At 48.4% G+C, this 144,179-nt stretch overlaps 3 protein-coding genes across 4 annotated transcripts; all 3 read left to right on the top strand.

Moving 5' to 3' along the window:
* Positions 1 to 33,805: 33,805 nt before the first annotated feature.
* LOC149431650 (RNA-binding protein Nova-2-like) lies at positions 33,806 to 93,038 on the top strand. The gene is made up of 5 exons (XM_089665432.1): positions 33,806 to 34,442; positions 39,623 to 39,625; positions 51,280 to 51,423; positions 71,822 to 71,985; positions 91,928 to 93,038. Exons 1-5 carry the CDS (start codon positions 34,289 to 34,291, stop codon positions 92,768 to 92,770), a joined length of 1,308 nt encoding a protein of 435 aa, XP_089521558.1. The 5' UTR covers positions 33,806 to 34,288; the 3' UTR covers positions 92,771 to 93,038.
* Positions 93,039 to 93,184: 146 nt separating this feature from the next.
* Positions 93,185 to 95,366, top strand: LOC149431649 (uncharacterized). The gene has a single exon (XM_089665431.1). The coding sequence runs from the start codon at positions 94,150 to 94,152 to the stop codon at positions 95,254 to 95,256; it is 1,107 nt and encodes a 368-aa protein (XP_089521557.1). The 5' UTR covers positions 93,185 to 94,149; the 3' UTR covers positions 95,257 to 95,366.
* A 14,054-nt stretch (positions 95,367 to 109,420) lies between these two features.
* Positions 109,421 to 132,778, top strand: LOC149431648 (myb-related transcription factor, partner of profilin-like). Of its 2 annotated transcripts, none has more exons than XM_089665434.1 (3): positions 109,421 to 109,523; positions 116,590 to 117,021; positions 130,409 to 132,776. In XM_089665434.1, exons 1-3 carry the CDS (start codon positions 109,448 to 109,450, stop codon positions 131,035 to 131,037), a joined length of 1,137 nt encoding a protein of 378 aa, XP_089521560.1. In that variant the 5' UTR covers positions 109,421 to 109,447; the 3' UTR covers positions 131,038 to 132,776. The 2 variants fall into 2 exon arrangements, with proteins under 2 accessions (XP_089521560.1, XP_089521559.1); XM_089665433.1 differs by having other exon boundaries at positions 109,430 to 109,523; positions 116,594 to 117,021; positions 130,409 to 132,778.
* The last annotated feature ends 11,401 nt before the right edge of the window (positions 132,779 to 144,179 follow it).

Raw genomic sequence — 144,179 nt, 5'->3', positions numbered from 1 at the left:
ACTACTATCCCCAGATACAGGAGGACCCCTCTAGAGGAATAAAGATAATACTACTATCCCCATATACAGGAGGACCCCTCTAGAGGAATACAGATAATAATACTACTATCCCCATATACAGGAGGACCCCTCTAGAGGAATATACTAATAATACTACTATCCCCATATACAGGAGGACCCCTCTAGAGGAATATACTAATAATACTACTATCCCCATATACAGGAGGACCCCTCTAGAGGAATACAGATAATAATACTACTATCCCTATATACAGGAGGACCCCTCTAGAGAAATACACTAATAATACTACTATTCCCATATACAGGAGGACCCCTCTAGAGAAATACACTAATAATACTACTATCCCCATATACAGGAGGACCCCTCTAGAGGAATACACTAATAATACTACTATCCCCATATACAGGGGGACCCCTCTAGAGGAATACACTAATAATACTACTATCTCCATATACAGGAGGACCCCTCTAGAGGAATATACTAATAATACTACTATCCCCATATACAGGAGGACCCCTCTAGAGGAATATACTAATAATACTACTATCCCCATATACAGGAGGACCCCTCTAGAGGAATACAGATAATAATACTACTATCCCCATATACAGGAGGACCCCTCTAGAGGAATACACTAATAATACTACTATCCCCATATACAGGAGGACCCCTCTAGAGGAATACAGATAATAATACTACTATCCCCTTATAGAGGAGGACCCCTCTAGAGGAATACACTAATAATACTACTATCCCCATATACAGGAGGACCCCTCTAGAGGAATATACTAATAATACTACTATCCCCATATACAGGAGGACCCCTCTAGAGGAATACACTAATAATACTACTATCCCCATATACAGGAGGACCCCTCTAGAGGAATACAGATAATAATACTACTATCCCCATATACAGGAGGACCCCTCTAGAGGAATATACTAATAATACTACTATCCCCATATACAGGAGGACCCCTCTAGAGGAATACACTAATAATACTACTATCCCCATATACAGGAGGACCCCTCTAGAGGAATATACTAATAATACTACTATCCCCATATACAGGAGGACCCCTCTAGAGGAATACAGATAATAATACTACTATCCCCATATACAGGAGGACCCCTCTAGAGGAATACAGATAATAATACTACTATCCCCATATACAGGAGGACCCCTCTAGAGGAATACAGATAATAATACTACTATCCCCATATACAGGAGGACCCCTCTAGAGGAATACAGGTAATAATACTACTATCCCCATATACAGGAGGACCCCTCTAGAGGAATACAGATAATAATACTACTATCCCCATATACAGGAGGACCCCTCTAGAGGAATACACTAATAATACTACTATCCCCATATACAGGAGGACCCCTCTAGAGGAATATACTAATAATACTACTATCCCCATATACAGGAGGACCCCTCTAGAGGAATATACTAATAATACTACTATCTCCATATACAGGAGGACCCCTCTAGAGGAATACACTAATAATACTACTATCCCCATATACAGGAGGACCCCTCTAGAGGAATACACTAATAATACTACTATCCCCATATACAGGAGGACCCCTCTAGAGGAATACACTAATAATACTACTATCACCATATACAGGAGGACCCCTCTAGAGGAATATACTAATAATACTACTATCCCCATATACAGGAGGACCCCTCTAGAGGAATACACTAATAATACTACTATCCCCATATACAGGGGGACCCCTCTAGAGGAATACAGATAATAATACTACTATCCCCATATACAGGAGGACCCCTCTAGAGGAATATACTAATAATACTACTATCCCCATATACAGGAGGACCCCTCTAGAGGAATATACTAATAATACTACTATCCCCATATACAGGAGGACCCCTCTAGAGGAATATACTAATAATACTACTATCCCCATATACAGGAGGACCCCTCTAGAGGAATACACTAATAATACTACTATCCCCATATACAGGAGGACCCCTCTAGAGGAATACAGATAATAATACTACTATTCCCATATACAGGAGGACCCCTCTAGAGGAATATACTAATAATACTACTATCCCCATATACAGGAGGACCCCTCTAGAGGAATACACTAATAATACTACTATCCCCATATACAGGAGGACCCCTCTAGAGGAATACAGATAATAATACTACTATCCCCATATACAGGAGGACCCCTCTAGAGGAATATACTAATAATACTACTATCCCCATATACAGGAGGACCCCTCTAGAGGAATACACTAATAATACTACTATCCCCATATACAGGAGGACCCCTCTAGATGAATACAGATAATAATACTACTATCTCCATATACAGGGGGACCCCTCTAGAGGAATACACTAATAATACTACTATCCCCATATACAGGAGGACCCCTCTAGAGGAATACACTAATAATACTACTATCCCCATATACAGGAGGACCCCTCTAGATGAATACAGATAATAATACTACTATCTCCATATACAGGGGGACCCCTCTAGAGGAATACACTAATAATACTACTATCCCCATATACAGGAGGACCCCTCTAGAGGAATACACTAATAATACTACTATCCCCATATACAGGAGGACCGCTCTAGAGGAATATACTAATAATACTACTATCCCCATATACAGGAGGACCCCTCTAGAGGAATACAGATAATACTACTATCCCCATATACAGGAGGACCCCTCTAGAGGAATACAGATAATAATACTACTATCCCCATATACAGGAGGACCCCTCTAGAGGAATACACTAATAATACTACTATCCCCATATACAGGAGGACCCCTCTAGAGGAATACAGATAATAATACTACTATCTCCATATACAGGAGGACCCCTCTAGAGGAATACACTAATAATACTACTATCCCCATATACAGGAGGACCCCTCTAGAGGAATACACTAATAATACTACTATCCCCATATACAGGAGGACCCCTCTAGAGGAATATACTAATAATACTACTATCTCCATATACAGGAGGACCCCTCTAGAGCAATATACTAATAATACTACTATCCCCATATACAGGAGGACCCCTCTAGAGGAATATACTAATAATACTACTATCTCCATATACAGGGGGACCCCTCTAGAGGAATACACTAATAATACTACTATCCCCATATACAGGGGGACCCCTCTAGAGGAATACACTAATAATACTACTATCCCCATATACAGGAGGACCCCTCTAGAGGAATATACCAATAATACTACTATCTCCATATACAGGAGGACCCCTCTAGAGGAATATACCAATAATACTACTATCTCCATATACAGGAGGACCCCTCTAGAGGAATATACTAATAATACTACTATCCCCATATACAGGGGGACCCCTCTAGAGGAATACAGATAATAATACTACTATCCCCATATACAGGAGGACCCCTCTAGAGGAATACAGATAATAATACTACTATCCCCATATACAGGAGGACCCCTCTAGAGGAATACAGATAATAATACTACTATCCCCATATACAGGGGGACCCCTCTAGAGGAATACAGATAATAATACTACTATCCCCATATACAGGAGGACCCCTCTAGAGGAATATACTAATAATACTAATATCCCCATATACAGGAGGACCCCTCTAGAGGAATACAGATAATAATACTACTATCCCCATATACAGGAGGACACCTCTAGAGGAATACAGATAATACTACTATCCCCATATACAGGAGGACCCCTCTAGAGGAATATACTAATAATACTACTATCTCCATATACAGGAGGACCCCTCTAGAGGAATACAGATAATAATACTACTATCCCCATATACAGGAGGACCCCTCTAGAGGAATACAGATAATAATACTACTATCCCCATATACAGGAGGACCCCTCTAGAGGAATACAGATGATAATACTACTATCCCCATATACAGGAGGACCCCTCTAGAGGAATATACTAATAATACTACTATCCCCATATACAGGAGGACCCCTCTAGAGGAATACACTAATAATACTACTATCCCCATATACAGGAGGACCCCTCTAGAGGAATACACTAATAATACTACTATCCCCATATACAGGAGGACCCCTCTAGAGGAATACAGATAATAATACTACTATCCCCATATACAGGAGGACCCCTCTAGAGGAATACACTAATAATACTACTATCCCCATATACAGGAGGACCCCTCTAGAGGAATACACTAATAATACTACTATCCCCATATACAGGAGGACCCCTCTAGAGGAATACACTAATAATACTACTATCCCCATATACAGGAGGACCCCTCTAGAGGAATACAGATAATAATACTACTATCCCCATATACAGGAGGACCCCTCTAGAGGAATACACTAATAATACTACTATCCCCATATAGAGGAGGACCCCTCTAGAGGAATATACTAATAATACTACTATCCCCATATACAGGGGGACCCCTCTAGAGGAATACACTAATAATACTACTATCCCCATATACAGGGGGACCCCTCTAGAGGAATATACTAATAATACTACTATCCCCATATACAGGAGGACCCCTCTAGAGGAATACACTAATAATACTACTATCCCCATATACAGGGGGACCCCTCTAGAGGAATATACTAATAATACTACTATCCCCATATACAGGGGGACCCCTCTAGAGGAATACAGATAATAATACTACTATCCCCATATACAGGAGGACCCCTCTAGAGGAATACACTAATAATACTACTATCCTCATATACAGGAGGACCCCTCTAGAGGAATACACTAATAATACTACTATCCCCATATACAGGAGGACCCCTCTAGAGGAATACAGATAATACTACTATCCCCATATACAGGAGGACCCCTCTAGAGGAATACAGATAATAATACTACTATCTCCATATACAGGAGGACCCCTCTAGAGGAATACACTAATAATACTACTATCCCCATATACAGGAGGACCCCTCTAGAGGAATACAGATAATAATACTACTATCCCCATATACAGGAGGACCCCTCTAGAGGAATATACTAATAATACTACTATCTCCATATACAGGAGGACCCCTCTAGAGGAATATACTAATAATACTACTATCCCCATATACAGGAGGACCCCTCTAGAGGAATACAGATAATAATACTACTATCCCCATATACAGGAGGACCCCTCTAGAGGAATATACTAATAATACTACTATCCCCATATACAGGGGGACCCCTCTAGAGGAATACACTAATAATACTACTATCCCCATATACAGGAGGACCCCTCTAGAGGAATACAGATAATAATACTACTATCCCCATATACAGGAGGACCCCTCTAGAGGAATACACTAATAATACTACTATCCCCATATACAGGAGGACCCCTCTAGAGGAATACACTAATAATACTACTATCTCCATATACAGGAGGACCCCTCTAGAGGAAAACACTAATAATACTACTATCCCCATATACAGGAGGACCCCTCTAGAGGAATACACTAATAATACTACTATCCCCATATACAGGAGGACCCCTCTAGAGGAATATACTAATAATACTACTATCCCCATATACAGGAGGACCCCTCTAGAGGAATACACTAATAATACTACTATCCCCATATACAGGAGGACCCCTCTAGAGGAATACACTAATAATACTACTATCCCCATATACAGGAGGACCCCTCTAGAGGAATACAGATAATAATACTACTATCCCCATATACAGGAGGACCCCTCTAGAGGAATACAGATAATACTACTATCCCCATATACAGGAGGACCCCTCTAGAGGAATACACTAATAATACTACTATCCCCATATACAGGGGGACCCCTCTAGAGGAATACACTAATAATACTACTATCCCTATATACAGGAGGACCCCTCTAGAGGAATATACTAATAATACTACTATCCCCATATACAGGAGGACCCCTCTAGAGGAATACAGATAATAATACTACTATCTCCATATACAGGGGGACCCCTCTAGAGGAATACACTAATAATACTACTATCCCCATATACAGGAGGACCCCTCTAGAGGAATACAGATAATAATACTACTATCTCCATATACAGGGGGACCCCTCTAGAGGAATACACTAATAATACTACTATCCCCATATACAGGAGGACCCCTCTAGAGGAATATACTAATAATACTACTATCCCCATATACAGGAGGACCCCTCTAGAGGAATATACTAATAATACTACTATCTCCATATACAGGAGGGCCCTTCTAGAGGAATACAGATAATAATACTACTATCCCCATATACAGGAGGACCCCTCTAGAGGAATACAGATAATAATACTACTATCCCCATATACAGGAGGACCCCTCTAGAGGAATATACTAATAATACTACTATCCCCATATACAGGAGGACCCCTCTAGAGGAATATACTAATAATACTACTATCCCCATATACAGGAGGACCCCTCTAGAGGAATACACTAATAATACTACTATCTCCATATACAGGAGGACCCCTCTAGAGGAATATACTAATAATACTACTATCCCCATATACAGGGGGACCCCTCTAGAGGAATATACTAATAATACTACTATCCCCATATACAGGAGGACCCTTCTAGAGGAATACACTAATAATACTACTATCCCCATATACAGGAGGACCCCTCTAGAGGAATACACTAATAATACTACTATCCCCATATACAGGAGGACCCCTCTAGAGGAATACAGATAATACTACTATCCCCATATACAGGAGGACCCCTCTAGAGGAATATACTAATAATACTACTATCCCCATATACAGGAGGACCCCTCTAGAGGAATACAGATAATAATACTACTATCCCCATATACAGGAGGACCCCTCTAGAGGAATATACTAATAATACTACTATCCCCATATACAGGAGGACCCCTCTAGAGGAATACACTAATAATACTACTATCTCCATATACAGGAGGACCCCTCTAGAGGAATATACTAATAATACTACTATCCCCATATACAGGGGGACCCCTCTAGAGGAATACACTAATAATACTACTATCCCCATATACAGGAGGACCCCTCTAGAGGAATACAGATAATAATACTACTATCCCCATATACAGGAGGACCCCTCTAGAGGAATACACTAATAATACTACTATCCCCATATACAGGAGGACCCCTCTAGAGGAATACACTAATAATACTACTATCTCCATATACAGGAGGACCCCTCTAGAGGAATACAGATAATAATACTACTATCCCCATATACAGGAGGACCCCTCTAGAGGAAAACACTAATAATACTACTATCCCCATATACAGGAGGACCCCTCTAGAGGAATACACTAATAATACTACTATCCCCATATACAGGAGGACCCCTCTAGAGGAATATACTAATAATACTACTATCCCCATATACAGGAGGACCCCTCTAGAGGAATACACTAATAATACTACTATCCCCATATACAGGAGGACCCCTCTAGAGGAATACACTAATAATACTACTATCCCTATATACAGGAGGACCCCTCTAGAGGAATATACCAATAATACTACTATCCCCATATACAGGAGGACCCCTCTAGAGGAATATACTAATAATACTACTATCCCCATATACAGGAGGACCCCTCTAGAGGAATACAGATAATAATACTACTATCCCCATATACAGGGAGACCCCTCTAGAGGAATATACTAATAATACTACTATCCCCATATACAGGAGGACCCCTCTAGAGGAATATACTAATAATACTACTATCTCCATATACAGGGGGACCCCTCTAGAGGAATACACTAATAATACTACTATCCCCATATACAGGAGGACCCCTCTAGAGGAATACAGATAATAATACTACTATCTCCATATACAGGGGGACCCCTCTAGAGGAATACACTAATAATACTACTATCCCCATATACAGGAGGACCCCTCTAGAGGAATATACTAATAATACTACTATCCCCATATACAGGAGGACCCCTCTAGAGGAATACACTAATAATACTACTATCCCCATATACAGGAGGACCCCTCTAGAGGAATATACTAATAATACTACTATCCCCATATACAGGAGGACCCCTCTAGAGGAATATACTAATAATACTACTATCTCCATATACAGGAGGACCCTTCTAGAGGAATACAGATAATAATACTACTATCCCCATATACAGGAGGACCCCTCTAGAGGAATACAGATAATAATACTACTATCCCCATATACAGGAGGACCCCTCTAGAGGAATACAGATAATAATACTACTATCCCCATATACAGGAGGACCCCTCTAGAGGAATAGACTAATAATACTACTATCCCCATATACAGGAGGACCCCTCTAGAGGAATATACTAATAATACTACTATCCCCACATACAGGGGGACCCCTCTAGAGGAATACAGATAATAATACTACTATCCCCATATACAGGAGGACCCCTCTAGAGGAATACACTAATAATACTACTATCCCCATATACAGGAGGACCCCTCTAGAGGAATATAGATAATAATACTACTATCCCCATATACAGGAGGACCCCTCTAGAGGAATACACTAATAATACTACTATCCCCATATACAGGAGGACCCCTCTAGAGGAATATACTAATAATACTACTATCCCCATATACAGGAGGACCCCTCTAGAGGAATACAGATAATAATACTACTATCCCCATATACAGGAGGACCCCTCTAGAGGAATACAGATAATAATACTACTATCCCCATATACAGGAGGACCCCTCTAGAGGAATACAGATGATAATACTACTATCCCCATATACAGGAGGACCCCTCTAGAGGAATACACTAATAATACTACTATCCCCATATACAGGAGGACCCCTCTAGAGGAATACACTAATAATACTACTATCCCCATATACAGGAGGACCCCTCTAGAGGAATACACTAATAATACTACTATCCCCATATACAGGAGGACCCCTCTAGAGGAATATACTAATAATACTACTATCCCCATATACAGGGGGACCCCTCTAGAGGAATACACTAATAATACTACTATCCCCATATACAGGAGGACCCCTCTAGAGGAATATACTAATAATACTACTATCCCCATATACAGGAGGACCCCTCTAGAGGAATACAGATGATAATACTACTATCCCCATATACAGGAGGACCCCTCTAGAGGAATACACTAATAATACTACTATCCCCATATACAGGAGGACCCCTCTAGAGGAATACACTAATAATACTACTATCCCCATATACAGGAGGACCCCTCTAGAGGAATATACTAATAATACTACTATCCCCATATACAGGAGGACCCCTCTAGAGGAATATACTAATAATACTACTATCCCCATATACAGGAGGACCCCTCTAGAGGAATATACTAATAATACTACTATCCCCATATACAGGAGGACCCCTCTAGAGGAATATACTAATAATACTACTATCCCCATATACAGGAGGACTCCTCTAGAGGAATACAGATAATAATACTACTATCCCCATATACAGGAGGACCCCTCTAGAGGAATACAGATAATAATACTACTATCCCCATATACAGGGGGAGCCCTCTAGAGGAATATACTAATAATACTACTATCCCCATATACAGGAGGACCCCTCTAGAGGAATACAGATAATAATACTACTATCCCCATATACAGGAGGACCCCTCTAGAGGAATACACTAATAATACTACTATCCCCATATAGAGGAGGACCCCTCTAGAGGAATACAGATAATAATACTACTATCCCCATATACAGGAGGACCCCTCTAGAGGAATACACTAATAATACTACTATCCCCATATACAGGAGGACCCCTCTAGAGGAATATACTAATAATACTACTATCCCCATATACAGGGGGACCCCTCTAGAGGAATACAGATAATAATACTACTATCCCCATATAAAGGAGGACCCCTCTAGAGGAATACACTAATAATACTACTATCCCCATATACAGGAGGACCCCTCTAGAGGAATACAGATAATAATACTACTATCCCCATATACAGGGGGACCCCTCTAGAGGAATACACTAATAATACTACTATCCCCATATACAGGAGGACCCCTCTAGAGGAATATACTAATAGTACTACTATCCCCATATACAGGAGGACCCCTCTAGAGGAATACACTAATAATACTACTATCCCCATATACAGGAGGACCCCTCTAGAGGAATACAGATAATAATACTACTATCCCCATATACAGGAGGACCCCTCTAGAGGAATACAGATAATAATACTACTCTCCCCATATACAGGAGGACCCCTCTAGAGGAATACAGATAATAATACTACTATCCCCATATACAGGGGGACCCCTCTAGAGGAATACACTAATAATACTACTATCCCCATATACAGGAGGACCCCTCTAGAGGAATACACTAATAATACTACTATCCCCATATACAGGAGGACCCCTCTAGAGGAATACAGATAATAATACTACTATCCCCATATACAGGGGGACCCCTCTAGAGGAATACAGATAATAATACTACTATCCCCATATACAGGGGGACCCCTCTAGAGGAATACACTAATAATACTACTATCCCCATATACAGGAGGACCCCTCTAGAGGAATACACTAATAATACTACTATCCCCATATACAGGAGGACCCCTCTAGAGGAATACAGATAATAATACTACTATCCCCATATACAGGAGGACCCCTCTAGAGGAATACAGATAATAATACTACTATCCCCATATACAGGAGGACCCCTCTAGAGGAATATACTAATAATACTACTATCCCCATATACAGGAGGACCCCTCTAGAGGAATATACTAATAATACTACTATCTCCATATACAGGAGGACCCCTCTAGAGGAATATACTAATAATACTACTATCCCCATATACAGGAGGACCCCTCTAGAGGAATACAGATAATAATACTACTATCCCCATATACAGGAGGACCCCTCTAGAGGAATACACTAATAATACTACTATCCCCATATACAGGAGGACCCCTCTAGAGGAATATACTAATAATACTACTATCCCCATATACAGGAGGACCCCTCTAGAGGAATATACTAATAATACTACTATCCCCATATACAGGAGGACCCCTCTAGAGGAATATACTAATAATACTACTATCCCCATATACAGGAGGACCCCTCTAGAGGAATATACTAATAATACTACTATCCCCATATACAGGAGGACCCCTCTAGAGGAATACAGATAATAATACTACTATCCCCATATACAGGAGGACCCCTGTAGAGGAATATACTAATAATACTACTATCCCCATATACAGGAGGACCCCTCTAGAGGAATACAGATAATAATACTACTATCCCCATATACAGGAGGACCCCTCTAGAGGAATACAGATAATAATACTACTATCCCCATATACAGGAGGACCCCTCTAGAGGAATACAGATAATAATACTACTATCCCCATATACAGGAGGACCCCTCTAGAGGAATACAGATAATAATACTACTATCCCCATATACAGGAGGACCCCTCTAGAGGAATATACTAATAATACTACTATCCCCATATACAGGGGGACCCCTCTAGAGGAATACAGATAATAATACTACTATCCCCATATACAGGAGGACCCCTCTAGAGGAATATACTAATAATACTACTATCCCCATATACAGGAGGACCCCTCTAGAGGAATACAGGTAATAATACTACTATCCCCAATACAGGAGGACCCCTCTAGAGGAATACACTAATAATACTACTATCCCCATATACAGGAGGACCCCTCTAGAGGAATATACTAATAATACTACTATCCCCATATACAGGAGGACCCCTCTAGAGGAATACACTAATAATACTACTATCCCCATATACAGGAGGACCCCTCTAGAGGAATACAGATAATAATACTACTATTCCCATATACAGGGGGACCCCTCTAGAGGAATACAGATAATAATACTACTATCCCCATATACAGGAGGACCCCTCTAGAGGAATACACTAATAATACTACTATCCCCATATACAGGAGGACCCCTCTAGAGGAATATACTAATAATACTACTATCCCCATATACAGGAGGACCCCTCTAGAAGAATACAGATAATAATACTACTATCCCCATATACAGGAGGACCCCTCTAGAGGAATACACTAATAATACTACTATCCCCATATACAGGAGGACCCCTCTAGAGGAATACAGATAATAATACTACTATCCCCATATACAGGAGGACCCCTCTAGAGGAATACACTAATAATACTACTATCCCCATATACAGGAGGACCCCTCTAGAGGAATACAGATAATAATACTACTATCCCCATATACAGGGGGACCCCTCTAGAGGAATATACTAATAATACTACTATCCCCATATACAGGGGGACCCCTCTAGAGGAATATACTAATAATACTACTATCCCCATATACAGGAGGACCCCTCTAGAGGAATATACTAATAATACTACTATCCCCATATACAGGGGGACCCCTCTAGAGGAATACAGATAATAATACTACTATCCCCATATACAGGAGGACCCCTCTAGAGGAATACAGATAATAATACTACTATCCCCATATACAGGAGGACCCCTCTAGAGGAATACAGATAATAATACTACTATCCCCATATACAGGAGGACCCCTCTAGAGGAATACAGATAATAATACTACTATCCCCATATACAGGGGGACCCCTCTAGAGGAATACACTAATAATACTACTATCCCCATATACAGGAGGACCCCTCTAGAGGAATACACTAATAATACTACTATCCCCATATACAGGAGGACCCCTCTAGAGGAATACAGATAATAATACTACTATCCCCATATACAGGAGGACCCCTCTAGAGGAATACAGATAATAATACTACTATATCCATATACAGGAGGACCCCTCTAGAGGAATACACTAATAATACTACTATCCCCATATACAGGAGGACCCCTCTAGAGGAATACAGATAATAATACTACTATCCCCATATACAGGAGGACCCCTCTAGAGGAATATACTAATAATACTACTATCCCCATATACAGGAGGACCCCTCTAGAGGAATACACTAATAATACTACTATCCCCATATACAGGAGGACCCCTCTAGAGGAATACAGATAATAATACTACTATCCCCATATACAGGAGGACCCCTCTAGAGGAATACAGATAATAATACTACTATCCCCATATGCAGGAGGACCCCTCTAGAGGAATACAGATAATAATACTACTATCCCCATATACAGGGGGACCCCTCTAGAGGAATACAGATAATAATACTACTATCCCCATATACAGGAGGACCCCTCTAGAGGAATATACTATTAATACTACTATCCCCATATACAGGAGGACCCCTCTAGAGGAATACAGATAATAATACTACTATCTCCATATACAGGAGGACCCCTCTAGAGGAATACAGATAATAATACTACTATCCCCATATACAGGAGGACCCCTCTAGAGGAATACAGATAATACTACTATCCCCATATACAGGGGGACCCCTCTAGAGGAATACAGATAATAATACTACTATCCCCATATACAGGAGGACCCCTCTAGAGGAATACAGATAATACTACTATCCCCATATACAGGGGGACCCCTCTAGAGGAATATACTAATAATACTACTATCCCCATATACAGGAGGACCCCTCTAGAGGAATATACTAATAATACTACTATCCCCATATACAGGAGGACCCCTCTAGAGGAATACAGATAATAATACTACTATCTCCATATACAGGAGGACCCCTCTAGAGGAATACAGATAATAATACTACTATCCCCATATACAGGAGGACCCCTCTAGAGGAATACAGATAATAATACTACTATCCCCATATACAGGAGGACCCCTCTAGAGGAATACACTAATAATACTACTATCCTCATATACAGGAGGACCCCTCTAGAGGAATACAGATAATAATACTACTATCCTCATATACAGGAGGACCCCTCTAGAGGAATATACTAATAATACTACTATCCCCATATACAGGAGGACCCCTCTAGAGGAATACAGATAATACTACTATCCCCATATACAGGGGGACCCCTCTAGAGGAATACAGATAATAATACTACTATCCCCATATACAGGAGGACCCCTCTAGAGGAATATACTAATAATACTACTATCCCCATATACAGGAGGACCCCTCTAGAGGAATATACTAATAATACTACTATCCCCATATACAGGGGGACACCTCTAGAGGAATATACTAATAATACTACTATCCCCATATACAGGAGGACCCCTCTAGAGGAATATACTAATAATACTACTATCTCCATATACAGGAGGACCCCTCTAGAGGAATACACTAATAATACTACTATCCCCATATACAGGAGGACCCCTCTAGAGGAATATACTAATAATACTACTATCCCCATATACAGGAGGACCCCTCTAGAGGAATATACTAATAATACTACTATCCCCATATACAGGAGGACCCCTCTAGAGGAATATACTAATAATACTACTATCCCCATATACAGGAGGACCCCTCTAGAGGAATACAGATAATAATACTACTATCCCCATATACAGGAGGACCCCTCTAGAGGAATACACTAATAATACTACTATCCCCATATACAGGAGGACCCCTCTAGAGGAATACACTAATAATACTACTATCCCCATATACAGGGGGACCCCTCTAGAGGAATACACTAATAATACTACTATCCCCATATACAGGAGGACCCCTCTAGAGGAATACACTAATAATACTACTATCCCCATATACAGGAGGACCCCTCTAGAGGAATATACTAATAATACTACTATCCCCATATACAGGAGGACCCCTCTAGAGGAATATACTAATAATACTACTATCCCCATATACATGAGGACCCCTCTAGAGGAATATACCAATAATACTACTATCTCCATATACAGGAGGACCGCTCTAGAGGAATACAGATAATAATACTACTATCCCCATATACAGGAGGACCCCTCTAGAGGAATACAGATAATAATACTACTATCCCTATATACAGGAGGACCCCTCTAGAGGAATACAGATAATAATACTACTATCCCCATATACAGGAGGACCCCTCTAGAGGAATACAGATAATAATACTACTATCCTCATATACAGGAGGACCCCTCTAGAGGAATACACTAATAATACTACTATCCTCATATACAGGAGGACCCCTCTAGAGGAATACAGATAATAATACTACTATCCTCATATACAGGAGGACCCCTCTAGAGGAATATACTAATAATACTACTATCCCCATATACAGGAGGACCCCTCTAGAGGAATACAGATAATACTACTATCCCCATATACAGGGGGACCCCTCTAGAGGAATACAGATAATAATACTACTATCCCCATATACAGGAGGACCCCTCTAGAGGAATATACTAATAATACTACTATCCCCATATACAGGAGGACCCCTCTAGAGGAATATACTAATAATACTACTATCCCCATATACAGGGGGACACCTCTAGAGGAATATACTAATAATACTACTATCCCCATATACAGGAGGACCCCTCTAGAGGAATATACTAATAATACTACTATCCCCATATACAGGAGGACCCCTCTAGAGGAATACAGATAATAATACTACTATCCCCATATACAGGAGGACCCCTCTAGAGGAATACACTAATAATACTACTATCCCCATATACAGGAGGACCCCTCTAGAGGAATACACTAATAATACTACTATCCCCATATACAGGGGGACCCCTCTAGAGGAATACACTAATAATACTACTATCCCCATATACAGGAGGACCCCTCTAGAGGAATACACTAATAATACTACTATCCCCATATACAGGAGGACCCCTCTAGAGGAATATACTAATAATACTACTATCCCCATATACAGGAGGACCCCTCTAGAGGAATATACTAATAATACTACTATCCCCATATACATGAGGACCCCTCTAGAGGAATATACCAATAATACTACTATCTCCATATACAGGAGGACCGCTCTAGAGGAATACAGATAATAATACTACTATCCCCATATACAGGAGGACCCCTCTAGAGGAATACAGATAATAATACTACTATCCCCATATACAGGAGGACCCCTCTAGAGGAATACACTAATAATACTACTATCCCCATATACAGGGGGACCCCTCTAGAGGAATACAGATAATAATACTACTATCCCCATATACAGGGGGACCCCTCTAGAGGAATACAGATAATAATACTACTATCCCCATATACAGGAGGACCCCTCTAGAGGAATACACTAATAATACTACTATCCCCATATACAGGAGGACCCCTCTAGAGGAATACAGATAATAATACTACTACCCCCATATACAGGAGGACCCCTCTAGAGGAATACACTAATAATACTACTATCCCCATATACAGGGGGACCCCTCTAGAGGAATATACTAATAATACTACTATCCCCATATACAGGAGGACCCCTCTAGAGGAATATACTAATAATACTACTATCCTCATATACAGGAGGACCCCTCTAGAGGAATACAGATAATAATACTACTATCTCCATATACAGGAGGACCCCTCTAGAGGAATACAGATAATAATACTACTATCCCCATATACAGGAGGACCCCTCTAGAGGAATACACTAATAATACTACTATCCTCATATACAGGAGGACCCCTCTAGAGGAATACAGATAATACTACTATCCCCATATACAGGAGGACCCCTCTAGAGGAATACAGATAATAATACTACTATCTCCATATACAGGAGGACCCCTCTAGAGGAATACAGATAATAATACTACTATCCCCATATACAGGAGGACCCCTCTAGAGGAATATACTAATAATACTACTATCCCCATATACAGGAGGACCCCTCTAGAGGAATACACTAATAATACTACTATCCCCATATACAGGAGGACCCCTCTAGAGGAATATACTAATAATACTACTATCCCCATATACAGGAGGACCCCTCTAGAGGAATACACTAATAATACTACTATCCCCATATACAGGAGGACCCCTCTAGAGGAATATACTAATAATACTACTATCCCCATATACAGGAGGACCCCTCTAGAGGAATACAGATAATAATACTACTATCCCCATATACAGGAGGACCCCTCTAGAGGAATACAGTTGCAAGAAAAAGTATGTGAACCCCTTGGAATTACGTGGAGTTTTGCATGAATTGGGCATAAAATGTGCTCTGAACGTCATCTAAGTCACAACAATAGAAGAACACAGTCTGCTGAACATAATACTACACAGACATTAGATGTTGCCATGGTTTAATTGCACATAACATGTAAACATTCACAGCGCAGGGAGGAAAAAGTATGTGAACCTTTGGACTTAATAACTGGTTGACCCTCCTTTGGCAGGAATAACCTCAACCAAACGTTTCCTGTAGTTGCAGATCAGACCTGCACAACGATCTGGAGTCATTTTGGACCACTCCTCTTCACAAAACTGTTTCAGTGTAGCAATATTCTTGGGATGTCTGGTGTGAATCGCTCTCTTAAGGTCATGCCACAGCATTTCAATGGGGTTGAGGTCAGGACTCTGACTGGACCACTCCAGAAGGCGTATTCTGTGCTGTTGCAGCCATTGGTTTGTTGAATGACTTGTATGCTTTGGGTCATTGTCCTGTTGCATCACCCATCCTCTGCGGAGCTTCAGTTGGCGGACAGATGGTCGTACGTTTTCCTGCAAAATGTCTTGATAAACTCTGGAATTAATTTTCCCATCAATGACAACAATCCGTCCAGCCCTGAGGCAGCAAAGCAGCCCCAAACCATGATGCTCCCTCCGCCATGTTTCACAGTGGGGATGAGGTTTTGATGTTGGTGTGCTGTGCCTTTTTTTCTCCACACATAGTGTTGTGTGTTCTTCCCAAACAACTCAATCTTGGTGTCATCTGTCCTCAGTATATTCTGCCAGTAGTGCTGTGGAACATCCAGGTGCTCTTTTGGAAACTTCAAACGTGCTGCAATCTTCTTTTTGGCCAGCAATGGCTTCCTCCGTGGTGTCCTCCCATGTACTCCATTCTTGTTTAATGTTTTCCTTATTGTAGATGTGTCAACAAAAATGTTAGCATGTGCCAGAGATTTCTGTAGGTCTTTAGCTGACACTCTGGGATTCTTCTTTACCTCATGCAGCATTCTGCGCTGGGCTCCTGCAGCCATTTTTACAGGATGACCACGCCTAGGGAGAGTAGCAACAGTGCTAAACTTTCTCCATTTGTAGACAGTCTGTCTTACCGTGGACACAGGAACATCAAGGCTCAAGGAGATACTTTTGTAACCCTTTCCAGCTTCATGCAAGTCAACAATTCTTGATGGTAGGTCTTCTGAGAGCTCTTTTCTGCGAGGCATGGTTCACATCAGACAGTGCTTCTTGAAACCAGTAAACCCAAAACAGGTGTCAGCAACACATCCAATATCATCACACTGATTGGAGTCAAGGTTGGCTCACTCCTGGCTCCAATTAGCTCTGGGAGAAGTCATTAAGCTAGGGCCTCACATACTTTTTCCTCCCTGCACTGTGAATGTTTACATGTTATGTGCAATTAAACCATGGCAACATCTAATGTTTGTGTAGTATTATGTTCAGCAGACTGTGTTCTTCTATTGTTGTGACTTAGATGGCGTTCAGAGCACATTTTATGCCCAATTCAGGCAAAACTCCACGGAATCCCAAGGGGGTCACATACTTTCTCTTGCAACTGTACAGATAATAATACTACTATCCCCATATACAGGGGGACCCCTCTAGAGGAATATACTAATAATACTACTATCCCCATATACAGGAGGACCCCTCTAGAGGAATACACTAATAATACTACTATCCCCATATACAGGAGGACCCCTCTAGAGGAATACAGATAATAATACTACTATCCCCATATACAGGAGGACCCCTCTAGAGGAATATACTAATAATACTACTATCCCCATATACAGGAGGACCCCTCTAGAGGAATACACTAATAATACTACTATCCCCATATACAGGGGGACCCCTCTAGAGGAATACAGATAATAATACTACTATCCCCATATACAGGGGGACCCCTCTAGAGGAATATACTAATAATACTACTATCCCCATATACAGGAGGACCCCTCTAGAGGAATACAGATAATAATACTACTATTCCCATATACAGGAGGACCCCTCTAGAGGAATATACTAATAATACTACTATCCCCATATACAGGAGGACCCTCTATATCCTGATTATATATATATATACAGGGGGGAAAAAAAGTATTTAGTCCCAACCAATGGTGCAAGTTCTCCCACTTACAAAGATGAGAGAGGCCTGTAATTGGCATCATAGGGAGACCTCAACTATGAGAGACAAAATGAGAAAACAAATCCAGACAATCTCATTGGCTGATCTGGAAAGAATTTATTTGCAAATTATGGTGGGAAATAAGTATTTGGTCGCCTACAAACAAGCAAGATTTCTGGCTCTCACAGACCTGGACCTTCTTCTATAAGAGGCTCCTCTGTCCTGCACTCATTACCTGTATCAGTGGCACCTGTTTGATCTTGTTATCAGTATAAAAGACACCTGTCCACAACCTCAAACAGTCACACTCCAAACTCCACTACGGTGAAGACCAAAGAGCTGTCGAAGGACACCAGAAACAAAATTGTAGACCTGCACCAGACTGGGAAGACTGAATCTGCAATAGGCAAGCAGCTTGGTGTGAACAAATCAACTGTGGGAGCGATAATTAGAAAATGGAAGACATACAAGACCACTGATAATCTCCCTCCATCTGGGGCTCCACGCAAGATCTCACCCCGTGGGGTCAAAATGATCACAAGAACGGTGAGCAAAAATCCCAGGACCACACGGGGGGGGACATAGTGAATGACCTGCAGAGAGCTGGGACCAACGTAACAAAGGCTACCATCAGTAACACACTACGCCGCCAGGGACTCAGATCCTGCAGTGCCAGACGTGGCCCCCTGCTTAAGCCAGTACATGTCCGGGGCCCGTCTGAAGTTTTCTAGAGAGCATTTGGATGATCCAGAAGAGGATTGGGAGAATGTCATATGGTCAGATGAAACCAAAATAGAACTGTTTGGTAGAAACACAACTCGTCGTGTTTGGAGGAGAGAGAATGCTGAGTTGCATCCAAAGAACACCATACCTACTGTGAAGCATGGGGGTGGCAACATCATGCTTTGGGGCTGTTTCTCCACAAAGGGACCAGGACGACTGATCCATGTACAGGACAGAATGAATGGGGCCATGTATCGTGAGATTTTGAGTGCAAACCTCCTTCCATCAGCAAGGGCATTGAAGATGAAACGTGGCTGGGTCTTCCAACATGACAATGATCCCAAACATACCGCCCGGGCAACGAAGGAGTGGCTTCGTAAGAAGCATTTCAAGGTCCTGGAGTGGCCTAGCCAGTCTCCAGATCTCAACCCCATAGAAAACCTTTGGAGGGAAAGTCCGTGTTGCCCAGCGACAGCCCCAAAACATCACTGCTCTAGAGGAGATCTGCATGGAGGAGGAGATCTGCATGGAGGATGGGCCAACATACCAGCAACAGTGTGTGCCAACCTTGTGAGGACTTCCAGGAAACGTCTGACCTCTGTCATTGCCAACAAAGGATACATAACAAAGTATTGACATGAACTTTTCATACCAAATACTTATTTTCCACCATAATTTGCAAATAAATTCTTTCCAGATCAGCCAATGAGATTGTCTGGATTTGTTTTCTCATTTTGTCTCTCATAGTTGAGGTCTCCCTATGATGCCAATTACAGGCCTCTCTCATCTCTGTAAGTGGGAGAACTTGTACCATTGGTGGGGACTAAATACTTTTATACCCCACTGTATGTTGATATGATGCGCACAGACTGTATATATATATATATCTATGTTGATATGATGCGCACAGACTGTATATATATATATCTATGTTGATATGATGCGCACAGACTGTATATATATATATATATCTATGTTGATATGATGCGCACAGACTGTATATATATATATCTATGTTGATGTGATGCGCACAGACTGTATATATATATATATCTATGTTGATATGATGCGCACAGACTGTATATATATATATATCTATGTTGATATGATGCGCACAGACTGTATATATATACAGTCATGGCCGAAATTGTTGGCACCCTTGATATTTTTCCTGAAAATCAAGTATTTCACACAAAAAAGGTATTGCATTAACACATGTTTTGCTATACACATGTTTATTCCCTTTGTATGTATTGGAACAAATATAAAACAGAGGCAGAAAAGCAAATATGACATAATGTCACACAAAACCCCAAAAATGGGCTGGACAAAAGTATTGGCACCCTTAACTTAATATTTGGTTGCACACCCTTTGGAAAACATAACTGAAATCAGTCGCTTCCTATAACCATCAATAAGCTTCTGACACCTCTCACCCGGAATTTTGGACCACTCTTCCTTTGCAAACAGCTCCAGGTCTCTCTTATTGGAAGGACACCTTTTCCCAACAGCAATTTTAAGATCTCTCCACAGGTGTTCAATGGGATTTAGATCTGGGCTCATTGCTGGCCACTTCAGAACTCTCCAGCGCTTCTTTGCCATCCATTTCTGAGTGCTTTTTGACGTATGTTTGGGGTCATTGTCCTGCTGGAAGACCCAGGATCTTGGACGCAAACCCAGCTTTCTGACACTGGGCCCTACAGTGCGACCCAAAATCCTTTGGTAATCCTCAGATTTCATGATGCCTTGCACACAGTCAAGGCACCCAGTGCCAGAGGCAGCAAAACAACCCCAAAACATCATTGAACCTCCACCATATTTTACCGTAGGTACTGTGTTTTGTTCTTTGTAGGCCTCATTCCGTTTTCGGTAAACAGTAGAATGATGTGCTTTACCGAAAAGCTCTATCTTGGTCTCATCTGTCCACAAGACGTTTTCCCAGAAGGCTTTTGGCTTACTCAAGTACATTTTGGCAAACTGTAGTCTTGCTTTTTTATGTCTCTGTGTCAGCAGTGGGGTCCTCCTGGGTCTCCTGCCATAGCGTTTCATTTCATTTAAATGTCGACGGATAGTTCGCGCTGACACTGATGCTCCCTGAGCCTGCAGGACAGCTTGAATGTCTTTGGAACATGTTTGGGGCTGCTTATCCACCATCCGGACTATTCTGCGTTGCAATCTTTCATCAATTTTCCTCATCCGTCCACGACCAGGGAGATTAGCTACAGTGCCATGGGTTGCAAACTTCTTGATAATGTTGCGCACTGTGGACAAAGGCAAATCTAGTTCTCTGGAGATGGACTTGTAACCTTGAGATTGTTGATATTTTGCCACAATTTTGGTTCTCAGGTCCTCAGACAGTTCTCGTCTCCTCTTTCTGTTGTCCATGCTTAGTGTGGCACAGACAGACACACAATGCAAAGGTTAAGTGAACGTCTCTCCTTTTTATCTGCTTTCAGGTGTGATTTCTATATTGCCCACACCTGTTACTTGCCCCAGGTGAGTTTACAGGAGCATCACATGCTTGTAACATTCTTATTTATCCGCAGTTGTGAAAGGGTGCCAATACTTTTGTCCAGCCCATTTTTGGAGGTTTGTGTGACATTATGTCGAATTTGCTTTCTTTCCTCCCTTTTTTTGTTTTGTCCCAATACACACAAAGGGAATAAACATGTGTATAGCAAAACATGTGTTAATGCAATACGTTTCGTGAGAAATACATGATTTCCTGGAGAAATATCAAGGGTGCCAACAATTTCGGCCATGACTGTATATCTATGTTGATGTGATGCGCACAGACTGTATATATATATATATCTATGTTGATATGATGCGCACAGACTGTATATATATATATATCTATGTTGATGTGATGCGCACAGACTGTATATATATATATATCTATGTTGATATGATGCGCACAGACTGTATATATATATATCTATGTTGATGTGATGCGCACAGACTGTATATATATATATATCTATGTTGATATGATGCGCACAGACTGTATATATATATATCTATGTTGATATGATGCGCACAGACTGTATATATATATATATCTATGTTGATGTGATGCGCACAGACTGTATATATATATATATCTATGTTGATATGATGCGCACAGACTGTATATATATATATCTATGTTGATGTGATGCGCACAGACTGTATATATATATATATCTATGTTGATGTGATGCGCACAGACTGTATATATATATATATCTATGATGATATGATGCGCACAGACTGTATATATATATATATCTATGTTGATGTGATGCGCACAGACTGTATATATATATATATCTATGTTGATGTGATGCGCACAGACTGTATATATATATATTTATGATGATATGATGCGCACAGACTGTATATATATATATCTATGTTGATGTGATGCGCACAGACTGTATATATATATATTTATGATGATATGATGCGCACAGACTGTATATATATATATATATTGATATGATGCGCACAGACTGTATATATATATATATATTGATATGATGCGCACAGACTGTATATATATATATCTATGTTGATATGATGCGCACAGACTGTATATATATATATCTATGTTGATGTGATGCGCACAGACTGTATATATATATATATATTGATATGATGCGCACAGACTGTATATATATATATATATCTATGTTGATGTGATGCGCACAGACTGTATATATATATATATATTGATATGATGCGCACAGACTGTATATATATATATATCTATGTTGATATGATGCACACAGACTGTATATATATATCTATGTTGATGTGATGCGCACAGACTGTATATATATATATATATCTATGTTGATATGATGCGCACAGACTGTATATATATATATCTATGTTGATGTGATGCGCACAGACTGTATATATATATATATATCTATGTTGATATGATGCGCACAGACTGTATATATATATATATCTATGTTGATGTGATGCGCACAGACTGTATATATATATATATCTATGTTGATATGATGCGCACAGACTGTATATATATATATCTATGTTGATGTGATGCGCACAGACTGTATATATATATATATCTATGTTGATATGATGCGCACAGACTGTATATATATATATATATCTATGTTGATGTGATGCGCACAGACTGTATATATATATATATATCTATGTTGATGTGATGCGCACAGACTGTATATATATATATCTATGTTGATATGATGCGCACAGACCGTATATATATATATCTATGTTGATATGATGCGCACAGACTGTATATATATATATATCTATGTTGATATGATGCGCACAGACTGTATATATATATCTATGTTGATATGATGCGCACAGACCGTATATATATATATCTATGTTGATATGATGCGCACAGACTGTATATATATATATATCTATGTTGATGTGATGCGCACAGACTGTATATATATATATATATCTATGTTGATATGATGCGCACAGACCGTATATATATATATCTATGATGATATGATGCGCACAGACTGTATATATATATATATCTATGTTGATATGATGCGCACAGACCGTATATATATATATCTATGTTGATATGATGCGCACAGACTGTATATATATATATATCTATGTTGATGTGATGCGCACAGACTGTATATATATATATATATCTATGTTGATATGATGCGCACAGACCGTATATATATATATCTATGTTGATATGATGCGCACAGACTGTATATATATATATCTATGATGATGTGATGCGCACAGACTGTATATATATATATATATCTATGTTGATATGATGCGCACAGACTGTATATATATATCTATGTTGATGTGATGCGCACAGACTGTATATATATATATATCTATGTTGATGTGATGCGCAGTGTCTTGGAAATTCGCTTTAACGAATTTCTCCTTACCGTGAGTACTCGCAGTTGGATGCGCAGAAATCCCCCATAAAGCTGTGCGAATCTCGCTTACCACGACTGCAGCCAAACTACACGATTCCTGCCCATCCAAATACTTTGGTTCTGTTGAATTTGTGGGTGATGGAGCTCCGTTACCCTGGAATGATCACACGACACTCTAAGGCTGGTTGCAACTCACATAAGGGCCGGCTTTAGGCTCAGCTCTCTGTTTTATTAAAAATACACACACGCCCCCCACATGAATAAAGTCAAACCCCTCCCACCGAACAATACAATGGGGAGTACCTATACACAGGATGTACATTCCAATTGGAGCATAGCCTTTGCTATTATCTATCACTGGTCCTCCCCCATGAACCTTCTGAGGTCAGCAGACTTCCTCCCCTTCCCCCCTATGAGCCATCTGAGGTCATATTTCCTGTCCTACTATCTTCTATTGGTATGTACATTCTCTGCACAAGCACTCTCTAAAAATATCAGTCTGTACCTGGATGGGCCCGATACGATCTTTATTAAAACACATCCATCCCAGATACAGTTTCAAGTTGGTAATGGGTTGTAAGATATGCATAAGCCTACACGTGGAGTTCACACCGCTTGCGCATTGCGTTATGAAGCCCACGTGGTACCATGCTGCTGATATGTGGATACAGGCCCACGGTCTACTGACAGCGGCATTCGCATGGAATGCCGTGGTGGTATACACGCCGGTCTATAAGCGCAGATCTGCCATCTCATCCATTACCAAGCCGAGTACTGTAATACATACATTGTACATGCGCATGGCCCAATTGCAGCCTTCAGAGCTTTAATTAAGCCACACGAGAGACATATGAATAACACGAATACATGACACATTTAAAGTTCGACCAACAATACAAAATTTCCATGACATTCCCTCCTGTTTTATCATATTCTCCTCGTGTCCCTTCTTGATCTTCTTCAGCTTGATGGGTGTAGTCTCAAACTTCAAAGAGTTCCTGTAGTTGTCCCTGAGAATAAAGCTCCACGGGGTACCTGAAACAACAAGACCCGACGCAGACTCGACGCAAACAGGCTTGATTGAAGCGATGATCCTCAAGAGCGTTGGAACCTTCACTACAGGAAGGCTCTTGCAAAAACCACAAACAGACTTGTGGTATGAATAAAGCTTGTGATCCCACGGTGGTCTGGGGAGATCCAGCAACAGATTCTCAAATTGCCCCTGCAGACGGGGCCACACAAGGCTGGTCTCGACCCAGACAGTTTTCCAAATCGCAGACACAAACCATGATGAGGCTTGAAGCTTGCTTGAAGGTCTTGGAGAATGTGGTCTTCAGAGAGATAAATTAGAGGGAAGCCAGGACGTAATCTGTAGAGAAGGTGGATGGTTGGTGAGGTCTTCCTCCGATCAGTGGTTGGAGTGGGATCCCAGGAGCGGGCATGGAGATGTGGTCGTCTGCCCGAGCTTGGTTTACACGGTCGATGAGGCAACAGGAACATCTCACCGCGGCATATAAAAGGCAGATGAAAAAGAGAAGCATCAGGATATACACTCCCACTTCCTTCAACCAAGATCCGATGGAGAACAGGAAATCTCCCAATCCTCCCAAACCCTTGAACGGATTCCAACCCTCACTAGCTATAGCTCTAGCTTTTCCCTGTAGTTCACTAACTTTGTCCATATGGGCCTGGACCTTGTCATCGGTGTCTTCTATCCAAGTACAACAATCCTCTCCGATGAACTCACAGAACCCCCCTTTGGCGGCTAAAAGATAATCAAGGGCCATCTTCTCCTGAAGCACTAAAATTCCCATCTGCCGTTGTTCTTGGGCAATTTCTCTGACAGCCTCTACGGTCTCGTTAAACATACTATCCACGATGACAGAAAAATTGTTCAGGCGCTTCATAAGTTCTATTCCCCATCCTGTCCATGAGGGGAACCAAGCCCATGCCTGGTTGCCCTCAGAGAACAGCTCCCTGCGAACTCTCCCTGCCATCCTTACCTTCTTGTGGACCATCAACTCTTCATGGTCCATCACTACATAGGATGCGGGGACTAGCTTTATGAGGGCACACGAACCTTTCGCGTTCTGGGGAAATGTTCTATAGGCTGCCGAACCACACAGAAAATAGTATGGACCTGTCAGAGCAGAACAGGAGGAGTTCCTCGTTCGGCCTCTGGCACTGAGCAACAGTTGCACAGACTGGGGGATTGCTCCCTCAGTCTGCACATCACATCCGTCCTTCCAACACACGTGGTCTGGTCGGTCAGTGTGGTTACTCAGAAGGGAAGTCTGGTTAGTCAGATTGACAGTTATACCTCCCTCACAGGTGGTAGTCCCAACAAACTTGTTACCTGTGCCAAAGCTGATGTTAAAGCACACCTGAGGGCTGCCTAGCTGTCCAGTTACCCATAATGGACTGGTGAGGGCCCTACAGGAGCTAGAGCTAATATTGGTGCTGAAACTGATGTTACCTGCTAAAAATGTGTCATTAAGTTCTACCGACAAATGTCTACGTGGGGGCTGACCAGGGGTCCCTTGCTTTTTCATGCCGACGCGGATGTCATATAGGGCATGAACAGCGGCCATTGCGGACATGTGATGACTGGGTGGGGGCTTTGAGCATACCCAACAGTTGGTTTTGTTGGCGGTTCTGGCTAAACGCAGGTGCATTTTAAATAAAAGGTTGGGGTATCTGCCGTCTTTTCCTCCGTTCACACACATGTATGACATACAAACAAAAAGAAAAAGGAAAATGACACCCCTCATTCTCTGGTGTAGCTGAAAAGCTTCTTGCAGTGGCTTGCGTGCACCCAGTTGTCTCGTCCCTCGAGTTTGAGTGAGGTAGGTGTCGTCAGCTGGACTTGGTATGGTCCGGTGAACCGTGGCTCGAGTCCGGTTCTTTGATGTTTCTTTAGGACGACCCAATCACCTGGCTCAATAGAAAGAACACCTGTTATTGTATTTGGATCGGGGAGCGATTCGCGAACCCGATGGTGTATCTTCTGCAGCTCCCGTTGCAGAGATTGCACATAACCTGTAAGCTGTGAATGCAAAGACGACAACTGTTGAGGAAAGTACAACCCTGTTTTGGGAGGTCCCCCAAACAACACCTCGTAGGGTGACAGCCCATGTGGTTGCCGAGGGGCATTCCGGATGGAATAGGGGGCAATGGGGAGACACTTAGGCCAAGGTTTTTGGGTATTGGAAGACGTTCAACCTTACCGCTACTCTCGGGGTGATATGGGGTGTGTCGCCGCTGACTCCAGTTCCACCAAAGAAATGCAGTCGTGTCCTTTGGAAGAGAGATTAGTAGTGGACAAAGAAGACATGTTAGCAGAAGAGGTGTTAGTATTGTTAGTCGTGTTGCAAAATTCAGCACTGTCATTGCTGTCCTCCCCCCCCTTCTCATCTTCCGACACAGGAAGAAGAGAAGCTGGGTTAAGAATAGTGCATCGTTTGATAGTGAGGTTAGTAGGGGTTAGGAGGGCTTTCCCCTGAGAGGGGTACCTTGCCTTGGATGTCCTGTTTTCGCAGGACCGTTCTTGCTGCACCGGTGTCAGTGAGGCAAGGGAGGGGATATTTTAATTCCTCTAGAAAAAGATGGATCTGGGCCGACACCGATTTGTCAACTTCCTATGAGAATTCATAGGAGTTACTTACCATGGTGGTCATAGGGGCGGAGGACTCATCAGGAATGAACTGCCACCGACCTTTAGGTAATTGGGGACAGCTCCTCCTCATGTGCCCCGTTTGGTGGCACTGGAAGCACCTGGGTGGGGGCCTATCCTTCCTGTGACCCAGATCCCTTGGTTTTTCGTGTGGGGTCTGGGACATAAGAACTTTGGCCTTGTCTTGTTTTCTTCTATCCATTTCCCTCTCTATTGCCGCAAGAGTGGAAAGGATAGCAGGGATAGACATCTCATTATATTCGGGTCGGGCCAGAACCAGCCTTTCCCGAATTTTAATATTGATGCCTTCCAAAAATTTGGCCCGCAACAGAATGTGCGTCGCGGTCACCTTTACCCCTTCAGTTGGAGCATCAGGTCCAACTTCCAGATCCGCATCCAGTGCCGCCTGCTTGAGACGGCGCCAGAAGCAGGCGCTTTCCTCATTAGGACCCTGGGTGAGCTTCATCATGTCCGTAGTAGAGGTAGCACCATACATTTCTGGAAGCTTTGCCTTTAGCTGTGTACAGAACTCTTTGCCCCCTGAAGTCATCTCCTCATGCGTGGTTATAGAGCACCCTGCAATCACTGTACTGGCCACTTCCATGCCCACCTTTGCCCGTAGGATCTGTGCACAATCTGACCCGCTCATACCATAGCTGAACTGGTTTTGTCCAAACATTCGAGCAAATCCTCTCGGATTGACTCGATAGTCCGGGAGCTCAGCCAGAATAGTGCGGATCTCTGCCGGGGTGAAGGGGACATGCCAAACTACCCGTTCCCCTAAAGTCCGTTCCCCCCGTGCATTGGGAGGACCTTCAAATTGCTGCACCCTGACTGGATAGGCCTCGGTCCGGGAAGAGTGCAAGGGCTGACCCAGCATCATCGGTGGGCTTAGATTAACCACCTCGCTTACTGCACCTTCAGGTTTGAGGTCCCTCAGATCAGGGTATAGCTGGGGGGCAGGGGTCTGATCAGTGGTTCGTAGCGCTTTGATGCAATCCGCCCTGTTTTTTAACCGGGTGTCTATTCCCCTTGATTCACAGATAGTCTGCAAATCGGTTGTTGAGTAGGCTTCATAGTTGGAAACAGAAGGAGCTGGGGTGAAGCAGGGAGAAGGGAGAAGTAGAGGCAGAGGCTGAGGCATAGAGACAGAAGACACAGAAGGTATGTCAAGAGTGACGTCACTAACAGAAGAGACAGGTGCAGTTATACTTATCTCAGCCACTGTTGGTTGTTGGGGGACCCCAGTAGACCCTGATCCTGCCTGCCTTAGTAGAGTCAGCCCTGAAAGAGCTTCCTCCACCTCTGACACTGGATCCTCCTGTTTTATTCCCTCTGGAGGCCAGGTATACATCACCTGGTTCTTCCGGACAGACACCAGTTTATGTATGCCTTGCTTCCCTAATTGGATTGACCTGTGAAGCCATAGCTGTGCGATCTCTAGTTCTGACGCCTGCATCCGTGGTTCAAATTCAGAGATGAATTTTTCCCACCTCCATGCGTCAAATGTACCTTCCCGGGGAATTTCCCATCTGGTACCCTTCGACCATTTATTCCACCTTTTGAGGGGTTCTGTAGACTTCCCCCCCAAACTCACCTTCATCAGTTGTGCAGCTGTCCTTACCCTGAAGAGGGCTGGTTCCCCCTCTCTCTTCATGGACTGACTACTGCCCATCGTGACTAGTCACTGGTATATATCCCGCGTCCGGGTACCTGTTTACCCCCTGGAGCACTCGGTGGGATCCTACCGAGAGGCCTGATTCCACCACTTTCCCAGCACAGCGTAATTTATGTGATACTTATCGATCACCCGAAGCGCATCAAGTGGCGGTCAGACTGAGAGCACACCTCCCACTCCCACAGCGCAATTTGTGTGATCCTGACCACCCGAAGTGTTTGTGGTGACCAGGACTTCCCTGGACCGCCCACTCGCACAGCGTAATTTATGTGGTTCTCATCACCCACTGTGTTTGGCAGGCCACACCACACAATGATGAAAGTGGCTTTTCTCTCCCTGCACACAGAAGCTAACACAAGTCAAAACAAAAAGAGGGGTTCTTGGATGTTACTTAGGGGTCACTGGTTGGGCAGAAACCTACTAACTGACCTTTAGGAAATTTGTGTAAAGAAAAAACTTTCCTAATACACACAGAAAAAAACCCTTTTCAACCTGAAAAACTGTTAAAAAGGACAAAGTGGATCCTTATGAAAAACACGGGACGTTTCACAGTAAAACAATTACACAGAGGTAAACCGAAAAACTGCGCCAAAAGTAACCTTGTTGCTGACGCAAAAATCACTCCTATCAGCACCGCTAAACGATCCACGTTATACACGCAATCTTCACTGCAACCACCTAAAACCGTTTACACAAAAAGTCTGCTGGACGTGAAACACGCGACACAGCAGCTTAAAACAAACCCGCTTTACAATAAGGAACTACTTTTAACAGGAAAAACACAAGAAAAACATAATCACTATACAAGAAATCTATGTGCAAAAACCCAGACTTCACCGCGCTCATTAAATGTGGAACACGTGAAGGGAAAACTCGCTTAATACACTTTAAATTGGCTGGCAATACGCAAATTTAAAGCTAAAAGCAAACAAATGAAACTGTAAAAAATTTGGATTAAAAACACAATATGGGTCAAATGCATATAGGAAACTTCATGCACATTGCATAGAGATTACTGCACATTTGGTAGTCAACAAAATGGCCACCAAACAAAAGGAGTCCATGTGGTTTGTCAAGAAGATGACCCCCCACAGAGGAGCACATGGCAGATACTAGAATGACCCCCCACAGGGAAGCACATGGTAACGCTAGAATGGCCCCCCACAGGGAAGCACACGGCAGCCTCTAGCCTCAAAATTGCCTCTTACATAAAACAGACGTTTGGACAGAACATACACTGGACAATTACACAACAATATGAAGTACACATACAACACAATTTGGGCACAATCACAGAACGGACATAAAACACCAACATATCACACTAACATGCACATGTAACAGAAAGGACCCCCTGCTGCATGCTTGCTGGGAGCAGTAATACCACAAAACATTGTACAGATCACATACACACAGAGATCTTACAACAGTTAACAATTAACCTAAACCTTTCAGCACTGTAATAATTACCTCACGTGGAGGGGGGTAAAGCAATCACCACAGTACCTACAGCCCACAAATACTTACCTAACACTATGCAACAACTTTTACCCACTAAAACATATACCCGTTTAATTTTTGGTTGGAAGATTTTTAAACTTGACCAAATCCAGCCAACCAAAACCCACCCCCCCTGCTGCTCTCAGCAGAGACAAACCCTCGTCTTTTCACCCACAAATCAAGAGTTTAGGACAAAAAACGAGGTCCTTGTTAAGCGGTATTTCTTGTTAGCTAACAGAGAGCGAAATCAGCCACACGAACATGCAAAAAGCGATCCTCTTAATGGCAGAGAGACCTGAAATGTGCCGGCATACTTTTTGCTAGTTCATGATGGCCATTCCCCCCTCGTTCTAGGTTAGCTACGCAAGAATACGCGTTAGTATCCACCAGGCTCGCCAAACTGTCTTGGAAATTCGCTTTAACGAATTTCTCCTTACCGTGAGTACTCGCAGTTGGATGCGCAGAAATCCCCCATAAAGCTGTGCGAATCTCGCTTACCACGACTGCAGCCAAACTACACGATTCCTGCCCATCCAAATACTTTGGTTCTGTTGAATTTGTGGGTGATGGAGCTCCGTTACCCTGGAATGATCACACGACACTCTAAGGCTGGTTGCAACTCACATAAGGGCCGGCTTTAGGCTCAGCTCTCTGTTTTATTAAAAATACACACACGCCCCCCACATGAATAAAGTCAAACCCCTCCCACCGAACAATACAATGGGGAGTACCTATACACAGGATGTACATTCCAATTGGAGCATAGCCTTTGCTATTATCTATCACTGGTCCTCCCCCATGAACCTTCTGAGGTCAGCAGACTTCCTCCCCTTCCCCCCTATGAGCCATCTGAGGTCATATTTCCTGTCCTACTATCTTCTATTGGTATGTACATTCTCTGTACAAGCACTCTCTAAAAATATCAGTCTGTACCTGGATGGGCCCGATACGATCTTTATTAAAACACATCCATCCCAGATACAGTTTCAAGTTGGTAATGGGTTGTAAGATATGCATAAGCCTACACGTGGAGTTCACACCGCTTGCGCATTGCGTTATGAAGCCCACGTGGTACCATGCTGCTGATATGTGGATACAGGCCCACGGTCTACTGACAGCGGCATTCGCATGGAATGCCGTGGTGGTATACACGCCGGTCTATAAGCGCAGATCTGCCATCTCATCCATTACCAAGCCGAGTACTGTAATACATACATTGTACATGCGCATGGCCCAATTGCAGCCTTCAGAGCTTTAATTAAGCCACACGAGAGACATATGAATAACACGAATACATGACACATTTAAAGTTCGACCAACAATACAAAATTTCCATGACAGCAGAGACTGTATATATATATATATCTATGTTGATATGATGCGCACAGACTGTATATATATATATATCTATGTTGATATGATGCGCAGAGACTGTATATATATATATCTATGTTGATATGATGCGCACAGACTGTATATATATATATATATCTATGATGATATGATGCGCACAGACTGTATATATATATATCTATGTTGATGTGATGCGCACAGACTGTATATATATATATCTATGATGATATGATGCGCACAGACTGTATATATATATATCTATGATGATATGATGCGCACAGACTGTATATATATATATATATCTATGATGATATGATGCGCACAGACTGTATATATATATATATCTATGTTGATATGATGCGCACAGACTGTATATATATATATATATCTATGTTGATATGATGCGCACAGACTGTATATATATATATCTATGTTGATATGATGCGCACAGACTGTATATATATATATTTATGTTGATGTGATGCGCACAGACCGTATATATACACAATACACAGCCATGCGGAGTGGAGGTGGCCCCCAGCCCTCCCCCTTGTCCTGGCCCCTCCGGGGTGACAGGTGCACTTGCTCCTTGCTCCTATCACATTGGAGGGGTGTGTATAGAGGGGCGGCCGGGGATTCGGTGCTCCGCACAATCTGACGTCACCCTTCATCTCCTTTGTACAGAGATGCTAATCATCATCTGGCTTCATCCAATCCTCAGAGATTTCATCTCCTTAGTTTTATTCTAAGGGGGGATCAGTGAGAGCCCCCAAATCCCTTCCCCAATAATCTCCACATCCAGCCTCTCCCCACCCCCGCCTCATCCTCTCTCCTCTCCCCTCATATCCCATTTCCTTCCTCCTTTTGTATTTCACCATTCCTGACTTTTTGTTCTGAGCGTTGGGGGAGGGCGATATTGATGAGAAGGCAGCAATAAGGAGATCTGTGAGGACAGCCAGTCTATGTGGTATTAATGGGATTGTGAGCCCCCCACCCCCACCTCCTCCGTCTTCTCCTCTCTGCTTTCTCTCATTCTGACAGTCATTGCATTGAGGGACATCATGGCTGGAGGCTCTGTCCAGCAAAATGCCTCCTATCCACCTTCCCAGCATCAGCAGCTGCCACCACAGATGGAGACCGAGGGATCCGACTCTCGCAAGAGACCCCTGGAGACCCCCACGGAAGCTTCCAGTACAAAGAGGTCCAACACAGCCGGTGAGTGTTTGATGTGCCTGGGGCGTAGGATGGAGGAGCCTTGGGTGGAAGAAGGAGATGGTCCTGGACATGATGGCTTGTCGGGAAATATTTGAGGAGCTCTCATTCCCGCAGAGGATTTCTCTGGTCATTTGGTGGTTGGGTTTAGGAAAAGGTCATTGATGGTGCGGTGAGAAGGTGAGAGAGGTGACATGGAGGGCTGTAGACCTGGGATGGATGAGACACAATCATCTCTACTGGAGAGAACAATGCAGATGAATACCCCCCATAGATTTCCATTGTCTGGATAGAACCTAAGAGGGCCCTGGCTGTCCTGATAATCCCATGCCTGGCTTTTAGAGAAAGTGGCCCTCACCATAACAATAGCTTCCAATGCCCCTCACGGCCTGCAGATCCATCAGAATACAGCAGTTGGAGAATATCTCCCATATTCATAAATCAGGAGTGGTGAGGATTATGGAGCCCATACAAGGCCATAAGAAGACAGAGATGAGATGGATGGAGAGGTCTATTCTAAACATGGAGGACGGAGAGGTCTGATCTAGATGAGGTAGATAGAGAGGTCTGTTCTAGATGTGGCGGACGAAGAGGTCTGTTCTGGATGAGGTGGTTGGAGAGGTCTATTCTAGATGTGCAGGACAGAGAGCTCTGTTCTAGATGAGGTGGACGGAGAGGTCTGTTCTAGATGAAGTGAACGGAGAGGTCTGTTCTAGATGAGGTGGATGGAGAGGTCTGTTCTAGATGAGGTGGTTGGAGAGGTCTGTTCTAGATGAGGTGAATGGAGAGGTCTAGTCAAGATGAGGTGGACAGAGAGGTCTTTTCTAGATTAAGTGAACTGAGAGGTCTGTTCTAGATGAGGTGAACGGAGAGGTCTGTTTGAGATGAGGTGAACGGAGAAGTCTGTTCTAGATGAGGTGGATGGAGAGGTCTGTTCTAGGTGAGACAAATGGAGAGGTCTGTTCTAGATGAGATGAATGGAGAGGTCTGTTCTAGATGTGACAGATGGAAATGTCTATTCTAGATGTGGTCCAAATACAATATAGTACCGGAGGGACCCAAGGCCTTACAATTTCCCGCAGTCCTATAAATGTTCTTTGAAGAATTTTGCCCTTACAATCACATAGTGGAGCCATTTCAAAGCAGTCTCACTTCATCCGCTGAACGCATTATCTCATCACATAAACAAACCACTTGGATATCTGACCCCCAATTAGTGCGATAATCTGAGTGTGACTTCAGAGCCATTTATCTCACGGCAGAACAGAGCTGTGTTTAGGGGGCCATTGAAAATGAATGGCGCCTGAATACGCATGGTGTGTTCTGCCTGAGATCCCAAAATTCCAGAAGTGAGACAGCTGAGTCCTGCTACTGACACAGACCTCTGGAATGATTCGATCTGCAGGACTCTACATTGAATGAACACCCCACCTTGTGCGTCACTATTGTATCCCATATCCCTGTATACCGTCACCACTAACATGCTCAGCTAAGAGATTGTTACATTGTGTGTCCTGGAGATCCACATCCTCACCGCTCTGACAGCAAAGAACCCGCTGCCTGCCTCCGCTTCACCGAGGAGACGTGTATATCGCTGTCATATCTGTCCCTCATAACTGTCTCTTTTCCAGGGAGATTAATGCTTGTAGTCATTCCCCAGAACTGAGCTCCTCCATCTCCCATCACTGAGCTCCTCCATCTCCCATAAATGAGCTGCTCCATCACTGAGCTCCTCCATCTCCCATCACTGAGCTCCTCCATCTCCCATAAATGAGCTGCTCCATCCCCCATCACTGAGCTCCTCCATCTCCCATAAATGAGCTGCTCCATCACTGAGCTCCTCCATCCCCCATCACTGAGCTCCTCCATCCCCCATCACTGAGCTCCTTCATCCCCCATCACTGAGCTCCTCCTTATCAGCTTTGTAGCCCTGCTCAGGACTCCAGTTCCAGCACATCCTTCCTGAGGACTGGTGACCAGAACTGGATGGAATACTCCAGATGTGGCCGGACCAGAGTTCTGGAAAGTGGTGGAATTATAGATTTCTCTCTGGAGAATTTGGAGTCTGCTGAGTCTGTCATCTACTAGGACCCCCAGATCCTTCTCCATCCTGGATTCCCCCATTGGTTCTCCCCCTAGCATGTGACTCGCATCCATATTTGTAGCCCCCGAGTGCATTAGTTTATATTTTCAACATTGATCCCCATTTTCATGTATCCCCCCCCCCCTTATTTTATGGAGGTCTTCCTGAAAGGTTTCTATATCCTGCTGTGAAGTTATTGTCCTGCTTAGCTTTGTATGGTCAGCAAACACTGAGATGAGCGATTTCTACCGACCTCTATATCATTTATGAATGAATTCAACAGAACTGGTCCCAGGAGGGAGCCCTGGGGGACCCAACTTACCCCTCCAGCCCAGTCTGAGTATACGCTATATATCACTTCTATCCAGGTACATACACCATGGTCCTTGCCTACAGACCTCAATTTGTCAATGAAGCGTTTATCGGGGACTGTATAGAATGTTTTGACGAAATCCAGATATACCAAATCCACCGGCCTCCCTTTATCTGGAGGGCAGCTCCCTTCCTTGTAGAATGTTAGCAGATTCGTCTGGCAAGATCGATCTTTCATAAATCTGTGCTGATTACCACTAATGATACTGTTCTTGTCAGCAATGTCTGGCGTATAGTCCCTTATCATCCCCTCCAATAGTTTACATACTATTGATGTTAGACTGACTGGCCTGTTATTTCCAGATATATATCTCGGCCCTTTTTTAAATATTGTTGCCATGTTGGCCCTTCACCAATCTGCTGGTACAGCTCCTGTCAGTATGCTGGCCATAACCTGACCGAGTTCTTTAAGGACTCTCAGGTGTAAGTCATCCCGGTCCTTCAGATTGATTTACATTCAAATGCTTCAGTCCTTTTTGGAGACTGTTTTCTGTTAGTCACAAGGGAACATTCTGTGCTCTGTAACTAACGATACATTCGTGATTACTGTACCCCTCCCTTTCCTTTGTGAGAATCAATCTAGATTGAGTAGATGGACAAAGCTCTAGACTGATTGGATCTACAGTTGTGTTCAATAATATCTGTGTGATGAAAAAAGTGACTAAAGCTGCAAATCCTTCTAATAGCTTTTATTTCCATCCACACAAATGCATTGGGAACACGACACATTCTATTCCAAATCACAACATGAAGAAAAATACATCAAATTTGTGTTGTTCCTCTAAAAAAATGGAAGAAAAGTGAATATTAGACGGTTCAAAAAAATGGCCGTGTTTGTATTCTTCTTTACAAACTCCAACATTCACTATATAAACTGAGAAATGTTTGAAGATTTTGCTTTCCTTTGAATGACTTCATGAATATTTGGTTGTAGTCGCACTGTTTCTGAGAACTGCTGTACATCTGTGTTGCATGGAGTCCCCCAACTTCTGGCCCCTGTGATCAGGTATTCCAGCCCAGGATGATTGGACCACATTCCACACTTCTTCTCTATTTCTTGGTTTGGCCTCAGAAACGGCATTTTTGATGTCACCCCACAAGTTTTCTATTGGATGAAGATCCAGGGATTGGGCTGGCCACTCCATAACGTCCATCTTGTTGGTCTGGAACCAAGATGTTGCACGTTTACTGGTGTGTTTGGGGTCGTTGTCTTGTTGGAACCCCCATTTCAAGGGCATTTCCTCTTCAGCATAAGGCGGCATGACCTCTTCAAGTATTCTGATGGATTCAAACTGATCCATGATCCCTGGTATGCGATAAATAGGCCCAACACCGTAGTATGAGAAACATCCCCATATCATGATGCTTGCACCACCATGCTTCACGGTCTTCACAGTGTACTGTGGATGAATTCAGTGTTTGGGGGTCGTCTGACAAACTGTCTCCGCCCACTAGACCCAAAAAGAGCAATCTTACTTCCATCAGTCCACAAAATGTTGCCCCATTTCTCTTTAGGCCGGTCAATGTGCTCTTTGGCAGATTGTAACCTCTTCAGCACACGTCTTTTTCCCAACAGTGGGACTTTGCGGGGACTTCTTGCAGATAGCTTGGCTTCACATAGACGTCTTCTAATTGTAACAGTCCTCACAGGGAACATCACACCTTCTTTCATCTTCCTGGAGCTGATTGTTGGCTGAGTCCTCACAGGGAACGTCACACCTTCTTTCATCTTCCTGGAGCTGATTGTTGGCTGAGTCCTCACAGGGAACGTCACACCTTCTTTCATCTTCCTGGAGCTGATTGTTGGCTGAGTCCGCCCCATTTTGGCTATTCTTCTCTCCATTCCAATGGTAGTTTTTCACTTTCTTCCACGTCTTTCAGGTTTTGGTGGCCATTTTAAAGCATTTGCCATCATTTTAGCTGAGCAGCCGATCATTTTCTGCACTTCTTTATATGTTTTCCCCTCCAATCAACTTTTTAATCAAGGTACGCTGTTCTTCTGAACAATGTCTGGAACGACCCATTTTCCTCAGAATTTCAGAGAGAAATGCACTGTAACCAGCATGTCCAACATTTGCTGCCTTCCTTCCTTAAATAAGGGCAATAATTGCCACCTGTTTATCAAAGAATGAATGACCTCACTAATAGAACTCCACACGGCTATTATTTTCAACACAACTGTACATATCTCTAGATTAATTAGATCCAAAGACCTCTAGATTGATTGGGTATTTGGACCTCTAGATTTATTACTTCTACAGACCTCTAGATCTATTGGGTCTATATACCCTCTAGATTGGTTAGATCTACCTACCTCTAGATTGCTTGTATAGGCTGAATGTGCATTCTATGCATGAAGGTCAAAAACCTTCTATGTGCAGCAGCTCCCCGAGCCCCCCCCCCCCAATACTTTCCTGAACCTCATCACGTTTCCAGCGATGTGATTGACAGCCTCGGCCATCCCGGGTCTCTGCCTCATTGGCTGAGACAGCAAGCATGAGCCATTGGCTCCCACTACTGTCAATCACAGCCAGTCAGCCAATGAGGAGAGAGAGGGGGCAGGGCCAAGCCACGGCTCCTTGTATGAATGGACACATGGAGCAATGGGTGCCCCCATAGCAAGCTGCTTCCTGTGAGGGCACCAACAAGAGGGAGGGGCCAGGAGAGCCTGCGGGGGACCCGAGAAGAGGAGGATCCGGGCTGCTCTTTTCAAAACCATTACACACAGCAGGTAAGTATAGACATGTTTGTTATCCCCCCCCCCCCTAAAAAATGAACCTTTAGAATTTCTGTAAACAAATAGATCTCTAGATTGATAAGATCTGGGGATCTCTTGTTTGCATTGATCTATACGTGTCTTCATTGATTAGCTGTGCAAAGCTGAAGATTGGTTAGATCTACAGATCTCTAGATTGATCAGATCCATAGACATCTATGTTGATTAGAGCTAGGGATCTCTAATTGTATAGATCTGGATTGGTTAGATTTACAAAGCTCCAGATTGATTAGATCCACAGATCTCTAGATTGGTTAGCTCTTCAGACCTCTAGATTGATTAGATCCACAGATCTCTAGATTGGTTAGCTCTTCAGACCTCTAGATTGGTTAGCTCTTCAGACTTCTAGATTGGTTAGCTCTTCAGACCTCTAGATTGATTAGATCTTCAAACCTCTAGATTGGTTAGCTCTTCAGACCTCTAGATTGGTTAGCTCTTCAGACCTCTAGATTGATTAGATCTTCAAACCTCTAGATTGGTTAGCTCTTCAGATCTCTAGATTGATTAGCTCTTCAGACCTCTAGATTGATTAGATCTTCAAACCTCTAGATTGGTTAGCTCTTCAGACCTCTAGATTGGTTAGCTCTTCAGATCTCTAGATTGATTAGATCTTCAGACCTCTAGATTGATTAGATCTTCAGACCTCTAGATTGATTAGATCTTCAGACCTCTAGATTGATTAGATCTTCAAACCTCTAGATTGATTAGATCTTCAGACTTCTAGATTGATTAGATCTTCAGACCTCTAGATTGATTAGATCTTCAGACCTCTAGATTGATTAGATCTTCAGACTTCTAGATTGATTAGATCTTCAGACCTCTAGATTGGATAGCTCTTCAGACCACTAGATTGATTAGATCTTCAGACCTCTAGATTGATTAGATCTTCAGACCTCTATATTGATTAGATCTTCAGACCACTAGATTGATTAGATCTTCAGACCTCTAGATTGATTAGATCTTCAGACCACTAGATTGATTAGATCTTCAGACCTCTAGATTGATTAGATCTTCAGACTTCTAGATTGATTAGATCTTCAGACCTCTAGATTGGATAGCTCTTCAGACCTCTAGATTGATTAGATCTACAGACCTCTAGATTGGTTAGCTCTTCAGACCTCTAGATTGGTTAGATCTTCAGACCTTTAGATTGATTAGATCCACAGATCTTTAGATTGGTTAGATCTACAGACTTCTAGATTGGTTAGATCTACAGACCTCTAGATTGGTTAGATCTACACACCTCTAGATTGATTAGATCTACAGACCTCTAGATTGGTTAGCTCTTCAGACCTCCAGATTGGTTAGATCTGTAGACTTGCAGATTGATTAGATCTACAGACCTCTAGATTGGTTAGATCTACAGACCTCTAGATTGGTTAGATCTACAGACCTCTAGATTGGTTAGCTCTTCAGACCTCTAGATTGGTTAGATCTACAGACCTCTAGATTGGTTAGCTCTTCAGACCTCTAGATTGGTTAGATCTACAGACCTCTAGATTGGTTAGATCTACAGACCTCTAGATTGGTTAGCTCTTCAGACCTCTAGATTGGTTAGATCTACAGACCTCTAGATTGGTTAGATTTACACACCTCTAACTTGATTAGATTTACAGACCTCTAGATTGGTTAGATCTTCAGACCTCTAGATTGGTTAGATCTACACACCTCTAGATTGATTGGATCTACATACCTATAGATTGATTAGATCTACAGACCTATAGATTGGTTAGCTCTTCAGACCTCTAGATTGGTTAGCTCTTCAGACCTCTAGATTGGTTAGATCTACAGACCTCTAGATTGGTTAGATCTACAGACCTCTAGATTGATTAGATCCACAGATCTTTAGATTGGTTAGATCTACAGACCTCTAGATTGGTTAGATCTACACACCTCTAGATTGATTAGATCTACAGACCTCTAGATTGGTTAGCTCTTCAGACCTCCAGATTGGTTAGATCTGTAGACTTGCAGATTGATTAGATCTACAGACCTCTAGATTGGTTAGATCTACAGACCTCTAGATTGGTTAGATCTACAGACCTCTAGATTGGTTAGCTCTTCAGACCTCTAGATTGGTTAGATCTACAGACCTCTAGATTGGTTAGATCTACAGACCTCTAGATTGGTTAGCTCTTCAGACCTCTAGATTGGTTAGCTCTTCAGACCTCTAGATTGGTTAGATCTACAGACCTCTAGATTGGTTAGATCTACAGACCTCTAGATTGGTTAGCTCTTCAGACCTCTAGATTGGTTAGATCTACAGACCTCTAGATTGGTTAGATTTACACACCTCTAACTTGATTAGATTTACAGACCTCTAGATTGGTTAGATCTTCAGACCTCTAGATTGGTTAGATCTACACACCTCTAGATTGATTAGATCTACAGACCTCTAGATTGGTTAGATCTTCAGACCTCTAGATTGGTTAGATCTGCACACCTCTAGATTGATTAAATCTACAGACCTCTAGATTGGTTAGATCTGCACACCTCTAGATTGATTAAATCTACAGACCTCTAGATTGGTTAGCTCTTCAGACCTCTAGATTAGTTAGCTCTTCAGACCTCTAGATTGGTTAGATCTACAGACCTCTAGATTGATTGGATCTACAGACCTCTAGATTGATTAGATCTCCACACTTCTAGATTGATTAGATCTACAGACCTCTAGATTGGTTAGATCTACAGACCTCTAGATTGGTTAGCTCTTCAGACCTCTAGATTGGTTAGCTCTTCAGACCTCTAGATTGGTTAGATCTACAGACCTCTAGATTGATTGGATCTACAGACCTCTAGATTGATTGGATCTACAGACCTCTAGATTGATTAGATCTCCACACCTCTAGATTGATTAGATCTACAGACCTCTAGATTGGTTAGATCTACACACCTCTAGATTGATTAGATCTACAGACCTCTAGATTGGTTAGCTCTTCAGACCTCTAGATTGGTTAGCTCTTCACACCTCTAGATTGGTTAGATCTACAGACCTCTATATTGATTGGATCTACACACCTCTAGATTGATTAGATCTCGTGATTTGTGTGGAATCAGACTTGTGCAAATGTCAGTCAAGTGACAAAGCATTTTAGAGACCACTTTACCAGCCAGCCATTCTTTCCATTTCTGCCCACAATTTAAATGCACATCTTAGGCCTGAAGACTAGTTAAACCCCCAAACTGGAAGTATTTTCTGAAAGCCGAGACCCTGGAGAATAAAATTGTAGAAGTTGTAATTTCCTGTCACACGGTATTAGAGGACAAGTTGATCAAATGTCAATTTTCAGTACAAAATACACTCAAGGTCATTTCATGGCAGACAACACAATCTATTACCCACGTTATGGTAACATATATAAGGTGAGGTTGTCCCCGGACTGCCCCGCCGCATGTGCTGATGTCTCCATGTATATGTACGTGTGATGGAGACGTTTTTTATATGTTGTTTTAGTTTTATTTCTTTAACTTTTTTAAATGTAGTGTTATATCTCTCCTGTGGGAGAACAATAGCATACTGTAAAGACAGGTTCTCTTTACTGAGACATCAGGGTCCCCTGTCCTGTGCAGATTGCTTTCCAATAGCTTCGTCCCATAGAGTCCAGAGATGACAGCTGAACCCAGACGTGCTGCAATGCATGTTGATTCCGTGTTCATTCACCACAAATCAGCGACCAATTGTTCAGTGATCTCCTTCCATTCCACCTACCATTCCAGGTCTGCAGGTGGGACAGTGGAGCCCGGGGTCCATGGAGGGACAGTGGGCTGTGGAAGTGATGGGTGGAACTTAACCAATTCCCATCACCTGCTGAACAAAATCTGAAGAATAAAATCTCAGCGGCTCAGTGATAAAATCCCGATCTACCGCCACTGCTGGTCAGAAGCTGCTCTCCATACACAGAGTTCAATGTGGCTTCTAATAGAGAGCTGACTTCTCCAGTCCATTCATGGTTGATCCTGAGGGGGGATTTCTTGGTCCTGAGGAGGGGATTTCTTGGTCCTGAAGGGGGGATTTCTTGGTCCTGAGGAGGGGATTTCTTGGTCCTGAGGGGGGATTTCTTGATCCTGAGGGGGGGATTTCTTGGTCCTGAGGGGGGGATTTCTTGGTCCTGAGGGGGGGATTTCTTGGTCCTGAGGGGGGGATTTCTTGATCCTGAGGGGGGGATTTCTTGATCCTGAGGGGGGGATTTCTTGGTCCTGAGGGGGGGAATTCTTGATCCTGAGGGGGGGGGGGATTTCTTGGGTCTTTTAAAATGACTTTTTCCCAACAAATAAAATGAAATTGGACTCGTTTATCCAGTTTTGATCCAGTTCTCCTTTCTATATTTCTGTTTTCTTTAGACAGCAGCCACAGCCTGAGTAGAAAAGCCTGTACCTACTAGCAGGCTGCAGAGGACCCATCCGTGCTCTCTGCGTGGAAGCAGCGGTCTCTCTGCAGAGGTCCAGAACTTTAATCAGTAGGGAGTAGAAGGTTTGCTAATTACAGAGCTAAAACTTCGACTAAGAATTGGGCATGTCAGACCTCTGCAGAGAGACCACTGCTTTCACACAGGAAACAAGGGCCCAATTCTGCAAAATGCTGGCAAAGGACAGACTTCTCTACTCAGGCAGTGGCTGCTTTGTATATAAAATTAACTATAAGACTTTGCAAATGTTTGTTTTATGCTTCTTCAATCTATTCAGCTGACTTAAACATACCTGGTAGCTCCGGATAAGTCCCTCCCACCTCTATACTACTACAAGTCCCAGCATGTCCCATTGGGGTCCATCCCGCCTCTATACTACTACAAGTCCCAGCATGTCCCATTGGGGTCCCTCCCACCTCTATACTACTACAAGTCCCAGCATGTCCCATTGGGGTCTCTCCCGCCTCTATACTACTACAAGTCCCAGCATGTCCCATTGGGGTCCCTCCCGCCTCTATACCACTACAAGTCCCAGCATGTCCCATTGGGGTCTCTCCCGCCTCTATACTACTACAAGTCCCAGCATGTCCCATTGGGGTCCCTCCCGCCTCTATACTACTACAAGTCCCAGCATGTCCCATTGGGGTCCCTCCCGCCTCTATACTACTACAAGTCCCAGCATGTCCCATTGGGGTCTCTCCCGCCTCTATACTACTACAAGTCCCAGCATGTCCCATTGGGGTCCCTCCCGCCTCTATACTACTACAAGTCCCAGCATGTCCCATTGGGGTCCCTCCCGCCTCTATACCACTACAAGTCCCAGCATGTCCCATTGGGGTCTCTCCCGCCTCTATACTACTACAAGTCCCAGCATGCCCCATTGGGGTCTCTCCCGCCTCTATACTACTACAAGTCCCAGCATGTCCCATTGGGGTCCCTCCCGCCTCTATACTACTACAAGTCCCAGCATGTCCCATTGGGGTCCCTCCCGCCTCTATACTACTACAAGTCCCAGCATGTCCCATTGGGGTCCCTCCCGCCTCTATACTACTACAAGTCCCAGCATGTCTCATTGGGGTCTCTCCCGCCTCTATACTACTACAAGTCCCAGCATGTCCCATTGGGGTCCCTCCCGCCTCTATACTACTACAAGTCCTAGCATGTCCCATTGGGGTCCCTCCCGCCTCTATACTACTACAAGTCCCAGCATGTCTCATTGGGGTCTCTCCCGCCTCTATACTACTACAAGTCCCAGCATGTCCCATTGGGGTCCCTCCCGCCTCTATACTACTACAAGTCCTAGCATGTCCCATTGGGGTCCCTCCCGCCTCTATACTACTACAAGTCACAGCATGTCCCATTGGGGTCCCTCCCGCCTCTATACTACTACAAGTCCCAGCATGTCCCATTGGGGTCTCTCCCGCCTCTATACTACTACAAGTCCCAGCATGTCCCATTGGGGTCCCTCCCGCCTCTATACTACTACAAGTCCCAGCATGTCCCATTGGGGTCCCTCCCGCCTCTATACTACTACAAGTCCCAGCATGTCCCATTGGGGTCCCTCCCGCCTCTATACTACTACAAGTCCCAGCATGTCTCATTGGGGTCTCTCCCGCCTCTATACTACTACAAGTCCCAGCATGTCCCATTGGGGTCCCTCCCGCCTCTATACTACTACAAGTCCTAGCATGTCCCATTGGGGTCCCTCCCGCCTCTATACTACTACAAGTCACAGCATGTCCCATTGGGGTCCCTCCCGCCTCTATACTACTACAAGTCCCAGCATGTCCCATTGGGGTCCCTCCCGCCTCTATACTACTACAAGTCCCAGCATGTCCCATTGGGGTCTCTCCTGCCTCTATACTACTACAAGTCCCAGCATGTCCCATTGGGGTCCCTCCCGCCTCTATACTACTACAAGTCCCAGCATGTCCCATTGGGGTCTCTCCCGCCTCTATACTACTACAAGTCCCAGCATGTCCCATTGGGGTCCCTCCCGCCTCTATACTACTACAAGTCCCAGCATGTCCCATTGGGGTCTCTCCTGCCTCTATACTACTACAAGTCCCAGCATGTCCCATTGGGGTCCCTCCCGCCTCTATACTACTACAAGTCCCAGCATGTCCCATTGGGGTCTCTCCCGCCTCTATACTACTACAAGTCCCAGCATGTCCCATTGGGGTCCCTCCCGCCTCTATACTACTACAAGTCCCAGCATGTCCCATTGGGGTCCCTCCCGCCTCTATACTACTACAAGTCCCAGCATGTCCCATTGGGGTCCCTCCCGCCTCTATACTACTACAAGTCCCAGCATGTCTCATTGGGGTCTCTCCCGCCTCTATACTACTACAAGTCCCAGCATGTCCCATTGGGGTCCCTCCCACCTCTATACTACTACAAGTCCCAGCATGTCCCATTGGGGTCCCTAACACCTCTATACTACTACAAGTCCCAGCATGTCCCATTGGGGTCCCTAACACCTCTATACTACTACAAGTCCCAGCATGTCCCATTGGGGTCTCTCCCTCCTCTATATTACTACAAGTCCCAGCATGTCCCATTGGGGTCTCTCCCTCCTCTATATTACTACAAGTCCCAGCATGTCCCATTGGGGTTTCTCCCGCCTCTATACCACTACAAGTCCCAGCATGTCCCATTGGGGTCCCTCCCGCCTCTATACTACTACAAGTCCCAGCATGTCCCATTGGGGTCTCTCCTGCCTCTATACTACTACAAGTCCCAGCATGTCCCATTGGGGTCTCTCCCACCTCTCCACTACTACAAGTCCCAGCATGCCCCATTGGGGTCTCTCCCGCCTCTATACCACTACAAGTCCCAGCATGTCCCATTGGGGTCCCTCCTGCCTCTATACTACTACAAGTCCCAGCATGTCCAATTGGGGTCTCTCCCACCTCTCTACCACTACAAGTCCCAGCATGTCCCATTGGGGTCCCTCTTTCCTCTCCACTACTACAAGTCCCAGCATGCCCCATTGGGGTCCCTCCCGCCTCTATACTACTACAAGTCCCAGCATGTCCCATTGGGGTCCCTCCCACCTCTATACTACTACAAGTCCCAGCATGTCCCATTGGGGTCCCTCCCGCCTCTATACTACTACAAGTCCCAGCATGTCTCATTGGGGTCCCTCCCTCCTCTATATTACTACAAGTCCCAGCATATCCCATTGGGGTCTCTCCCACCTCTATACTACTACAAGTCCCAGCATGTCCCATTGGGGTCCCTCCCACCTCTATACTACTACAAGTCCCAGCATGTCCCATTGGGGTCCCTCCCACCTCTATACTACTACAAGTCCCAGCATGTCCCATTGGGGTCCCTCCCACCTCTATACTACTACAAGTCCCAGCATGTCCCATTGGGGTCTCTCCCTCCTCTATATTACTACAAGTCCCAGCATATCCCATTGGGGTCTCTCCCGCCTCTATACTACTACAAGTCCCAGCATGTCCCATTGGGGTCCCTCCCACCTCTATTCTACTACAAGTCCCAGCATGTCCCATTGGGGTCCCTCCCTCCTCTATACTACTACAAGTCCCAGCATGTCCCATTGGGGTCCCTCCCACCTCTATTCTACTACAAGTCCCAGCATGTCCCATTGGGGTCCCTCCCACCTCTCTACTACAAGTCCCAGCATGTCCCATTGGGTTCTCTCCCTCCTCTATACTACTACAAGTCCCAGCATGTCCCATTGGGGTCTCTCCTGCCTCTATACAACTACAAGTCCCAGCATGTCCCATTGGGTTCTCTCCCTCCTCTATACTACTACAAGTCCCAGCATGTCCCATTGGGGTCCCTCCTGCCTCTATACTACTACAAGTCCCAGCATGTCCAATTGGGGTCTCTCCCACCTCTCTACCACTACAAGTCCCAGCATGTCCCATTGGGGTCCCTCTTTCCTCTCCACTACTACAAGTCCCAGCATGTCCCATTGGGGTCTCTCCCACCTCTATACCACTACAAGTCCCAGCATGTCCCATTGGGGTCCCTCCTGCCTCTATACTACTACAAGTCCCAGCATGTCCAATTGGGGTCTCTCCCACCTCTCTACCACTACAAGTCCCAGCATGTCCCATTGGGGTCCCTCTTTCCTCTCCACTACTACAAGTCCCAGCATTTCCCATTGGGGTCTCTCTTACCTTTCTACCACTACAAGTCCCAGCACGTCCCATTGGGGTCTCTCTCACCTTTCTACCACTACAAGTCCCAGCATGTCCCATTGGGGTCTCGTCCACCTCTATACTACTACAAGTCCCAGCATGTCCCATTGGCGTCTGTCCCGCCTCTATACTACTACAAGTCCTAGCATGTCCCATTGGGGTCTCTCCCTCCTCTATATTACTACAAGTCCCAGCATGTCCCATTGGGGTCTCTCCCACCTCTATACCACTGCAAGTCCTAGCATGTCCCATTGGGGTCCCTCCCACCTCTATACCACTACAAGTCCCAGCATGTCCCATTGGGGTCCCTCCCACCTCTATACTACTACAAGTCCCAGCATGTCCCATTGGGGTCTCTCCCACCTCTATACTACTACAAGTCCCAGCATGTCTCATTGGGGTCTCTCCCACCTCTCTACTACTACAAGTCCCAGCATGTCCCATTGGGGTCTCTCCCACCTCTATACTACTACAAGTCCCAGCATGTCCCATTGGGGTCTCTCCCACCTCTATACTACTACAAGTCCCAGCATGTCCCATTGGGGTCTCTCCCACCTCTATACTACTACAAGTCCCAGCATGCCCCATTGGGGTCTCTCCCACCTCTATACTACTACAAGTCCCAGCATGTCCCATTGGGGTCTCTCCCGCCTCTATACTACTAAAAGTCCCAGCATGCCCCATTGGGGTCTCTCCCACCTCTCTACTAAAAGTCCCAGCATGCCCCATTGGGGTCTCTCCCACCTCTATACCACTACAAGTCCCAGCATGTCCCATTGGGGTCTCTCCCACCTCTCTACTACAAGTCCCAGCATGTCCCATTGGGGTCTCTCCCACCTCTCTACTACAAGTCCCAGCATGTCCCATTGGGGTCTCTCCCTCCTCTATACAACTACAAGTCCCAGCATGTCCCATTGGGGTCTCTCCCGCCTCTCTACCACTACAAGTCCCAGCATGCCCCATTGGGGTCTCTCCCGCCTCTATACAACTACAAGTCCCAGCATGCCCCATTGGGGTCTCTCCCGCCTCTCTACCACTACAAATCCCAGCATGTCCCATTGGGGTCTCTCCCGCCTCTTTACTACTACAAGTCCCAGCATGTCCCATTGGGGTCTCGTCCACCTCTATACCACTACAAGTCCCAGCATGTCCCATTGGGGTCTCTCCCACCTCTATACCACTACAAGTCCCAGCATGTCCCATTGGGGTCTCTCCCTCCACCATACTACTACAAGTCCCAGCATGCCCCATTGGGGTCTCTCCCACCTCTCTACTACAAGTCCCAGCATGTCCCATTGGGGTCTCTCCCACCTCTCTACTACAAGTCCCAGCATGTCCCATTGGGGTCTCTCCCTCCTCTATATTACTACAAGTCCCAGCATGTCCCATTGGGGTCTCTCCCACCTCTATACTACTACAAGTCCCAGCATGTCCCATTGGAGTCTCTCCCACCTCTCTACTACAAGTCCCAGCATGTCCCATTGGGGTCTCTCCCACCTCTATACTACTACAAGTCCCAGCATGTCCCATTGGGGTCTCTCCCTCCTCTATACCACTACAAGTCCCAGCATGTCCCATTAGGTTCTCTCCCACCTCTATACTACTACAAGTCCCAGCATGTCCCATTGGGGTCTCTCCCACCTCTATACTACTACAACTCCCAGCATGTCCCATTAGGTTCTCTCCTGCTTCTATACTACTACAAGTCCCAGCATGTCCCATTGGGGTCTCTCCCACCTCTATACCACTACAAGTCCCAGCATGTCCCATTGGAGTCTCTCCCACCTCTATACCACTACAAGTCCCAGCATGTCCCATTGGGGTCTCTCCCACCTCTATACTACTACAAGTCCCAGCATGTCCCATTGGGGTCCCTCCCACCTCTATACCACTACAAGTCCCAGCATGTCCCATTGGGGTCTCTCCTGACTCTATACTACTACAAGTCCCAGCATGTCCCATTGGGGTCTCTCCCACCTCTCTACCACTACAAGTCCCAGCATGTCCCATTGGGGTCTCTCCCACCTCTATACCACTACAAGTCCCAGCATGTCCCATTGGGGTCTCTCCCGCCTCTATACCACTACAAGTCCCAGCATGTCCCATTGGGTTCTCTCCCACCTCTATACTACTACAAGTCCCAGCATGTCCCATTAGGTTCTCTCCCACCTCTATACTACTACAAGTCCCAGCATGTCCCATTAGGGTCTCTCCCGCCTCTCTACCACTACAAGTCCCAGCATGTCCCATTAGGTTCTCTCCTGCTTCTATACTACTACAAGTCCCAGCATGTCCTATTGGGGTCTCTCCCACCTCTATACTACTACAAGTCCCAGCATGTCCCATTGGGGTCTCTCCCTCCTCTATACTACTACAAGTCCCAGCATGTCCCATTGGGGTCTCTCCTAACTCTATACTACTACAAGTCCCAGCATGTCCCATTGGGGTCCCTCCCACCTCTATACCACTACAAGTCCCAGCATGTCCCATTGGGGTCCCTCCCACCTCTATACCACTACAAGTCCCAGCATGTCCCATTGGGGTCTCTCCCACCTCTATACCACTACAAGTCCCAGCATGTCCCATTGGGGTCCCTCCCGCCTCTATACTACTACAAGTCCCAGCATGTCCCATTGGGGTCTCGTCCACCTTTATACCACTACAAGTCCCAGCATGTCCCATTGGGGTCTCGTCCACCTCTATACTACTACAAGTCCCAGCATGTCCCATTGGGGTCTCGTCCACCTCTATACTACTACAAGTCCCAGCATGTCCCATTGGGGTCTCGTCCACCTCTATACTACTACAAGTCCCAGCATGTCCCATTGGGGTCTCGTCCACCTCTATACTACTACAAGTCCCAGCATGTCCCATTGGGGTCTCGTCCACCTCTATACCACTACAAGTCCCAGCATGTCCCATTTAGGTGTACTGTATACTTTGTATATCCTCGCCCCGTATCCTCTGTATTCTCTGTATATTGTTGGTGATGGCGGGATGACGTCTCGTGTTTTCTGTCCCGCAGATGACGCTGAACTCTTCCTGAAGATCCTGATCCCCAGCTATGCCGCCGGCTCCATCATCGGAAAGGGAGGCCAGACTATTGTGCAGCTGCAGCGCGAGACGGGCGCCACCATCAAGCTATCCAAGTCCAAGGACTTCTATCCAGGTGAGACGTGGAATAAAATGGCGCCATCAGTCAGGAAACGGATATTGTCCATCAGAAGTACACCCGGCCAACAACCAATCAAAATCCAACGCGCAGTCACATGACCTAGTGGGCGGTCCCAGAACTAAAGAGCAGAGAAAATATAAATATCACAAGAAATATAGAAATTCACAGAAATTCATCGATAAAACACTTCACTTCTAAGAAATCTACATTTCCACCAGAAAGTGAATCAAACTAATCGATGAACCACAAAGTGCTCAGTGTGGAGAGAACGTCCACGAATGAGCTCTTCATACATACCAATCCATCTGTGCAGACGGGGAACCCTCCTTGTGGGAATCCACTGCCACTGTGTGCCACAACCTCCACCGATCGCTCGTTATCCACGTATTGCCACAACCTCCACCGATCGCTCGTTATCCACGTATTGCGACAACCTCCACCGATTGCTTGTCTACCACGTATTGCGACAACCTCCACCGATTGCTTGTCTACCACGTATTGCCACAACCTCCACCGATCACTCGTCTACCACGTATTGCCACAACCTCCAACGATCGCTCGTCTTCCACGTATTCCTACAACCTCCACCGATCACTCGTTATCCACGTATTGCCACAACCTCCACCGATCACTCGTTATCCACGTATTGCCACAACCTCCACCGATCACTCGTTATCCACGTATTGCCACAACCTCCACCGATCACTCGTTATCCACGTATTGCCACAACCTCCACCGATTGCTTGTCTACCACGTATTGCCACAACCTCCACCGGTCGCTCGTTATCCACGTATTCCCACAACCTCCACCGATCGCTTGTTATCCACGTATTGCCACAACCTCCACCGATCACTCGTTATCCACGTATTGCCACAACCTCCACCGATCGCTCGTCTACCACGTATTCCCACAACCTCCACCGATCGCTCGTTATCCACGTATTGCCACAACCTCTACCGATCGCTCGTCTTCCACGTATTGCCACAACCTCCACCGGTCGCTCGTTATCCACGTATTGCCACAACCTCCACCAATTGCTTGTCTACCACGTATTCCCACAACCTCCACCGATTGCTTGTCTACCACGTATTCCCACACCCTCCGCCGATCGCTCGTTATCCACGTATTGCCACAACCTCCACCGATCACTCGTTATCCACGTATTGCCACAACCTCCACCGATCACTCGTTATCCACGTATTGCCACAACCTCCACCGATCGCTCGTCTACCACGTATTGCCACAACCTCCAACGATCGCACATCTTCCACGTATTCCTACAACCTCCACCGATCGCTCGTTATCCACGTATTGCCACAACCTCCAACGATCGCTCGTCTTCCACGTATTCCTACAACCTCCACCGATCACTCGTCTTCCACGTATTGCCACAACCTCCACCGATCGCTCGTCTACCACGTATTGCCACAATCTCCACCGATCACTCGTCTACCACGTATTGCCACAACCTCCACCGATCGCTCGTCTTCCACGTATTGCCACAATCTCCACTGATCACTCGTCTTCCACGTATTGCCACAACCTCCACCGATCGCTCGTCTACCACGTATTGCCACAATCTCCACCGAGGTTGTGGCAATAAGTGGATAGCGAGCGATCGGTGGAGGTTGTGGCACACAGTGGCAGTGGATTCCCACAAGGAGGGTTCCCCGTCTGTACAGATGGATTGGTATGTATGAAGAGCTCATTCGTGGACGTTCTCTCCGGACTGAGCACTTTGTGGTTCATCGATTAATTTGATTCGCTTTCTGGTGGAAACGTAGAATTGTTAGAAGTGAAGTTTTTCATTGATGAATTTGCCACCAATTTGGCGCTCACTGCTTCCCGCTCTGACGCTCACGTTTTCTTGCTGCTTTGTTGTGTTATGTTTATTGCCACAACCTCCACCGATCACTCGTTATCCACGTATTGCCACAACCTCCACCGATCACTCGTTATCCACGTATTGCCACAACCTCCACCGATCGCTCGTCTACCACGTATTGCCACAACCTCCAACGATCGCACATCTTCCACGTATTCCTACAACCTCCACCGATCGCTCGTTATCCACGTATTGCCACAACCTCCAACGATCGCTCGTCTTCCACGTATTCCTACAACCTCCACCGATCGCTCGTCTACCACGTATTCCTACAACCTCCACCAATCGCTCGTCTACCACGTATTGCCACAACCTCCACCGATCGCTCGTCTTCCACGTATTGCCACAACCTCCACCGATCGCTTGTCTTCCACGTATTGCCACAACCTCCACCGATCGCTCGTCTACCATGTATTGCCACAATCTCCACCGATCACTCGTGTACCACGTATTGCCACAACCTCCACCGATCGCTCGTCTCCCACGTATTGCTACAACCTCCACCGATCGCTCGTCTTCCACATATTGCCACAACCTCTACAGATCGCTCGTCTTCCATGTATTCCTACAACCTCCACAGATCACTCGTCTTCCACGTATTGCCACAACCTCCACAGATCGCTCGTCTACCACGTATTGCCACAATCTCCACCGATCACTCGTCTACCACGTATTGCCACAACCTCCACCGATCGCTCGTCTTCCACATATTGCCACAACCTCCACAGATCGCTCGTCTACCACGTATTGCCACAATCTCCACCGATCACTCGTCTACCACGTATTGCCACAACCTCCACCGATCGCTCGTCTTCCACGTATTGCCACAACCTCCACCGATCGCTCGTCTTCCACGTATTGCCACAACGTCCACCGATCGCTCGTCTTCCACGTATTGCCACAACCTCCACTGATCACTTGTCTACCACGTATTGCCACAATCTCCACCGATCACTCGTCTACCATGTATTGCCACAACCTCCACCAATCGCTCGTCTTCCACATATTGCCACAACCTCCACTGATCACTCGTCTTCCACGTATTGCCACAACCTCCACCGATCGCTCATCTTCCACGTATTGCCACAATCTCCACCGATCACTCGTCTACCACGTATTGCCACAACCTCCACCGATCGCTCGTCTTCCACGTATTGCCACAATCTCCACTGATCACTCGTCTTCCACGTATTGCCACAACCTCCACCGATCGCTCGTCTACCACGTATTGCCACAATCTCCACCGAGGTTGTGGCAATAAGTGGATAGCGAGCGATCGGTGGAGGTTGTGGCACACAGTGGCAGTGGATTCCCACAAGGAGGGTTCCCCGTCTGTACAGATGGATTGGTATGTATGAAGAGCTCATTCGTGGACGTTCTCTCCGGACTGAGCACTTTGTGGTTCATCGATTAATTTGATTCGCTTTCTGGTGGAAACGTAGAATTGTTAGAAGTGAAGTTTTTCATTGATGAATTTGCCACCAATTTGGCGCTCACTGCTTCCCGCTCTGACGCTCACGTTTTCTTGCTGCTTTGTTGTGTTATGTTTATTCTGGTTCTCAGGCTGTACAACCCGCTGTCCACTATGGTGCCACCAATCAGAAGAAGAGCAGTTTGTGTGTCTGAAATTGGTACGCCACGCACATCTGTCCCCCGACATCTCACCGTATCCATGGTTCGCCACTCACAACTGTCCCCCTATATGTCACTGCATCCATGGTACGCCACGCAAAACTGTCCCCCTATATGTCACTGCATCCATGGTATGCCACGCACAACTGTCCCCCTATATGTCACTGCATCCATGGTATGCCACGCACAACTGTCCCCCTATATGTCACTGCATCCATGGTACGCCACGCACAACTGTCCCCCTATATGTCACTGCATCCATGGTATGCCACGCACAACTGTCCCCCGACATGTCACTGTATCCATGGTTCGCCACGCACAACTGTCCCCCGACATGTCACCATATCCGTGGTATGCCATGCACAGCCGCCCCTCGAGGTGTCATTGTATCCATGGCACACCTTGCACAGCCGGCCCCCGAGGTGTCATTGTATCCATGGCACACCTTGCACAGCCGGCCCCCGTGGTGTCAGTGTATCCGTGGCACACCTTGCACAGCAGGCACCCGAGGTGTCAGTGTATCCATGGCACACCTTGCACAGCCGGCCCCCGAGGTGTCAGTGTATATATGGCACACCTTGAACAGCCGGCCCCCGAGGTGTCAGTGTATATATGGCACACCTTGAACAGCTGGCCCCCGAGGTGTCAGTGTATATATGGCACACCTTGAACAGCCGGCCCCCGAGGTGTCAGTGTATATATGGCACACCTTGCACAGCCCGCCCCCGAGGTGTCAGTGTATATATGGCACACCTTGCACAGCCCGCCCCCGAGGTGTCAGTGTATATATGGCACACCTTGCACAGCCCGCCCCCGAGGTGTCAGTGTATATATGGCACACCTTGCACAGCCCGCCCCCGAGGTGTCAGTGTATATATGGCACACCTTGCACAGCCCGCCCCCGAGGTGTCAGTGTATATATGGCACACCTTGCACAGCCAGCCCCCGAGGTGTCAGTGTATATATGGCACACCTTGCACAGCCGGCCCCTGAGGTGTCAGTGTATATATGGCACACCTTGCACAGCCGGCCCCCGAGGTGTCAGTGTATATATGGCACACCTTGCACAGCCGGCCCCCGAGGTGTCAGTGTATATATGGCACACCTTGCACAGCCCGCCCCCGAGGTGTCAGTGTATATATGGCACACCTTGCACAGCCCGCCCCCGAGGTGTCAGTGTATCCATGGCACACCTTGCACAGCCGGCCCCCGAGGTGTCAGTGTATCCATGGCACACCTTGCACAGCCCACCCCCGAGGTGTTAGTGTATCCATGGCACTCCTTGCACAGCCGGCCCCCGAGGTGTCAGTGTATATATGGTACACCTTGAACAGCCGGCCCCCGAGGTGTCAGTGTATATATGGCACACCTTGCACAGCCGGCCCCCGAGGTGTCAGTGTATATATGGCACACCTTGCACAGCCCGCCCCCGAGGTGTCAGTGTATATATGGCACACCTTGCACAGCCCGCCCCCGAGGTGTCAGTGTATATATGGCACACCTTGCACAGCCGGCCCCCGAGGTGTCAGTGTATTATATGAAGCCGGGCTTTCAGTAAAATGAAGTGTATATTGCTAATTTCAAGGAGTTTTTTAATCTTTAAGTTGAACTTCATGAGAAACTTTCTGGCCATAAAGGATATCATTCTCCTGAGAATACGAGTTTCTTGGCCGTCATGCTGATCTTTGGGCTTCATGGCATTCCAAGTCCCTGAACCCGCATGCAGATTGGGAGTCCTGACTTTCCTGATCACCATGATGGTGTCCGTGTTTGAGAAGCACGCAGCATTTTTAGCAGCAGGTGTGCAGTGGTAGGCCTCAGATGAGGCAGCCTCGCCCTGTGCGTGGCGTACCACGGATACGGTGATAGGCTCCGGTGTGGGGCCGCCATCCATCCTGCTTTCTGGAAGTCGTTTCCTGGCACCCTTCTCCCGGTGAACGTGCCGTGAATATAAAACGTGCCACAATCCCACGCCAGGGACCTGGCACACTGACAGCTCACGTTGCAGCAAAGGCCGGCCCAGTCCCTCCAGGCCAAAGATGGCACATAATTGGTATCTGTGGAAACCGTTCCGAGCCAATCAGGCTGGCAGTCCAGAGAAGGGTCCAGGTTGCTATGGAGACAGCCGACTACCAGATGTTGTAGCCTCTTACACAGGACATAATCTATCGCCATGGAAACAGCTTACTGTCGGTCATGTATATGTCAGGTTGCCATGACGATACGGTGTTATTCTGCTAGGCCGGGATTCAGGAACAATAGAGACTTTCTGTTAGCGGCTTCTCTCCTCTGCCAGCCCGGGGTGCCGTGTGAGGGCCCCTGCTACCTCCAGAAAGGGCCAACCCCTCCCCCACCCTACCTGTCACCTGTTCCTCTGGGATCTCTGCCACGCCCACACTATGTTCCGGGGTAATTCCCCTCCCCTCCCCCACCCTACCTGTCACCTGTTCCTCTGGGAGGGCTGCCACGCCCACACTATGTTCCGGGGTAATTCCCAGCCCCTCCCCCACCTTACCTGTCACCTGTTCCTCTGGGAGGGCTGCCACGCCCACACAATGTTCCGGGGTAATTCCCAGCCCCTCCCCCACCTTACCTGTCACCTGTTCCTCTGGGATCACCACCACGCCCACACAATGTTCCGGGGTAATTCCCAGCCCCTCCCCCACCTTACCTGTCCCTCTGGGATCTCAGCCACGCCCACACTATGTTCCGGGGTAATTCCCCTCCCCCACCTTACCTGTCACCTGTTCCTCTGGGATCTCTGCCACGCCCACACTATGATCCGGGGTAATTCCCCTCCCCCACCTTACCTGTCACCTGTTCCTCTGGGATCTCTGCCACGCCCACACTATGATTCGGGGTAATTCCCCTCCCCCACCTTACCTGTCACCTGTTCCTCTGGGATCTCTGCCACGCCCACACTATGATTCGGGGTAATTCCCCTCCCCCACCTTACCTGTCACCTGTTCCTCTGGGATCTCTGCCACACCCACACTATGTTCCAGGGTAATTCCCCTCCCCTACCTTACCTGTCACCTGTTCCTCTGGGATCTCTGCCACGCCCACAGTATGTTCCGGGGTAATTCCCAGCCCCTCCCCCACCTTACCTGTCACCTGTTCCTCTGGGATCTCTGCCACGCCCACACTATGTCCCGGGGTAATTCCCCTCCCCTACCTTACCTGTCACCTGTTCCTCTCAGATCTCTGCCACGCCCACAGTATGTTCCGGGGTAATTCCCAGCCCCTCCCCCACCTTACCTGTCACCTGTTCCTCTCAGATCTCTGCCACGCCCACAGTATGTTCCGGGGTAATTCCCAGCCCCTCCCCCCCTTACCTGTCACCTGTTCCTCTCAGATCTCTGCCACGCCCACACTATGTTTCGGGGTAATTCCCAGCCCCTCCCCCACCTTACCTGTCACCTGTTCCTCTCAGATCTCCGCCACGCCCACACTATGTCTGCCGTGGACTTTGGGCGTCCCTTGCATTCTCCATGTTTGTATATCTTAGAAATGATGACAAGGGGTGGATGGGGGTTTGCAGACAGCTGGGGGTCATCAAGGGTAGTCACCACTATACTCATCCTTTAGGCCCTCCCCCTTTTGCAGCGTGTTGTGGTGCGTTACGCCATACACATTAATGCTCAGTATTTGCGTTCATCATTATAAATGGGCTGCTGGAGCACAAAAAATGGTCTTGTACCTTTCCAATGCACCCGGGTATCTCATCTGTACACATACATTGGGGGGTGCTTGCCAGGAGGGTTGGGGTGCCATTAAAACGCATGGCATAGGACCACTGATCATATGTACCGGTCCTGTAATAATATCAGTTCTGGGGGCCGTATTACGTAGGCAGGCTCTGCTTCCTGCTGATCCTCTCAGCTTGCTGCCTGCAATGACTTCCATGTCTTTATGACCCTCCAGAATACATACCCATAGAAAATCGACCAGGAGGGGTTCCTAACCCGGGGTATTCATTCCTCGGCAGTATGGGAACCAAATGTTGGGGGTAGAGTACTGGAAACAGGTCTCTGCATTTCTGAGCAACTAAGAAATCGACCTGATGTGTCTGATAACATACGAGTAACATAGTCAGTACCTGGAGAGCGCACGTCGTCTATTCCTACAGCCATAAAGACCGGTGACAACGGTCTGGTGAAGGTGGAAATGGTGACAGTCCTTTGAGGACCTGCAAATATACCAATACCAATCATTCCCAGCACTAGGGGGCGGTAAACTCAGCATTGTGGGCATTGCACCTGTGAAGAGTCTGCCCTCTACATGGACGGCCAAAGGAACAGAATGTGTGCAAAACGCATAATCCATAAACTTCATCTGCAGATGGAAGCAGTGCGGAGTCCCATTATCCTGATCTACAGTATTGAAAAATGGGCACAAAAAGGCAGCCATTAATAGTGACTTTAACCTAAACCCAGCCGCTATCACCAACTCCAACCCTAACCTGATGACTACCACCAACTCCAACCCAACCACTACCTCCAACCTTAACCTGATGATTACCACCAACTCCAACCCTAACCTGATGACTACCGCCAACTCCAACCCAACCACTACCTCCAACCTTAACCTGATGATTACCACCAACTCCAACCCTAACCTGATGACTACCGCCAACTCCAACCCAACCACTACCTCCAACCCTAACCTGATGACTACCACCAATTCCAACCCAATCACTACCTCCAACCCTAACCTGATGATTACCACCAACTCCAACCCTAACCTGATGACTACCGCCAACTCCAACCCAACCACTACCTCCAACCCTAACCTGATGATTACCACCAACTCCAACCCTAACCTGATGACTACCGCCAACTCCAACCCAACCACTACCTCCAACCCTAACCTGATGATTACCACCAACTCCAACCCTAACCTGATGACTACCGCCAACTCCAACCCAACCACTACCTCCAACCCTAACCTGATGACTACCACCAACTCCAACCCAACCACTACCTCCAACCTTAACCTGATGATTACCACCAACTCCAACCCTAACCTGATGACTACCGCCAACTCCAACCCAACCACTACCTCCAACCCTAACCTGATGACTACCGCCAACTCCAACCCAACCACTACCTCCAACCTTAACCTGATGATTACCACCAACTCCAACCCTAACCTGATGACTACCGCCAACTCCAACCCAACCACTACCTCCAACCCTAACCTGATGACTACCGCCAACTCCAACCCTAACCTGATGACTACCGCCAACTCCAACCCAACTATTATCACCAACTCCAACCCTAACCTGATGACTACCACCAACTCCAACCCAACCACTATCACCAACTCCAACCCTAACCTGATGACTACCGCCAACTCCAACCCAACCACTACCTCCAACCCTAACCTGATGACTACCGCCAACTCCAACCCAACTATTATCACCAACTCCAACCCTAACCTGATGACTACCACCAACTCCAACCCAACCACTATCACCAACTCCAACCCTAACCTGATGACTAGCACCAACTCCAACCCTAACCTGATGACTACCGCCAACTCCAACCCAACCACTACCTCCAACCCTAACCTGATGACTACCACCAACTCCAACCCAACCACTATCACCAACTCCAACCCTAACCAGATAACTACCACCAACTCCAACCCAACCACTATCACCAACTTCAACCCTAACCTGATGACTACCACCAACTCCAACCCAACCATTATCACCAACTCCAACCCTAACCTGATGACTACCACCAACTCCAACCCTAACCTGATGACAACCGCCAACTCCAACCCAACCACTACCACCAACTCCAACCCTAACCTGATGACTACCACCAACTCTAACCCTAACCTGATTACTACCGCCAACTCTAACCCTAACCTGATTACTACCGCCAACTCCAACCCTAACCTGATGACTACCACCAACTCCAACCCAACCACTATCACCAACTCCAACCCTAACCTGATGACTACCACAAACTCCAACCCTAACCTGATGACCACCACCAATCCTAACCTGATGACCACCACCAACTCCAACCCAACCACTACCTCCAACTCCAACCTTATCCTGATGACTACCGCCAACTCAAACCCGACACTACCACCAACTCCAATCCAACCACTACCACCAACTCCAACCCAACCACTACCACCAACTCCAACCCTAACCTGATGACTACCGCCAACTCCAACCCAACCACTACCACCAACTCCAACCCAACCACTACCACTAACTCCAACACAACAACTACCACCAACTCCAACCCTAACCTGATGACTACCGCCAACTCCAACCCAACCCTCCCACTAAGACCAACTCCAACCCGACAACTACCACCAACTCCAACCCTAACCTGATGACTACCACCAACTCCAACCCAACCACTATCACCAACTCCAACCCTAACCTGATGACTACCACCAACTCCAACCCAACCCTACCACTAAGACCAACTCCAACCCGACAACTACCACCAACTCCAACCCTAACCTGATGACTACCACCAACTCCAACCCAACCACTATCACCAACTCCAACCCTAACCTGATGACTACCGCCAACTCCAACCCAACCCTACCACTAAGACCAACTCCAACCCGACAACTACCACCAACTCCAACCCTAACCTGATGACTACCACCAACTCCAACCCAACCACTATCACCAACTCCAACCCTAACCTGATGACTACCGCCAACTCCAACCCTACCACTAAGACCAACTCCAACCCGACAACTACCACCAATTCCAACCCTAACCTGATGACTACCACCAACTCCAACCCAACCACTATCACCAACTCCAACCCTAACCTGATGACTACCACCAACTCCAACCCGACCACTACCATCAACTCCAACCCTAACCTGATGACTACCGCCAACTCCAACCCAGCCACTATCACCAACTCCAACCCTAACCTGATGACTACCGCCAACTCCAACCCGACAACTACCACCAACTCCAACCCTAACCTGATGACTACCGCCAACTCCAACCCTACCACTACCACCAACTCCAACCCAACCCTACCACTAAGACCAACTCCAACCCGACAACTACCACCAACTCCAACCCTAACCTGATGACTACCACCAACTCCAACCCAACCACTATCACCATCTCCAACCCTAACATGATGACTACCACCAACTCCAACCCTACCACTACCACCAACTCCAACCCTAACCTGATGACTACCGCCAACTCCAACCCAACCACTACCACCAACTCCAATCCAACCACTACCACCAACCCCAACGCCAACACTACCACCAACTCCAAACCTAACCTGATGACTACCGCCAACTCCAACTCCAACCCGACAACTACCACCAACTCCAATCCTAACCCTACCCCTACCACCAACTCCAACCCTGTCCTGATGACTACCGCCAACTCCAACTCCAACCCGACAACTACCACCAACTCCAATCCTAACCCGACCCCTACCACCAACTCCAACCCTATCCTGATGACTACCGCCAACTCCAACTCCAACCCAACCACTACCACCAACTCCAACCCTAACCCGACCACTACCACCAACTCCAACCCTAACCCTACCACTAACACCAACTCCAACCCTAACCTGATGACTACCGCCAACTCCAACTCCAACCCAACCACTACCACCAACTCCAACCATAACCCTACCACCAACTCCAACCCTAACCTGATGACTACCGCCAACTCCAACCCTACCACTACCACCAACTTCAACCCTAACCTGATGACTACCGCCAACTCCAACCCAACCACTATCACCAACTCCAACCCTAACCTGATGACTACCACCAACTCCAACCCAACCACTATCACCAACTCCAACCCTAACCTGATGACTAGCACCAACTCCAACCCTAACCTGATGACTACCGCCAACTCCAACCCAACCACTACCTCCAACCCTAACCTGATGACTACCACCAACTCCAACCCAACCACTATCACCAACTCCAACCCTAACCAGATAACTACCACCAACTCCAACCCAACCACTATCACCAACTTCAACCCTAACCTGATGACTACCACCAACTCCAACCCAACTATTATCACCAACTCCAACCCTAACCTGATGACTACCACCAACTCCAACCCAACCACTATCACCAACTCCAACCCTAGCCTGATGACTACCGCCAACTCCAACCCTAACCTGATGACTACCACCAACTCCAACCCAACCATTATCACCAACTCCAACCCTAACCTGATGACTACCACCAACTCCAACCCTAACCTGATGACAACCGCCAACTCCAACCCAACCACTACCACCAACTCCAACCCTAACCTGATGACGACCACCAACTCTAACCCTAACCTGATTACTACCGCCAACTCTAACCCTAACCTGATTACTACCGCCAACTCCAACCCTAACCTGATGACTACCGCCAACTCCAATCCTAACCTGATGACTACCACCAACTCCAACCCAACCACTATCACCAAATCCAACCCTAACCTGATGACTACCACAAACTCCAACCCTAACCTGATGACCACCACCAATCCTAACCTGATGACCACCACCAACTCCAACCCAACCACTACCTCCAACTCCAACCCTAACCTGATGACTACCGCCAACTCAAACCCGACACTACCACCAACTCCAATCCAACCACTACCACCAACTCCAACCCAACCACTACCACCAACTCCAACCCTAACCTGATGACTACCGCCAACTCCAACCCAACCACTACCACCAACTCCAACCCAACCACTACCACTAACTCCAACACAACAACTACCACCAACTCCAACCCTAACCTGATGACTACCGCCAACTCCAACCCAACCCTCCCACTAAGACCAACTCCAACCCGACAACTACCACCAACTCCAACCCTAACCTGATGACTACCACCAACTCCAACCCAACCACTATCACCAACTCCAACCCTAACCTGATGACTACCGCCAACTCCAACCCAACCCTACCACTAAGACCAACTCCAACCCGACAACTACCACCAACTCCAACCCTAACCTGATGACTACCACCAACTCCAACCCAACCACTATCACCAACTCCAACCCTAACCTGATGACTACCGCCAACTCCAACCCTACCACTAAGACCAACTCCAACCCGACAACTACCACCAACTCCAACCCTAACCTGATGACTACCACCAACTCCAACCCAACCACTATCACCAACTCCAACCCTAACCTGATGACTACCACCAACTCCAACCCGACCACTACCATCAACTCCAACCCTAACCTGATGACTACCGCCAACTCCAACCCAGCCACTATCACCAACTCCAACCCTAACCTGATGACTACCGCCAACTCCAACCCGACAACTACCACCAACTCCAACCCTAACCTGATGACTACCGCCAACTCCAACCCTACCACTACCACCAACTCCAACCCAACCCTACCACTAAGACCAACTCCAACCCGACAACTACCACCAACTCCAACCCTAACCTGATGACTACCACCAACTCCAACCCAACCACTATCACCATCTCCAACCCTAACATGATGACTACCACCAACTCCAACCCTACCACTACCACCAACTCCAACCCTAACCTGATGACTACCGCCAACTCCAACCCAACCACTACCACCAACTCCAATCCAACCACTACCACCAACCCCAACGCCAACACTACCACCAACTCCAAACCTAACCTGATGACTACCGCCAACTCCAACTCCAACCCGACAACTACCACCAACTCCAATCCTAACCCTACCCCTACCACCAACTCCAACCCTGTCCTGATGACTACCGCCAACTCCAACTCCAACCCGACAACTACCACCAACTCCAATCCTAACCCTACCCCTACCACCAACTCCAACCCTATCCTGATGACTACCGCCAACTCCAACTCCAACCCAACCACTACCACCAACTCCAACCCTAACCCGACCACTACCACCAACTCCAACCCTAACCCTACCACTAACACCAACTCCAACCCTAACCTGATGACTACCGCCAACTCCAACTCCAACCCAACCACTACCACCAACTCCAACCATAACCCTACCACCAACTCCAACCCTAACCTGATGACTACCGCCAACTCCAACCCTACCACTACCACCAACTTCAACCCTAACCTGATGACTACCGCCAACTCCAACCCAACCATTATCACCAACTCCAACCCTAACCTGATGACTACCACCAACTCCAACCCTAACCTGATGACTACTGCCAACTCCAACCCTAACCTGATGACTACCACCAACTCCAACCCAACCACTATCACCAACTCCAACCCTAACCTGATGACCACCACCAATCCTAACCTGATGACCACCACCAACTCCAACCCAACCACTATCTCCAACTCCAACCCTAACCTGATGACTACCGCCAACTCAAACCCGGCACTACCACCAACTCCAATCCAACCACTACCACCAACTCCAACCCAAGCACTACCACCAACTCCAACCCTAACCTGATGACTACCGCCAACTCCAACCCAACCACTACCACCAACTCCAACCCAACCACTACCACCAACTCCAACACAACAACTACCACCAACTCCAACCCTAACCTGATGACTACCGCCAACTCCAACCCAACCCTACCACTAAGACCAACTCCAACCCGACAACTACCACCAACTCCAACCCTAACCTGATGACTACCACCAACTCCAACCCAACCACTATCACCAACTCCAACCCTAACCTGATGACTACCACCAACTCCAACCCAACCCTACCACTAAGACCAACTCCAACCCGACAACTACCACCAACTCCAACCCTAACCTGATGACTACCACCAACTCCAACCCAACCACTATCACCAACTCCAACCCTAACCTGATGACTACCGCCAACTCCAACCCAACCCTACCACTAAGACCAACTCCAACCCGACAACTACCACCAACTCCAACCCTAACCTGATGACTACCACCAACTCCAACCCAACCACTATCACCAACTCCAACCCTAACCTGATGACTACCACCAACTCCAACCCGACCACTACCACCAACTCCAACCCTAACCTGATGATTACCGCCAACTCCAACCCAGCCACTATCACCAACTCCAACCCAACCCTACCACTACCACCAACTCCAACCCAACCCTAGCACTACCACCAACTCCAACCCAACCACTACCTCCAACTCCAACCCTAACCTAATAACTACTGCCAACTCCAACCCGACACTACCACCAACTCCAACCCAACCACTACCACCAACTCCAACCCTAACCTGATGACTACCGCCAACTCAAACCCGACACTACCACCAACTCCAACCCTAACCTGATGACTACCACCAACTCCAACCCAACCACTACCACCAACTCCAACCCAACCACTACCACCAACTCCAACCCAACCACTACCACCAACTCCAACCCAACCCTACCACCAACTCCAACCCAACCACTACCACCAACTCCAACACAACAACTACCACCAACTCCAACCCTAACCTGATGACTACCGCCAACTCCAACCCGACAACTACCACCAACTCCAACCCTAACCTGATGACTACCGCCAACTCCAACCCTACCACTACCACCAACTCCAACCCAACCCTACCACTAAGACCAACTCCAACCCGACAACTACCACCAACTCCAACCCTAACCTGATGACTACCACCAACTCCAACCCAACCACTATCACCAACTCCAACCCTAACCTGATGACTACCACCAACTCCAACCCTACCACTACCACCAACTCCAACCCTAACCTGATGACTACCGCCAACTCCAACCCAACCACTACCACCAACTCCAATCCAACCACTACCACCAACCCCAACGCTACCACTACCACCAACTCCAAACCTAACCTGATGACTACCGCCAACTCCAACCCGACAACTACCACCAACTCCAATCCTAACCCTACCCCTACCACCAACTCCAACCCTATCCTGATGACTACCGCCAACTCCAACTCCAACCCAACCACTACCACCAACTCCAACCCTAACCCGACCACTACCACCAACTCCAACCCTAACCCTACCACTAACACCAACTCCAACCCTAACCTGATGACTACCGCCAACTCCAACTCCAACCCAACCACTACCACCAACTCCAACCATAACCCTACCACCAACTCCAACCCTAACCTGATGACTACCGCCAACTCCAACCCTACCACTACCACCAACTTCAACCCTAACCTGATGACTACCGCCAACTCCAACCCAACCATTATCACCAACTCCAACCCTAACCTGATGACTACCACCAACTCCAACCCTAACCTGATGACTACCGCCAACTCCAACCCAACCATTATCACCAACTTCAACCCTAACCTGATGACTACCGCCAACTCCAACCCAACCATTATCACCAACTCCAACCCTAACCTGATGACTACCACCAACTCCAACCTGATGACTACCGCCAACTCCAACTCCAACCCGATAACAACCACCAACTCCAACCCTAACCCTACCACTACTACCAACTCCAACCCTAACCTGATGACTACCGCCAACTCCAACCCTAACCCTACCACTACCACCAACTCCAACCCTAACCCTACCACTACCACCAACTCCAACCTTAACCTGGTGACTACCACCAACTCCAACCCGACAACTACCACCAACTCCAACCCTAACCTGATGACTACCGCCAACTCCAACCCTAACCCAACCACTACCACCAACTCCAACCCTAACCCAACTACTACTACCAACTCCAACCCTACCACTACCACAAACTCCAACCCTAACCTGATGACTACCGCCAACTGCAACCCAACAACTACCACCAACTCCAACTGTAACCCTACCACTACCACCAACTCCAGTCTTAACCCAACCACTACTACCAACTCCAACCCTAACCCTACCACCAACTCCAACCCATAACCCTACCACTATCACCAACTCCAACCCTAACCTGATGACTACCGCCAACTCCAACCGAACCATTACCACAAACTCCAACCCTAACCTGATGACTACCGCCAACTCCAACCCGACAACTACCACCAACTCCAACCGAAACCCTACCACTACCACCAACTCCAACCCAACCACTGCCACCAACTCCAACCCTAACCCTACCACTACCACCAACTCCAACCTGATGACTACCGCCAACTCCAACCCAACCACTACCACCAACTCCAACCCTACCACTACCACCAACTCCAACCCTAACCTGATGATTACCTCCAACTCCAACCCGACAACTACCACCAACTCCAACCCTAACCTGATGACTACCGCCAACTCCAAGCCGACAACTACCACCAACTCCAACCCTAACCCTACCCTACCACCAACTCCAACCCTAACCTGATGCCTACTGCCAACTCCAACCCAACCAATAACACCAACTCCAACCCCAACCTGATGACTACCGCCAACTCCAACTAAACCCAACCCAACCAATAACATGAACTCCAACCCTAACCCAACCACTACCACCAACTCCAACCCTAACCTGAGGACTACCGCCAACTCCAACCCGACAACTACCACCAACTCCAACCCTAACCCTACCACTACCACCAACTCCAAACCTAACCCAATGACTACCGCCAACTCCAACTCAACCCAACCCAACAAATAACACCAACTCCAACCCTAACCCTACCACTACCATCAAGTCCAACCCTAACCTGATGACTACCGCCAACTCTAAACCAACCAATAACACCAACTCCAACCCAACCAATAACACCAACTTCAATTCCAACCCAACAACTGTCAAGGTCCTACCTTTTCCCAGAGGTTATGTTACTCCATGTGCTAGCATCCATCTTGGATTTCTGCTGAGCATGATGGGAATCTTTTATGCCTTCAGGTCTCTGAGGTCCATCCCCCAGAGGGGTGTGGCTGAGTACATATAAGCCTGGGATCTGCACATGCTCTTTGCACTTGTGTCTTTGTCTTGCTACAGCTCTGTGTATACGCTCGTGACTCTTCTGGTATTCTGACTCGGCTTGTGACTAAGACCATTCTCTGTGTTTCCCTTTGATCTGACCTTCCGTTGCTGAACCCGGCCCGTGACCTGTGATTCTCTGTCTACTGTTCTGTACTGTTTTGTCCCGTTGTTATTGACCCGGCTTGTCTGACTACGCTATTGTCATTCTCACCAGCTACACGCCATTGGCGGCGGCCATTACCGCAGCTGGGGTGTCTCGGGGATCGCGACCTGGTCCCTGGTTGCGTCAAGTCCATCCCCACCATCAGGGGCCCTGGTGAAGGGCAGCCTGGGACTTAGACTCCGCGCCCTGAGGGACTTCAGTCTGTTGGTGGTGGTTGTCGTCAGCCAGTGCGTTACCCTGCCACTAGGCCTACCTGTCCGTTCCACAGCCCTGCCCTGACAACAACTACCACTAACTCCAACCCTAACGCGATGACTACCGCCAACTTCAACCCAACCCAACCCAACTACTAATACCAACTCTAACCCTAATCCAACCACTAACACCAACTCCAACCTTAACTCAGCCACTAACACCAACTCCAACCCAAACCCAACCACTAACACCAACCTTAACCCAACCACTAACACCAACTCCAACCCTAACTCAGCCACTAACACCAACTCCAACCCTAACTCAGCCACTAACACCAACTCCAATCATAACCCAACCACTAACACCAACTCCAATCATAACCCAACCACTAACACCAACTCCAATCATATCCCAACCACTAACACCAACTCCAACCCTAACCCAACCACTAACACCAACCTTAACCCAACCACTAACACCAACTCCAACCCTAACTCAGCCACTAACACCAACTCCAACCATAACCCAACCACTAACACCAACTCCAATCATAACCCAACCACTAACACCAACTCCAATCATAACCCAACCACTAACACCAACTCCAACCTTAACTCAGCCACTAACACCAACTCCAATCATAACCCAACCACTAACACCAACCTTAACCCAACCACTAACACCAACTCCAACCCTAACCCAACCACTAACACCAACCTTAACCCAACCACTAACACCAACCATAACCCAACCACTAACACCAACTCCAATCATAACCCAACCACTAACACCAACTCCAACCTTAACTCAGCCACTAACACCAACTCCAACCCTAACTCAGCCACTAACACCAACCTTAACCCAACCACTAACACCAACTCCAACCCTAACTCAGCCACTAACACCAACTCCAACCATAACCCAACCACTAACACCAACTCCAGCCATAACCCAACCACTAACACCAACTCCAATCATAACCCAACCACTAACACCAACTCCAATCATAACCCAACCACTAACACCAACTCCAATCATAACCCAACCACTAACACCAACTCCAACCCTAATCCAACCACTAAACACCAACTCCAACCCTAACCCTACCACTACCATCAAGTCCAACCCTAACCTGATGACTACCGCCAACTCTAACCCAACCACTACCACCAACTCCAACCCTAACCTGATGACTACCGCCAACTCTAACCCAACCAATAACATCAACTCCAACCCAACCAATAACACCAACTTCAATTCCAACCCAACAACTACCACTAACTCCAATCCTAACGCGATGACTACTGCCAACTTCAACCCAACCCAACCCAACTACTAACACCAACTCCAACCCTAACTCAGCCACTAGTACCAACTCCAACCCTAACTCAGCCACTAGTACCAACTCCAATTATAACTCAGCCACTAACACCAACTCCAACCATAATCCAACCACTAACACCAACTCCAACCCTAATCCAACCACTAACACCAACTCCAACCCTAATCCAACCACTAACACCAACTCCAACCCTAATCCAACCACTAATATCAACTCCAACCCTAATCCAACCACTAACACCAACTCCAACCCTAATCCAACCACTAACACCAACTCCAACCCTAATCCAACCACTAACACCAACTCCAACCCTAATCCAACCACTAACACCAACTCCAACCCCTAACTCCAACCATAACCCTATCTCACACCCAACCCAACCACTAACACCAACTCCAACCATAATCCAACCACTAACACCAACTCCAACCCCAACCCAACCCAACCACTAACACCAACTCCAACCATAATCCAACCACTAACACCAACTCCAACCCCAACCCAACCACTAACATCAACTCCAACTCTAACCCTACTTGCTTTCAGACTGAAGGGAACTGGCTTTCCAGGCTGAGCCATCTCCGGCTCCCCAACCCCACAATCACCAGAACCTCCTAGGTCATCTGTATAACTCCTAAATCAGATGGTTCAAGGCCCGGAGTGTTCAGCCATCCCTCCCATATTCTTTCAAATTTAGTTAGACAACCTCAGTGCTTGAAAGTTCAAAGTTCATTCCTCAGGTTAGTACCCATATTACGTGTCCACTCCCCTGATGTAGGAGGATTATCCATTTTCCAATATTTTCTACGTTAATTAGTATAATTGATCTGTAATCGGCACAAAGCCGAACCCCGGGCCAGCACATCCCAGGCCTAGCACATGCCGGGCCTAGCACATCCCGGGCCTAGCACATGCCGGGTCCAGCACATCCCGAGCCTAGCACATCCCGGGCCTAGCACATGCCGGGTCCAGCACATCCCGAGCCTAGCACATCCCGGGCCTAGCACATGCCGGGTCCAGCACATCCCGAGCCTAGCACATCCCGGGCCTAGCACATGCCGGGCCTAGCACATGCCGGGCCTAGCACATCCCAGGCCTAGCACATGCTGGGCCTTACACTGTGAGCTAATGCCAAGAAAACCCAAATCCCCTCCAGAAGGCCAAGTCTTCGCTCTCAGCACAAGGAGTCGATGAGCCCACAAAATCCTAGAGAGTATTCCTATGTGAGTAACAGGACAGAACATATGATGGTATTTGTGTTTGTCCGACAGGGACGACGGAGCGGGTGTGCCTGGTACAAGGAACGGCGGAAGCTTTGCTGGAAGCACACAACTTCATTGCCGAAAAAGTCCGTGAACTTCCACAAGGTGCACCGAAGAACGAGCTGGGACTCCTCCCCGCCCAAAGCAGCGTCAGTGCCGAACGAGCAAAGCAGGTGTGTGCCAATCAATGATCTGCTATGACCATCCACGTGTACACGCCATATAACCTACAGACCATCCATATGTACACGCCATATAACCTACAGACCATCCACATGTACACACCATATAACCTACAGACCATCCACGTGTACACACCATATAACCTACAGACCATCCACATGTACACACCATATAACCTACAGACCATCCACATGTACACGCCATATAACCTACAGACCATCCATATGTACACGCCATATAACCTACAGACCATCCACATGTACACACCATATAACCTACAGACCATCCACATGTACACGCCATATAACCTACAGACCATCCATATGTACACGCCATATAACCTACAGACCATCTACATGTACACACCATATAACCTACAGACCATCCACGTGTACACACCATATAACCTACAGACCATCCACATGTACACACCATATAACCTACAGACCATCCACGTGTACACACCATATAACCTACAGACCATCCACATGTACACACCATATAACCTACAGACCATCCACATGTACACACCATATAACCTACAGACCATCCACATGTACACACCATATAACCTACAGACCATCCACATGTACACACCATATAACCTACAGACCATCCACATGTACACACCATATAACCTACAGACCATCCACATGTACACACCATATAACCTACAGACCATCCACATGTACACGCCATATAACCTACAGACCATCCACATGTACACGCCATATAACCTACAGACCATCCATATGTACACGCCATATAACCTACAGACCATCTACATGTACACACCATATAACCTACAGACCATCCACGTGTACACACCATATAACCTACAGACCATCCATATGTACACGCCATATAACCTACAGACCATCCACATGTACACACCATATAACCTACAGACCATCCACATGTACACATCATATAACCTACAGACCATCCACATGTACACGCCATATAACCTACAGACCATCCACATGTACACGCCATATAACCTACAGACCATCCACATGTACACACCATATAACCTACAGACCATCCACATGTACACACCATATAACCTACAGACCATCCACATGTACACGCCATGTAACCTACAGACCATCCACATGTACACACCATATAACCTACAGACCATCCACGTGTACACACCATATAACCTACAGACCATCCACGTGTACACACCATATAACCTACAGACCATCCAGGTGTACACGCCATATAACCTACAGACCATCCACGTGTACACGCCATATAACCTACAGACCATCCACGTGTACACGCCATATAACCTACAGACCATCCACGTGTACATGCCATATAACCTACAGACCATCTATATGTACACGCCATATAACCTACAGACCATCTATATGTACACGCCATATAACCTACAGACCATCCACGTGTACACGCCATATAACCTACAGACCATCCATGTGTACACGCCATAAAACCTACAGACCATCCACGTGTACACGCCATATAACCTACAGACCATCCACATGTACACGCCATATAACCTACAGACCATCCACGTGTACACGCCATATAACCTACAGACCATCCACATGTACACGCCATAAAACCTACAGACCATCCACGTGTACACGCCATATAACCTACAGACCATCCACATGTACACGCCATATAACCTACAGACCATCCACGTGTACACGCCATATAACCTACAGACCATCCACGTGTACACGCCATATAACCTACAGACCATCCACATGTACACGCCATATAACCTACAGACCATCCACATGTACACGCCATATAACCTACAGACCATCCACATGTACACGCCATAAAACCTACAGACCATCCACATGTACACGCCATATAACCTACAGACCATCCACATGTACACGCCATAAAACCTACAGACCATCCACATGTACACGCCATATAACCTACAGACCATCCATATGTACACGCCATATAACCTACAGACCATCCACATGTACACACCATATAACCTACAGACCATCCACATGTACACACCATATAACCTACAGACCATGTATATGTACAGCCCATATAACCTACAGACCATCCACATGTACACACCATATAACCTACAGACCATCCACGTGTACACACCATATAACCTACAGACCATCCACATGTACACACCATATAACCTACAGACCATCCACATGTACACACCATATAACCTACAGACCATCTACATGTACACACCATATAACCTACAGACCATCCACATGTACACACCATATAACCTACAGACCATCCACATGTACACGCCATATAACCTACAGACCATCTATATGTACACGCCATATAACCTACAGACCATGTATATGTACACGCCATATAACCTACAGACCATCCACATGTACACACCATATAACCTACAGACCATCTACATGTACACACCATATAACCTACAGACCATCTACATGTACACACCATATAACCTACAGACCATCCATATGTACACGCCAAATAACCTACAGACCATCCACATGTACACACCATATAACCTACAGACCATCCACATGTACACACCATATAACCTACAGACCATCTACATGTACACACCATATAACCTACAGACCATCTATATGTACACGCCAAATAACCTACAGACCATCCACATGTACACGCCATATAACCTACAGACCATCCACATGTACACACCATATAACCTACAGACCATCCACATGTACACACCATATAACCTACAGACCATGTATATGTACAGCCCATATAACCTACAGACCATCTATATGTACACGCCATATAACCTACAGACCATCCACATGTACACACCATATAATCTACAGACCATCCACATGTACACGCCATATAACCTACAGACCATCCACATGTACACGCCATATAACCTACAGACCATCTACATGTACACGCCATATAACCTACAGACCATCCACGTGTACACGCCATATAACCTACAGACCATCCACATGTACACACCATATAACCTACAGACCATCTACATGTACACGCCATATAACCTACAGACCATCCACGTGTACACGCCATATAACCTACAGACCATGTATATGTACACGCCATATAACCTACAGACCATCCACATGTACACACCATATAACCTACAGACCATCCACATGTACACACCATATAACCTACAGACCATCCACATGTACACACCATATAACCTACAGACCATCCACATGTACACACCATATAACCTACAGACCATCCACATGTACACACCATATAACCTACAGACCATGTATATGTACACGCCATATAACCTACAGACCATCCACATGTACACACCATATAACCTACAGACCATCCACATGTACACGCCATATAACCTACAGACCATCCACATGTACACACCATATAACCTACAGACCATCTATATGTACACGCCAAATAACCTACAGACCATCCACATGTACACGCCATATAACCTACAGACCATCCACATGTACACGCCATATAACCTACAGACCATCCACATGTACACGCCATATAACCTACAGACCATCCACATGTACACGCCATATAACCTACAGACCATCTACATGTACACACCATATAACCTACAGACCATGTATATGTACACGCCATATAACCTACAGACCATGTATATGTACACGCCATATAACCTACAGACCACTGTATCCATGTCATGCCTCGCACAGGATATAGGACCATATAGGAGATTATATATATATATACAGTGCAGGAAATGTGTATTTGCTCCCCGGCTGATGGTGAATGTTCGCCCCTCACCTGAAGATCTCACCTCGTGGAGTGTCAATGATCATGAGAACAGTGAGGAATCATCCCAGAACTACACGTGAGGATCTTGTCAATGATCTCCAGGCAGCTGGGACCACAGTCACCAAGAAAACAATTGGTAACACACTACGCCGACAAGGACTGAAATCCTGCAGTGCCCGCACGGTCCCTCTGCTCAAGAAAGCCCATGTCCAGGCCCGTCTGAAGTCTGCCACTGAACATCTGAATGATGCCGAGGAGGACTGGTGGGAAGTGTTGTGGTCAGAGGAGACCAAAATCCAGCTCTTTGGCATCAACTCAACTCGCCGTGTTTGGAGGAGGAGGAATGCTGCCTATGACTCCAAGAACACCATCCCAACTGTGAAACATGGTGGTGGAAACATTCTGCTTTGGGGGTGATTTTCTGCTAAGGGGAGAGGACAACTGCACCACATCAAAGGGACGATGGACGGGGCAATGTACCCTCAAATCTTGGGTGAGGACCTTCTTCCCTCAGCCAGGGCATTGAAAATGGGTGGTGGATGGGTGTTCCAGCATGACAATGACCCAAAACACACGGCCAAGGCAACAAAGGAGCGGCTCAAGAAGAAGCACATTAAGGTCCTGGAGTGGCCTAGCCAGTCTCCACACCTTCATCCGATGGAAAATCTGTGGAGGAGCTGAAAGTTCGAGTTGCCAAACGTCAGCCACCAAACCTTAATGACTTGGAGAGGATCTGCCAAGAGGAGTGGCTAGAATCCCTCCTGAGATGTGTGCGAACCTGGGGGCCAACTCCAGGAAACGTCTGACCTCTGTGATGGCCAACAAGGGATTGGCCACCAAGTACTAAGTCATGTTTTGTGAAGGGGATCAAATCCTTCTTTCCCTCATGAACATGCAGATCCGTCATCATTTGTTAGACGCATTTCTGCTGAATTTGTTGTTGTATTCTGTCTCTCAGTGTTACACCGAACAATCCATTGTTAGACCGATCATTTCTGTGTGAGGGGCGAACATTCCATTGTTAGACCGATCGTTTCTGTGTGAGGGGCGAACATTCCATTGTTAGACCGATCATTTCTGTGTGAGGGGCGAACATTCCATTGTTAGACCGATCATTTCTGTGTGAGGGGTGAACATTCCATTGTTAGACCGATCATTTCTGTGTGAGGGGCGAACATTCCATTGTTAGACCGATCATTTCTGTGTGAGGGGCGAACATTCTATTGTTAGACCGATCGTTTCTGTGTGAGGGACGAACATTCCATTGTTAGACCGATCGTTTCTGTGTGAGGGGGAACATTCCATTGTTAGACCGATCGTTTCTGTGTGAGGGGCGAACATTCCATTGTTAGACCGATCGTTTCTGTGTGAGGGGGAACATTCCATTGTTAGACCGATCGTTTCTGTGTGAGGGGGAACATTCCATTGTTAGACCGATCGTTTCTGTGTGAGGGGCGAACGTTCCATTGTTAGACCGATCGTTTCTGTGTGAGGGGCGAACATTCCATTGTTAGACCGATCGTTTCTGTGTGAGGGGCGAACATTCCATTGTTAGACCGATCATTTCTGTGTGAGGGGCGAACGTTCCATTGTTAGACCGATCGTTTCTGTGTGAGGGGCGAACGTTCCATTGTTAGACCGATCGTTTTTGTGTGAGGGGCGAACGTTCCATTGTTAGACCGATCGTTTCTGTGTGAGGGGCGAACGTTCCATTGTTAGACCGATCGTTTCTGTGTGAGGGGCGAACGTTCCATTGTTAGACCGATCGTTTCTGTGTGAGAGGCGAACGTTCCATTGTTAGACCGATCGTTTCTGTGTGAGGGGCGAACGTTCCATTGTTAGACCGATCGTTTCTGTGTGAGGGGCGAACATTCCATTGTTAGACCGATCATTTATGTGTGAGGGGCGAACATTCAGCATCAGGGGGGCAAATACACATTTCCTGCACTGTATATATAATAGAGATGTATAGGATTTAGAGCACTCTAGAATATCTATTACAGGATGTACAGAACATGGGATGGGATAGATGGGATGGATGGATGGGATGGATGGGATGGATGGAGGGATGGATGGGATGGATGGATGGAGGGAGGGATGGGATGGATGGGATGGATGGATGGATGGAGGGATGGATGGGATGGATGGGATGGATGGAGGGAGGGATGGGATGGATGGATGGAGGGAGGGATGGGATGGATGGGATGGATGGATGGATGGGATGGATGGATGGAGGGATGGATGGAGGGAGGGATGGATGGAGGGATGGATGGGATGGAGGGAGGGAGGGAGGGAGGGATGGATGGATGGGATGGATGGAGGGAGGGATGGATGGAGGGATGGATGGGATGGATGGATGGAGGGATGGGATGGATGGGATAGAGGGATGGATGGAGGGATGGATGGAGGGATGGATGGATGGAGGGATGGATGGAGGGATGGATGGAGGGAGGGATGGATGGAGGGATGGATGGGATGGATGGATGGAGGGAGGGATGGGATGGATGGAGGGATGGTTGGATGGATGGATGGGATGGATGGATGGGATAGATGGGATGGGATGGATGGATGGGATGGATGGATGGGATAGATTGGATGGATAAGATGGATGGGATAGATGGGATGGATGGGATAGATGGGATGGATGGATGGGATGGATGGGATGGATGGATGGATGGGATGGATGGGATAGATGGGATGAATGGGATAGATGGGATGGATGGATGGGATGGATGGGATGGGATGGATGGATACGGCTCCATTACAGGACTCTATACCCTGTGCTGTGCAGAAGTCGCTGTAAATATTCGTTTACTTTTAACAATGAACAAAATTGAAAGAAGAGAAATCCAATTCCAGTCATGTGATCACAGTGAGCCCCGCCTCCTCCTCATAGGATACGAGCCAATGGCTCCCACTGCTATCACTGTGCCCAGTGTGGAGGGAGAGAGCCAGGAGAATCGCTGATCTTGTGCTCAGCTCTGGTTGGTGATTGGCTCAGGTAAGTATAGGGGGGGGGAGGGGGGATCCTCCATAATACATAGAAGGCTTTACAACCATCTCACATTGTGACTCCTCGTTCCGGAGCCCCCGCTGCCATCTTCCTCCCCCCACTTCCTGTTTCCTGCATAGTCGGGTCGCTGAGCCGCGTTTCCACATCGGAGGCTTCTTGGCCGCATTTCTTCCACTTCTGGGCCGACTTCCCCGCCCAGCAGATGGGTGGAGCTGAGTACCACCGGTTTCCTCCAGTCCTGTGCCGATGGCGCTGATGGACATCTTCTGATGTGGAAGGGAAGTAACCAAGATGTGTCCTTCATCTGCTGCATTGTTTCCTTGGCCAACCACTGCGTCTACACTCAACGGTACCCCACCACTGCGTCTACACTCAACGGTACCCCACCACTGCGTCTACACTCCTCCAACATTCCCCCACCACTGCGTCTACACTCCTCCAACATTCCCCCACCACTGCGTCTACACTCCTCCAACATTCCCCCACCACTGCGTCTACACTCCTCCAACATTCCCCCACCACTGCGTCTACACTCAACGGTACCCCACCACTGCATCTACACTCCTCCAACATTCCCCCACCACTGCATCTACACTCCTCCAACATTCCCCCACCACTGCGTCTACGCTCAACGGTACCCCACCACTGCGTCTACGCTCAACGGTACCCCACCACTGCGTCTACACTCCTCCAACATTCCCCCACCACTGCGTCTACACTCCTCCAACATTCCCCCACCACTGCGTCTACGCTCAACGGTACCCCACCACTGCGTCTACACTCCTCCAACATTCCCCCACCACTGCGTCTACGCTCAACGGTACCCCACCACTGCGTCTACGCTCAACGGTACCCCACCACTGCGTCTACACTCCTCCAACATTCCCCCACCACTGCGTCTACACTCCTCCAACATTCCCCCACCACTGCGTCTACACTCAACGGTACCCCACCACTGCGTCTACACTCCTCCAACATTCCCCCACCACTGCGTCTACGCTCAACGGTACCCCACCACTGCGTCTACGCTCAACGGTACCCCACCACTGCGTCTACACTCCTCCAACATTCCCCCACCACTGCGTCTACACTCCTCCAACATTCCCCCACCACTGCGTCTACACTCAACGGTACCCCACCACTGCGTCTACACTCCTCCAACATTCCCCCACCACTGCGTCTACGCTCAACGGTACCCCACCACTGCGTCTACGCTCAACGGTACCCCACCACTGCGTCTACACTCCTCCAACATTCCCCCACCACTGCGTCTACACTCCTCCAACATTCCCCCACCACTGCGTCTACGCTCAACGGTACCCCACCACTGCGTCTACACTCCTCCAACATTCCCCCACCACTGCGTCTACACTCCTCCAACATTCCCCCACCACTGCGTCTACACTCCTCCAACATTCCCCCACCACTGCGTCTACACTCCTCCAACATTCCCCCACCACTGCGTCTACACTCAACGGTACCCCACCACTGCATCTACACTCCTCCAACATTCCCCCACCACTGCATCTACACTCCTCCAACATTCCCCCACCACTGCGTCTACGCTCAACGGTACCCCACCACTGCGTCTACGCTCAACGGTACCCCACCACTGCGTCTACACTCCTCCAACATTCCCCCACCACTGCGTCTACACTCCTCCAACATTCCCCCACCACTGCGTCTACGCTCAACGGTACCCCACCACTGCGTCTACACTCCTCCAACATTCCCCCACCACTGCGTCTACGCTCAACGGTACCCCACCACTGCGTCTACGCTCAACGGTACCCCACCACTGCGTCTACACTCCTCCAACATTCCCCCACCACTGCGTCTACACTCCTCCAACATTCCCCCACCACTGCGTCTACACTCAACGGTACCCCACCACTGCGTCTACACTCCTCCAACATTCCCCCACCACTGCGTCTACGCTCAACGGTACCCCACCACTGCGTCTACGCTCAACGGTACCCCACCACTGCGTCTACACTCCTCCAACATTCCCCCACCACTGCGTCTACACTCCTCCAACATTCCCCCACCACTGCGTCTACACTCAACGGTACCCCACCACTGCGTCTACACTCCTCCAACATTCCCCCACCACTGCGTCTACGCTCAACGGTACCCCACCACTGCGTCTACGCTCAACGGTACCCCACCACTGCGTCTACACTCCTCCAACATTCCCCCACCACTGCGTCTACACTCCTCCAACATTCCCCCACCACTGCGTCTACGCTCAACGGTACCCCACCACTGCGTCTACACTCCTCCAACATTCCCCCACCACTGCGTCTACACTCCTCCAACATTCCCCCACCACTGCGTCTACACTCCTCCAACATTCCCCCACCACTGCGTCTACACTCCTCCAACATTCCCCCACCACTGCGTCTACACTCAACGGTACCCCACCACTGCATCTACACTCCTCCAACATTCCCCCACCACTGCATCTACACTCCTCCAACATTCCCCCACCACTGCGTCTACGCTCAACGGTACCCCACCACTGCGTCTACGCTCAACGGTACCCCACCACTGCGTCTACACTCCTCCAACATTCCCCCACCACTGCGTCTACACTCCTCCAACATTCCCCCACCACTGCGTCTACGCTCAACGGTACCCCACCACTGCGTCTACACTCCTCCAACATTCCCCCACCACTGCGTCTACGCTCAACGGTACCCCACCACTGCGTCTACGCTCAACGGTACCCCACCACTGCGTCTACACTCCTCCAACATTCCCCCACCACTGCGTCTACACTCCTCCAACATTCCCCCACCACTGCGTCTACACTCAACGGTACCCCACCACTGCGTCTACACTCCTCCAACATTCCCCCACCACTGCGTCTACGCTCAACGGTACCCCACCACTGCGTCTACGCTCAACGGTACCCCACCACTGCGTCTACACTCCTCCAACATTCCCCCACCACTGCGTCTACACTCCTCCAACATTCCCCCACCACTGCGTCTACACTCAACGGTACCCCACCACTGCGTCTACACTCCTCCAACATTCCCCCACCACTGCGTCTACGCTCAACGGTACCCCACCACTGCGTCTACGCTCAACGGTACCCCACCACTGCGTCTACACTCCTCCAACATTCCCCCACCACTGCGTCTACACTCCTCCAACATTCCCCCACCACTGCGTCTACGCTCAACGGTACCCCACCACTGCGTCTACACTCCTCCAACATTCCCCCACCACTGCGTCTACGCTCAACGGTACCCCACCACTGCGTCTACACTCCTCCAACATTCCCCCACCACTGCGTCTACACTCCTCAACATTACCCCACCACTGCGTCTACACTCCTCCAACATTCCCCCACCACTGCGTCTACACTCCTCCAACATTCACCCACCACTGCGTCTACACTCCTCCAACATTCCCCCACCACTGCGTCTACACTCCTCCAACATTCACCCACCACTGCGTCTACACTCCTCCAACATTCCCCCACCACTGCATCTACACTCAACGGTACCCCACCACTGCGTCTACACTCAACGGTACCCCACCACTGCGTCTACACTCAACGGTACCCCACCACTGCATCTACACTCAACGGTACCCCACCACTGCATCTACACTCAACGGTACCCCACCACTGCATCTACACTCAACGGTACCCCACCACTGCATCTACACTCAACGGTACCCCACCACTGCATCTACACTCAACGGTACCCCACCACTGCATCTACACTCCTCCAACATTCCCCCACCACTGCGTCTACACTCCTCCAACATTCCCCCACCACTGCGTCTACACTCCTCCAACATTCCCCCACCACTGCGTCTACACTCCTCCAACATTCCCCCACCACTGCGTCTACACTCCTCCAACATTACCCCACCACTGCGTCTACACTCCTCCAACATTCCCCCACCACTGCGTCTACACTCCTCAACATTACCCCACCACTGCGTCTACACTCCTCCAACATTCCCCCACCACTGCGTCTACACTCCTCCAACATTCACCCACCACTGCGTCTACACTCCTCCAACATTCCCCCACCACTGCGTCTACACTCCTCCAACATTCACCCACCACTGCGTCTACACTCCTCCAACATTCCCCCACCACTGCGTCTACACTCCTCCAACATTCCCCCACCACTGCGTCTACACTCCTCCAACATTCCCCCACCACTGCGTCTACGCTCAACGGTACCCCACCACTGCGTCTACACTCCTCCAACATTCCCCCACCACTGCGTCTACGCTCAACGGTACCCCACCACTGCGTCTACACTCAACGGTACCCCACCACTGCGTCTACACTCCTCCAACATTCCCCCACCACTGCGTCTACGCTCAACGGTACCCCACCACTGCGTCTACACTCCTCCAACATTCCCCCACCACTGCGTCTACACTCAACGGTACCCCACCACTGCGTCTACACTCCTCAACATTCCCCCACCACTGCGTCTACACTCCTCAACATTACCCCACCACTGCGTCTACACTCCTCAACATTCCCCCACCACTGCGTCTACACTCCTCAACATTCCCCCACCACTGCGTCTACACTCCTCAACATTACCCCACCACTGCGTCTACACTCCTCAACATTACCCCACCACTGCGTCTACACTCCTCCAACATTCCCCCACCACTGCGTCTACACTCCTCAACATTCCCCCACCACTGCGTCTACACTCCTCAACATTCCCCCACCACTGCGTCTACACTCCTCAACGTAACCCCACCACTGCGTCTACACTCCTCAACATTACCCCACCACTGCGTCTATACGCCTCCAACATTCCCCCACCACTGCGTCTACACTCCTGAACATTCCCCCACCACTGCGTCTACACTCCTCAACATTCCCCCACCACTGCGTCTACACTCCTCAACATTACCCCACCACTGCGTCTACACTCCTCCAACATTCCCCCACCACTGCGTCTACACTCCTCAACATTCCCCCACCACTGCGTCTACACTCCTCAACATTACCCCACCACTGCGTCTACACTCCTCAACATTACCCCACCACTGCGTCTACACTCCTCCAACATTCCCCCACCACTGCGTCTACACTCCTCAACATTCCCCCACCACTGCGTCTACACTCAACGGTACCCCACCACTGCGTCTACACTCCTCAACGTTACCCCACCACTGCGTCTATACGCCTCCAACATTCCCCCACCACTGCGTCTACACTCCTCCAACATTCCCCCACCACTGCGTCTACACTCCTCAACGTTCCCCCACCACTGCGTCTACACTCCTCCAACATTCCCCCACCACTGCGTCTACACTCCTCAACATTACCCCACCACTGCGTCTACACTCCTCCAACATTCCCCCACCACTGCGTCTACACTCCTCCAACATTACCCCACCACTGCGTCTACACTCCTCAACGTTCCCCCACCACTGCGTCTACACTCCTCCAACATTCCCCCACCACTGCGTCTACACTCCTCAACATTACCCCACCACTGCGTCTACACTCCTCCAACATTCCCCCACCACTGCGTCTACACTCCTCCAACATTACCCCACCACTGCGTCTACACTCCTCAACATTCACCAACCACTGCGTCTACACTCCTCAATGGTACCCCACCACTGCGTCTACACTCCTCCAACATTCCCCCACCACTGCGTCTACACTCCTCAACGTTCCCCCACCACTGCGTCTACACTCCTCAACATTACCCCACCACTGTGTCTACATTCCTCAACATTCCCCCAGCACTGCGTCTACACTCCTCCAACATTCCCCCACCACTGCGTCTACACTCCTCAACGTTCCCCCACCACTGCGTCTACACTCCTCAACATTACCCCACCACTGTGTCTACATTCCTCAACATTCCCCCAGCACTGCGTCTACACTCCTCAACATTCCCCCAGCACTGCGTCTACACTCCTCCAACATTCCCCCACCACTGCGTCTACACTCCTCAACGTTCCCCCACCACTGCGTCTACACTCCTCACCATTACCCCACCACTGCGTCTACACTCCTCAACATTCCCCCACCACTGCGTCTACACTCCTCCAACATTACCCCACCACTGCGTCTACACTCCTCAACGTTCCCCCACCACTGCGTCTACACTCCTCCAACATTACCCCACCACTGCGTCTACACTCCTCAACATTACCCCACCACTGCGTCTACACTCCTCAACATTACCCCACCACTGCGTCTACACTCCTCAACATTCCCCCACCACTGCGTCTACACTCCTCAATGGTACCCCACCACTGCGTCTACACTCCTCCAACATTACCCCACCACTGTGTCTACACTCCTCACCATTCCCCCACCACTGCGTCTACACTCCTCAATGGTACCCCACCACTGCGTCTACACTCCTCAACATTCACCAACCACTGCGTCTACACTCCTCAACATTCCCCCACCACTGCGTCTACACTCCTCAACGTTACCCCACCACTGCGTCTACACGCCTCCAACATTCCCCCACCACTGCGTCTACACTCCTCAACATTACCCCACCACTGCGTCTACACTCCTCAACATTCCCCCACCACTGCGTCTACACTCCTCCAACATTCCCCCACCACTGCGTCTACACTCCTCAGCGTTCCCCCACCACTGTGTCTACACTCCTCCAACATTCCCCCACCACTGCGTCTACACTCCTCAACATTACCCCACCACTGCGTCTACACTCCTCCAACATTCCCCCACCACTGCGTCTACACTCCTCCAACATTACCCCACCACTGCGTCTACACTCCTCAACATTACCCCACCACTGCGTCTACACTCCTCAACATTACCCCACCACTGCGTCTACACTCCTCAACATTCCCCCACCACTGCGTCTACACTCCTCCAACATTCCCCCACCACTGCGTCTACACTCCTCAACGTTCCCCCACCACTGCGTCTACACTCCTCATTACCCCACCACTGCGTCTACACTCCTCAACGTTCCCCCACCACTGCGTCTACACTCCTCCAACATTACCCCACCACTGCGTCTACACTCCTCAACGTTCCCCCACCACTGCGTCTACACTCCTCCAACATTACCCCACCACTGCGTCTACACTCCTCAACATTACCCCACCACTGCGTCTATACTCCTCAACGTTACCCCACCACTGCGTCTACACTCCTCAACATTCCCCCACCACTGCGTCTACACTCCTCAACATTCCCCCACCACTGCGTCTACACTCCTCAATGGTACCCCACCACTGCGTCTACACTCCTCCAACATTACCCCACCACTGTGTCTACACTCCTCACCATTCCCCCACCACTGCGTCTACACTCCTCCAACATTACCCCACCACTGCGTCTACACTCCTCAATGGTACCCCACCACTGCGTCTACACTCCTCAACATTCACCAACCACTGCGTCTACACTCCTCAACATTCCCCCACCACTGCGTCTACACTCCTCAACGTTACCCCACCACTGCGTCTATACGCCTCCAACATTCCCCCACCACTGCGTCTATACGCCTCCAACATTCCCCCACCACTGCGTCTACACGCCTCCAACATTCCCCCACCACTGCGTCTACACTCCTCAACATTCCCCCACCACTGCGTCTACACTCCTCAACGTTACCCCACCACTGCATCTACACTCCTCAATGGTACCCCACCACTGCGTCTACACTCCTCAATGGTACCCCACCACTGCGTCTACACTCCTCAACATTACCCCACCACTGCGTCTACACTCCTCAACGTTCCCCCACCACTGCGTCTACACTCCTAAACATTACCCCACCACTGCGTCTACACTCCTCATTACCCCACCACTGCGTCTACACTCCTCAACGTTCCCCCACCACTGCGTCTACACTCCACCAACATTACCCTACCACTGCGTCTACACTCCTCAATGGTACCCCACCACTGCGTCTACACTCCTCAATGGTACCTGATCAATATTGACCTCAATGCTGAGAAATCCAGGCATACCATCAGGGATGCGTGTGATTGGCCCTTATGTTTATTCTGCAGCAGGTTATTGGGGGTCACAATACTGATCACAGGATATGAGGGGGAGGGAGGTCACCCCAATACTGATCACAGGATATGGGGGGTGGGGAGGGATCACTTTAAGTATTGATTGGATTTCTCTTAATTTACTTTCCATTTTCCTCATTGATAATAATAAACCATTTTAACACTTCGATTTCTGAAAGCATTCTTCATTTACAGCATCACCCTGCCTAAGACTTCTGCACAGTACAGTGTGTATATACAGTCAGGTCCATAAATATTGGGACATCAACACAATTGTAACATTTTTGGCTCTATACACCACAATGGATTTGAAATGAAACGAACAAGATGTGCTTTAACTGCAGACTGTCAGCTTTAATTTGAGGGTATTTACATCCAAATCAGGTGAACGGTGTAGGAATTACAACAGTTTGCATAGGTGCCTCCCACTTCTTAAGGGACCAAAAGTAATGGGACAGAATAACAATCATAAATCAAACTTTCACTTTTTAATACTTGGTTACAAATCCTTTGCAGTCAATTACAGCCTGAAGTGTGGAACGCATAGACATCCCCAGACGCTGGGTGTCATCCCTGGTGATGCTCTGCCAGGCCTTTACTGCAACTGTCTTCAGTTCCTGCTTGTTCTTGGGGCATTTTCCCTTCAGTTTTGTCTTCAGCAAGTGAAATGCTCAGTCGGATTCAGGTCAGGTGATTGGCCATTGCAGAACATTCCACTTCTTTGGTGTCTTTTGCAGTCTGCTTTTGGTCATTGTCCATCTGCACTGTGAAGCGTCCAATGAGTTGTGAAGCATTTGGCTGAATATGAGCCGATAATATTCCCGAAACACTTCACAATTCATCCGGCTGCTTCTGTCAGCCGTCACATCATCAATAAATACAAGAGAAGCAGTTCCATTGGCAGCCATACATGCCCACGCCATGACACTACCACCACCATGATCACTGATGAGGTGGTATGCTGAGGACCATGAGCAGTTCCTTCTCCATCCTCTTCTCTTCCCATCACTCTGGTACAAGTTGATGTCGGTCTCATCTGTCCATAGGATGTTGTTCCAGAACTGTGAAGGCTTTTTTACATGTCGTTTGGCAAACTCTAATCTGGCCTTCCTGTGTTTGAGGCTCACCAATGGTTTCCATCTTGTGGTGAACCCTCTGTATTCACTCTGGTGAAGTCTTCTCTTGATTGGTGACTTTGACACACATACACCTACCTCCTGGAGAGTGTTCTTGATCCGGCCAACTGTTGTGAAGGGTGTTTTCTTCACCAGGGAAAGAATTCTTCGCTCATCCACCACAGTTGTTTTCCGTGGTCTTCCTGGTCTTTTGGTGTTGCTGAGCTCACCGGTGCGTTCCTTCTTTTAAAGAATGTTCCAAACAGTTGTTTTGGCCACGCCTCATGTTTTTGCTATCTCTCTGATGGGTTTGTTTTGTTTTTTCAGCCTAATGATGGCTTCACTGATAGTGACAGCTCTTTGGGTCTCATCTTGAGAGTTGACAGCAACAGATTCCAAATGCAAATAGCACACTTGAAATGAACTCTGGACCTTTTATCTGCTCATTGTAATTGGGATAATGAGGGAATAACACACACCTGGCCATGGAACAGCTGAGAAGCCAATTGTCCCATTACTTTTGGTCCCTTAACAAGTGGGAGGCACATATGCAAACTGTTGTCATTCCTACACCGTTCACCTGATTTGGATGTAAATACCCTCAAATTAAAGCTGACAGTCTGCAGTTAAAGCACATCTTGTTCGTTTCATTTCAAATCCATTGTGGTGTATAGAGCCAAAAATGTTAGAATTGTGTCCATGTCCCAATATTTATGGACCTGACTGTATATATATATGGGAGTGTCCAGAGTGGTCAGCCAGTAAATAGAAGGGGAATGTTTATCCCGGTCACGTTGGACGGATTATAACATCAATGGCAGAACGGCTCCACATCTGACAGTGAAATCTTCCCAACATAAAACCAAGTATCATTATAATCATGGAGGAGGGGGAGGGGCGGACTGACAACTCATGGGGCCCCTGGGCAATAGGGGATCATGGGGCCTCTGTGTCCTTGCCCACACTCAAAGCACACCCAAAAAAGCCTATAAAAAGGTACCAGGGGCATTTCATGGGGCCCCCTACTGACCCCGGGCCCTCGGGCAGTGCTTGAGTGCTGGAATAGTCAGTCCGCCCCTGGGAGGGGGTATAACAAAATGGTCGGCTGACACTCCCGCCCCCCCCCTGCAATGATGTGCCTGCGTTGTGGTAGCAGCGCCCGTCTCTCATGGTCCTGGAGGTGACAAATGTTGGCTGGAGAGGGATTGGGGCGTTCCATATAGTTGTCGGCGGTGGGCCGATGTGACTGACAACCGGCATCGTTCTGCACACACTGACCTCCGTTCATATTTGTCGCACAACACTGGCTGTCAATTCACTCACATTAGTGGCTACTTTGTTACACAGGGCCAGCTTCCCCGAACCACAGCCCAGTGTTTCAGCACTGATACCAAAACTGCCCCCCCTTCTTGGTTTAATTAGGTCAAGTCAGAATTCACTCCCCGCTGTCCCTCCTGACCCTCCCCTCCATGTCTTTTCCCTGATTGGTGGTCGATAGGTAGAAGAATGATATGGCATCAGTGGTCAGTATGAGGAAAAGGTCCCCTGGTAATGGTGTCAGTGAGAGGAAAATATAGGCAGCTTTGTGTGCACTAGAGGCTCTAGATGGGGGTGGGTGGTTGGCAGGCTCTAGATGGGGGTGGGTGGTTGGCAGGCTCTAGATGGGGGTGGGCGGATGGCAGGCTCTAGATGGGGGTGGGCGGTTGGCAGGCTCTAGATGGGGGTGGGCGGTTGGCAGGCTCTAGATGGGGGTGGGCGGTTGGCAGGCTCTAGATGGGGGTGGGCGGTTGGCAGGCTCTAGATGGGGGTGGGCGGATGGCAGGCTCTAGATGGAGGTGGGCGGATGGCAGGCTCTAGATGGAGGTGGGCGGATGGCAGGCTCTAGATGGGGGTGAGCGGATAGCAAGCTCTAGATGGGGGTGGGCGGATGACAGGCTCTAGATGGAGGTGGGCGGACGGCAAGCTCTAGATGGAGGTGGGCGGATGGCAGGCTCTAGATGGAGGTGGGCGGATGGCAGGCTCTAGATGGGGGTGAGCGGATAGCAAGCTCTAGATGGAGGTGGGCGGATGACAGGCTCTAGATGGAGGTGGGCGGACGGCAAGCTCTAGATGGAGGTGGGCGGATGGCAGGCTCTAGATGGGGGTGAGCGGATAGCAGGCTCTAGATGGAGGTGGGCGGACGGCAGGCTCTAGATGGGGGTGGGCGGACGGCAGGCTCTAGATGGGGGTGGGCGGATGGCAGGCTCTAGATGGAGGTGGGTGTCACTGTGGAGGGATTGTGATTCTGTAAGGGGTTAGGGACAACTGTAGGGAACAAGATTTGTGGAAAGGGGCTGGAGGTGTCTCCAGGGAGCTTTGCAGGTGCACTGTGGGACACTGTTGGATTTTGGGACCTTAAACGGGGGACTGGACAGCACTGAAGGAGATTAAGGGTAACTGTGGGGGCTCTCAGGAGCCAGGGAGCATTGTAACCCTAATCCATCACCACACCGTACCAAAAACGAATCCATCAACACACCATAACCAATACTAATCCATCACCACACCGTACCCAATATCAATCCACCACCACACCGTACCCGATACTAATCCATCACCACACCGTACCCGATACTAATCAATTACCACACCGTACCCAATACTAATCAATTACCACACCGTACCCGATGCCAATCCATCACCAAATTGTACCCGATACTAACCTATCACCAAACCGTACCCGATACTAATCCATCACCACACCGTACCCGATACCAATCCATCACCACACCGTACCCGATACTAATCCATCACCACACCGTACCCGATACTAATCCACCACCACATAGTACCCGATACTAATCCATCACCACACCGTACCCGATACTAATCCATCACCACACCGTACCCGATACCAATCCATCACCACACCGTACCCGATACCAATCCATCACCACACCGTACCCGATACTAATCCATCACCACACCGTACCCCATACTAATCCATCACCACACTGTACCCGATACCAATCCATCACCACACCTGAAACTAATCCATCACCACACCGTACCCGATACTAATCCATCACCACACCGTACCCGATACCAATCCATCACCACACCGTACCCGATACCAATCCATCACCACACCGTACCCGATACCAATCCATCACCACACCGTACCCGATACCAATCCATCACCACACCGTACCCGATACTAATCCATCACCACACCGTACCCCATACTAATCCATCACCACACTGTACCCGATACCAATCCATCACCACACCATACTAATCCATCACCACACCGTACCCGATACCAATCCATCACCACACCGTACCCGATACCAATCCATCACCACACCGTACCCGATACCAATCCATCACCACACCGTACCCGATACTAATCCATCACCACACCGTACCCGATACTAATCCATCACCACACCGTACCCGATACTAATCCATCACCACACCGTACCCGATACCAATCCATCACCACACCGTACCCGATACCAATCCATCACCACACCGTACCCGATACCAATCCATCACCCCACCGTACCCGATACCAATCCATCACCACACCGTACCCGATACCAATCCATCACCACACCGTACCCGATACCAATCCATCACCACACCGTACCCGATACTAATCCATCACCACACCGTACCCAATACTAATCAATCACCACACCGTACCCGATGCCAATCCATCACCACACCGTACCCGATACTAATCCATCACCACACTGTACCCGATACTAATCCATCACCACACTGTACCCGATACCAATCCATCACCACACCGTACCCGATACCAATCCATCACCACACCGTACCCGATACTAATCCATCACCACACCATACTAATCCATCACCACACCGTACCCGATACTAATCCATCACCACACTGTACCTGAAACTATTTTGCACACCACAATACATCTAATACCAATTCCTTACCACACTGTTTAATCATTTTACATTCACCACATCTTCATTCATTTTCTCTCCTCCCAACTCAATTTTCAGGCTAAACTTATTGTTCCCAACACAACAGCCGGCCTCATCATTGGGAAAGGTGGAGCAACTGTCCGTAGTATCATGGAGGAATCTGGAGCGTGGGTCCAGCTCTCCCAGAAACCAGCAGGTCCAAATCTCCAGGAACGGGTGGTGACAGTGAGTGGGGAAGCTGCTCAGGTTCAGCGTGCAGTAAGAAGCATCATACACAAAGCAAAAGAGGACCCGCCTCAGGGCACTTCTTATCTCAACATCAGCTACACCAACACCCAGGGTCCTGTGGCCAACTCCAACCCTACAGGATCCCCATATGCTGGAGGGACAGCTGAGGCAGCCATTGCCCCATTCCCAGCTACACCAGCCGCTTCAGCTGCAATATCTGGTGGAGATCTTCTGGCCATCTCAACAGCACTGAATACTTTAGCCAGCTATGGTTACAGCACAGGTTTAGGATTTAATCCATTGGTTGGTGGTGTCCATCCAGCAGCTGTCAGTCTTCTAGCTTCTTACACAGGTGAAGCGGGTTCCACGCTGGGCTTGGGAGGTGGAGGAATCCTAATGGAGAAGCTAGCTGCTGAAAGTGTTGCTGGCAAGGAGACTCTGGAGATGGCTGTACCAGAAACCCTGGTAGGTGCAATACTGGGGAAAGGTGGAAAGACATTGGTTGAATACCAAGAGCTGACTGGAGCTCGCATACAGATCTCCAAGAAAGGGGAATTTGTCCCTGGAACAAGAAGCAGAAAAGTGACCATTACAGGTCCACCGGGGGCCACACAAGCAGCACAATACTTGATTGGGCAGAGAGTGGCCTACGAGCAAGGTGTACGGTCAAGCAACCCACAAAAGGTTGGCTAACAGAAGACATTTGGTGGGAGAGGTCGGTGCGTGTGGGGGAATGGATGGTGGAACTGGGAAAGGCAAAGGGTCGCCTCTGGGGTGGATAGGACACGTCTATTGGAACACTGCTGAAACCTTCAGGGAAGTCGGGTCAGCCTGGCTTCAGCTGTTTGAATTGTTGTATGAAGGCTACCTAGTCCCAATCACAAGGAAATGTGTTAACCCTACAAATGTGAAATGTTAATTATTAATAAAATAGCAATAAAGGCAAATTTTGCACTGTAAAGCATTCGCCCAGTAAGGCACCCTACTCCATAACAGCAGGGTGACACAAAAATGAAATACCCCAAGGTGTCTGAGAAAACAAACTGTCTACAATGGATCTACCAATATTCCTCCACAGCAGGGTTACACCAGCAGGTCATGCGACTCAATGGGTAGCACAGGGGCCCCTCTCCTCACTGTCAGGTGGTGAGATGTATGGACAGAGAATGTCCTATATGTCCTCATCATCTCATAACCCAATAGCCTTCAGACTTGATGAAGTGTGCCAAACTCTCCCTTTTCTGTCCCAAAATTGTGCCAAATTTCTTGTTAGTGACTTCCGGGGTGAAGGGATTCAGCACGTCACCAACCCTTCATAGACAGGATGATCTCTAGGGCTGCTTTGATGCTAAAATAAGTAAAAAGCCAAACTTGTATATTTTTAAGCAGATGTAGGTATTTGCTAAGGCTATAAAGATGTTTTACCATTGGTTGGAATTTAGCTACAATCTGTAAAGTTGACTTTATAGTGAATATTTAAGGTGATCCACCATACGCCCAAAACAAGCTGTATATAGTTATGTGTATGGCAGTGAAGGTCCATAGTGATAGGATACTTGCTCCTCTTTCCAGCTCCAGGGTGCTCTATGTATATATCCTGTGCCAAACTGCGCCTGGGCTATAGAGGCGAGTATACCCGAGAAGACGAATATACTGTATGTACTAAGCACTCTGATCTCTCCCTGGAGACCATTCATTGCACCGTTATCACAGCCATGTCTGCTCCAGAAGCTTCCACATACAGACCTTGTGTGCTAGAACTCGACTGCTCTGTATATATGGTTGCTTTTACTTTAGGTGCTCCCGTCTGGGGCTCCTCTACCTTTGGATGAAGCTGTTAAAAAACTTGGAGATATTGCACAGACAGAAGAGGAAAAGTGGTTATCATCCATAGGGAAAGCATAGAGTTCATAATTTCTACTAAAGCAGTGTTAACCACCTAGAGTAGCATTCCTAATCTGACCGCCATTGGTAGACAGGATGTTTGCAGGAAGGCCTGGGGTAACATTCCTAATCTGACCGCCATTGGTAGACGGAATGTTTGCAGGAAGGCCTGGGGTAACATTCCTAATATGACCGCCATTGGTAGACGGGATGTCTGTAGGAAGGCCTGGGGTAACATTCCTAATCTGACCGCCATTGGTAGACGGAATGTTTGCAGGAAGGCCTGGGGTGACATTCCTAATATGACCGCCATTGGTAGACGGGATGTCTGTAGGAAGGCCTGGGGTGACATTCCTAATCTGACCATCATTGGTAGACGGGATGTCTGTAGGAAGGCCTGGGGTAACATTCCTAATCTGACCGCCATTGGTAGACGGGATGTCTATAGGAAGGCCTGGGGTGACATTCCTAATATGACCGCCATTGGTAGACGGGATGTCTATAGGAAGGCCTGGGGTAACATTCCTAATCTGACCATCATTGGTAGAGGGGATGTCTATAGGAAGGCCTGGGGTAACATTCCTAATCTGACTGCCACTGGTAGACGGGATGTTTGCAGGAAGGCATGGGGTGACATTCCTAATCTGACTGCCATTGGTAGACGGGATGTCTATAGGAAGGCCTGGGGTAACATTCCTAATCTGACCATCATTGGTAGACGGGATGTCTGTAGGAAGGCCTGGGGTAACATTCCTAATCTGACTGCCACTGGTAGACGGGATGTTTGCAGGAAGGCCTGGGGTAACATTCCTAATCTGACCATCATTGGTAGACGGGATGTCTGTAGGAAGGCCTGGGGTAACATTCCTAATCTGACTGCCACTGGTAGACGGGATGTTTGCAGGAAGGCCTGGGGTAACATTCCTAATCTGACCATCATTGGTAGACGGGATGTCTGTAGGAAGGCCTGGGGTAACATTCCTAATCTGACTGCCACTGGTAGACGGGATGTTTGCAGGAAGGCCTGGGGTAACATTCCTAAACTGGCTGCCATTGGTAGACAGGAGTTTGGTAGGAAGGCCTGGGGTGGCATGTCTTATCTGACTGCTATTGGTAGACAGAATATTTTAGGAAGGCCTGGGGTCTTTTACATTGCCTGCAGTATATTAACACTTGTAGGAGCTGAGAAGATAGCCTCACCTTTATTACACTTCTCCAGCCCCCATAGAGTACATGGAAAATTCTGGAGTTTAGGGAAGCTCAAACACTGGAAATCTGGATGGTCACCAGACTGAGCACAGGGCCAGGAGAGAAAAGGTGACATGTACCTTGAGATCCTTATTATTGTGCACTGTTGCCCCATGATACGGGCTGCAATTCATCTAATAAATCAATTATCTGGTAACACTGTGTGTGTGATGTCATTTCCACTTCATCTTACAACTGCCATCATCCGCAAATACCACCCCGGGGCAGTTACACCCATCATGTATAAACGGGCCAAGACTCACAGGGCATGACTACTCCCATCATGTACAGCATCTCCCAGAAGTGGGTCCAACCTTCCCCCGGACTGTATACAATGTATATATACAGTTGTGTTGAAAATACTAGCAGTCAGACATCACTAACCGGATCAATCACTGTTTTTGGTGGAAATGATATTTCTACATGGCAAATAATTTCCTAGCAGGTGTAGTAGAGTCATAGAAATCCAACAGACCCAACAGTCATGACATGCATGCTGCTGATTCTGTGTCATTGAATCACTCATTGAAAGGGGCGTGTTCACAATAATAGCCGTGTGGAGTTCTATTAGTGAGGTCATTCATTCTTTGGTGGCAATTATTGCCCTTATTTAAGGAAGGAAGGCAGCAAATGTTGGACATGCTGGTTACAGTGCATTTCTCTCTGAAATTCTGAGGAAAATGGGTGGTTCCAGACATTGTTCAGAAGAACAGCGTACCTTGATTAAAAAGTTGATTGGAGGGGAAAACATATAAAGAAGTGCAGAAAATGATCGGCCGCTCAGCTAAAATGATGGCAAATGTTTTAAAATGGCAACCAAAACCTGAAAGACGTGGAAGAAAGCGAAAAACTACCATTGGAATGGATAGAATAGCCAACATGGGGCGGACTCAGCCAACAATCAGCTCCAGGAAGATTAAAGAAGGTGTGACGTTCCCTGTGAGGACTCAGCCAACAATCAGCTCCAGGAAGATGAAAGAAGGTGTGACGGTCCCTGTGAGGACTGTTACAATTAGAAGACGCCTATGTGAAGCCAAGCTATCTGCAAGAAGTCCCCGCAAAGTCCCACTGTTGGGAAAAAGACGTGTGCTGAAGAGGTTACAATCTGCCAAAGAGCACATTGACTGGCCTAAAGAGAAATGGCCCAACATTTTGTGGACTGATGGAAGTAAGATTGTTCTTTTTGGGTCTAGTGGGTGGAGACAGTTTGTCAGACGACCCCAAACACTGAATTCAAGCCACAGTACACTGTGAAGACCGTGAAGCATGGTGGTGCAAGCATCATGATATGGGGATGTTTCTCATACTACGGTGTTGGGCCTATTTATCGCATACCAGGGATCATGGATCAGTTTGAATCCATCAGAAAACTTGAAGAGGTCATGCTGCCTTATGCTGAAGAGGAAATGCCCTTGAAATGGGGGTTCCAACAAGACAACGACCCCAAACACACCAGTAAACGTGCAACATCTTGGTTCCAGACCAACAAGATGGACGTTATGGAGTGGCCAGCCCAATCCCCGGATCTTCATCCAATAGAAAACTTGTGGGGTGACATCAAAAATGCAGTTTCTGAGGCCAAACCAAGAAATAGAGAAGAACTGTGGAATGTGGTCCAATCATCCTGGGCTGGAATACCTGATCACAGGGGCCAGAAGTTGGGGGACTCCATGCAACACAGATGTACAGCAGTTCTCAGAAACAGTGCGACTACAACCAAATATTCATGAAGTCATTCAAAGGAAAGCAAAATCTTCAAACATTTCTCAGTTTATATAGTGAATGTTGGAGTTTGGAAAGAAGAATACAAACACGGCCATTTTTTTGAACCGTCTAATATTCACTTTTCTTCCATTTTTTTAGAGGAACAACACAAATTTGATGTATTTTTCTTCATGTTGTGATTTGGAATAGAATGTGTCGTGTTCCCAATGCATTTGTGTGGATGGAAATAAAAGCTATTAGAAGGATTTGCAGCTTTAGTCACTTTTTTCATCACACGGATATTATTTTGAACACAACTATGTGTATATATATATTTATTTATCTCCCAGAAGTGAGTACACCCCTAAGTGACAAGGTCCAAATTGGGCCCAATCAGCCATTTTCCCTCCCCGGTGTCATGCGACTTGTTGGTGTCACAAGGTCTCAGGTGTGAATGGGGAGCAGGTGGGTTACATTTGGTGTTGTCGCTCTCACTCTCTCATACTGGTCACTGGAAGTTCAACATGGCACCTCATGGCAAAGAACTCTCTGAGGATATGAAAAAAAGAATTGTTGCTCTACATAAAGATGGCCTGGGCTATAAGGAGATTGCTAAGACCCTGACACCTGCAGCACGGGGGCCAAGACCATACAGTGGTGTAACAGGATGGGTTCCACTCAGAACAGGCCTCGCCATGGTCCACCAAAGAAGTTGAGTGCACGTGCTCAGCGTCATATCCGGTTGTCTTTGGGAAATAGATGTTGGAGTGCTGCCAGCATTGCTGCAGAGGGTGAAGGGGTGGGGGGTCAGCCTGTCAGTGGTGCCAGCATTGCTGCAGAGGGTGTAGGGGTGGGGGATCAGCCTGTCAGTGGGGCCAGCATTGCTGCAGAGGGTGTAGGGGTGGGGGGTCAGCCTGTCAGTGGTGCCAGCATTGCTGCAGAGGGTGTAGGGGTGGGGGATCAGCCTGTCAGTGGGGCCAGCATTGCTGCAGAGGGTGTAGGGGTGGGGGGTCAGCCTGTCAGTGGTGCCAGCATTGCTGCAGAGGTTGAAGAGTTGGGGGGTCAGCCTGTCAGTACTCAGACCATACGCCGCACACTGCATCAAAATTGGTCTGCATGGTTGTCATCCCAGAAGGAAGCCTCTTCTAAAGGTGATGCACAAGAAAGCCCGCAAACAGTTTGCTGAAGACCAGCAGACTGAGGACATGGATTACTGGAACTGTCTCCTGTGGTCTGATGACACCAACATCAACTGATTGGGTTCAGATGGTGTCAAGTGTGTGTGGCGGCAACCAGGTGAGGAGTACAAAGACAAGTGTGTCTTGCCTACAGTCAAGCATGGTGGTGGGGGTGTCATGGTCTGGGGCTGCATGGTGGTGGGAGTGTCATGGTCTGGGGCCGCATGGTGGTGGGGGTGTCATGGTCTGGGGCTGCATGGTGGTGGGAGTGTCATGGTCTGGGGCCGCATGGTGGTGGGGGTGTCATGGTCTGGGGCTGCATGGTGGTGGGAGTGTCATGGTCTGGGGCCGCATGGTGGTGGGGGTGTCATGGTCTGGGGCTGCATGAGTGCTGCCGGCACTGGGGGGCTACAGTTCATTGAGGGAACCATGAATGCCAACATGTACTGTGACATACTGAAGCAGAGCATGATCTCCTCCCTTCGGAGACTGGGCTGCAGGGCGATATTCCAACATAACGACCCCAAACACACCTCCCAGACCACCACTGCCTTGCTGAAGAAGCTGAGGGTAAAGGTGATGGACTGGCCAAGCATGTCTCTAGACCTGAACCCTATTTAGCATCTGTGGGGCATCCTCAAATGGAAGGTGGAGGAGCGTAAGGTCTCGAACATCCACCAGCTCCGTGATGTTGTCATGGAGGAGGGGAAGACGGAAGGTGGAGGAGCGTAAGGTCTCGAACATCCACCAGCTCCGTGATGTCGTCATTGAGAAGGGGAAGACGGAAGGTGGAGGAGCGCATCCACCAGCTCCGTGATGTCCTCATGGAGGAGTGGAAGAGGACTCCAGTGGCAACCTGTGAAGCTCTGGTGACCTCCATGCCCAAGAGGGTGAAGGCAGTGCTGGAAAATAATGGCGGACACACAAAATATTTACACTTTGGGCCCAGTTTGGACCTTGTCACTTAGGACTCACTTTTGTTGCCAGCGGTTTAGACATGAATGGCGGTGTGTTGAGTTATTTTCAGGGGACAGCAAATTTCCATGTTATACAAGCTGTACACTGACTACGTCACATTGTAGCAAAGTGTCATTTCTTCAGTGTTGTCGCATGAAAGGAGAGAATCAAATATTTACAAAAATGTGAGGGGTGGACTCACTTCTGGGAGATACTGTATAAATGGGCCGAGACTCACAGGGTATGACTACTCCCATCCTGTATATATGGGCCGAGACTCAAAGGGTATGACTACTCCCATCATGTATAAATGGGCCGAGACTCAGGGTATGACTACTCCCATCCTGTATAAATGGGCCGAGACTCACAGGGTATGACTACTCCCATCCTGTATATATGGGCCAAGACTCACAGGGTATGACTACTCCCATCATGTATAAATGGGCCGAGACTCACAGGGTATGACTACTCCCATCATGTATAAATGGGCCGAGACTCAGGGTATGACTACTCCCATCCTGTATAAATGGGCCGAGACTCAGGGTATGACTACTCCCATCATGTATATATGGGCCGAGACTCACAGGGTATGACTACTCCCATCATGTATATATGGGCCAAGACTCACAGGGTATGACTACTCCCATCATGTATAATTGGGCCAGGACTCACAGGGTATGACTACTCCCATCATGTATAATCGGGGCCAAGACTCGCAGGGTATGACTACTCCCATCATGTATAAATGGGCCGAGACTCACAGGGTATGACTACTCCCATCATGTATAAATGGGCCGAGACTCAGGGTATGACTACTCCCATCCTGTATAAATGGGCCGAGACTCAGGGTATGACTACTCCCATCATGTATATATGGGCCGAGACTCACAGGGTATGACTACTCCCATCATGTATAATTGGGCCAGGACTCACAGGGTATGACTACTCCCATCATGTATAATCGGGGCCAAGACTCGCAGGGTATGACTACTCCCATCATGTATAAATGGGCCAAGACTCGCAGGGTATGACTACTCCCATCATGTATAAAAGGGCTGGGACTCACAGGGTATGACTACTCCCATCATGTATAATTGGGCAGGGACTCACAGGGTATGACTACTCCCATCATGTATAATCGGGCCAAGACTTACAGGGTATGACTACTCCCATCATGTATAATTGGGCCGGGACTCACAGGGTATGACTACTCCCATCATGTATAAATAGGCCGAGACTCACAGGGTATGACTACTCCCATCATGTATAAATAGGCCGAGACTCACAGGGTATAACTACTCCCATCATGTATAATCGGGGCCAAGACTCACAGGGTATGACTACTCCCATCATGTATAATTGGGCCAGGACTCACAGGGTATGACTACTCCCATCATGTATAATCGGGGCCAAGACTCGCAGGGTATGACTACTCCCATCATGTATAATCGGGGCCAAGACTCGCAGGGTATGACTACTCCCATCATGTATAAATGGGCCGAGACTGACAGGGTATAACTACTCCCATCATGAATAATTGGGCCGGGTCTCACAGGATATGACTACTCCCATCCTGTATATATGGGCCAAGACTCACAGGGTATGACTACTCCCATCATGTATAATTGGGCCAGGACTCACAGGGTATGACTACTCCCATCATGTATAAATGGGCCGAGACTCATAGGGTATGACTACTCCCATCATGAGTAAAAGGGCCGGGACTCATAGGGTATGACTACTCCCATCATGAATAAAAGGGCCGGGACTCATAGGGTATGACTACTCCCATTATGTATAATCGGGCCAAGACTCACAGGGTATAACTACTCCCATCATGAATAACTGGGCCAAGACTTACAGGGTATGACTACTCCCATCATGAATAACTGGGCAGGGACTCATAGGGTATGACTACTCCCATCATGTATTATCTTGCCGAGACTCACAGAGTATGACTACTCCCATCATGAATAAAATGGTTAAGACTCACAAGGTATGACTACTCCTTTCTTTGACGATGAGAGTAGTCATACTCTATGAGACCCGACCCTTTTATTCATGATGGGAGGGTCATGACTCGCAGGGTATAACTACTCTTATTCGAATAAAAAGGTTGGGATTGGAACCCAGACCAACCTGACCCTGACCCATCCCTAATCCTGACCCTAATCCTCACCCAATCCTAACCAACTCCAACCCCAAACCAGACCATCCTCAACCCAAACGTAATCCTGACCCAATCCTGACCAACTCCAGCCCCAACAAACCCCAACCCAGACCATCCTCAACCCAACCCTAACCCTGACCCAATCCTAACCAACTCCAAACCCAACAAGCCCCAACCCAGACCATCCTCATCCCAACCCTAACACAATCCTGACCCACTCCAACACAGACCATCCTCAACCCAACCCTAATCCTGACCAACTCCAACCCCAACAAACCCCAACCCAGACCAACATCAACCCAACCCTAACCCAATCCTAACCAACTCCAACCCCAAACCAGACCATCCTCAACCCAAACGTAATCCTGACCCAATCCTGACCAACTCCAGCCCCAACAAACCCCAACCCAGACCATCCTCAACCCAACCCTAACCCGGACCCAATCCTAACCAACTCCAACCCCAAACCAGACCATCCTCAACCCAACCCTAACCATGACCCAATACTGACCAACTCCAAACCCAACAAGCCCCAACCCAGACCATCCTCATCCCAACCCTAACACAATCCTGACCAACTCCAACACAGACCATCCTCAACCCAACCCTAATCCTGACCAACTCCAACCCCAACAAACCCCAACCCATACCATCCTCAACCCAACCCTAACCCAATCCTGACCAACTCCAACCCCAACAAACCCCAACACAGACTATCCTCAACCCAGCCTAACCCAATCCTGACCAACTCCAACAAACCCCAACCCAGACCATCCTCAACCCAACCCTAACCCAATCCTGACCAACTCCAACCCCAACAAACCCCAACACAGACTATCCTCAACCCAGCCCAACCCTAACCCAATCCTGACCTCCAACCCCAACAAACCCCAACACAGACCATCCTCAACCCAACCCTAAACCAATCCTGACCAACTCCAACCCAGACCATCCTCAACCCAATGCTAACCCTGACCAACTCCAACCCTAACCCAGACCATCCTCAACCCAATCCTAACCCTGACCCAATCCTGATCAACTCAAACCCCAACCCAGACCATCCTCAACCCAACCCTAACCCAATCCTGACCAACTCCAACCCAGCCCAACCCTAACCCAATCCTGACCAACTCCAACCCAGCCCAACCCTAACCCAATCCTGACCAACTCCAACCCTAACCCAGACCATCCTCAACCCAACCCTAACCCCATCCTGACCAACTCAAACCCCAACCCAGACAATCCTCAACCCAACCCTAACCCAATCCTGACCAACTCCAACCCCAACCTAGACCATCCTCAACCCAACCCTAACCCAATCTTGACCAACTCCAACCCTAACCCAGACCATCCTCAACCCAACCCTAATCCTGACCCAATCCTAATCAACTCCAACCCCAACAAACCCCATCCCAGACCATCCTCAACCCAACCCTAACCCTGACCAACTCAGCCCTGATCAACCGAACCTATGATAACTCCAACCCCAAAACCAGACCTAACCAAACCCCAACTGCCTGGAACCCAGACTGTCCTCAAACAGGCCGACCCAAAGCCAGATCGTACCAAACCCAGACTGACCCAACCCAGCAGGGCTCCAGCCCCAACTAACCCCATCCCAGACCGACTCTAAACCAGACTCAATCCTGATCAACTCAACCTTCACTGACTGAACCCAGGAGAGCCCCAATTGACCCCAACTGGAACTCAGACAATCCTCAATCCAACCCTAATCCTGACCATATCAACCCAGACTGACCGAACCCAGACTGACTCAAACCAGAACTGACCCCAAGCCAGAACGTCCCCAACCCAGGATTACTCCAACCCTGAATGACCCCAATGCAGATTGACTGAAACCCCAGCTAACCCCAACCCAGACTGACCCTAAAGCAGACTGATGCTAACTCAGACTGTCCACAACCCAACCCTAACCCAGATTGACTCCAACCCCGACTGACACCAACACGGACCAACACCAACCTAGACGGACACCAACCCAGATGATCCCCAACCAACACCAACCATGACGGTGAAAGATCGTCTTCAACCCCAATTGACCCCAACCCCGACTGACACCAACACAGACCAACACCAACCTGGACGGACACCAACCCACATGATCACCAACCATGACGGAGCAAGATCGTCCTCAACCCCAATTCACCCCAACCCTGAATGCCAGACCAGATCAACTCCAACTCTGACCAACAATAACATGAACCATTACCAACACAGACCTAAAAAAAACCAAATCCTACTGACACCAACCCCTGACTGACCCCAACCCAGGATGACTCCTACCCCAACAAACACCATCACAGACTGACACAAACCACCAACCAACCTCAACCCAGGATGACTCCAGCTCTGACCCCAACAAGGACTAACACCAACCCTGACAAGCTTAGCCCAGGATGACTCCATCCCCAAAAGACCCCAACTCGGGATGATTCCAACTCTGATCCCAACTGACACCAACACCACTCCTGATGACCCCAAGCCAGGATGACTCCAACCCTGATTGACTCCAACCTATATCACCCCCAATCCTGACTGATACCAATCCAGGATGACTCCAACCCCAACCAACATCAGCACGGATCGACATTAACACTGACTGACACCAACCCAGATAGGCTCCAACATAGGATGACTCCAACCCAACTGACAAAACATGGACTGACACCAACCCTGACCGAGGCTAGTCAAGCATGACTCCAACACCAACCAACACAGACTGACACCAACCCCTGAGCAACCCCAACCCAGGATGACTCAACACTTGACTAAAACCAACACCCAGTTTACCACCAACCAGGATGACTCCAACCCCGAACGACACCAAAAAGGACAGACACCAACCCCAACCAATACCAACCCAGATGGTCCCCAACCCTTAGTGACACCAACATGGACCATTCCCAAACCGCACCTACACCAACCCACATTGTCCCCAACCTAGACCGACACCAACCCGAACCGATCCCAACCCTGGTCAACATCAACATAGACTGATACAAACCGCAAATGACCACAACTCAGGGTGACTCCAACCCAAATCCACAATTCAGATCAGCCACAATCCTGACCAATCCAGGATGACCACAACCAACATGGACTCACCAACCCCAACTGATCCAATCCCAGGATCACTCCAACCCTGATCAAGATGATCAGCCCCAACCTTGACTGACACAAACCGCGACCAACCCAGAACACAGGATGACTCCAAAAAAGATGGACACCAACCCCAACCCAGATCTCCGCCAACTATGACCCAAACCAACAAACATGGACCCACCAGCCTCGTCCAACCCCAACTAAGAATGACTCCAACCCCAACCAATACCAGATCATCCCCAACCTTGACTGACACCAACATGGACCATTCCCAAACTCACACCTACTCAACCCACGTCATCCCCGACCAGCAGGGACTGATACAAACCCAAGTGACTACAACCCAAAACCAACCCAGGATGACCCCAACCAACACAGACTCTCCAATCCAATCCAATCCCAGGATCACTCCAACATGACCAACACAGATTGCCCCCAACCCTGACACCAAAACAGACTGGTACCAACCCAGAATGACTGAAACCCGACACCAAAAGAGACCAACACAAACTCTGGCTGACATCAACCAAGGATGACCCCGACCAATACGGATCGCCCTCAACCTTAAATGACACAACCTTGACTGACAACAAGATGGACTGACTCAAACTCCAACCCAGATCGCCCCCTCAACTCCCTACGACCCAGATCATCCTCAAATGACACCACCATGGACTGACACCAACTCCAATCCAGATCGCACTTAACTTTGACCAACCCAGATCATTCCCAACTGACACCAACACCAACCCTGATTGCCCTCAACTCCAACCAACCCAGATTGCCCTCAACTCCAACCAACCCAGAACATCCACAACTGACACCAACATGGACTGACACCAACTCCAACCCAGATAGCGCTCAACTCCGACCAACCCAGAACATCCCCAACTGACACCAACATGGACTGACACCAACTCCAACCCAGATAGCGCTCAACTCCGACCAACCCAGAACATCCCCAACTGACACCAACATGGACTGACACCAACTCCAACCCAGATCGCCCTCAACTCAAACCAACCCAGATCATCCCCAACTGACACTAACCCTGATTGTCCTCAACTACGACCAACCCAGATCATCCCCAACTGACACCAACATGGACTGACACCTAGTACAACCCAGATCACCCTCAACTCCAACAAAGTCAGATCGCCCCTCAACTCCAACCAACCCAGATCATCCCCAACTGACACTAACATGGACTGACACCGACTCCAACTCAGATCGCCATCAACTACGACAAACCCAGATCATCCACAACTGACACCAACATGGACTGACACCGACTACAACCCAGATTGCCCTCAACTCCGACCAATCCAGATCATGCCCAACTGACACCAACATGGACTGACACCGACTACAACCCAGATCACCCTCAACTCCGACCAATCCAGATCATCCCCAACTGACACCAACATGGACTGACACCAAGTACAACCCAGATCACCCTCAACTCCAACCAACCCAGATCATCCCCAACTGACACCAACATGGACTGACACCAAGTACAACCCGGATCGCCCTCAACTCCGACCAACCCAGAGCATCCCCAACTGACACCAAACATGGACTGACACCAAGTACAACCCAGATCATCCCCAACTGACACCAACATGGACTGACACAGACTCCAACCCAGATGGCCCTCAACTCTGACCAACCCAGATCATCCCCAACTGACACCAACATGGAATGACACCAAGTACAACCCAGATCACCCTCAACCCAGATCATCCCCAACTGACACCAACATGGACTGACACCGACTCCAACCCAGATGGCCCTCAACTCCGACCAACCCAGATCATCCCCAACTGACACCAACATGGACTGACACCGACTCCAACCCGAATCGCCCTCAACTCCGACCAACCCAGATCGCCCCTCAACTCCGACCAACCCAGAGCATCCCCAACTGACACCAACATGGACTGACACCGACTACAACCCAGATCATCCCCAACTGGCACCAACATGGACTGACACCGACTCCAACCCAGATCGCCCTCAACTCCAACCAACTCAGATCATCCCTAACTGACACCAACATGGACTGACACCAAGTACAACCCAGATCACCCTCAACTCCGACCAACCCAGAGCATCCCCAACTGACACCAAACATGGACTGACACCGACTCCAACCCAGATCGCCCTCAACTACGACAAACCCATATCATCCCCAACTGACACTAACATGGACTGACACCGACTCCAACTCAGATCGCCATCAACTACGACAAACCCAGATCATCCCCAACTGACACCAACATGGACTGACACCGACTACAACCCAGATTGCCCTCAACTCCGACCAATCCAGATCATGCCCAACTGACACCAACATGGACTGACACCGACTACAACCCAGATTGCCCTCAACTCCGACCAATCCAGATCATCCCCAACTGACACCAACATGGACTGACACCAAGTACAACCCAGATCACCCTCAACTCCAACCAACCCAGATCATCCCCAACTGACACCAACATGGACTGACACCAAGTACAACCCGGATCACCCTCAACTCCGACCAACCCAGAGCATCCCCAACTGACACCAAACATGGACTGACACCAAGTACAACCCAGATCATCCCCAACTGACACCAACATGGACTGACACCGACTCCAACCCAGATGGCCCTCAACTCTGACCAACCCAGATCATCCCCAACTGACACCAACATGGACTGACACCGACTCCAACCCGGATCGCCCTCAACTCCAACCAACTCAGATCATCCCCAACTGACACCAACATGGACTGACACCAAGTACAACCCAGATCGCCCTCAACTCCGACCAATCCAGATCATCCCCAACTGACACCAACATGGACTGACACCGACTCCAACCCAGATCGCCCTCAACTCCGACCAACCCAGAGCATCCCCAACTGACACCAACATGGACTGACACCGACTACAACCCAGATCATCCCCAACTGGCACCAACAAAGACTGACACCGACTCCAACCCGGATCGCCCTCAACTCCAACCAACTCAGATCATCCCCAACTGACACCAACATGGACTGACACCAAGTACAACCCAGATCGCCCTCAACTCCGACCAATCCAAATCATCCCCAACTGACACCAACATGGACTGACACCGACTCCAACCCAGACCAACCCAGATCATCCCCAACTGACACCAACATGGACTGACACCAAGTACAACCCGGATCACCCTCAACTCCGACCAACCCAGAGCATCCCCAACTGACACCAAACATGGACTGACACCAAGTACAACCCAGATCACCCTCAACCCAGATCATCCCCAACTGACACCAACATGGACTGACACCGACTCCAACCCAGATGGCCCTCAACTCCGACCAACCCAGATCATCCCCAACTGACACCAACATGGACTGACACCGACTCCAACCCGAATCGCCCTCAACTCCGACCAACCCAGATCGCCCCTCAACTCCAACCAACTCAGATCATCCCCAACTGACACCAACATGGACTGACACCAAGTACAACCCAGATCGCCCTCAACTCCGACCAATCCAGATCATCCCCAACTGACACCAACATGGACTGACACCGACTCCAACCCAGATCGCCCTCAACTCCGACCAACCCAGAGCATCCCCAACTGACACCAACATGGACTGACACCGACTACAACCCAGATCATCCCCAACTGGCACCAACAAAGACTGACACCGACTCCAACCCGGATCGCCCTCAACTCCAACCAACTCAGATCATCCCCAACTGACACCAACATGGACTGACACCAAGTACAACCCAGATCGCCCTCAACTCCGACCAATCCAAATCATCCCCAACTGACACCAACATGGACTGACACCGACTCCAACCCAGACCAACCCAGATCATCCCCAACTGACACCAACATGGACTGACACCAAGTACAACCCGGATCACCCTCAACTCCGACCAACCCAGAGCATCCCCAACTGACACCAAACATGGACTGACACCAAGTACAACCCAGATCACCCTCAACCCAGATCATCCCCAACTGACACCAACATGGACTGACACCGACTCCAACCCGAATCGCCCTCAACTCCGACCAACCCAGATCGCCCCTCAACTCCAACCAACCCAGATCATCCCCAACTGACACCAACATGGACTGACACCAACTCCAACCCAGATTGCCCTCAACTCCGATCAATCCAGATCATCCCAACTGACACCAACATGGACTGACACCGACTACAACCCAGATCGCCCTCAACTCCAACCAACTCAGATCATCCCCAACTGACACCAACATGGACTGACACCAAGTACAACCCAGATCGCCCTCAACTCCGACCAACCCAGAGCATCCCCAACTGACACCAAACATAGACTGACACCGACTCCAACCCAGATTGCCCTCAACTCCGATCAATCCAGATCATCCCAACTGACACCAACATGGACTGACTCCAACCCAGATCGCCCTCAACTCCGACCAACCCAGATCATCCCCAACTGACACCAACATGGACTGACACCGACTACAACCCAGATCACCCTCAACCCAGAGCATCCCCAACTGACACCAACATGGACTGACACCAAGTACAACCCAGATCATCCCCAACTGACACCAACATGGACTGATGCCTACCCAGAATGACACCATTACACAGGTGACCCCCAAACTACACCACCTGGTCACTGACACCGATACCAACCACCTAAAATGACATTTTGGATCTGTATGGATGTTTTGAGCCCCTCCCCCATCTGTCAGTCCTCCCCTCCCCCACTCAGGGTCAGGTGACCTCACGTCGCTATATGATTTTGGTTGCTATTGGTGACGACACTTCCCCTGACCCCGCCCCCTCCACTCTCGGCTATCATCGTTCCCCTTCCTTCTGATTGGCTGGTGGCTCTCGGACATGATCGGTAATGTTCGGAAATGATCGGCAATGTTCGCTTCTTTTCGGGTTCAATGGTAGCTGTGCGCTGAGCTGATTGGCTGGCGGCTCTCGGACATGATCGGCAATCTTCGGTTGTTCTCGGCCCCTCCGCGCTCTGATTGGCTCTCCCAGGCTGTGCTCGGATGGCTGTACGGCGCCCCCTGGCGGCTCCTCCGTCCGTCTCCCGGCATGCAGCGCGCGGTGCGGGACATGCTCGGCTGGGAAGGGGAAGAGGTGGAGCTCCGGCTGAAGAAGCTACAAAAAGGTGACAAATCTGCCGATATCATCGTATGAGGGGGGTGTGTGTGTCCGCGATGTCTGCCCGCCGGTACACCCTCCGATCCCCCCGACCGGCCGCTTCCGGGACTGCAGGCCCCTGCCCCTCCCCCACAACCTGGCCTGGGCCCGCCCACTCTGCCACAAGCTCCTCCCCCACCCCTCCCTATACCCCAAACTCCTCCCCATCTACCAAAACTCCTCCCCCACCCAGTGCCCCAAACTCCTCCCCCCTCCCACTGTGCCCCAAACTCCTCGTCTACTGTGCCCCAAACTCCTCCCCCCTCCCACTGTGCCCCAAACTCCTCCCCATCCTATGCCCCAAACTCCTCCCCCCACCCAGTGCCCCAAACTCCTCCCCCCTCCCACTGTGCCCCAAACTCCTCCCATTCTGTACCCCAAACTCATCCCCCTCCCAGTGCCCCAAACTCTTCTCTTGTCCCACTGTACCCCAAACTCCTCCCCATCCTATACCCCAAACTCCTCCCCATCCTATACCCCAAACTCCTCCCCCCTCCCACTGTGCCCAAACTCTTCCCATCCTGTACCCCAAACTCCTCCCCCCTCCCACTGTGCCCAAACTCTTCCCATCCTGTACCCCAAACTCCTCCCCCCTCCCATTGTGCCCAAACTCTTCCCATCCTGTACCCCAAACTTCTCCCCCCTCCCACTGTGCCCCAAACTCCTCCCATCCTGTACCCCAAACTCCTCCCCCCTCCCACTGTGCCCCAAACTCCTCCCCATCCTATACCCCAAACTCCTCCCCCCTCCCATTGTGCCCACACTCCTCCCATCTTGTACCCCAAACTCCTCCCCCTCCCACTGTGCCCCAAACTCCTCCCATCCTGTACCCCAAACTCCTCCCCCCTCCCATTGTGCCCAAACTCCTCCCATCCTGTACCCCAAACTCCTCCCCCCTCCCACTGTGCCCCAAACTCCTCCCATCCTGTACCCCAAACTCCTCCCCCCTCCCACTGTGCCCCAAACTCCTCCCCATCCTATACCCCAAACTCCTCCCCCTCCCACTGTGCCCCAAACTCCTCCCATCATGTACCCCAAACTCCTCCCCCCTCCCACTGTGCCCCAAACTCCTCCCCATCCTATACCCCAAACTCCTCCCCCCTCCCATTGTGCCCAAACTCCTCCCATCTTGTACCCCAAACCCCTCCCCCTCCCACTGTGCCCCAAACTCCTCCCATCCTGTACCCCAAACTCCTCCCCCTCCCATTGTGCCCAAACTCCTCCCATCCTGTACCCCAAACTCCTCCCCCTCCCAGTGCCCAAACGCCTCCCCATCCTATACCCCAAACTCCTCCCCTGTCCCACTGTGCCCCAAACTCCTCCCCCTCTACTGTGCCCCAAACTCCTCCCATCCTATGCCCCAAACTCCTCCCTTGTCCCTCTGTGCCCCAAACTCCTCCCCATCCTATACCCCAAACCCCTCCCCCCTCCCATTGTGCTCCAAACTCCTCCCATCCTGTACCCCAAACTCCTCCCCTCTCCCAGTGCCCAAACTCTTCCCCCCACCCACTGTGCCCCAAACTCCTCCCCATCCTATACCCCAAACTCCTCCCCATCCTATACCCCAAACTCCTCCCCCCTCCCACTGTGCCCCAAACTCCTCCCCCCTCCCATTGTGCCCCAAACTCCTCCCATCCTCTACCCCAAACTCCTCCCCTCTTCCAGAGCCCCAAACTCTTCCCCTCACCCACTGTGCCCCAAACTCCTCCCCATCCTATACCCCAAACTCCTCCCCATCCTATACCCCAAACTCCTCCCCCATCCCACTGTTCCCCAAACTCCTCCCTATACCCCAAACTCCTCGCCATCCTATACCCCAAACTCCTCCCCCTCCCACTGTTCCTCAAATTCCTCCCCATCCTATACCCCAAACTCCTCCCCCACTGTGCTTTAAACTCCTCCCAATCCTATACCCCAAACTCCTCCCCTTCCCACTGTGCCCCAAACTACTCCCCATCCTATACTCCAAACTCCTCCCCCACTGTGCTTTAAACTCCTCCCAATCCTATACCCCAAACTCCTCCCCTCCCCTACTGTGCCTCAAACTCCTCCCCATCCTATACCCTAAACTCCTCCCCTGTCCTACTGTGCCTCAAACTCGTCCCCCTTCCTATACCCCAAACTCCTCCCCCTCCCACTGTGCTTCAAACTCCTCCCCATCCTATACCCCAGACTGCTCCCTCCACCCACTTTCGTATACTACAAACACCTCCTACACAACCCACCTTGGGCCCGCCTACTGTGCCCCAAACCCCCACTTTTACCCCTTCCCCTATACCCCATATTACCCTCTAAATCCCCTCCCTCATATTACCCCCGACACCCCATATTTCCCCACACAACCCATCCTGGGCCCACCCACTATGTCCAAATCTGCTCCCCCCAAAGTAGCCCCTTCCCTATACCCAAAACTCCTCCCCAACCCTCAGTCCCCTCCTCCACAACCATCACCCCCCAAGTACCCCATACATCCCGACCTGGGCCCACCCACTGTACTCCAGACTCCTCCTTTATAGTACCCCCATACTCCAAGCTCCTCCCCTATGCACCTATTCCCCTCCTTCGCCCCATGGTACCCCCCAGACCTTCCTATTTCACTCCCCAACCCCCAGGAGCTCCTATCCCCCCTTCCCCCATATCCTGCCCACCTCCTATCTCCTGGTAATAGCCTGATATACTCCCCCCCCGCATACCCTTCCTCTACGGCTCCCCCCTGATACCCTTCCTCTACGGCTCCCCCCTGATACCCTTCCTCTACGGCTCCCCCTTGATACCCTTCCTCTACGGCTCCCCCCCCCCCGATACCCTTCCTCTACGGCTCCCCCCTGATACCCTTCCTCTACGGCTCCCCCCCCCGATACCCTTCCTCTACGGCTCCCCCCTGATACCCTTCCTCTACGGCTCCCCCCCCCCGATACCCTTCCTCTACGGCTCCCCCCTGATACCCTTCCTCTACGGCTCCCCCCTGATACCCTTCCTCTACGGCTCCCCCCTGATACCCTTCCTCTACGGCTCCCAAGCCCCCCAGCCCCCTATACTCTTCCTCTGCGACTCTCCCCTGATACCCTTCCTCTATGGCTCGCCCCCCCGATTCCCTTCCTCTACGGCTCTCCCCCCCCCCCACCGATACCCTTCCTCTATGGCTCCCCTCCCCCGATACCCTTCCTCTATGTCTCCCCCCACCGATTCCCTTCCTCTATGGCTCCCCCCCCCCACCGATACCCTTCCTCTACGGCAGTGGTTCTCAACCTGTGGGTCGCGACCCCTTTGGGGGTCGGACGACCCTTTCACAGGGGTCGCCTAAGACCATCAGAAAACACATATTTCCGATGTGTAAAGAGCAGCTACTGTGTAGAAAGCAGCTACTGTGTTGAAAGCAGCAGTATTGGAGGTAAAACGACACTTCATGAATTATAATTAATGGGTAAATATTATTATTATACAGTATTTATATAGCGCCAAAGGGTTTGCTCAGCGCTGTACAAAGGCAGGGGGACAAGACAGAGACAGTGTGATACACGAGGGGTTCGAGGGCCCTGCTCTTTCGAGCTTACAATCTAGGAGGGAGGGGAAAGTGGTACAGGAGGAAGTGGCTGTGGGGGATGAGGTGGTGGGAGGTAATTTTATGGTTGGGGGTCACCACAACATGAGGAACTGTATTAAAGGGTCGCGGCATTAGGAAGGTTGAGAACCACTGCCCTACGGCTTCCCCTCCCAATACCCTTCCTCTACGGCTCCCCCCGCCCCCCCGGTTCCCTTCCTCTACGGCTTTCCCCCCCTCCCCCCAATACCCTTCCTCTACGGCTTCCCCCCCCCGATACCCTTCCTCTACGGCTTCCCCCCCCGATACCCTTCCTTTACGGCTCCCAAGCCCCCCAGCCCCCTATACTCTTCCTCTGCGACTCTCCCCCGATAACCTTCTTCTATGGCTCCCCCCCCCACCCCCTTCATACCCTTCCTCTATGGCTCGCCCCCCCGATACCCTTCCTCTATGGCTCGCCCCCCCGGTTCCCTTCCTCTACGGCTCTCCCCCCCCCCACCGATACCCTTCCTCTAGGGCTCCCCGCCGATACTGTTCCTCTACGGCTCCCCCCCCGATACCCTTCCTCTGTGACTCCCCCCCTGATACCCTTCCTCTATGGCTCCCCTCCCCCGATACCCTTCCTCTATGTCTCCCCCCCACCGATTCCCTTCCTCTATGGCTCCCCCCCCCACCGATACCCTTCCTCTATGTCTCCCCCCCACCGATTCCCTTCCTCTATGTCTCCCCCCCACCGATTCCCTTCCTCTATGGCTCCCCCCCACCGATACCCTTCCTCTACGGCTTCCCCTCCCGATACCCTTCCTCTACGGCTCCCCCCGCCCCCCCGGTTCCCTTCCTCTACGGCTTCCCCCCCCTCCCCCCCGATACCCTTCCTCTACGGCTTTCCCCCCCTCCCCCCCAATACCCTTCCTCTACAGCTTCCCCCCGATACCCTTCCTCTACGGCTTCCCCCCCGATACCCTTCCTCTACGGCTTCCCCCCCCGATACCCTTCCTCTACGGCTTCCCCCCCCGATACCCTTCCTCTACGGCTTCCCCCCCCGATACCCTTCCTCTACGGCTTCCCCCCCCGATACCCTTCCTTTACGGCTCCCCCCCGATACCCTTCCTCTACGACTTACCCCCCCCCGATACTCTTCCTCTACGGCTCGCCCCCGATACCCTTCCTCTACGGCTTCCCCCCCCCGATACCTTTCCTCTACAGCTCCCCTGCCCCCCCCCCGATACCCTTCCTCTACGGCTTCCCCCCCGATTTCCTTCCTCAACGGCTCCCCCCCCCCCGATACTCTTCCTTCATGGCTGGTATATAGAGAAGTGGTTTGTGTGCTGTAGGTGGTGAGGTGTGTCCCATGGTGGATGGTATACGGAGAGGCGTGTCCCATGGTGGATGGTATACGGAGAGGTGTGTCCCATGGTGGATGGTATACGGAGAGGCGTGTCCCATGGTGGATGGTATACGGAGAGGTGTGTCCCATGGTGGATGGTATACGGAGAGGCGTGTCCCATGGTGGATGGTATACGGAGAGGTGTGTCCCATGGTGGATGGTATACGGAGAGGCGTGTCCTATGGTGGATGGTATACGGATAGGTGTGTCCCATGGTGGATGGTATACGGAGAGGTGTGTCCATGGTGGATGGTATACGGAGAGGTGTGTCCCATGGTGGATGGTATACGGAGAGGTGTGTCCCATGGTGGATGGTATACGGAGAGGGGTGTCCCATGGTGGATGGTATACGGAGAGGTGTGTCCCATGGTGGATGATATACGGAGAGGTGTGTCCCATGGTGGATGGTATACGGAGAGGTGTGTCCTATGGTGGATGGTATACGGAGAGGTGTGTCCCATGGTGGATGATATACGGAGAGGTGTGTCCATGGTGGATGGTATACGGAGAGGTGTGTCCCATGGTGGATGGTATACGGAGAGGTGTGTCCCATGGTGGATGGTATACGGAGAGGGGTGTCCCATGGTGGATGGTATACGGAGAGGTGTGTCCCATGGTGGATGGTATACGGAGAGGTGTGTCCCATGGTGGATGGTATACGGAGAGGTGTGTCCCATGGTGGATGGTATACGGAGAGGTGTGTCCCATGGTGGATGGTATACGGATAGGTGTGTCCCATGGTGGATGGTATACGGAGAGGTGTGTCCCATGGTGGATGGTATACGGAGAGGTGTGTCCCATGGTGGATGGTATACGGAGAGGTGTGTCCATGGTGGATGGTATACGGAGAGGTGTGTCCATGGTGGATGGTATACGGAGAGGTGTGTCCATGGTGGATGGTATACGGAGAGGTGTGTCCATGGTGGATGGTATACGGAGAGGTGTGTCCATGGTGGATGGTATACGGAGAAGTGTGTCCCATGGTGGATGGTATACGGAGAGGTGTGTCCATGGTGGATGGTATACGGAGAGGTGTGTCCATGGTGGATGGTATACGGAGAGGTGTGTCCATGGTGGATGGTATACGGAGAGGTGTGTCCATGGTGGATGGTATACGGAGAAGTGTGTCCATGGTGGATGATATACGGAGAGGTGTGTCCCATGGTGGATGGTATACGGAGAGGTGTGTCCATGGTGGATGGTATACGGAGAAGTGTGTCCCATGGTGGATGGTATACGGAGAGGTGTGTCCATGGTGGATGGTATACGGAGAGGTGTGTCCATGGTGGATCGTATACGGAGAGGTGTGTCCATGGTGGATGGTATACGGTGAGGTGTGTCCATGGTGGATGGTATACGGAGAGGTGTGTCCATGGTGGATGATATACGGAGAGGTGTGTCCATGGTGGATGGTATACGGATAGGTGTGTCCCATGGTGGATGGTATACGGAGAGGTGTGTCCATGGTGGATGGTATACGGAGAGGTGTGTCCATGGTGGATGGTATACGGAGAGGTGTGTCCATGGTGGATGGTATACGGAGAGGTGTGTCCATGGTGGATGGTATACGGAGAGGTGTGTCCATGGTGGATGGTATACGGAGAGGTGTGTCCCATGGTGGATGATATACGGAGAGGTGTGTCCATGGTGGATGATATACGGAGAGGTGTGTCCATGGTGGATGGTATACGGAGAGGTGTGTCCCATGGTGGATGATATACGGAGAGGTGTGTCCATGGTGGATGGTATACGGAGAGGTGTGTCCCATGGGGGATGGTATACGGAGAGGTGTGTCCCATGGTGGATGATATACGGAGAGGTGTGTCCATGGTGGATGGTATACGGAGAGGTGTGTCCCATGGTGGATGGTATACGGAGAAGTGTGTCCATGGTGGATGATATACGGAGAGGTGTGTCCATGGTGGATGATATACGGAGAGGTGTGTCCCATGGTGGATGGTATACGGAGAGGTGTGTCCATGGTGGATGATATACGGAGAGGTGTGTCCATGGTGGATGATATACGGAGAAGTGGTTTTTGTGGTTTGGTTTTTTCTACTTTTAGTTTTCTTCGCCTATCTGATTTGTTGTTCTGTTTCCGTTCAGCCAGAACCCTGGAGGCCATCGTGAATGCGCTCGCCATGTCTGGCGAGACGGAAGAGGTGACCCGCCTCCGGAAGCCCCGCTTTTCCTATGAGGAGAATCAGATCCTGATCCGAGAGGTGCGCGCTCACTACTCCATGCTGTATGGAGCTCAGGCCCGCCGGCTGAGTGTGGCAGAGAGACGCCGAGTGTGGGAGGGAATCGCTGCCAAAATTAATGCCATAACCAACTGGAAACGCACAGCTCAGGAAGTTCAGAAACGGTGGAATGATTTTAAGAGGCGGACCAAGGAGAAGCTTGCACGGGTTCCCCACTCCACCCAGAACGGCACAGCGGAGGAGGTGCTCACAGCAGAGGAAGAGACGATATTTGCTATCCTGGGTCCGGGCGTGGTGCCTGGCCGCGAGGCTTATATTCCAGGGACACGGCCTGTGGGTGAGTTCTCGTCCCTGGATTGGTGATAATGAATGTCAGAATTATTGGCTCCAAATTGAGTCCACCCCCCGTCTGTGTCTCATCGGGGTGACTTCCCTTCACTTCCTGTCCCCCGTCTGTGTCTCATCGGGGTGACTTCCCTTCACTTCCTGTCCCCTGTCTGTGTCTCACCGGGGTTGACTTCCCTTCACTTCCTGTCCCCTGTCTGTGTCTCATCGGGGTTCTCTTCCCTTCACTTCCTGTCCTCTCTCATTGTCTCATATGGGGTGACTTCCCTTCGCTTCCTGTCCTCTCTCTGTGTCTCATATGGGGTGACTTCCCTTCGCTTCCTGTCCTCTCTCTGTGTCTCATCGGGTTGACTTCCCTTCGCTGCCTGTCCGCTGTCTGTGTCTCATCGGGGTTGACTTCCCTTCACTTCCTGTCCTCTCTCTGTGTCTCATCGGGGTTGACTTCCCTTCACTTCCTGTCCTCTCTCTGTGTCTCATCGTGGTTGACTTCCCTTCACTCCCTGTCCTCTCTCTGTGTCTCATCGGGGTGACTTCCCTTCACTCCCTGTCCGCTGTCTGTGTCTCATCGGGGTGACTTCCCTTCACTTCCTGTCTCCTGTCTGTGTCTCATCGGGGTGACTTCCCTTCACTTCCTGTCCCCTGTCTGTGTCACATCGTGGGTGACTTCCCTTCACTTCCTGTCTCCTGTCTGTGTTTCATCGGGGTGACTTCACTTCCTGTCCCCTGTCTGTGTCTTATCGGGGTAACTTCCCTTCACTTCCTGTCTCCTGTCTGTGTCTCATTGGGGGTGACTTCCCTTCACTTCCTGTCTGTGTCTCATCGGGGTGACTTCCCTTCACTTCCTCTGTCTCATCGGGGTGACTTCCCTTCACTTCCTGTCCGTGTCACATCGTGGGTGACTTCCCTTCACTTCCTGTCTCCTGTCTGTGTCTCATCGGGGTGACTTCACTTCCTGTCCCCTGTCTGTGTCTTATCGGGGTGACTTCCCTTCACTTCCTGTCTCCTGTCTGTGTCTCATTGGGGGTGACTTCCCTATACTTCCTGTCTGTGTCTCATCGGGGTGACTTCCCTTCACTTCCTTTCTCCTGTCTGTGTCACATCGGGGTTACTTCCCTTCACTTCCTGTCCCCTGTCTGTGTCACATCGGGGTGACTTCCCTTCACTTCCTGTCCCCTTTCTGTGTCACATCGGGGTGACTTCTCTTCACTTCCTGTCCCCTGTCTGTCCTTCCCTAATTTATTAAATAGTAAAAATAAATTTGATCCACTTTTCTGAATTGTCCACAAAGATTCTCTTCTGTCACCCTTCCCCCTTCATTGTCAGTATTCAGCCCCTTCCCCTCCAGTGTCGGTATTCAGCGCCTCCTCCCTTCACTTTCAGTATTTAGCCCCTCCCCCTCCACTGGCATTATTTAGCCCCTCCCTCTTTCACAGTCGGTATTCAGCCCCTCCCCCCAGTATAGGTGGTCTCTGAGTAGATACATTGTGATTGTTACATTGTATTCCATTCACATGGATGACCTTCCGCCAGCAGATACAAATGTATCCATGCTTAACCCCTTAGAATTCTTGGCTGGAAGAAGCCCCTCCCCCTCCCCTCCCCCACACACACAGTGCAAAGGGTTAAATGCTTGCTATGTCTAGGGGGTGCAGGAATTGGGGGTAGTACCCAGTTCATGACTTCAGCAGGCCGCCGCCTCCTCCGTCCATGTGACCCAACGAGTCATGCAGCCCCTCCCACTACCCCTAGAAACAATGAGGACCCCACGGACAGTCCTGGAGTTCTGCCATAAAGTGATATTAAACCCAAAACCAGAAATGTCTTCTATTGCAGCTTTCCAAACATTGGATGTGGCGGCTCCATTAGTTTTCTTTTCTCATAAAGGCTTGCAGCAGATTACAATACAACATAGACAATTTGCAGACTTCCTGGTTCTGTGCAAGATGGTCCCAAAAGACCATTCAGGTGTGGAAGCAGCCAATCGTATAGAGAAGACAAGGTCTGGGGCAGAACAGGAACAGGTGCAGCCGCTGGTGCCCTATCACAGGGAGAACCGGCCTCCAGCATTGATATTTGGAGAGAAGATGGCGGCCATGTCCTGGGATTTAGAGAGGTGATGGCGGCCATGTCCTGGGATTTGGAGAGGTGATGGCGGCCGTGTCCTGGGATTTGGAGCAGAGATGGCGGCCATGTCCTGGGATTTAGAGAGGTGATGGCGGCCATGTCTTGGGATTTAGAGAGGTGATGGCGGCCATGTCCTGGGATTTAGAGAGGTGATGGCGGCCATGTCCTGGGATTTAGAGAGGTGATGGTGGCGGTGTCCTGGGATTTGGAGAGGCGATGGTGGCCTTTTCCTGGGATTTGGACAGGTGATGGCGGCCGTATCCTGGGATTTGGAGAGGTGATGGCGGCCGTGTCCTGGGATTTGAACAGGTGATGGCGGCCGTGTCCTGGGATTTGGAGAGGTGATGGTGGCCGTGTCCTGGGATTTAGAGAGGTGATGGCGGCCATGTCCTGGGATTTAGAGAGGTGATGGCGGCCATGTCCTGGGATTTAGAGAGGTGATGGTGGCGGTGTCCTGGGATTTGGAGAGGCGATGGTGGCCTTTTCCTGGGATTTGGACAGGTGATGGCGGCCGTATCCTGGGATTTGGAGAGGTGATGGCGGCCGTGTCCTGGGATTTGAACAGGTGATGGCGGCCGTGTCCTGGGATTTGGAGAGGTGATGGTGGCCGTGTCCTGGGATTTAGAGAGGTGATGGCGGCCATGTCCTGGGATTTAGAGAGGTGATGGCGGCCATGTCCTGGGATTTGGAGAGGTGATGGCGGCCGTGTCCTGGGATTTGGAGAGGCGATGGTGGCCTTTTCCTGGGATTTGGACAGGTGATGGCGGCCGTGTCCTGGGATTTGGAGAGGTGATGGCGGCCGTGTCCTGGGATTTGAACAGGTGATGGCGGCCGTGTCCTGGGATTTGGAGAGGTGATGGTGGCCGTGTCCTGGGATTTGGAGAGGTGATGGTGGCCGTGTCCTGGGATTTAGAGAGGTGATGGCGGCCATGTCCTGGGCTTTGGAGAGGTGATGGCGGCCATGTCCTGGGATATAGAGAGGTGATGGTGGCGGTGTCCTGGGCTTTGGAGAGGTGATGGTGGCCCTGTCCTGGGATTTGGAGAGGTGATGGCGGCCATGTCCTGGGATTTAGAGAGGTGATGGCGGTCGTGTCCTGGGATTTGGAGAGGTGATGGTGGCCGTGTCCTGGGATTTGGAGATGCGATGGTGGCCGTGTCCTGGGATTTGGAGCAGAGATGGCGGCCGTGTCCTGGGCTTTGGAGAGGTGATGGCGGCCATGACCTGGGATTTGGAGAGGTGATGGCGGCCGTGTCCTGGGATTTGGAGCAGCAATGTCGGCCATGTCCTGGTATTTGGAGCGGCAATGTCGGCCGTGTCTTGGGATTTATAGCGGCAGTGGCGGCCGTGTCTTGGGATTTGGAGCAGCAATGGTGGCCGTGTCTTGGGATTTGGAGAGGTGATGGTGGCCCTGTCCTGGGATTTGGAGAGGTGATGGCGGCCATGTCCTGGGATTTAGAGAGGTGATGGCGGTCGTGTCCTGGGATTTGGAGAGGTGATGGTGGCCGTGTCCTGGGATTTGGAGATGCGATGGTGGCCGTGTCCTGGGATTTGGAGCAGAGATGGCGGCCGTGTCCTGGGCTTTGGAGAGGTGATGGCGGCCGTGTCCTGGGATTTGGAGCAGCAATGTCGGCCGTGTCCTGGGATTTGGAGCAGCAATGGTGGCCGTGTCTTGGGATTTGGAGAAGCGATGGCGGCCGTGTCCTTCGATTTGGAGCGGCGATGGCAGCCGTGTCCTTGGATTGTCTTGGAGAGCTTAGGTCAGGTCCCCCATTTGCTCGTTGTCCTTTACCATTGTGAGCCATTGAGCTTCTGTTGGGGCCGCTCTGTGTTTAGCAAGTCTCTAAGGAGGGATTTTGGTACCATTTCCTAGAAGGGGGTGAGGTTGGGAAGTAATGCCACGGGGTCATCTTGTAGAGAGATAACTGAATTCATGAATGAGTCGGAGGACCAGCTCCCAGAAAGTGCGTGAGGTGTGGCATTGCCAGAAGATATGTAACTGGGTCCTTGCATGTAATCCACACCTCCAGCATCAGTCAGGGGAATAATTTAGGACCACAGGAATCCTTTTCCAAGGAGTTACAATTTTGTAAGAGGTCTCTTGGTACTTTAGGGTTGGGGGGGGGGAATGTGGAGAGGACAGGGAATTGGAGGGGGGTTTTGGGTGGGGCTTCTATCCTGGTTTACTCACTTATCAGCTGTTTGAGGTTTTTATGTCCATTTGATTATGTTTTCAGTAAAGACCGTGTGGTTAAGCCTTTCGTCGGTGTCATATCCTCGGTGGGTCTCGCTGAAGGTCTCTTGGTACTTACTGCATAGAGATAACTTGTGTGCAAAAAAGAGAACTCGCTCTTTCCGAGGATCGGTGAAGGTGACTCCCAAGTCTCTTTCCCATTTAGCAAGAAAAGGGGGATCCGAGGTAGCATGAAGGTCCAGTTAGAATTTGTAAGAAGGGGAGAGGGACTTGGGCATTGGGCCTTCCCCCAAACATAGCTCCTCGAAGGAATGCAGCCTCCAGGAAAATAATGTTGGATTAGGCAATGAGCGGAGGAAATGAGCTCATGAAAGAGCTCTCCAATGGTCCAAACGCTGGAAGGCAAGGAAACAGATTCTTGGTAGAGATTCATTCAGAAGGATGAAGGAAATGAGAGGCTTCTAAAGGCCCTTGAGAGAGCAGCAAGAGAAATGTCAGTCAGAAAGGCCAGGTGGGAGCCCAGGGTGGCCTACGATAGGTGTCATGGGAGATGGCAAGCTGCTCAAGGAGGACAGACTGAAAAATGTCTACTTGGGTAAGGGTAGGTCCTACCAGCGGAGGGGTAGCTAGATACGATACATAATGTTTTCCTACCCAGGGAAGACCTGAAAGGGGTGCACTAGCTGGACCAGGGACTACATCCCTGGTCAATGTGGGTCACCATATATTACAGGGCTGCATCAGGGAACCCCGAGCCGCCTTACAATTTGGGTCCAAGTAGCCAGGCTCTATTAGTTTTCTTTTTTAGTTTTTTCCCCTCTGTTTTCACCTGGTGATCTGGCTAGTAACATACCTCCTGTATTACAGCACCCCTACTCTGGAGGAAGAAGCACAGGGAACATCGCAGACAGCAGCATTATCAGTCTGGTGGGAAAGGGGGTTTTAGATGGACTAGCAGATTTAGATACACTAACACATTGAAGCCAAACTCCAGCTCACACTTTATAATCAGTTACAGTAACAGTTTTGTTCCTTTTGGGATAAAGGTTTTCCATCATTTAATAAAAGCTGATCCTTGTAAGCACCCCTGACAGTGGTAAATGGTTTGTCTCATCCTTCTAACTTCTACGTGTGCAGGACAGCTTGCTCTATTGAAAAACAACAGACTTCTTGTCCAGATCACCAGATCAAAGTAGAAGAAAGAATGAGTATAAAAGAAAACTAATGCAGCCATCACATCTAAAAATTGGTAAGCTGCAGTATAATAAATGTTAGTCTTTGGGTTTAATACCACTTTAATATTTCATTTTCTTTTGTTTTTCAGTGTTATATAAAAAAAGAAAATGTGCAAAAAAACATTGCCGTGCTTTGTACCTGAAACTTCATTTTAGTGTTATTTGTAATGGGACAAATTATAGAATAAAATACAACTGAACAATCCAGAAAACAACCCACTTCATCGCCTACAGATCATACCGATAGACAGAGGACCTGGAAGACAACCTTACCCTGTAGAGGACAACCCTATCCCTCTGACCACCATAGAACATCGATAGATGGAGGACAACCCTAACCCTCTGACCACCATAGAACATCGATAGATGAGGACAACCCTATCCCTCTGACCACCATAGTACATCGATAGATGAGGACAACCCTATCCCTCTGACCACCATAGTACATCGATAGATGAGGACAACCCTAACCCTCTGACCACCATAGTACATCGATAGATGAGGACAACCCTAACCCTCTGACCACCATAGTACATCGATAGATGAGGACAACCCTATCCCTCTGACCACCATAGAACATCGATAGATGGAGGACAACCCTAACCCTCTGACCACCATAGTACATCGATAGATGAGGACAACCCTAACCCTCTGACCACCATAGTACATCGATAGATGAGGACAACCCTAACCCTCTGACCACCATAGTACATCGATAGATGAGGACAACCCTAACCCTCTGACCACCATAGTACATCGATAGATGGAGGACAACCCTATCCCTCTGACCACCATAGAACATCGATAGATGGAGGACAACCCTAACCCTCTGACCACCATAGAACATCGATAGATGAGGACAACCCTAACCCTCTGACCACCATAGTACATCGATAGATGGAGGACAACCCTATCCCTCTGACCACCATAGAACATCGATAGATGGAGGACAACCCTAACCCTCTGACCACCATAGTACATCGATAGATGAGGACAACCCTAACCCTCTGACCACCATAGTACATCGATAGATGAGGACAACCCTAACCCTCTGACCACCATAGTACATCGATAGATGAGGACAACCCTAACCCTCTGACCACCATAGTACATCGATAGATGGAGGACAACCCTAACCCTCTGACCACCATAGAACATCGATAGATGGAGGACAACCCTAACCCTCTGACCACCATAGAACATCGATAGATGGAGAACAACCCTCACCCTAAAGAAGACAACCCTAACCCTCTGACTACCATAGTATATCGATAGATGGAGGACAACCCTTACCCTATAGAAGACAACCCCAACCCTCTGACCACCATAGTACATCGATAGATGGAGGACAACCTTTACCCTATAGAAAACAATCCTAACCCTCTGACCACCATAATACATCGATAGATGGAGGACAACCCTAACCCTCTGACCACCATAGTACATCGATAGATGGAGGACAACCCTAACCCTCTGACCACCATAGTACATCGATAGATGGAGGACAACCCTTACCCTATAGAAGACAACCTCAACCCTCTGACCACCATAGTACATCGATAGATGGAGGACAACCCTAACCCTCTGACCACCATAGTACATCGATAGATGGAGGACAACCCTAACCCTCTGACCACCATAGTACATCGATAGATGGAGGACAACCCTAACCCTCTGACCACCATAGAACATCGATAGATGGAGGACAACCCTAACCCTCTGACCACCATAGAACATCGATAGATGGAGGACAACCCTTGCCCTATAGAACACAACCCCAACCCTCTGACCACCATAGTACATCGATAGATGGAGGACAACCCTTACCGTATAGAAGGCAATCCTAACCCTCTGACCACCATAGTACATCGATAGATTGAGGACAACCCTTACCCATAGAAGACAACCCCAACCCTCTGACCACCATAATACATCTATAGATGGAGGACAACCCTTACCATATAGAAGACAACCCTAACCCTCTGACCACCATAATACATCGATAGATGGAGGACAACCCTTACCGTATAGAAGACAACCCCAACTTTCTGTCCACCATAGTACATCGATAGATGGAGGACAACCCTTACCATATAGAAGACAACCCTAACCCTCTGACCACCGTAATACATCGATAGATGGAGGACAACCCTTACTGTATAGAAGACAACCCTAACCCTCTGACCACCATAGTACATCGATAAATGGAGGACAACCCTTATCGTATAGAAGACAACCCCAACTCTCTGACCACCATAGTACATCGATAGATGGAGGACAACCCTTACCCTAAAGAAGACAACCCCAACCCTCTGACCACCATAATACATCAATAGATGGAGAACAACCCTTACCATATAGAAGACAACCCTAACCCTCTGACCACCATAATATATCGATAGATGGAGGACAACCCTTACCATATAGAAGACAACCCCAACTTTCTGACCACCATAGTACATCGATAGATGGAGGACATCCCTTACTGTATAGAAGACAACCCTAACCCTCTGACCACCATAGTACATCGATAAATGGAGGACAACCCTTACCGTATAGAAGACAACCCCAACTCTCTGACCACCATAGTACATCGATAGATGGAGGACAACCCTTACCCTCTGACCACCATAGTACATCGATAGATGGAGGACTACCCTTACCGTAGAGAAGGCAATTCTAACCCTCTGACCACCATAGTACATCGATAGATGGAGGACAACCCTTACCATATAGAAGACAACCCTAACCCTCTGACCACCATAGAACATTGATAGATGGAGGACAACCCTTACCCTATAAAAGACAACCCCAACTCTCTGACCACCATAGTACATCAATAGATGGAGCACTACCCTTACCGTATAGAAGGCAATCCTAACCCTCTGACCACCATAGAACATCGATAGATGGAGGACAACCCTTACCCTATAAAAGACAACCCCAACTCTCTGACCACCATAATACATCGATAGATGGAGCCAGATGCATAGAACAAACAAACTTGACACTCCAGAGCTCAGACGTGAACAGAGGCACCCATCACATAAACCAAGATGGCCAGTCTTAAAACAACCAGGGTATGGAAAGGGAAATGTCGAAACAGCCCTCCTCAGACCGGGGGAAATCCAGCACTGTGCAAAACATAAACAACAGAGACGGTGCAAACTCCTAGTGCATTTCCCTTGACATTTTAACTGTGGTGTGCAATATATGTTGTATATGGTCTCACTTGTCCTTGTGGCCTCTAAGTGGGCTGCACCTCCTGTACCTTGAGAATCAGGTTTGGGGAACATAACAGGAATATTCTCAAGGGGTTTGACAAATATTCAGTGTCCCGTCACTTTTCAGAATTCCATGAGAAGAGTACGGATAGTTTGACGGTCTTTGGAATAGAAGCGATCATTGGTGATGCCGATACAGGCAGGAAGCACAAGAAGGTCTGCAATCGGGAAGCTTTCTGGATTCATCAGCTAGGCTCTGTGACACCTAGAGGGCAAAATGAAGACCTAGAAATGCATGCAGTAATGTAGGTGACACCTATGAGTGCCTTCCCTTGATCATGTTTCATCCAGGAAATATCCGATTGCCTCTCGAGGAATCAGGAAGGAATTTTTTCCCCTGCAGGAGCAGATTGGATCGTGCTTTGCTGGGTTTTTCGCTTCCTCTAGATCAACTGTGGGTGCAGGATTATAACTTTTTTTTTTGGTTCAACTGGATGGACTTTTGTCTTTTTTCAGTCAGATTAACTATGTAACTATGTTTAGGCAAAAACCATCAATGGGTATTTCAGCAGTTATCATTGTGTCAACCACCTATAATCCATTTCTATTCTATCCATCTACTCATAATAAACTCTATTCATTCACTGGTAAAGGCCCACCATGGATCATCCCTGTGGGTGCAACGCTTTATTTACTAATATTCCTGTATGTGATACATTGTTACTGTACAGCTTGGGGTAGATCCCTCAGGCCTTGTCTGTAATTCATGGGATTGAGCAGTTTCAGTGCAGTACAATAGATCCAAATGTATCCTTTTTTCACAATCACATTCCCTATATATTGCTGATACAAATGTTATTGGCGTCAGCAATGGTGTTATTGCTCGCATCACTTACCTTCGACAGGCCAGCTTTCAGTGGACAATGCGATGTCCTGATCATCTTATTAGTTCGTGTAATTTATCTATTAATTATTAACGCCTCCCTTTTTTAAATATAATTTCATCTAATCTCCCTTTTCTTTCTTTTTACCCATTGTTAGTTTTATTTTAGGCAAGATGTGTACATTGTGTTTTCTTCTTCTTTTGGCAATGTACACCTCTTTACGGCTCAAGCAAGTTTTAATAGCACCAGCGTAGCAACATCCAAGTTCCCCTTTACAATGCTTAGCCCAGTAGGCAGTAGTATCCACGCAGAGGGTTGATGTAGCGCCATTCAGCCATCAGTATGTCCCTGTAAATATGGCATTGAATGAAGTTCCAGCGACGCACTTCCGCTGCTTAACCTCCAGTCCCGGCAGGTGCGTTCCAAGGTGCGGAAGAACGCCGTTCGGGTGGTGTGTCTCAGATACTTGAGGGATTCTAAGCAAACACCTGGAGAGGTGATATTTTAAAAATAGCTTGTAGTTTTCCTTGTGACAATGCCAGAATTATGAACAATATTTGGATTAGTATTGTGTCAGGAAGTGTCTTCTATATGCAATGGAAGTGTCTACTATTCATCATGCTGCCATGTGTGCGGGTATACTAGGTATCAAGAATATATTACATATCTTTGCAATTTGTGTTTTGTGCTGGTACCAATCTCCTTGAAGCCCTTAACATAGAATGATAGCTAGTTTCTGGGTAGTGTTCCCTTTAAGAGTCCCCACACTCCCTTCACAACTCCTGCCCCTGATAAACGGTTACACAATATGCTATGTAAGGCAGGTTGGATTGCTGAAAACAATAGCCATAGCTCTGAGGAAGGGGACTGGATCCCCGAAACGCGCTAGCGGCTTTCTGTCATCTCGTCTCCAGGTGAAGTTGGAGAGTGGATTCTTCTACGTGGCTTTATGCATTTTTATGCTTTTAAGCTCGCAGTGTTTGTGAGTATATTTTACACTTGTTTTGTACAATAAAATGTCATAGGTAATGCACTAGACTTTTGCTCCCTCTCTGTTGTTTATGTTTTGCACATCGATATATGGAGGACAACCCCAACCCTTACCCTATAGAAGACAACCCTAACCCTCTGACCAACATAGTACATTGATACCTGGAGGACAAATCTAACCCTTACTCTATGGAAGACAACCCTAACCCTCTGACCAACATAGTGCATCGATATAGGAAGGACAACCCTAACCCTTACTCTATGGAAGACAACCCTAACCCTCTGACCAACATAGTGCATCAATAGATTGAGGACAACCCTAACCCTTATTCTATGGAAGACAATTCTAACCCTCTGACCAACATAGTACATTGATATAGGGAGGACAACCCTAACCCTTACTCTATGGAAGACAATTCTAACCCTCTAACCACCATAGTACATCGATATAGGGAGGACAACCCTAATCCTTATTCTATAGAAGACAATTCTAACCACCATAATACATTGATACATGGAGGACAAATCTAACCCTATAGAAGACAACCCTAACCCTCTGACCAACATAGTACATCGATATAGGGAGGACAACCCTAACCCTTACTCTATGGAAGACAACCCTAACCCTCTGACCAACATAGTACATCGATATAGGAAGGACAACCCTAACCCTTATTCTATGGAAGACAATTCTAACCCTCTAACCACCATAATACATTGATACATGGAGGACAAATCTAACCCTATAGAAGACAACCCTAACCCTCTGACCACCATAGTGCATCAATAGATTGAGGACAACCCTAACCCTCTGACCACCATAGTACATTGAAACATGGAAGACAAATCTAACTCCAACCCTACAGAAGACAACCCTAACTCTCTGACCACCATAATGCATCAATAGATTGAGGACAACCCTAATCCTCTGACCACCATAGTACATTGAAACATGGAGGACAAATCTAACCCCAACCCTACAGAAGACAACCCTAACTCTCTGACCACCATAGTGCATCAATAGATTGAGGACTACTCTAACCCTCTGACCACCATAGTACATTGAAACATGGAGGACAAATCTAACCCCAACCCTACAGAAGACAACCCTAACTCTCTGACCACCATAGTGCATCAATAGATTGAGGACAACCCTAACCCTCTGACCTCCATAGTACATTGAAACATGGAGGATAAGCCTAACCCTATAGAAGACAACTCTGACCAACATAGTACATTGATACATGGAGGACAACCCCAACCATTACTCTATGGAAGACAATTCTAACCCTCTAACCACCATAGTACATTGATACATGGAGAATAAATCTAACCCTTACCTTATAGGAGACAACCCTAACCCCCTGACCACCATAGTACATCAATAGATTGAGGACAAACCCAACCATTACTCTATGGAAAACAATTCTAACCCTCTGACCACCATAGTACATTGATACATGGAGGACAAACTTAACCTGTACCCTATAGGAGACAACCATAACCCCCTGACCACCATAGTACATCAATAGATTGAGGACAAACCCAACCCTTACTCTATGGAAAACAATTCTAACTCTCTGACCACCATAGTACATTGATACATGGAGGACAAACTTAACCCATACCCTATAGAAGGCAACCCTAACTTTTACTCTATAGAAGGCAACTCTAACCCTCTGACCACATTAGTACATTGAAAGATGGAGGACAACCCTTACCCTATAGAAGGCAAACCTAACCCTCTGACCACCATAGTACATCAATAGATGGAGGACAACCCTAGCCCTCTGACCACCACAGTACATCGAAAGAAGGAGGACAGTCCTAATTCTTACCCTATAGAAAACAACCCTGACCCTCTGACCACCATAGTACATCAATAGATGGAAAACAACCCTAACCCTTATCATATAGAAGACAACCCCAACTCTTTGACCACCATAGTACATTGCAAGATGGAGGACAACCCTGACCCCCACCAAATAGAAGGTAATCCTAACCCTCTGACCACCATAGTACATTGATATATGGATAAAAAACCTAATTCTCTGATCACTATAGAACATTGAGTATCAAGTATCAATATTGGAGGACAACATTATTAAAGGAACGCCTAGTGTGTCCCCAATAAACAATGTATTTGTATAATTATCTAAGACCCTTTCTGCTGACCCTTTACGGAGATTGTATTAACATAGCACCATCGTCTTTTTGTGGGGCAGTGTGTGGGTTTCCTCAATCGTGATCACTTTGGCCGTCACAGTGATCACATGATCGGGAACCCCTCCTACTGTGACCCGATCTGCGACAGTGAGGTCACAGTGTTGAAGGAACCTGATTGAGTGTGCACAAAAGAGAAGCGCATATATGTGGCAGTGCAGAGCTAGGTCCACCTCTGTGCCGTCACATATATACAGCCGGCAAGAAGGGGTTAGGTACGACAAACTCCTCACCAAATAATTTGGCCCATTATTGCTGTGGTTCATCAGGCTGTACAGGGACCAGAGCCGAAGGGGTTAAACATTTGACAGTTTTAGAAAATTGCCCTCTGATGGAATAGTAATTTTATTAACGTGAAGTGATCAGTGAATTCTTCTGCAGTCTTCCTATTGGATCAGAGGTGGAGATTCCCTCAGTAACACAGGCTATCCTCCATACTTGTAGCAATGTGAATGCCTTCTGCACTCCCCACATTCTGATGACAATTCTTCTGTTTTCCCCCCACAGACTTACATCTATCAGGTCCGGGTTCTTCTAGTGCAGAAAATTCTCTGAGTGGCCCCTGCTGTCCGCCGGACCCTCCACTTCTTCTCCAACCTAAGCAGTCTCCATCCCCAACACCTCAGCTTCACATTGTGCAGTTACCCCAGCTAAGCCCTTCACCAGGTCCATCTGAGGGGGCTTCTCCACCGCCGATGCCTCCGGGGTCCTCTTCTCCTCTGCTTTCTCCAGGGCCTGTCAGTCAGCACTATGACCCCACAGTAGCCATGCTACGAGCCCAGCAGGAAACGGCGGAGGCAATTCGACATCTGACCTACACTTTGCGTCAGAGCATGGACCGTTTGACCAATGTCCTAGCAGCCATTTTACCTCTTATACCTCCTCAGCCTCCTTCACCTGCTCCATCCGGCTTGATTGATCCTGTTTATTATCCTACAAAGACAGAACCAGAATCTGAACCTTGTTCTGTGAATTATGAGTTGGAGGAAAATCACAATGGCCAGGAAGAGGAAAGTGGGCAGCAAAATGTTGTAGAAGAACAGCCGAGCCCTCCAACCTCCCCTCCTCCCAACAAGAGGAAGAGATTCTCTTACTTGACTCCTCGTAAACGCCGAGGCCGCTGGAAAAACGTGTAAATGAATGTACTCCTTACAGATGGCTGAGAGCGGAGATGGGGAACCCATAATGGGGCTCCCAGGATTTCATTTTTTTTAATTTAGTGAAGAAATATCTCCCCTGCCATTGAGGTTACAACTGAAGAAGACCTCGGGCTCCTGCTGTACAATTTCATGACTTTTATTTTATCTGAATTTTGTGTTCAGAAAATTTCTGCTTCTGTTTTCCCAAGTGTAAATTATGAAATTGTTTTTAATCTCCTTAAACTGCTGCTGAAGATCAAATTCCTATTGGTTTCAGGGGGTTGGGACCATGGTGGCTCCACAATACAACTTAGCCATAGGCCAGATGGCGTTGTGGTCACTCTACGGGGAGGTGCCAGCCTCATGTCGCCTTTGATTGCCACATAAAGAGGGTGTTTTCTAGAGTCTGTGAGGGACTACCTGCATCTCCACTTCGTTTCATCCATAGATAACCCATATAAAGGTCTTCTCCAATATGTGTAGCTGAAAATAAAAATAACGTGTTTGGATTAGATGTAAGAATACAAATGGCCAAATCCAATATGGACCTGTCAGTGGAAATTGGACCTCTTCCTGTGTGAGATGTGGGAGGAGATTTGTCTGAGGCTCTGGTACCTTGGGGGGGGGGGGTTGAGTTTGTCAAGGCTCTGGCACTCGCAGATGGACTTTACCTGTATGAGATGTGGGGGGAGGGTTGTTGTCTGAGACTGCTACCCTCTGATTGACTCTTCCTGTATGAGATATGTGTGTGTGGGGTGTTGTCCAAGGTTCTGGCACCCGCTGATGGATTCTTCCTGTACAAGATGGGGGAGGTGGGTTGTCTAAGGCTCTGGTTCCCTCTAATTGACTCTTCCTGTATGAGATATGTGTGTGTGGGGTGTTTTCCATGGTTCTGGCACCCTCTGATGGACTCTTCCTGTATGTGATGTGGGGGGGGAGTTGTTGTCTGAGGCTCTGCTACCCTTTGATGGATTCTTCCTGTATGATATGTGGGGGGAGGTGGGTTGTCTAAGGCTCTGGTTCCCTCTGATTGACTCTTCCTGTATGAGATATGTGTGTGTGGGGTGTTGTCCAAGGTTCTGGCACCCTCTGATGGACTCTTCCTGTATGGAATGTGGGGGGGGGGGGGGTTTTGTCTGAGGCTCTGCTACCCTCTGAAGGACTCTTCTGTATGAGATGTGGGGGGGAAGTGGGTTGTCTAAAGCTCTGGTTCCCTCAGATGGACTCTTCCTGTATGAGATGTGGGGTGATTTGTGGTCTTACTACCCTCTGATGGACTGTTCCTATATAATATGTAGGGGGAGTGTTGTCTGAGGTTCTGGCACCCTCTGATGGACTCTTCCTATATGAGATGTAGGAGGGTGTTTTCAGAAGTTCTAGTTCCCTCAGATGGACTTTTCCTGTACGAGATGTGTGTGTGTGTGTGTATGGGGGGGGGGGGGTGTTTGTCCGAGATTCTGGTTTCCTCAGATGGACTCTTCCTGTATGAGATGTGGGGGGGGATTTGCTCTAGGTTTTACTACCCTTGGATGGACTCTTCCTGTATGAGATGTAGGAGGGTGTTTTCAGAAGTTCTAGTTCCCTCAGATGGACTTTTCCTGTTCGAGATGTGTGTGTGTATGGGGGGGGGGGTGTTTGTCCGAGATTCTGGTTTCCTCAGATGGACTCTTCCTGCATGAGATGTGGGGGGGGCATTTGCTCTAGGTTTTACTACCCTTGGATGGACTCTTCCTGTATGAGATGTGGAGGGGGAAGGGGGGGTGTTGTCCGAGGTTCTGGTTTCCTCAAATGGACTCTTCCTGTATGAGATGTGGAGGGGGGGGGGAATTTGCCCTAGGTTTTACTACCCTTGGGTGCACTCTTCCTGTAGGAGATGTGGAGGGGGGGATTTGTCTGAGGTTCTGGCACTCTCTGATGGACTCTTCCTGTATGAGATGTGGAGGGGAGTGTTGTCCGAGGTTCTAGTTTCCTCTGATGGACTTTTCCTGTATGAGATGTGGCGGAGGGGGGTGGTATCCAAGATTCTGGTTTCCTCAGATGGACTCTTCCTGCATGTGATGTGGGGGGGGATTTGCTCTAGGTTTTACTACCCTTGGATGGACGCTTCCTGTGTGAGATGTGGAGGGGGAAGGGGGGGTGTTGTCCGAGGTTCTGGCTTCCTCAAATGGACTCTTCCTGTATGAGATGTGGGGGGGGGGGGGTGTTGTCTGAGGTTCTGGCACTCTCTGACGGACTCTTCCTGTATGAGATGGGGGTGGGGATTTGTTTGAAGTTCTGGCACTCTCTGATGGACTCTTCCTGTATGAGATGGTGGTGGGGGGGTTTGTCTGATGTTCTGGTTTCCTCTGATGGACTTTTCCTGTATGAAATGTGGAGGAGGGTGGGGGGGGGGGTATTGTCCGAGGTTCTGGTTTCCTCAGATGGACTCTTCCTGTATGAGATGGGGGGGGGATTTGTTTGAAGTTCTGGCACTCTCTGATGGACTCTTCCTGTATGAGATGTGGGGGGAATTTGTCCGAGGTTCTGGTTTCCTCAGATGGACTCTTCCTGTATGAGATGTGGGGGGGGATTTGCCCTAGGTTTTACTACCCTTGGATGGACTCTTCCTGTACGAGATGGGGAGGGGGGTTCTGGGGCTCTGTCACCCTCTAATCTTCTTGGACTTTTTCTGTATTTTATTTCTCTTCCTTTTCTGTATGCTGCTCTGGCCATCTCGTCATCTCTGTTCTCCTCTTCTCTAGATCTGAATAGCCAAGAAAGCAATATATCTGTATATAAGACGCCGGCCCACTGTACATAGCAGCCGCTTCCTGATAGCAATTAACGTGGGAGCATTCATGATGGATGTAAATAAGTAAATATTAAAGATTCTGATTTGTAGTTTGTTGTATTCATTCAATCCTTGGACCTGGACGGTGCTGAGATGGGAGATTATCTCTGAGCATTCGCCATTGGGGAGAGGACTACGGGGCTGACCTCTGCCTGAATGTCATGATAATTCAATGGCTTTAATCCTTTCCAAGTCATTGGCCAAAAACAAAGAGGAAAACCAGAAGATGGAACGAATCGGTTTGTGAGAGGAACATTGGCTGCCATACCAAAAATGCTAAGATGAAATCCTCTGACCACCATAGAAATGATGAGACCCTCTGACCACCATAGAAATGATGAGACCCTCTGACCACCATAGAAATGATGAGACCCTCTGACCACCATAGAAATGATGAGACCCTCTGACCACCATAGAAATGATGAGACCCTCTGACCACCATAGAAATGATGAGACCCTCTGACCACCATAGAAATGATGAGACCCTCTGACCACCATAGTGATAATGAGACCCTCTGACCACCATAGTGATAATGAGACCCTCTGACCACCATAGTGATAATGAGACCCTCTGACCACCATAGAAATGATGAAACCCTCTGACCACCATAGAAATGATGAGACCCTCTGACCACCATAGAAATGATGAGACCCTCTGACCACCATAGAAATGATGAGACCCTCTGACCACCATAGAAATGATGAGACCCTCTGACCACCATAGTGGTAATGAGACCCTCTGACCACCATAGAAATGATGAGACCCTCTGACCACCATAGAAATGATGAGACCCTCTGACCACCATAGAAATGATGAGACCCTCTGACCACCATAGTGATAATGAGACCCCCTGACCACCATAGTGATAATGAGACCCTCTGACCACCATAGTGATAATGAGACCCCCTGACCACCATAGTAATAATGAGACCCCCTGACCACCATTGTAATAATGAGACCCCCTGACCACCATTGTAATAATGAGACCCCCTGACCACCATAGTAATAATGAGACCCCCTGGCCACCATAGTAATAATGAGACCCCCTGACCACCATTGTAATAATGAGACCCCCTGACCACCATTGTAATAATGAGACCCTCTGACCACCATACTGATAATGAGACCCCCTGACCACCATAGAAATGATGAGACCCTCTGACTACCATAGAAATGATGAGACCCTCTGACCACCATAGAAATGATGAGACCCTCTGACCACCACAGAAATGATGAGACCCTCTGACCACCATAGTGGTAATGAGACCCTCTGACCACCATAGTGGTAATGAGACCCTCTGACCACCATAGAAATGATGAGACCCTCTGACCACCATAGAAATGATGAGACCCTCTGACCACCATAGAAATGATGAGACCCTCTGACCACCATAGTGATAATGAGACCCTCTGACCACCATAGTGATAATGAGACCCTCTGACCACCATAGTGATAATGAGACCCTCTGACCACCATAGTGATAATGACACCCCCTGACCACCATAGTGATAATGAGACCCCCTGACCACCATTGTAATAATGAGACCCCCTGACCACCATAGTAATAATGAGACCCCCTGACCACCATAGTAATAATGAGACCCCCTGACCACCATAGTAATAATGAGACCCCCTGACCACCATTGTAATAATGAGACCCCCTGACCACCATTGTAATAATGAGACCCTCTGACCACCATAGTAATAATGAGACCCCCTGGCCACCATAGTAATAATGAGACCCCCTGACCACCATTGTAATAATGAGACCCCCTGACCACCATTGTAATAATGAGACCCTCTGACCACCATACTGATAATGAGACCCCCTGACCACCATTGTAATAATGAGACCCCCTGACCACCATTGTAATAATAGGACCCTCTGACCACCATTGTAATAATGAGACCCTCTGACCACCATACTGATAATGAGACCCCCTGACCACCATTGTAATAATGAGACCCCCTGACCACCATTGTAATAATAGGACCCTCTGACCACCATTGTAATAATGAGACCCTCTGACCACCATAGTAATAATGAGACCCCCTGACCACCACTGTAATAATGAGACCCCCTGACCACCATTGTAATAATGAGACCCCCTGACCACCATTGTAATAATGAGACCCTCTAACCACCATAGTAATAATGAGACCCCCTGGCCACCATAGTAATAATGAGACCCTCTGACCACCATACTGATAATGAGACCCTCTGACCACCATAGTGATAATGAGACCCTCTGACCACCATAGTGATAAGGAGACCCCCTGACCACCATAGTAATAATGAGACCCCCTGACCACCATAGTAATAATGAGACCCCCTGACCACCATAGTAATAATGAGACCCCCTGACCATCATTGTAATAATGAGACCCCCTGACCACCATTGTAATAATGAGACCCCCTGACCACCATTGTAATAATGAGACCCCCTGACCACCATAGTAATAATGAGACCCCCTGACCACCATAGTAATAATGAGACCACCATAGTAATAATGAGACCCTCTGACCACCATTGTAATAATGAGACCCTCTGACCACCATTGTAATAATGGGACCCCCTGACCACCATTGTAATAATGAGACCCCCTGACCACCATTGTAATAATGAGACTCTCTGACCACCATAGTAATAATGAGACCCCCTGACCACCATAGTAATAATGAGACCCCCTGACCACCATAGTAATAATGAGACCCTCTGACCACCATTGTAATAATGAGACCCTCTGACCACCATTGTAATAATGAGACCCCCTGACCACCATTGTAATAATGAGACCCTCTGACCACCATACTGATAATGAGACCCCCTGACCACCATTGTAATAATGAGACCCCCTGACCACCATTGTAATAATAGGACCCTCTGACCACCATTGTAATAATGAGACCCTCTGACCACCATAGTAATAATGAGACCCCCTGACCACCATTGTAATAATGAGACCCCCTGACCACCATTGTAATAATGAGACCCCCTGACCACCATAGTAATAATGAGACCCCCTGACCACCATTGTAATAATGAGACCCCCTGACCACCATTGTAATAAGACCCTCTGACCACCATTGTAATAATGAGACCCTCTGACCACCATTGTAATAATGAGACCCTCTGACCACCATTTTAATAAGACCCTCTGACCACCATAGTAATAATGAGACCCTCTGACCACCATTGTAATAAGACCCTCTGACCACCATTGTAATAATGAGACCCTCTGACCACCATAGTAATAATGAGACCCTCTGACCACCATAGTAATAATGAGACCCTCTGACCACCATTGTAATAAGACTCTGACCACCATTGTAATAATGAGACCCTCTGACCACCATTGTAATAATGAGACCCTCTGACCACCATAGTAATAATGAGACCCTCTGACCACCATTGTAATAATGAGACCCTCTGACCACCATTGTAATAATGAGACCCTCTGACCACCATGGTAATAATGAGACCCTCTTACCACCATTGTAATAAGACCCTCTGACCACCATAGTAATAATGAGACCCCCTGACCACCATAGTAATAATGAGACCCCCTGACCACCATAGTAATAATGAGACCCCCTGACCACCATTGTAATAATGAGACCCCCTGACCACCATTGTAATAAGACCTTCTGACCACCATTGTAATAATGAGACCCTCTGACCACCATTGTAATAATGAGACCCTCTGACCACCATTTTAATAAGACCCTCTGACCACCATAGTAATAATGAGACCCTCTGACCACCATTGTAATAAGACCCTCTGACCACCATTGTAATAATGAGACCCTCTAACCACCATAGTAATAATGAGACCCTCTGACCACCATTGTAATAAGACTCTGACCACCATTGTAATAATGAGACCCTCTGACCACCATTGTAATAATGAGACCCTCTGACCACCATAGTAATAATGAGACCCTCTGACCACCATTGTAATAATGAGACCCTCTGACCACCATGGTAATAATGAGACCCTCTTACCACCATTGTAATAAGACTCTCTGACCACCATTGTAATAATGAGACCCTCTGACCACCATTGTAATAATGAGACCCTCTGACCACCATTGTAATAATGAGACTCTCTGACCACCATTGTAATAATGAGACCCTCTGACCACCATTGTAATAATGAGACCCTCTGACCACCATTGTAATAATGAGACCCTCTGACCACCATTGTAATAATGAGACCCTCTGACCACCATTTTAATAAGACCCTCTGACCACCATAGTAATAATGAGACCCTCTGACCACCATTGTAATAAGACCCTCTGACCACCATTGTAATGAGACCCTCTGACCACCATAGTAATAATGAGACCCTCTGACCACCATTGTAATAATGAGACCCTCTGACCACCATTGTAATAATGAGACCCTCTGACCACCATTGTAATAATGAGACCCTCTGACCACCATACTGATAATGAGACCCCCTGACCACCATTGTAATAATGAGACCCCCTGACCACCATTGTAATAATAGGACCCTCTGACCACCATAGTAATAATGAGACCCTCTGACCACCATAGTAATAATAAGACCCTCTGACCACCATACTGATAATGAGACCCCCTGACCACCATTGTAATAATGAGACCCTCTGACCACCATTGTAATAATGAGACCCTCTGACCACCATAGTAATAATGAGACCCTCTGACCACCATAGTAATAATAAGACCCTCTGACCACCATAGTAATAATGAGACCCTCTGACCACCATAGTGATAATTAGACCCTCTGACCACCATTGTAATAATGAGACCCTCTGACCACCATAGTGATAATTAGACCGTCTGACCACCATTGTAATAATGAGACCCTCTGACCACCATTGTAATAATGAGACCCTCTGACCACCATTGTAATAATGAGACCCCCTGACCACCATAGTAATAATGAGACCCTCTGACCACCATAGTGATAATTAGACCCTCTGACCACCATTGTAATAATGAGACCCTCTGACCACCATTGTAATAATGAGACCCTCTGACCACCATTGTAATAATGAGACCCTCTGACCACCATAGTGATAATTAGACCCTCTGACCACCATTGTAATAATGAGACCCTCTGACCACCATAGTAATAATGAGACCCTCTGACCACCATAGTAATAATGAGACCCTCTGACCACCATTGTAATAATGAGACCCTCTGACCACCATTGTAATAATGAGACCCTCTGACCACCATTGTAATAATGAGACCCTCTGACCACCATAGTGATAATTAGACCCTCTGACCACCATTGTAATAATGAGACCCTCTGACCACCATTGTAATAATGAGACCCTCTGACCACCATTGTAATAATGAGACCCTCTGACCACCATTGTAATAATGAGACCCTCTGACCACCATTGTAATAATGAGACCCTCTGACCACCATAGTGATAATGAGACCCTCTGACCACCATTGTAATAATGAGACCCTCTGACCACCATTGTAATAATGAGACCCTCTGACCACCATTGTAATAATGAGACCCTCTGACCACCATTGTAATAATGAGACCCTCTGACCACCATTGTAATAATGAGACCCTCTGACCACCATTGTAATAATGAGACCCTCTGACCACCATAGTGATAATTAGACCCTCTGACCACCATTGTAATAATGAGACCCTCTGACCACCATAGTAATAATGAGACCCTCTGACCACCATAGTAATAATGAGACCCTCTGACCACCATTGTAATAATGAGACCCTCTGACCACCATTGTAATAATGAGACCCTCTGACCACCATTGTAATAATGAGACCCTCTGACCACCATAGTGATAATTAGACCCTCTGACCACCATTGTAATAATGAGACCCTCTGACCACCATTGTAATAATGAGACCCTCTGACCACCATTGTAATAATGAGACCCTCTGACCACCATTGTAATAATGAGACCCTCTGACCACCATAGTAATAATGAGACCCTCTGACCACCATAGTGATAATGAGACCCTCTGACCACCATTGTAATAATGAGACCCTCTGACCACCATTGTAATAATGAGACCCCCTGACCACCATTGTAATAATGAGACCCTCTGACCACCATTGTAATAATGAGACCCTCTGACCACCATTGTAATAATGAGACCCTCTGACCACCATACTGATAATGAGACCCTCTGACCACCATAGTAATAATTAGACCCTCTGACCACCATTGTAATAATGAGACCCTCTGACCACCATTGTAATAATGAGACCCTCTGACCACCATTGTAATAATGAGACCCTCTGACCACCATTGTAATAATGAGACCCTCTGACCACACATTTCTTCGAGGAGGTCATATGGCGTGGCTGGCACAAACAATGCTGATATGGAGGCGAATGCTTGTTTCTGACCACCCACAGACTGCACAGTCATGCCACGGTAGTCAGAAGATCCAGCAGTTGCATGTTTTTGCACATTGATCATAACATAGTTACACCCCAGAGACATGTCTGGTCTCATCTGAGGAGGAACACGTCATCCAGGAGGATCCACATTTGGACTAATCATGTTTCCCGGTCAGATTGGCTGGACATTGGCTGGACAGGAGTCTCCGGCAGAGGTGAGAGGGGAGACAATTGTCCATCTCAGGTGACAGTCCCTTCTGTATGCAGGATGGGATACTTTGTACAGATTGCTGAACCACATATCACATGGATGACACGTGGAAATGTGCCTAGGCAATCCTAATATCAGTGCACTTCCTGTGCCTAGGCACTCCTAATATCAGTGCACTTCCTGTGTCTAGGTACTCCTAATAGTGCACTTCCTGTGCCTCGGCACAACTAAAATCAGTGCACTTCCTGTGCCTAGGCAATCCTAATATCAGTGCACTTCCTGTGCCTAGGTACTCCTAATAGTGCACTTCCTGTGCCTAGGCACTCCTAATATCAGTGCACTTCCTGTGCCTAGGCACTCCTAATATCTGCACTTCCTGTGCTTAGGTACTTCTAATATCAGTGCACTTTCTGTGCCTAGGTACTCCTAATATCAGTGCCTGTGCCTAGGCACTCCTAATAACAGTGCACTTCCTGTGTCTAGGGACTCCTAATATCTGCACTTCCTGTGCTTAGGTACTTCTAATATCAGTGCACTTCCTGTGCCTAGGTACTTCTAATAGTGTACTTCCTGTGCCTAGGCACTCCTAATATCAGTGCACTTCCTGTGCCTAGGCACTCCTAATATCTGCACTTCCTGTGCTTAGGTACTACTAATATCAGTGCACTTTCTGTGCCTAGGCACTCCTAATATCAGTGCACTTCCTGTGTCTAGGTACTCCTAATAGTGCACTTCCCGTGCCTAGGCACTCCTAATATCAGTGCACTTCCTGTACCTACGCATTTCTGATATCAGTGCACTCCTGTGCCCAGGCCCTCCTGATATCAGTGCACTCCTGTACCCAGGCCCTCCTGATATCAGTGCACTCCTGTGCCCAGGCCCTCCTGATATCAGTGCACTCCTGTACCCAGGCCCTCCTGATATCAGTGCACTCCTGTGCCCAGGCCCTCCTGATATCAGTGCACTCCTGTGCCCAGGCCCTCCTGATATCAGTGCGCTTCCTGGACGGACCATCACACTACGACGTGATATATCCACCATCACATGTGGAGGGAACGCTCCTCATATCAATGGGTGGCCCTACCTGGATTGCCCTTCACACTACGTGATATATCCGCCATCACACGTGGAGGGAACGCTTCTCATATCAAAGTATCCGCCATCACACATGGAAGGAACGCTCATCATATCAAAGTATCCGCCATCACGCGTGAAAGGAACGCTCATCATATCAAAGTATCCGCCATCACGCGTGAAAGGAACGCTCATCATATCAAAGTATCCGCCATCACACGTGTGGAGAGAACGCTCCTCATATCAATGGGCGGCCCTACCTGGACGGACCTTCACACTACGTGATATATCCGCCATCACACGTGGAGGGAACGCTCCTCATATCAAAGTATCCGCCATCACACGTGGAGGGAACGCTCCTCATATCAATGGGCGGCCCTACCTGTGTGGTGGGGGAAAGGTGACGGCTTTTGTCCGCCATTTACAACCAATAGCACGGCTCGCGCTTTTCCCTCCTTCTGTACGCTCAGAATCACGGGGGAGGGGCGGGGCCTGTGTAGGTGGGGTGCAGTTACAAAACAAGTCACAAGGGGGCACTAAGTATAATATGGGCCTTGTCTATGTCTGGGCAAAGTAATAACACTTCTCCAGCTCCTCCCCTGCAGGACTACAGAACCCCTCCCTCCCAAATACAGAACCACTCCCTCCAAACTACAGATCCCCCTCCAAACTACATAACCCCCCCTCTCAAATACAGAACCCCCTCCTACTGAACTACAGAACCCCACCCTCCAAACTACATAATCCATCCCTCTGAAATACAGAACCCCTCCCTCCGAACTACATAACTTCCCCTCTGAACTACAGAACCCCTCCCTCCCAGATACAGAAACCCTCCCTCTAAACTACAGAACCCCCTCCGAACTACATAATCCCCCTCCCAAATACAGAACCCCCCTCCAAACTACATAACCCCCCTTCAAACTACAGAACCCCTCCCTCCCAAATACAAAACCCCCCTCTGAACTACATAACTCCCCCTCCGAACTACATAACCCCCCCCAAATACACAACCTCTCCCTCCGATTTACATAACCCCCCTCCCAAATACACAACCCCTCCCTCCAAACTACAAAACCCCCCTCCAAACTACATAACCCCCCCCAAATACAGAAATCCTTCCTCCAAACTACAGAACCCCCCTCCAAAATACAGAACCCCTCCTTCCGAATTACAGAACCCCCCTCCGAACTACAGAACCTCTCCTCCAAATACAGAACCCCCCCCCCTCCAAACTACATAACCCCTTTTCAAACTACAGAACCCCTCCCTCCCAAATACAAAACCCCCCTCTGAACTACATAACTCCCCCTCCGAACTACATAACCCCCCCCCAAATACACAACCTCTCCCTCCGATTTACATAACCCCCCTCCCAAATACACAACCTCTCCCTCCGATTTACATAACCCCCCTCCCAAATACACAACCCCTCCCTCCAAACTACAAAACCCCCCTCCAAACTACATAACCCCCCCCAAATACAGAAATCCTTCCTCCAAACTACAGAACCCCCCTCCAAAATACAGAACCCCTCCTTCCGAATTACAGAACCCCCCTCCGAACTACAGAACCTCTCCTCCAAATACAGAACCCCCCCCCTCCGAACTACATAACCCCTTCCCTGTCCATACCTTCTCCTTGTATACAAACTCAGCCCCTCCCCTTCTCTGTACCCCTCCTAATTTACATTCTCGGCCCTCCCCCTCTCTGTACCCCTCCCAATTTACATTCTCGGCCCTCCCCCTCTCTGTACCCCTCCCAATTTACATTCTCAGCCCCTCCCTCCCCTAATTTACATATTAACCAGTAGCTGACCGCAGATAGCCGAATGACGGCTTCACTGCGGCCGGCCAGTTCTGAGTGGATGTCATATGACGTCCCCCCAGAACACGCTCTCCTGCGCTCCCCAGGGGGCACGCACCCGGCGATCTCCGTGATCGGTGTCCTACGGACACAGCTGATCACGTGATGTGGTAAAAGGCCAATCACAGCGGCCTTTTACCACCTGATCAGCGGTGTCCAATGACACGCTGATCACAGGGAAATGCAAGTGCCGGTTCTCGGCTGCACTTTCCTCACACTGTCAGATCTCGAGGAAAGTCCTGCCGAGAACCGGCAGTTGTCAGAGCGGGGATCGGCACCGATCATCAGGGGACTGGTGATCGGTGCCCAGCAGTGCCACCCGCAAGCTCCGCCCACCTGTGCCCAGAAGTGCCACCCACCTGTACCCACCCACCAGTGATGCCAGTCAGTGCCACCAGTCAGTGCCACCAGTCAGTGCCCAGCAGTGATGCCAGTCAGTGCCACCAGTCAGTGCCCAGCAGTGATGCCAGTCAGTGCCCAGCAGTGATGCCAGTCAGTGCCACCAGTCAGTGCCCAGCAGTGATGCCAGTCAGTGCTATCAGTACCCATCATCAGTGCCGCCTATCAGTGCTGCATATCAGTGCCGCCTATCCGTGCCACCTCATTAGTACTGCCTATCAGTGCTGCCTATCCGTGCCACCTCATTAGTGCCGCCTATCAGTGCCCATCAGTGCCGCCTATCAGTGCCCATCAGTGCCGCCTATCAGTGCCCATCAGTGCCGCCTATCAGTGCCCATCAGTGCCGCCTATCAGTGCTGCCTATCA

This window comes from Staurois parvus, unplaced genomic scaffold, assembly GCF_062004578.1.
Source record: "Staurois parvus isolate SC_StPar_1 unplaced genomic scaffold, SC_StPar_1.0 ptg002191l, whole genome shotgun sequence".
Lineage (NCBI taxonomy): Eukaryota > Metazoa > Chordata > Amphibia > Anura > Ranidae > Staurois > Staurois parvus.
This window is presented reverse-complemented; position numbering and strand designations above follow the sequence as displayed.

Bases quoted from the DNA above. Each gene is read 5' to 3' on its own strand.
- LOC149431650 (XM_089665432.1), top strand. From the start codon at position 34,289: ATGGCTGGAGGCTCTGTCCAGCAAAATGCCTCCTATCCACCTTCCCAG. The intron at 51,424-71,821 runs GTGAGACGTGGA...TTTGTCCGACAG, and splicing joins GTCCAAGGACTTCTATCCAG to GGACGACGGAGCGGGTGTGC. The intron at 71,986-91,927 runs GTGTGTGCCAAT...CTCAATTTTCAG, and splicing joins GTGCCGAACGAGCAAAGCAG to GCTAAACTTATTGTTCCCAA.
- LOC149431648 (XM_089665434.1), top strand. From the start codon at position 109,448: ATGCAGCGCGCGGTGCGGGACATGCTCGGCTGGGAAGGGGAAGAGGTG. The intron at 109,524-116,589 runs GTGACAAATCTG...GTTTCCGTTCAG, and splicing joins GCTGAAGAAGCTACAAAAAG to CCAGAACCCTGGAGGCCATC. The intron at 117,022-130,408 runs GTGAGTTCTCGT...TTCCCCCCACAG, and splicing joins TCCAGGGACACGGCCTGTGG to ACTTACATCTATCAGGTCCG.
- LOC149431649 (XM_089665431.1), top strand. From the start codon at position 94,150: ATGACCGCCATTGGTAGACGGGATGTCTGTAGGAAGGCCTGGGGTAAC.